At 59.2% G+C, this 132,060-nt stretch overlaps 10 protein-coding genes across 14 annotated transcripts; 2 read left to right on the top strand and 8 right to left on the bottom strand.

Annotated features, from left to right (window-relative positions):
* Positions 1-4: 4 nt before the first annotated feature.
* B9D2 (B9 domain containing 2) lies at positions 5-2,910 on the bottom strand (the record flags this gene model as incomplete). Its single annotated transcript, XM_032207125.1, has 4 exons — positions 2,871-2,910; positions 1,919-2,009; positions 1,683-1,808; positions 5-171 (listed from the first exon to the last, which is right to left on the bottom strand). Coding segments are annotated over exons 2-4 (381 nt in total), but the record flags the coding sequence as incomplete, so codon positions are not given.
* Positions 2,911-86,685: 83,775 nt separating this feature from the next.
* On the bottom strand, positions 86,686-88,656 carry EXOSC5 (exosome component 5). Its single transcript, XM_032207126.1, has 6 exons — positions 88,555-88,656; positions 88,353-88,466; positions 87,335-87,456; positions 87,098-87,238; positions 86,931-87,020; positions 86,686-86,828 (listed from the first exon to the last, which is right to left on the bottom strand). Exons 1-6 carry the CDS (start codon positions 88,640-88,642, stop codon positions 86,736-86,738), a joined length of 648 nt encoding a protein of 215 aa, XP_032063017.1. The 5' UTR covers positions 88,643-88,656; the 3' UTR covers positions 86,686-86,735.
* Positions 88,657-89,424: 768 nt separating this feature from the next.
* Positions 89,425-93,031, top strand: BCKDHA (branched chain keto acid dehydrogenase E1 subunit alpha). Its single transcript, XM_032207132.1, has 9 exons — positions 89,425-89,508; positions 90,304-90,483; positions 91,368-91,454; positions 91,536-91,644; positions 91,725-91,886; positions 91,983-92,189; positions 92,273-92,414; positions 92,502-92,673; positions 92,746-93,031. The coding sequence occupies exons 1-9, from the start codon at positions 89,425-89,427 to the stop codon at positions 92,917-92,919; spliced, it is 1,317 nt and encodes a 438-aa protein (XP_032063023.1). The 3' UTR covers positions 92,920-93,031.
* Positions 93,025-96,268, bottom strand: DMAC2 (distal membrane arm assembly complex 2). The gene is made up of 6 exons (XM_032207124.1): positions 96,185-96,268; positions 95,256-95,428; positions 94,559-94,639; positions 94,350-94,477; positions 94,103-94,265; positions 93,025-94,016 (listed from the first exon to the last, which is right to left on the bottom strand). The coding sequence occupies exons 1-6, from the start codon at positions 96,266-96,268 to the stop codon at positions 93,725-93,727; spliced, it is 921 nt and encodes a 306-aa protein (XP_032063015.1). The 3' UTR covers positions 93,025-93,724.
* Positions 96,269-99,671: 3,403 nt separating this feature from the next.
* Positions 99,672-101,818, bottom strand: LOC116501534 (homeobox protein otx5-like). 2 transcript variants are annotated; one of them, XM_032207133.1, is made up of 3 exons: positions 101,686-101,818; positions 101,040-101,191; positions 99,672-100,298 (listed from the first exon to the last, which is right to left on the bottom strand). In XM_032207133.1, exons 1-3 carry the CDS (start codon positions 101,816-101,818, stop codon positions 99,672-99,674), a joined length of 912 nt encoding a protein of 303 aa, XP_032063024.1. The 2 variants fall into 2 exon arrangements, with proteins under 2 accessions (XP_032063024.1, XP_032063025.1); XM_032207134.1 differs by having other exon boundaries at positions 101,722-101,818.
* Positions 101,819-105,592: 3,774 nt separating this feature from the next.
* On the bottom strand, positions 105,593-107,835 carry LOC116501532 (histone H3.3A). 4 transcript variants are annotated; one of them, XM_032207127.1, is made up of 4 exons: positions 107,711-107,835; positions 107,051-107,200; positions 106,232-106,385; positions 105,593-105,867 (listed from the first exon to the last, which is right to left on the bottom strand). In XM_032207127.1, the coding sequence occupies exons 2-4, from the start codon at positions 107,176-107,178 to the stop codon at positions 105,739-105,741; spliced, it is 411 nt and encodes a 136-aa protein (XP_032063018.1). In that variant the 5' UTR covers positions 107,179-107,200; positions 107,711-107,835; the 3' UTR covers positions 105,593-105,738. The 4 variants fall into 4 exon arrangements, with proteins under 4 accessions (XP_032063018.1, XP_032063021.1, XP_032063019.1 ...); XM_032207130.1 differs by having other exon boundaries at positions 107,051-107,197; XM_032207128.1 differs by having other exon boundaries at positions 107,715-107,835.
* Positions 107,836-108,754: 919 nt separating this feature from the next.
* On the bottom strand, positions 108,755-111,210 carry SELENOW (selenoprotein W). Its single transcript, XM_032207135.1, has 6 exons — positions 110,887-111,210; positions 110,779-110,803; positions 110,643-110,696; positions 110,479-110,553; positions 109,580-109,687; positions 108,755-109,503 (listed from the first exon to the last, which is right to left on the bottom strand). The coding sequence occupies exons 1-5, from the start codon at positions 110,913-110,915 to the stop codon at positions 109,613-109,615; spliced, it is 258 nt and encodes an 85-aa protein (XP_032063026.1). The 5' UTR covers positions 110,916-111,210; the 3' UTR covers positions 108,755-109,503; positions 109,580-109,612.
* Positions 111,211-112,471: 1,261 nt separating this feature from the next.
* On the top strand, positions 112,472-115,372 carry LOC116501539 (gap junction delta-2 protein-like). The gene is made up of 2 exons (XM_032207138.1): positions 112,472-112,583; positions 114,096-115,372. Exons 1-2 carry the CDS (start codon positions 112,513-112,515, stop codon positions 114,877-114,879), a joined length of 855 nt encoding a protein of 284 aa, XP_032063029.1. The 5' UTR covers positions 112,472-112,512; the 3' UTR covers positions 114,880-115,372.
* A 625-nt stretch (positions 115,373-115,997) lies between these two features.
* Positions 115,998-119,963, bottom strand: NOP53 (NOP53 ribosome biogenesis factor). Its single transcript, XM_032207137.1, has 12 exons — positions 119,776-119,963; positions 119,215-119,279; positions 119,016-119,100; positions 118,731-118,936; positions 118,205-118,275; positions 118,021-118,116; positions 117,821-117,925; positions 117,541-117,738; positions 116,715-116,890; positions 116,541-116,607; positions 116,160-116,236; positions 115,998-116,058 (listed from the first exon to the last, which is right to left on the bottom strand). Exons 1-12 carry the CDS (start codon positions 119,961-119,963, stop codon positions 115,998-116,000), a joined length of 1,395 nt encoding a protein of 464 aa, XP_032063028.1.
* Positions 119,964-121,151: 1,188 nt separating this feature from the next.
* Positions 121,152-127,602, bottom strand: EHD2 (EH domain containing 2). Its single transcript, XM_032207136.1, has 5 exons — positions 127,097-127,602; positions 126,375-126,472; positions 123,631-124,043; positions 121,799-121,963; positions 121,152-121,718 (listed from the first exon to the last, which is right to left on the bottom strand). The coding sequence occupies exons 1-5, from the start codon at positions 127,492-127,494 to the stop codon at positions 121,182-121,184; spliced, it is 1,611 nt and encodes a 536-aa protein (XP_032063027.1). The 5' UTR covers positions 127,495-127,602; the 3' UTR covers positions 121,152-121,181.
* Positions 127,603-132,060: the final 4,458 nt, after the last annotated feature.

The raw sequence follows: 132,060 nt of genomic DNA, 5'->3' as shown, positions 1-132,060 counted from the left end.
CCAGCCAAAATCGCCTCAGGCGCTCCCCCCACGTCCCCCGGGGCCGCCAGGTGACGCAGGTCAGCGCGTGGCACCCCGGGGTGCTGGGGACGTGGCAGAAGCCGTAGCCCAGCAGCTCGCTGCGCCCCAGGGAGTCCTGGTGCCACACCTCAAGGTGCAGCTTGGGCCAGCCTGGGGGGGGGGGGCAAAAAGGGGGTTGGGGACATTTGGGGGGGCTTTGGGGACATTTGGGGGCATTTTGGGGCATTTGGGGACAGGTTGGGGACATGAGGAGGCGATTTGGGGAGAGGTTGGGGGGGATTTGCGGGCATTAGGAGGCACTTTGGAGACGCTGGGGGAATTTGGGGGCGGTTTGGGGACATTTGGGGGGGCTTTGGGGACATTTGGGGACATTTGGGGACAGGTTGGGGACATGAGGAGGCGATTTGGGGAGAGGTTGGGGGGGATTTGCAGGCATTAGGGGGCACTTTGGAGACGCTGGGGGCATTTGGGGGCGATTTGGGGACATTTGGGGACATCTGGGGGACACCTTGGGGACATTTGGGGACACCTTGGGGACATTTGAGGACAGGTTGGGGACCTTTGGGGTGATTTGGGGACATTTGGGGATGGTTTGGGAATGCTTTCGGGAGACTTTGGGGACATTTGGGGATACCTTGGGGACATTTGGGGGACACTTTGGGGACACTGGGGGCATTTGGGGACACATTGGAGACAGGTTGGGGACATTTGGGGGCACTTTGGAGACACCGGGGGCGTTTGGGAATGCTTTTGGGACACTTTGGGGACATTTGGGGGACAATTTTGGGAAAATTTGGGTACAGTTTGGGGATACTTTGGGGACAATCTGCAGACAATCTAGGGACAATTTAAGGATACCTGGGGGACAGTTTGGGGACAATCTTAGGACAATTTTGGAACAATTTGGGGGACACCTTGGGGACAATTTGGGGACACTCTGGGACACTCCAGGGGCATTTGGGAGACACTTTGGAGCAACTTTGGGGACAATTTGGGCACACTTTGGGAACAAATTAGGGACACTTTGGGGACAATTTTGTGAGTCTTTGGGGACACCTTGGGGATAACTTGGGGACAATCTGGGGACAGCTTGGGGACAATTTGGGAACACTTTGCGGACACCTTGGGGACACTTTGGGGACACTTTGGGGACAATTTGGGGACAATTTAGGGACACTTTGCAAACACCTTGGGGACACTTTCGGGACACCTTGGGGACAGTTTGGGGGCTATTTGGGGACACCTTGGGGACAATTTAGGGACACCTTGGGGTCTATTTGGGGACACTTTGCAGACACCTTGGGGACAATTTGGGGGCTATTTGAGGAAACCTTGGGAGCTATTTGGGGACACGTTGGGGTCAATTTGGGCACACTTTGCAGACATCTTGGGGACACTTTGGGGACACCTTGGGGACAATTTGGGGACACCTTGGGAGCTATTTGGGGACACTTTGGGGACACTTTGGGGACACCTTGGGGACAATTTGGGGACACTTTGGGGTCTATTTGGGGACACTTTGCAGACACCTTGGGGACAATTTGGGGGCTATTTGGGGAAACCTTGGGAGCTATTTGGGGACACGTTGGGGACAATTTGGGCACACTTTGCAGACACCTTGGGGACACTTTGGGGACACTTTGGGGACACCGGGGACGCACCTTGCAGGCCCTTGGTGGCGTAGTGGACATCGATGGGGTGGCACCAGTAGGCCACGTCCCCCGCCTGGGGGTCGTCCACCTGCGTCTGCCCCTCGCGCAGCCCCTCCAGCAGCTTCCAGGCGCTGCCTGTCCACAGGGGGGGGGGGGTGGCAGCGTCACTGTCACCCCCCCAACTCCGTGTCACCACCCCCGTCGTTGTCACCCTGTGTGTGTCCCCCCCCCCCCTTCCTCCTCACCGGCGTGCAGCCCCCACTTGCAAAAGAGGCGGCGCTGGGGGAAGCCGCTGGCCCCCACCAGCTGCCCGATGACGTGCAGCTCCGCCATGCCCTGCGGGGACACGGGGGGGGACACGGGGGGGGACAGGGACACGGTGGGGGGGGGGGACACACACACGGTGTCAGCCCCCCCCCCCCAGCAACCCCTCACCCCAGAGGGGGGGGTCCATGTCCCCCCCCAGGGGTTTCCGCACCCCCTCCAAGGTGCTCCCCCCCCCCCTTGCGCTGCACACCCCAAGCCCATCGCAGCCCCCCCCACCCTCTTGCCCCCCCCCAATTGCCCCCCCGACCCCCCCCAATTGCCCCCCTGACCCCCTAATTGCCCCCCTGACCCCCCAACTGCCCCCCGACCCCCCCCCAATTGCCCCCCTGACCCCCTAATTGCCCCCCTGACCCCCCAGTAGCCCCCCTGACCCCCCAAATTGCCCCCCCGCCCCCCCACTGCACCCCTACCCCCCCCTTTTACACCCCCTTACCCCCTTCTCCCCCCTCACTGACCCCCCAATTGCCCCCTCAAGTCCCATAATTGCCCCCCCAGCCCTCCCAATTGCCCCATCCCCAATAATTACCCCCCCAGCCCCGCTCACTGCCCCCCAATTGCCCCCTCCAGCCCCCCCAATTGCCCCCACCCCCAATAATTACCCCCATTGAGCCCCACCCCGAATAATTACCCCCTCCATCCCCTCCAGTTGCCCCCCCAGCTCCTCAAATTGCCCCCACCCCCAATAACTACCTCCCCAATTGCCCCCAGCCCCCCCTCACTGCCCCCCAATTGCCCCCACCCCCAAAAACTACCCCCCCAATTGCCCCTCCCAGCCCCCAATTACCCCCACCCCCTCTAATTACCCCCCAATTACCCCCTCCCACTCCATTTGCCCCCTCCTTTTTACGCCCCCCCCCCCGTTCCCCTCACCGCTCCCCCCCCGCGCCCCCAACCCAACGGCCGGCGCCTCACGCCACAGGACGCGCATGCGCAAGCGCCCTCCCGCCCGTTGCTAGGGAAACGCCGGTACCCGCCACACCCGCTCCCATTGGTCGCCGCGCACCTAGCCCCGCCCAGGAGGGTCGAGCCGGCCGCAGCTGGCTGGCGGCCATCTTGGGAGGGACCTCCAGTGGGCGCCGCCATCTTGGCGCCGTCAGGCCCTGGGGGCCGCCATCTTGGGGCTCGTTGCCTCACGAAGTAACGGTGGAAGCGGCGCAGGATGAGGCCGAGCTCCGGGCGTCGGGGGCGAGGATTTGGGCCCCCCCCCCCCAGCCAAAATCGCCTCAGGCGCTCCCCCCACGTCCCCCGGGGCCGCCAGGTGACACAGGTCACCGAGTGGTGTCCCACGGTGCCGGGGATCTGGCAGGAGCCGAAGCCCCAGGGAGCGCCGGTGCCACACCTCCACATACAGCTTGGGCCAGCCTGGGGGGGCGACAAAAGGGAGGGGGGGTTGGGGACACCCTGGGGACAATTTGGGGACACTCCGGGGACAATTTGGGGACACTCTGGGGACGCACCTTGCAGGCCCTTGGTGGCGTAGTGGACGTCGATGTTGTCACCCGTTGTCACCCTGTGCCCCCCCTCAGCGGCGTGCAGCCCCCACTTGCAGAAGAGGCAGCGTTGTGAGTATATATAATCCTCCGTACCTTAATTTCTTTATTTTCACCCCCTGCAGATGCAGCAGTGCCTTGTGGCCGCCCAGCGTGCCGCTGACACCATCTCCAGTTCTACCGGGACTCTGCCCGCCGGAGATACTCCAAATCCTGACCCTTTTATAGCTTTTCTACCTTTTAGAATTATTTGTTTTATAAATATTACAAAATTGGGATTGAGTTGAGACCTCATTTGTAACAAATTGGTGACCCCGACGTGATCTTCTTGGACTTTGGATCTGTGACCGGTAAAGGGAGGCGCCCCACACAGTGGCCCTTGCCGATAGCGGTGCTAGAGTCCAACAAGATTTCGAAGTGCCCACCTGGTAAGGACTGGAGATGCCCAGTTCCCTCCCAGTGCCCCCCCAGTAAGGACCGGAGATGTCCAGCTCCCTCCCAGTGCCCCCCCCATTAAGGACTGGAGATGCCCAGCTCCTTCCCAGTGCCCCCCAGTAATGCTTGGAGACCCCTAATACCTTCCCAGTGCCACCCAGTGCTGCCTTCAGCCCCCCTAGTTCTGTTCCAGTGCCACCCAGTGTGGTGGTTTTACCGTGCTGGGCAGCTAAACCCCACAACCGCTCTCTCACTCCCCCTCTTTTTAGATGAGGAGGGGGAGAAGTAAAGCAAAGAACAACTCACGGGTTGAGATAAGGATAATTTAATTAAAGGGAAATAACTATAATAATTAAAGATTATTATGAACTAAACAATTTATCTAAAGGGAAATAAAAAGGGAAAGGGGAAAAGGGAGGGGGAAAGGGAAAATAAAAAAAAAGAAGGGAGGAAAACAAACAAATAAAATAAATGAAGGCTATGTGGAAGTGCAGAGGAAAGAAATTCCTCTCTACTTCCCCCAAATGAGCCATGATTGACCACGTCCTTGAAGCAGGGCCTCAACGCACGCAGCCGGTGTTCGGGAGGAGGACCGAGGGTTAGAGAAAGGCCCGATGCTGTGCCACTGCTGCTCAGCAGCAGACACAACCCTGGTGTGATAACACCGGTGTGATAACGCTGCTGTTGCAGCTCCAAGTGCAGAGTACGGCACTGTGTGGGCTGCTGCAGGGAAAGGTAACGTCCCAACCAGACCCAGTACAACCTCCACCCCTTATTCCATAACATTTGTGTCCCACTCAGATCCCCATACTTTAGCATACAAGCATTCTCCTCATTATTCCTTGTCCTTTAACAGGACAAGGATTTAACAGGGCAGGATTAATAGGCAGGTGTATCTTTTCATTCCATAGGTCTTTCTTGGAAAATGTTCCTAAGAACTGTTGATGATTAGGTCTTCATCTGCCAAAGTGACCGCTCAAGGCAGGCGGAGTTGGATGTCTGGACGCCAGCGCCAGCTTAGCTCAAGTCCTTGTTGCACCGCCCGGCTCCTTGCAAAGTTGACCTGTCGTTGATCCTATAGCGTCTTCCTACAACATCTAACTTAGATTATAGATTAGTTTTCTCTCAATGTCAAATCTCCTTGAGGCACACACTTGATATCCCCATTCTTTTGCATGACCCACCAGGTATACCCTGGTCCTTGGGCGAAGACAATCCCACGAGTGGGTTTGCCTTTTCCCGAGGCAGGAGCAACCCACACTGCCTTCCCCATCCACCTTCCTATATGCACTACGGGAACTTTAGCTCCTTTCACGGTGTGTAGGGGTTTTGTTTCGGCAGGACCAGCACGGCTGTCAGACCCCCTATTGTTAACTAGCCAAGTGGCTTCTGGTAGATTTGTGTCCCATTGTTTCCACGTCCCAGCACCTAATGCTCGTGACAGAATCACAGAATTTCACAGAATTTCTAGGTTGGAAGAGACCTCAAGATCATCGAGTCCAACCTCTGACCTAACACTAACAGTCCCCACTAAACCATCCCGAGCACAGCTGTCCTAAATCCATCCCAATAAAGAAATTTTAACCGAGGGTGACAGAAAAGCCCCCTGCTTTTTCCCTTTCATATTCCTTGATGTCATTGCCAGTCCAATACTAATCACAATCATTTTTTTTTTACGTAGTCTTTAACAGTCCGTGGTGCCTCTCAACCTTCCCAGAGGCTTGCGGGTGATAAGGGATGTGGTACACCCACTCAACACCATGCCTCTTGGCCCAGGAGGCAACAAGATTGTTTCGGAAATGACTCCCATTGTCAGACTCAATTCTCTCTGGTGTACCATGACGCCACAATACTTGTCTTTCCAGGCCCAAGATAGTGTTTCGGGCCGTGGCAAGGTTTATGGGGTATGTTTCCAGCCACCCAGTAGTTGCTTCTAGCATGGTGAGGATGTACCGTTTGCCTTGGCGGGTTTTTGGGAGTGGTCTGATATAGTCAATTTGCCAGGCCTCACCATATTGAAACCCTGTCCACCTCCCCCTGTTCCAGGGAGATTTTACCTTCGTGGCTTTCTCGATTGCAGCACAGGTCTCACACTGATGGGTAACCTGTGTGATGGCCTCAATGGTCAGGTCCACCCCTCAATCACGAGCCCACCTGTAAGTGGCACCCCTCCCCAGATGTCCTGATGTTTCATGGGCCCATCGAGCTACAAACAGCTCACCCTTACGTTCCCAGTCCAGGTCCACCTCAGCCACTTCGATTTTCGAAGCTCGATCCACTTCTTCGTTGTTCTGATGTTCTTCAGTAGCGCGACTCTTGGGCATCTGCATGACTGAATGGCTAATGCCTGAAGACGCCCAGCTCCCTCCCAGTGCCCCCAGTAATGCCTGGAGACCCCTAATACCTTCCCAGTGCCCCCCAGTGCTGCCTTTAGCCCCCCCAATTCTGTTCCAGTGCCACTCAGTAATGTCTGGAGATGCCCGGTTCCCTCCCAGTGCCCCCTAGTTCTGTCCTGAGTGCCCCCAGTTCTCTCCCAGTTCCCCCAGTATTGCTCAGAGTCCCCAAGCACCCTCCCAGTGACCCGCAGTAATGCCTAGAGACCCCTCTGCTCCCTCCCAGTGTCCCCCAGTTCTGCCCAGAGGTCACCAGTGTTATAAATGGCTCAGGATTCAAATTAGGATTAAATAACAAAATAGGATTTATTGAAAGAATATAAAGGAATAGAGGTAAGCAAACAGCGCTGGGTGCACCGGGAGTCTCCGCTCCACCAGGACGCACACCAGTACCCTCCCAGTAACCCCCAGTGCTGGCCCCCGTGCCCCAGTGTGCTCACAGTTCCACCCAGTGCTCCCCACAGTCCCCAGAGTACGCATCTAGTGCATCCCAGTACCCTCCCAGTGTCCCCAAGTGATGCCCAGAGCATACCAATTCCTTCCCAGTGCCTCCCAGCACTGCCTGGAGACCACCCAGTACCCTCCCAGTGCTCCCCTGAGCCACCAGTACCCACCTAGAAGTAGCTAGAGCCCCCCAGTACTCTCCCAGTGCCCCCCAGTACTGCACAGAGCCCCTCAATAACATCCCAGTGCCCCACATTGCTGTCTAGAGCCCCTCAGTGTTCTCCCAGTGCCCACCAGTAATGCCTACAGGAGGTCTCTGGGCATTACTGAAGGGCACTGGGAGAGTGCTGGGAACCTCTGAGCGACACTGGGGGGCGCTGGAAGAGAGCTGAAGATCCGCAGGCATTACTGGGGGGGGGGGGGGGGGGGCACTGGGAGGGTGCTGGCGGGCTCTAAGCAACACTGGGACGCATTGGGAGGGAACTGGGGACACTCAGGACAGCACTGGGGTCACTGGGAGGGAATTGGGGGGGTCTCCAGGCATTACTGGGGCGCACTGGAACAGAATTGAGGGGGCTGAAGACAGCACTGGGGGGCACTGGGAGGGTGCTGGGGGGCTCTGGGCAATACTGGGGGGGCACAGGGAGAGTACTGAAGGTCCATAGGCATTACTGGGGGGCACTGGGAGGGTGCTGGGGACTCTAAGCAATATTGGGAGGCACTGGGTGGGTTAACCACTTGCAAGACACCTCTAGATACAGGCACAGCCAGGGATTTGGAAGCTTTTAGAGGGTTCCAGGGATTCGGAAGCTCTTTGAAGGTTCCAGGATGGGTCAGCTGAAAAGGGACCCATAACAGGAACTTGGAAGATTGGGTCTACTCCTGGAGATCTGAAGGTTAGGCTTGTTACAAATGAAGTCTGAACTCGATCTGAATTTAGTAATATTTATAAAAGGGGTAATATTTAAATATTTATAGAAATATTTACAAATAGTAATATTTACAAAAGGGTTTTGGGGACTGCTGCGGGGCTAGCAGCACCACAGCAGTCGAAATCGCCGTCCTGACATTGCGGCCCTCTGTTCTGCTCAGGAGGGAGTCGCTTATGACAGTAACCCTTCTCTTTTTCTTGATGGAGGTGGTCGTGATACTGGGGAAGGCTGACTTGCCCTAGAAAACCCCTCCAACCTGGATGGACCTTCATGCACATCATCGTTTGTGTGTCCATTAGTTCCAGAGTCTGTTGTTTCAGGGCACCTGAAAGGAAGGTGAGGTAGGCAAGGAGGGGTTCGCCTGCTGCCCCGAGCAGATCTCAACTTCCATCCCTTCGTCACTGAGATCCACTCCTTCTGCCTGACGGACAGAGGGTAGGGGATCCTCCATTTCCTCTGCTGTGTCTGCCTGACGCATCTGTCCCAGGGCTGGCAGAGTACAGTTCAACCTTCTCCGACTCCCTGGTGCTCCTCAGCCTGCCCACCTCCTCCCGAAGCTCTGCCAGGAGGCTGAGCAGTTCTTCTACCTGGGCGCACCTACCACAGGTGGACTCACCACTGCCCTCAGATCCTGACAGAACACACGCGCACACCCTGCAGCCTGAGACCTGGACACGAGGAAACGGCCTCGAGTTGTGCCAGGGGACATTTAGATGGGATGTCAGGAAGAATTTCTTCATGGAAAGGGTGGAACCGGCTGCCCAGGGCACTGCTGGAGTCCCCAGGCCTGGAGCTATTAAAGAAATGCGTGGACTTGGCGCTAAGCGCCGTGGTTTTGTGGTGGGCCTGGTAGTGTTAGCTGACGCTTGGCCTTGAGCTGAAGGCCCTTTTCCAAGCGCAAGGGTTCTGTGACTCTTTCATTGGTTGAGTAGGCGCCATGCAGTAGTCACCGGACCCAGGGAAAAGACGTCCTTGGTGGCCTCCGAGTTAGCTCAGCGTCATGGCACCGAGTCACTTTGAAGGAGCTGCTGGAATAATGAGACAACAGCCTAGTTCTATTAAAATATATATTGCTCTTTTGAGGACTGCTGCGGGGCTAGCAGCACCACAGCAGTGGAAATCTCCGTCCTGACGTTGCGTTATGCCTTGACGTCAGGATCAGGGTGGTTTGAATGGCCAGGGAACGGACCATGGGTTCCGGGTCGCTGTCTGAAGGCTGGAGGGCTGCAAAAGAAAGAAGAGCAGAGATGAAAACCCACTCCTTGCAGAGATCCCCAGGCATCCCCTGCAGACCATGCCAGCCCCACTCGACTCTTCCCCAGGCCAGGAAGAGGCAGTTTCATCTCCACTTCGTCCTGGTTGCGTGCTCTACAACAGGCTCCCACCTTCTGTCAGCCTTACTGCCCTTTCCCCTGACTCTTCCTCAGGGACACTCAACCCCTTCAGCGGCACTGCCCAGCTCCAGGCTGGGAGGCCATTCCCTGACACCACAGGCCACCCCGTCTCCTCTCCCTCGTTCCTATGCCTGCATTGCTCCTCCGCCCTCCTCAGCATTTCCCTGGAGCAGGGCAAGGCACGGGGGCCTCTGCCGCTGTCCCCCCAGCCCTAGCACACCCCCCACTGCCCTCACTCACCGCTGAGGATTTCATTCAGCTTCTCCTCGCTCTGGTCCTTGCAGTAGCGCGCAGCAAGACCTAGACACAGAGATCCCATCAGAGCCCCGCTCCCCAGCACGCTCCCAGCAGCGCAGCCCCTGGCCTGGCCAGCCAGGCTGTGCCCCCTCCTGCACCCTGGAGCAAGGGCCCAGTCGGGGGACTCTGGGGGCAACAGGGCTGTGCCTCACTGCCAGGGCAGTGCCTGGGGCTGCCAAAGGCTGCCCCAAGAGGGACCCAGGGGCTGGGCTCACCAATGAATCTGACGGCCTCAAGTCGCAAAAGGGTCTGCGTGTCCTGCAGGTAGGGCTGGCTCTGCTGCAGGTATTCTTCTACTCTGCCTCTGTCCTGCTGCAGCTGGAGAGAGAGAGAACGCAAGGTCACGGGGCTTGCGCAGCCTCTCCAGGGTCTCCTCCAGCATCCTGGGGGCAGGGAGGGCAGAGGGGCCTGCAGAAGAGCCCCCTGGGGCTCTGTGCTGGCAGGAAGGGAGCGAGGATGCGGCTGCAGGCAGCGGGCTCTGGCCGGGCACGTTTGCCCAGCTGGGGCAAACCAAGTTGGGTCCTTACCAAGCACTCCCCGATCCTCCACGTCTGTTCTGTCTGGGCCAAGCGCTTGAGCTCTTTGCGTCGCAGAAACTCTGCAGCCACGGCGAGAGCTTCCCCAGAGGCCTGCGGAGCAGCAGAGGTTGGGAGGTAGCACCACAGCCTTGGGAAGGAGACCCTCTGTCCCCTGCTCAGCTCTGAGATCTGTACCTTTGCTACACTCTCACTCTGGTCTCTCGTGTGAAAGTAGAGTGGGAGAAGGCTCCTGTGCACGCTCCTCTTCATTTCCTTCTCTCTTTGCCGCAGCACAGCCTCCGTCACGGCTTGGAAGAGGCAGATGGAGTGCTCCCGCACCTGGCTGGACTCCTGGCAGGGAGGAGGACAGGAGGAATTTCAGCATTAGCGTGGCTCATGTGAAGGGAGCTCACAGAACTGTGAGATGCTTCAGCGCTGGATCCTTCCCAGAGGAGCTGCTCGGGGCAGCTGCAAGGCCTGGTGCCCGTGAAGGGCAACGCAATCGGTTGCCATCGCAGGCTGCCCGCCAGCCACCCCACTTTCGCCACCAGCAGCACCAGCCATGCCCAAGCAGAGCTCCCCAGCGCCTGGGCTGACGAGGAGACTGGGAAGGCCCTGCCTGAGTGCTGCCCACAGGGCCGGGCTGAAGGGCAGCCCTCGTTACAGGGGGCCCAGCTGCGGGCTCGGGCTCCCGCAGCACACTTACGTGGTCAAAGAGTGGCAGGAGCTTCTCAGCCAGCTGCAGAGCCGGGCCACTGGCCTTCCCCCTCTCCACATGAGCCATCATGTTTCTCAGCACACGCAGGGCCTTGAGCATGACGTCTGTGTTGGGGTCCTGCAGGGCCTCCGCGATGTCTGGCAGCACGACCTGAAGTTTTCTTGCCTGTAGGAAAGACACCATTTCCCTTCCGTGAGGCAGTGAGAGACCACCCTGGGCAAAGGGCTCTGGTTCCTGAGCACCAGCCTCCTGCCTTGCTTCCTGGCAGCGGGGAGGGACGGGAGGGCAGAAGAGCAAAGCCCCAGGCTGCCACCATGGCTTTGCTTGACGATGGCCCGCTCACCTTCTCAGGGCTCTCTGACACGGTGCAGAGCCCTTTCAGAACCATCAAGCGCATCGCTGGGCTTGGGTGCTTCAGGTAGCTCTGGAGGTGCACTGGGTTACCAAACTCCTCCTCAGAAATGTGATTCTGGGCCAGCATCTGCAAGAAAGAGCAGTGAGAGCCTGGCAGGGCCTGCAGGGCTCCCTGCAGCCTCTTCTTCTCCCACCTTTGGGCAGGGATGGGGCAGCGCCAGCTGGCACCAAAGAGGCACCAGGCGCGGGGAGCTACGGGGGCTTGCCGGCCCCAGGGACCATGCGTCCGTACGTCCTGCGGGAGCTGGCAGTTTGGGGGTAGATGGGCACAGGGCTGTGCCTGTGTGCCTGAAGGGGCACACGTAGCCCTGCTGGGAGCAGGGTTTCATCTGGGAACTCACAGCCAAGCGACGGATGCAGGTGTCTTCGGTGACTTTGGTGCACCAGTTGCACAGTGGCAAGTCTTCAATCATGGCGTTTAAAACTCTCTTCAAGGTCTGCGGCATGGCCAGGATCACCTCCCACGTGCTCAGGTCAGTGCTGCAAGCCCAGAATACTCTGTCAGTGAGGCTGCCTCAGCCGCAGGGCCACAAACTGGGCCAGCCCCAGAGGAGCCAGGCTGTCCTGCAGCCCCTGTGACTTGGGGAGCACTGAGGGCCCAGCCTGGGCAAGCAGGAGGGGGCTGAGCTGGTGTTCCCTGGGGGCAGGGGGACACTGGGCTGCCTTGGTTAGCTGGGCTGCTGCAGCCCTGGCTGGCCCAGTGGGGCTGGAACACATTGGTGGGAAGGAGGGCTGTGCTCCCTGGGGATGTCCTGCTCTTTGCCACGGCTCTGGCAAGCAGAGAGTCTCCAGGTGCATCTCCCGACACGGAACAAGCCCTCAAGGATGTCAAGGCCAGGACCTGTCACATGGCGGAGAGAACTGCAGCAGGTTCTTGACTACTTCCTCGGACATCAAGTTGGTCAGCTTGAGAAGCAGGGAGTCCAGGTGCTGCCGCGCCGATGCCGTGTGGATGCTGCCCAGGTTTTTCCTGATGCACTCCATGATCTTTGGCACCTTGGGGGACAAAGTGGGAATGGTGTTGCCAGCAGACTGCAGCCATTTCCACAGCTGCCACTCAACCTTTGGCCCCTTCCATTGCTCTCTGCTGGCTTCAGGTGGCTTCTGGAGCCCAGGAGACCCCGATGTGCAAGGGAGGCAGGGAGGGAGGCAGGGAAGGAGAGAGGAACAACGCCTGGAAGAGCTCAAGGGCAGGGCCATGGCCACAGGCCACTTACATCTGTCAGCCAGTAGTCAGGGTCCTCCAAGGCTCCGTCCAGCACGATGCAGGCCCCCTCCTTGTCATGGATGCTGGAGTCTTGTAAAGCTTCAAGGGCTGTGAGAATGATGTCCAGCCTCTCATCAGAGAAGAGGTATGCTCCAAACGCCTGTGGGAAGAAGGAGGAGCGAAGACATGCCTCACTGAGTGTCCCAAGGGTGCTGCTTAGCTGAGCAGCAAGGGCAGCTCCGGAGAGAGGGCCCCTGGGGGAAGGGGTGAGGATGGGGCATATGGGGCCAGAGTGCTGGCCCTGCAGGTAACCAGGGCTTGCTGGTGGCCAGGAGGGCTGGAGCTGCTGCCGGGACACAGGGGAGCAGCCTTCGCATAGCCCCAGCCTGGGGACAAGAGGAACCCTCTCACCAGGGCGAGTGAGGCCGTGCCAGCCCCACCGGTTCTGGACCCCTCTGCTCACACCAGATGCCTGCTGATGCTGCAGACAAGATCCCCAGCAAGGCCAGAGCTCATTACCTTGGCAATTTCAGAGGGACGTGATGGTAGAGAAAATGGAAATTCTGGATCATTCAATATAATGCGGCGGCGCACATAATTTTTCATTTCCTTTGTCAGTGAGCTTTCTAAACAGTGGGAAACAGCGAAGAGTCAGTAGGGAAGAGCATCTTTGCCAACAAGCTTGCCAAAAGGTGAAAAGCACTTTCACTAGGAATGGCTGAGGAGGGAGGCTCATGGCGAGGAGGGTGATGGGCAGGGATGTAAAGCACAAGGTGAGGAGTGCTGGGAGCAAGAGGGACCTCAGGGATGATGCAGAAGGAGGAGAAGCAATGGCGCTGGGTGCCGCGGGGGTAGCAGCGTGTCACAGACCCCCTTCTGCTCGGGGTCAGGATGTGCAGGAAGCCCCCTGACACCTGCCTTTAAGACGGCAGGGAGCAAACAGTCAGGGAGAATTCTGGAGGGCGTCACCATCCCTGGTGATGCACGGCTGGCTCTGCTGTTCACTCCTCGGGGAAGATGCGGTTTGGGAAGTGCTCATCGATTGATGGCTTAGACTGGGGGAGACCACAAAACAGCGTGGTAGGTGATCTGGGGAGGGTTGGGAAGGACAGCAGCAGAGAACTGCTCCTGGACGGCAGGTGAGCGTCCAGCTTCTGCGGAAAACGATAGCCAGAATGCTGCGGGAAGCTGCTGTGAGGAGCAGAGGAGGTCAGGGAACCTGGCAGAATTCCGTGGGCAGCCTCCACCAAGCACAAGAACAATCCTTCACAATACTCGGGGAGAACAGGCAGACAAACCAGCAGATGTCTGCGTGCAGACGGACGCTGCCCACCACACCTTCTTACCTCTTACTTTTTTGACGATTTTGTAGAAGTAAAAAAGAGCATCCAAGCTTGCGCATTTGGAGAAATCATTGCTATTGCTGAAAATTAAGAGGTGGCCCAGCAGCTGTCCCAGGATGGGGATGTGGAGATCTCTGTAGTCATTGTGGCCGCGCTTGTATTGTTCATAGTCATCTGGGTTCTGGGTGAGGAAGGGAGGAGAGACAAAGGGCTTAGTGGAGGCAGAGCCAGCCCCTGAGATAGCAGGGCCTGGGGAGGGAAGAGCAGGGGCAAAGGGGGGACGAAGACCCTCGCTTCACAGTGCTGAGGCACTCACGTGCATCCAGGTTTGCCTCGCAGGCACCCCTGAGTGGCAGGATGCTCTGGGATGCAGGAAAGGGTGGAGGGTTCCTTGTGCCTTACCTTGGTCACAAAATACCTGTCGATGAAATCAGCCAGCCGCTCAATCCTCCTCACAGCTCTCTTACGCACAGCTGGGTTTTTGGAGTGGGCAAAGTCCAGCAGCGCCTGCGAGGAGAGAAGTTGCTGGGTTGACAGTGGTCTGCAAATGTGACCTGAGAGGATTCTTTGGAAATTCTTTGCAAATGCCAAACCTCGAAGATACTCTGCAACTCTATGCTGACACTGGTGTTGGGACAGTTGCGTACGAAGGCCGCCAGCATGAGGTCCAAGGCATTCATAGTCTGCAGGGAGGACAGAAGATCATCAAATTATTTCTGTGGCCCTTCTCACCCCCAGGAGCTGGCTCTGAGCCCCTCTGGAGTTCAGGGGTGGCTTTGGGGCTAAAAAGCCGCTGCGTGCAGACCTCCTGCAGCACGGGATCATGCCCGGGAAGGGGAAGGGGTGAGGCTGGGAAAGCAAATCTGGGCCCCGGCCCTGCACTGGTCTCTGGTTGTGTCAGCACGGGGAAGCAAGGCAGCAGCTCAGCAGGACTGGGGGTGCCGGTACCTCACCCAGCACATACCTCAGCGTAGAGCGCTCTTTCTGCCTCTGGCACATCCAGCTCAGGAGGCAGAAAGAAGATGCTCTTGCAGCACACGTTCAGGAGACTCTCCTTTTTGTCATGCAGTGCTGTTGGTACGGTGTTGCTGAAGGAGAGAGAGAGAGGAGCCTGTTGGACGCAGTGCCTCGAGGCTTATGAAGGAGGACACGGACCTCCCTTGGCCAGGCATCCCTGGGAGGGATGGGCAGCCTCCCTGCCAGCTTCAGGGCCACCAGGACATTGCCCTGGGGCTGTGCTGGCCCAACCAGGGGCTGGGCACGCACCTGAGGACGGTGACAGTCTCCATGGCCTTCTGCCAGAATTCTGTGCGCAAGCTGTCCACGGGCTCCTTTTCCAGCAGCGCCTGCAGAGCACAAGCAGGATGAGACCTTGGAGCCGCCGGCACCCAGCAGCAGCAGAGCCAGCGCTGCCCCAGCCCTCGCCTCCCAGGGGGCTGGTGCCGGGGGGCCTGTCCCCTTCCCCAACCCGCTGCGCATCCTCTCACCATGATGTTCTCCACCAGCTTATGTTTGCAGCAGAAGCCATGCAAGTTCATCGGCACACCCTTCTCTGTGACAGTTAAGCACAGATCGCAGATTTTGCTGAGGAACAGCATCTTCTGCTCCTCGTCGTCCTGGCAGCCACAAAGACACCAACAGAGCATTAGGGGGACACCCACGGCCAGCAGGACCAAAGCCTTGAGGGGTCTGGGGCTGTGTGGGACCCCTGGAGGGCAGCGCCAGGAGCACAGCTGCGATGCAGGCGGCTGCCATTACCTTTTCTGTGCCTCTGACATACGCCCTGATGAATTCCACGGCCCAGTCTCTGCACAGTTTCCATGCCTTACCTGGAAAGGAGGAAAGCAAAGAGTGCTGCAGAGAGGGGCTGAATGCAGGGGTGAGGAGAGGAAGGGTCCCAGCCCCAGAAGGACGTGGGGAGGCCGCGGGGATGCCCAGAGGCTGCAGCAGCTCCGCTGGGAAGAGAGGCTGAGGGAGCTGGGCTTGTGGAGCCTGGAGAAGGCTGCGGGGGGACGTCGCTGCGGCCTCCCCGTGCCCAAAGGGGCCTCCAGGAAAGCTGGGGGGGGAATCTTCATCATGGGCTGCAGCGACAGGACAAGGGGTGACGGCTTTAACCTCAAAGAGGGCAGGTTTCTTTTGGACAGGCAGGGATTCCTCTCCTTCACGCCCAGGGCAGTGAGGCCTTGGCGCAGGCTGCGGTGCCCCCTCCCTGGCACTGCCCACGGCCAGGCTGGGTGGGCTTTGGGCAGCCTGGGCTGGGGGGAAGCATCGTGATCGCTGAGGTCCCCCCCAGCCCAAAGCGTCCTGGGATTCTGTGGTGCTGCGGAGGAAGCTCGGCCCCGTCAGCCCAAGCGCCACTTTACCCAGGAAAGGAGTCCTAGAGTCAGGCAGGGGTCTCTGTGTCTCCAACCCTCTCCACCCCATCCCTAAGACCCTGACTCACTGGGATCCAGCAGCTGCAACTCGTCCTGGCTCTCCTCTGCCAGGCTGCTGCCCGCTGCCTGAGCAACGGCCTCGACTGGGCTGCTGCCCGCTGCCTGAGCAATGGCCTCTAGCGGGCAGCTGTCCTCTGCCGGCAAAATATCCTCTACCGGGCTGCTGTCCTCTGCCGGCAAAATATCCCCTACCGGGCTGCTGTCCTCTGCCGGCAAAATGGCCTCGACTGGGGTTCTGTCCTCTGCCAGCAAGCTGTCCTTCGCTGGCTGGTTGCTGCCCCTAGAAGACCGGGTCTCCTGCCAGGCCAGCCTGGGCTGCCTGGGGGGCATGGCTCCCTCCCCATCAGATTCAGAAGAAGCCTCTGGAGTGGGAGAGCTCGCAAGGAGAAACCGGCGGCTCCTCTGGGCGGGCGGTTGCGGCATTGTGGGACTTGGACTGTGCTCAGGGTCTCCTTGAGGCTCCTGTGCTCCTGCCCTGTCCGTCACTGCCGTGCACCGACACTGAGGGTCCGAGCCACGGCTGTGCTGTTATAAGGCACCCTGGGGTGTCAGCAAGTGACGTCACAATGGGTGCCATTGTGACACGCGCCTGGGCTGGATGGGCCCCGCATGAGGGCAGGAAGGCTGTGCAGAGGGATCTGGACAGGCTGGATCAACGGGCCGCATCCAGCTGCGTGGCATTGAAGGCCAAATGCTGGGTTCCACACTTGGAATCATAGAATGGAATCATAGAATCATAGAATATCCTGAGTTGGAAGGGACCCTTAAGGATCATCAAGTCCAACTCTTGACACCACACAGGTCTACCCAAAAGTTCAGACCATGTGCCTAAGTGCACAGTCCAATCTCTTCTTAAATTCAGACAGGCTCGGTGCAGTGACCACTTCCCTGGGGAGCCTGTTCCAGTGTGCAACCACCCTCTCTGTGAAGAACCCCCTCCTGACGTCCAGCCTAAATTTCCCCTGCCTCAGCTTAACCCCGTTCCCGCGGGTCCTGTCACTGGTGTTAATGGAGAAAAGGCCTCCTGCCTCTCGACACCCCCTTACGAGGAAGTTGTAGACTGTGATGAGGTCTCCCCTCAGCCTCCTCTTCTCCAGGCTGAACAGGCCCAGTGACCTCAGCCGTTCCTCGTACGTCTTCCCCTCAAGGCCTTTCACCATCTTCGTAGCCCTATCCTGAATATCCTGAGTTGGAAGGGGGCAGACCTGAAGGGATGAAAGACATGGTCTCCTGATGCCTCTTGAGCAGAAGGCGTTTATTGCCATTTTTCTCTGCTACATATACTTTCCCCGTAACCACATGCGCTGTCCACGTGCCCGAATCAGTCATACACTTGGTTAGAGACCCTCAGCCACGCGCCTCAAGCCAGCCAGCAACTGACCACTGCGCAAAGCTCATCTTTAATGCTGTAGCCAAGTTAATTTACCCCCACCTTGTTCAAGATTTTGTTACTAAGGCTTATTTAAAAAGGGGGCTTTATGGCTTTGGGGCGACTACTTAAAGGATCAGGGGCACAGGTTGTGTTTGCCTCTGTCCTTCCGATAGAGGGGATCGATGCTGACAAGCAGACTCCACGTTAACACGTAGCTTCGGGACTGGTGCAACTGGTAGAACTTTGGGCTTGTTGATCATGGGAGGGTCTATGTTGTTATAAGTTACCCCCTTAACTAATTTTCAGAGAGTATTGCATTAATAATAGAAAGGAAGTTATTGAGTAAGCAACAGCAAGCAAAACAGCGCTGGGCGGCCGGGGAGTCTCGGCTCCGCCAACGGCGCGCACCTCACCCCCGCCAGGGTCCCTTTTTATATCTTGGTAATTCCGGGATTACGCAGCACATCCTGGGATATTCTGCGACTGCGCGCGCTGTTGCTAGGGGGTCGTCTCTGTCCCTCTGGTGGTCGTGAAGATGAAGGCCGTAGTCTTCCTCGGCGTTGTGGTTCAACTTCGTTTTGTTTTTTTTATTATTTGGTCATGTTGGCCCAGCGTGAGACAGGAAGGCAGGATGTTGATACACTAGTTTAGCAACTTATCAGGAGATGGTTTCGTGAGCTTTGCAGCAATCTCTTTGAACAAAAGAGGCAACTGAGATGCAGAAGGAGAGAAGGGGAGGGGGTTCTCTTTTTTGTTACATTAAGCAAAGGAATTTTCATAGTGTCTAGCCAAGCATTATACAGCTCCTTACTTCAGCAGGGAGCTTTTGCAACTCCTGCTCCTCAAACGGAACTCCTTGTTTTTATAATACAAAAGACAATGAACAAACATTTATTGTGTATTACATATGTGACACTGGCCTGCTACCACCAGATGAGATGCGCCTCCTGTAGTGGGTTTACGTGGCAAGGTTTTGGTAGCACGGGGCCATAGGAGTGGCTTCTGTGAGAAGGATCTGGAAGCTGCCCCATGTTTGCTAAGGGCCCCTCTGCTGACCAGAGCTGAGCCAATAAGTCATGATGTCCTCTGTGAAAGCGTATTTAAGACAGGGAAAAAAACGCTGCGCCACACAGCAGCCGGGAGAGTCGCGGGAGTGAGAGAACAGCTTTGCAGGTTCCAAGGTCAGTGGAGAAGGAGGGGGAGAGGTGCTCCTGGCGCCGGAGCAGAAGTCCCCTGCGGCCTGTGGTGAGGACCATGGTGAAGCAGGATGTCCCCCTGCAGCCCATGGAGCACCACGGTGGAGCAGGGTTCCACGCTGCAGCCCGTGGAGGAGCCCACGGTGGAGCAGGTGGACCTGCACCGATGGAGGCTGCGGCCCGTGGAAGACCCCTGCCGGAGCAGATTCCGGGCCACACCTGTAGCCCGTGGAGAGGAGCCCACGCAGGAGCAGGTGACCTGGCAGGAGCTGCTGCCCGTAGGGGACCCAGGTTGGAGCAGTTTGCTCCTGAGGGATGGACCCCGTGCTACGGACCCATATCTGGAGCAGTTCTGGAAGAGCTGCTGCCTGTGGGAAGCCCACGCCGGATCAGTTCAGCAAGGACTGCATCCCGTGGGAGGGATCCCACAGCACAAGGGACGAGAGTGACCGAGAAGGAGCGGCAGAGAAGAAGCGCTGTAGACTGACCATAACCCCCGTTCCTTCGTTCCCCTGCACTGCTCGGGGGGAGGAGGTGGAAGAGGGTAGATGGGGGAGAAGGTGCTTTTGGCTTCTCTCCTTTGTTTCTCACTTCTCTAGCTTGTTAGTAATAAGCAATAAATCTTACTATCTCCCTATGCTGAGTCTGTTTTGTCCGTCACGATAATTACTGTGCGATCTCCTCGTCCTTATCTCAACCCTTGAGCCCTTTTCATCGTATTTTCTCCCCGTTCCTCTTTGAGGAGGGGGAGTGAGAGAGCGGTCGTGGTGAAGCTCGGCTGCCCACCCAAGTAAAACCACCACACTCTCTCAGAGAGGGGTAAGGATTTTTGCTCAGGAGTTGGCAGGGCTGATAGATAGGGCTTTAAACTAGAGTCGAAGGAGGAAGGGGATAAAACCAGGCACGCCGCTGATGAGCTGAGGGATGGTGCGCTAGAATCAGAGGGACGGTGTGCTAGTGAGGTCCTGCAGTCAGCTCCACAAGGCGCTGCGTGTAGGGAGGCACATTTGAAGTGCTTCTACACAAACACATGCAGTATGAGGAATCAAATGGATGAGCTAGAAGTCTTGGCCCTGTCCCACAGCTACGACATCATCGGCATAAGCGAAACCTGGTGGGATGAGTCCTGTGGCTGGTGTGTGGTGGAATTTTCTCCCAACAGCGGCAAGCAGCACCTCTGTAGCCCTGCCATGTCACACGACCTCGCTTCCAGTGGCCACACACTTTCTTTTTCCACTTAAGCTCTAGAAGAAGATCCCTGCTCAGCCAAGCTGGCCTCCTGCCCCGCCTGCTTGACTTCCGACATTTTGGAATCGCCTGCTCCTGTGCTCTTAGGAGGTCATGCTTAAAAAGATGGACCCCGATACCTTCCAAAACAGCTTCTCAGGGGATCTTCCTAACTAGTTCCCTGAGCAGCCTGAACTCTGCCCTCCCCGTGTCCAAAGTTCACAGAATTGGAGGGGTTGGAAAGGACCTCAAGAGAGCATCGGGTCCAACCCCCCTGCCAAAAGCAGGTGTACTGGCAGTTTTCCTCCTATCGCCAAAGATTTTTAAACTCAACTGCTTCATGATTGCTATGGCCAAGATGGCCGCCCATCACCACTTCACCCACCGCACCCTCTGTGTTCACAAGTGTGAGATATGTTCATCTGATTCGTGTCAATATGGAACGAAGCTAGGGCCGCATGGTATGATGAATGTCACCTTCTGTCTTACATACCCTTGTATAACCACAAGTCTAAGAAAAACCGAATGGTTAATGTATAAAAGGACTGTTTTAACAATTCATGTCAATAGAGAGCAGTTCTGTCTGTCTCTGGGTCCTGCACTGGCAATTTAATTCTTCCACAGATGTGGTTTCTTCCCTTTCCTCCCCGTGTCCCAGTCTCCCCCTCATTATAGTCAATTTATCGAATCTTCAGAAATATTCCTCAAATCCATGAGCCTATTTGCTTTTGTTACTGATTCCGAACTCTTACTCCTAACAGTTGCAGCCTTCTTGCCTTCTTTGTGGTTGATTTAGCACTGCTATAGATGTGACTGGAGTGTCCCTGGGAATGGCCTGTGAGGAGTGTTTTAACAACTCGTGAAGTGTCAATAGAGAGCTATTTGTGTTTGTATGTTCTTTCTTTGAAGTCTCTGATGTCTGGGGGTTTCAGAACAACTGCTAACAACTAGTAACTGTTATGACTTCTGAATGGGACACTCTGCAAGCCCCTGATACCTGGCCAGGTGGCCAGGAGATTAAGGAGAAGAAAGAAGCTGAAGGACGGCTAGAAGACAAAACTTGCAGGGAACGAACGCTGTGTAAGCTTTTGACATGCTGCCAAGGAGTACAAAGGGGAAGGACAAGAAAAAAACGGAGAGGAAGACTACGAGCCTTCAGCATGAAAGACCCCCAGAGACCCCCAGGGGGACCACCAGAGACTGATGCGCATGCTCCAGTAGGAGGGTTTGGATCCCGGAAGCTAATTATAATAACCCGTTTTTTTTTTTTTAGAAGTAGTAATGTATATGTATCAGCCTAGGAGCATAAAAATCAGCTGCTTGATGTAACTGGTGTGCGTCCTGGTGGAGCAGAGACTCCCGGCGCACCCAGCGCTGTTTGCTTACCTCTATTCCTTTAATAAATTGTAAACTTTGATTATAATCCTATTTTGAAGACTGAGCCATTTATAACACAAGCAACAGGTCTAGGATGGCACCTTTCCTTGTTGTCTCCCTCAGTAGCTGTACCAAGGAGTTGTCATCAAGGTGTGTGAGGAATCTCCTGGACCTGCTTGTATCAGCTGTGTGGTCTTCCCAGGTAATGTCTGGCAAGTTGAAGTCCCCCATCAGGACAAGGGCAGTTGAGCTAAGAGAGGTCTCTCTTAGTTCCTTAGCGAATAATTCATTGGTATCGCAAACACCCACTGCAACATCCAAGTGATTGGTTTCTCCCTTAATCCTTACCCAGAGGCTCTCAGCCACGTCCTTGTGCCAGCCCCTTGCCTCGCCTGCCCTGCCTATCCTTCCTGAAGAGCCCATAACCGTCCATCACAGCACACCAAGTCTCGCTTGTTCTGGGACGGAGCTGAAGCTTCCAGCTCCTCCTGCTTGTCCCTCCTGCTGGGTGCATCGGTGCAGAAACATTCCAAATGTGCTCCAGTGTACCCAGCGTGGCATGGAGCAGGCAGAAGGATCTGACTAGCACACAGTCCCTCCCATTTTGGTGTGCCACTTAGCAGATTCTGTCGGGACAGAACAATAATGGGTAATGCTCAGAGGGCCTTACGGGGCAAGTGAGCTTTCTAGAAACATCTTTTACCCTGATCTCCTGGGAGGCAGCAGACTTCTCCATGGATTGGGTCAGGTCAGCATATGCGGCCCTCTGTTCTGCTCAGAAGGGAGTCGCTTATGACAGTAACTCTTCTCTTTTTCTTGATGGAGGTGGTCGTGATACTGGGGAAGGCTGACTTGCCCTAGAAAACCCCTCCAACCTGGATGGACCTTCATGCACATCATCGTTTGTGTGTCCATTAGTTCCAGAGTCTGTTGTTTCAGGGCACCTGAAAGGAAGGTGAGGTAGGCAAGGAGGGGTTCGCCTGCTGCCCCGAGCAGATCTCAACTTCCATCCCTTCGTCACTGAGATCCACTCCTTCTGCCTGACGGACAGAGGGTAGGGGATCCTCCATTTCCTCTGCTGTGTCTGCCTGACGCATCTGTCCCAGGGCTGGCAGAGTACAGTTCAACCTTCTCCGACTCCCTGGTGCTCCTCAGCCTGCCCACCTCCTCCCGAAGCTCTGCCAGGAGGCTGAGCAGTTCTTCTACCTGGGCGCACCTACCACAGGTGGACTCACAGGATGGGATGTCAGGAAGAATTTCTTCATGGAAAGGGTGGAACCGGCTGCCCAGGGCACTGCTGGAGTCCCCAGGCCTGGAGCTATTAAAGAAATGCGTGGACTTGGCGCTAAGCGCCGTGGTTTTGTGGTGGGCCTGGTAGTGTTAGCTGACGCTTGGCCTTGAGCTGAAGGCCCTTTTCCAAGCGCAAGGGTTCTGTGACTCTTTCATTGGTTGAGTAGGCGCCATGCAGTAGTCACCGGGCCCAGGGAAAAGACGTCCTTGGTGGCCTCCGAGTTAGCTCAGCGTCATGGCACCGAGTCACTTTGAAGGAGCTGCTGGAATAATGAGACAACAGCCTAGTTCTATTAAAATATATATTGCTCTTTTGAGGACTGCTGCGGGGCTAGCAGCACCACAGCAGTTGAAATCTCCGTCCTGACGTTGCGTTATGCCTTGACGTCAGGATCAGGGTGGTTTGAATGGCCAGGGAACGGACCATGGGTTCCGGGTCGCTGTCTGAAGGCTGGAGGGCTGCAAAAGAAAGAAGAGCAGAGATGAAAACCCACTCCTTGCAGAGATCCCCAGGCATCCCCTGCAGACCATGCCAGCCCCACTCGACTCTTCCCCAGGCCAGGAAGAGGCAGTTTCATCTCCACTTCGTCCTGGTTGCGTGCTCTACAACAGGCTCCCACCTTCTGTCAGCCTTACTGCCCTTTCCCCTGACTCTTCCTCAGGGACACTCAACCCCTTCAGCGGCACTGCCCAGCTCCAGGCTGGGAGGCCATTCCCTGACACCACAGGCCACCCCGTCTCCTCTCCCTCGTTCCTATGCCTGCATTGCTCCTCCGCCCTCCTCAGCATTTCCCTGGAGCAGGGCAAGGCACGGGGGCCTCTGCCGCTGTCCCCCCAGCCCTAGCACACCCCCCACTGCCCTCACTCACCGCTGAGGATTTCATTCAGCTTCTCCTCGCTCTGGTCCTTGCAGTAGCGCGCAGCAAGACCTAGACACAGAGATCCCATCAGAGCCCCGCTCCCCAGCACGCTCCCAGCAGCGCAGCCCCTGGCCTGGCCAGCCAGGCTGTGCCCCCTCCTGCACCCTGGAGCAAGGGCCCAGTCGGGGGGCTCAGGGGGCAACAGGGCTGGGCCTCACTGCCAGGGCAGTGCCTGGGGCTGCCAAAGGCTGCCCCAAGAGGGACCCAGGGGCTGGGCTCACCAATGAATCTGACGTCCTCAAGTCGCAAAAGGGTCTGCGTGTCCTGCAGGTAGGGCTGGCTCTGCTGCAGGTATTCTTCTACTCTGCCTCTGTCCTGCTGCAGCTGGAGAGAGAGAGAACGCAAGGTCACGGGGCTTGCACAGCCTCTCCAGGGTCTCCTCCAGCATCCTGGGGGCAGGGAGGGCAGAGGGGCCTGCAGAAGAGCCCCCTGGGGCTCTGTGCTGGCAGGAAGGGAGCGAGGATGCGGCTGCAGGCAGCGGGCTCTGGCCGGGCACGTTTGCCCAGCTGGGGCAAACCAAGTTGGGTCCTTACCAAGCACTCCCCGATCCTCCACGTCTGTTCTGTCTGGGCCAAGCGCTTGAGCTCTTTGCGTCGCAGAAACTCTGCAGCCGTGGCGAGAGCTTCCCCAGAGGCCTGCGGAGCAGCAGAGGTTGGGAATTAGCACCACAGCCTTGGGAAGGAGACCCTCTGTCCCCTCCTCTTGGCAGGGCTGCGAGCCTTTCCCAGCGCGTTATGGGAGGCTGTGGTGAAGACAGCGTGCACTGGGTTCAGTGGCCAAGGCAAGGCCACGGGACGGCCACCATCGGAGGCAGCTCACGCTGCCGGCCAGAGATCCCCCAGAGCAACCCTGTGGTGTCCACACAGCCTTGCCCACGTCCCCCTCTCCCCTGCTCAGCTCTGAGATCTGTACCTTTGCTACGCTCTCACTCTGGTCTTTCATACGAAAGAAGAGTGGGAGAAGGCTCCTGTGCATGCTCCTCTTCATTTCCTTCTCTCTTTGCCGCAGCACAGCCTCCGTCACGGCTTGGAAGAGGCAGATGGTGTGCTCCTGCACCTGGCTGGACTCCTGGCAGGGAGGAGGACAGGAGGAATTTCAGCATTAGCGTGGCTCATGTGAAGGGAGCTCACAGAACTGTCAGATTCTTCAGCGCTGGATCCTTCCCAGAGGAGCTGCTCGGGGCAGCTGCAAGGCCTGGTGCCCGTGAAGGGCAACGCAATCGGTTGCCATCGCAGGCTGCCCGCCAGCCACCCCACTTTCGCCACCAGCAGCACCAGCCATGCCCAAGCAGAGCTCCCCAGCGCCTGGGCTGACGAGGAGACTGGGAAGGCCCTGCCTGAGTGCTGCCCACAGGGCCGGGCTGAAGGGCAGCCCTCGTTACAGGGGGCCCAGCTGCGGGCTCGGGCTCCCGCAGCACACTTACGTGGTCAAAGAGTGGCAGGAGCTTCTCAGCCAGCTGCAGAGCCGGGCCACTGGCCTTCCCCCTCTCCACATGAGCCATCATGTTTCTCAGCACACGCAGGGCCTTGAGCATGACGTCTGTGTTGGGGTCCTGCAGGGCCTCCGCGATGTCTGGCAGCACGACCTGAAGTTTTCTTGCCTGTAGGAAAGACACCATTTCCCTTCCGTGAGGCAGTGAGAGACCACCCTGGGCAAAGGGCTCTGGTTCCTGAGCACCAGCCTCCTGCCTTGCTTCCTGGCAGCGGGGAGGGACGGGAGGGCAGAAGAGCAAAGCCCCAGGCTGCCACCATGGCTTTGCTTGACGATGGCCCGCTCACCTTCTCAGGGCTCTCTGACACGGTGCAGAGCCCTTTCAGAACCATCAAGCGCATCGCTGGGCTTGGGTGCTTCAGGTAGCTCTGGAGGTGCACTGGGTTACCAAACTCCTCCTCAGAAATGTGATTCTGGGCCAGCATCTGCAAGAAAGAGCAGTGAGAGCCTGGCAGGGCCTGCAGGGCTCCCTGCAGCCTCTTCTTCTCCCACCTTTGGGCAGGGATGGGGCAGCGCCAGCTGGCACCAAAGAGGCACCAGGCGCGGGGAGCTACGGGGGCTTGCCGGCCCCAGGGACCATGCGTCCGTACGTCCTGCGGGAGCTGGCAGTTTGGGGGTAGATGGGCACAGGGCTGTGCCTGTGTGCCTGAAGGGGCACACGTAGCCCTGCTGGGAGCAGGGTTTCATCTGGGAACTCACAGCCAAGCGACGGATGCAGGTGTCTTCGGTGACTTTGGTGCACCAGTTGCACAGTGGCAAGCCTTCAATCATGGCGTTTAAAACCTTCTCCAAGGTCCTCGGCATGGCCAGGATCACCTCCCACGTGCTCAGGTCAGTGCTGCAAGCCCAGAACACTCTGTCAGTGAGGCTGCCTCAGCCGCAGGGCCACAAACTGGGCCAGCCCCAGAGGAGCCAGGCTGTCCTGCAGCCCCTGTGACTTGGGGAGCACTGAGGGCCCAGCCTGGGCAAGCAGGAGGGGGCTGAGCTGGTGTTCCCTGGGGGCAGGGGGACACTGGGCTGCCTTGGTTAGCTGGGCTGCTGCAGCCCTGGCTGGCCCAGTGGGGCTGGAACACATTGGTGGGAAGGAGGGCTGTGCTCCCTGGGGATGTCCTGCTCTTTGCCACGGCTCTGGCAAGCAGAGAGTCTCCAGGTGCATCTCCCGACACGGAACAAGCCCTCAAGGATGTCAAGGCCAGGACCTGTCACATGGCGGAGAGAACTGCAGCAGGTTCTTGACTACTTCCTCGGACATCAAGTTGGTCAGCTTGAGAAGCAGGGAGTCCAGGTGCTGCCGCGCCGATGCCGTGTGGATGCTGCCCAGGTTTTTCCTGATGCACTCCATGATCTTTGGCACCTTGGGGGACAAAGTGGGAATGGTGTTGCCAGCAGACTGCAGCCATTTCCACAGCTGCCACTCAACCTTTGGCCCCTTCCATTGCTCTCTGCTGGCTTCACGTGGCTTCTGGAGCCCAAGAGACCCCGATGTGCGAGGGAGGCAGGGAGGGAGGCAGGGAAGGAGAGAGGAACAACGCCTGGAAGAGCTCAAGGGCAGGGCCATGGCCACAGGCCACTTACATCTGTCAGCCAGTAGCCTGCTTCCTCCAAGACTGCTTCCAGCACTCTGCAGGCCCCCTCCTTGTCATGGATGCTGGAGTCTGGTAAAGCTTCAAGGGCTGTGAGAATGATGTCCAGCCTCTCATCAGAGAAGAGGTATGCTCCAAACGCCTGTGGGAAGAAGGAGGAGCGAAGACATGCCTCACTGAGTGTCCCAAGGGTGCTGCTTAGCTGAGCAGCAAGGGCAGCTCCGGAGAGAGGGCCCCTGGGGGAAGGGGTGAGGATGGGGCATATGGGGCCAGAGTGCTGGCCCTGCAGGTAACCAGGGCTTGCTGGTGGCCAGGAGGGCTGGAGCTGCTGCCGGGACACAGGGGAGCAGCCTTCGCATAGCCCCAGCCTGGGGACAAGAGTAACCCTCTCACCAGGGCGAGTGAGGCCGTGCCAGCCCCACCGGTTCTGGACCCCTTTGCTCACACGAGATGCCTGCTGATGCTGCGGACGAGATCCCCAGCAAGGCCAGAGCTCATTACCTTGGCAGTTTCAGAGGGAGTTGATGATATATAAAATGGAAATCTTGTATCCTTCAATATATTGCGGCGATACTCATAATTTTCCATTTCATCTGTCTGTAAGTATTCTAAACAGTGAGAAACAGCGAAGAGTCAGTAGGGAAGAGCATCTTTGCCAACAAGCTTGCCAAAAGGTGAAAAGCACTTTCACTAGGAATGGCTGAGGAGGGAGGCTCATGGCGAGGAGGGTGATGGGCAGGGATGTAAAGCACAAGGTGAGGAGTGCTGGGAGCAAGAGGGACCTCAGGGATGATGCAGAAGGAGGAGAAGCAATGGCGCTGGGTGCCGCGGGGGTAGCAGCGTGTCACAGACCCCCTTCTGCTCGGGGTCAGGATGTGCAGGAAGCCCCCTGACACCTGCCTTTAAGACGGCAGGGAGCAAACAGTCAGGGAGAATTCTGGAGGGCGTCACCATCCCTGGTGATGCACGGCTGGCTCTGCTGTTCACTCCTCGGGGAAGATGCGGTTTGGGAAGTGCTCATCGATTGATGGCTTAGACTGGGGGAGACCACAAAACAGCGTGGTAGGTGATCTGGGGAGGGTTGGGAAGGACAGCAGCAGAGAACTGCTCCTGGACGGCAGGTGAGCGTCCAGCTTCTGCGGAAAACGATAGCCAGAATGCTGCGGGAAGCTGCTGTGAGGAGCAGAGGAGGTCAGGGAACCTGGCAGAATTCCGTGGGCAGCCTCCACCAAGCACAAGAACAATCCTTCACAATACTCGGGGAGAACAGGCAGACAAACCAGCAGATGTCTGCGTGCAGACGGACGCTGCCCACCACACCTTCTTACCTCTTCCTTCTGTGACGATTTTGTAGAAGCAAAAAAGAGCATTCAAGGTTGCGCGTCCGAAGGAATCATTGCTATTGCTGAAAATTAAGAGGTGGCCCAGCAGCTGTCCCAGGATGGGGATGTAGAGCTCTCTGGAGTCATTGTGGCTGCGCTTGTATTGTTCATAGTCATCTGGGTCCTGGGTGAGGAAGGGAGGAGAGACAAAGGGCTTAGTGGAGGCAGAGCCAGCCCCTGAGATAGCAGGGCCTGGGGAGGGAAGAGCAGGGGCAAAGGGGGGACGAAGACCCTCGCTTCACAGTGCTGAGGCACTCACGTGCATCCAGGTTTGCCTCGCAGGCACCCCTGAGTGGCAGGATGCTCTGGGATGCAGGAAAGGGTGGAGGGTTCCTTGTGCCTTACCTTGGTCACAAAATACCTGTCGATGAAATTACCCAGCCTCTCAATCCTCCTCACAGCTCTCTCACGCACAGCTGGGTTTTTGGAGTGGGCAAAGTCCAGCAGCGCCTGCGAGGAGAGAAGTTGCTGGGTTGACAGTGGTCTGCAAATGTGACCTGAGAGGATTCTTTGGAAATTCTTTGCAAATGCCAAACCTCCAAGATACTCTGCAACTCTATGCTGACACTGGTGTTGGGACAGTTGCGTACGAAGGCCGCCAGCATGAGGTCCAAGGCATTCATAGTCTGCAGGGAGGACAGAAGATCATCAAATTATTTCTGTGGCCCTTCTCACCCCCAGGAGCTGGCTCTGAGCCCCTCTGGAGTTCAGGGGTGGCTTTGGGGCTAAAAAGCCGCTGCGTGCAGACCTCCTGCAGCACGGGATCATGCCCGGGAAGGGGAAGGGGTGAGGCTGGGAAAGCAAATCTGGGCCCCGGCCCTGCACTGGTCTCTGGTTGTGTCAGCACGGGGAAGCAAGGCAGCAGCTCAGCAGGACTGGGGGTGCCGGTACCTCACCCAGCACATACCTCAGTGTAGAGCGCTCTTTCTGTCCCTGGCACATCCGGCTCCGGAGGCAGAAAGAAGATGCTCTTGCAGCACACGTCCAGGAGACTCTCCTTTTTGTCATGCAGTGCTGTTGGTACGGTGTTGCTGAAGGAGAGAGAGAGAGGAGCCTGTTGGACGCAGTGCCTCGAGGCTTATGAAGGAGGGCACGGACCTCCCTTGGCCAGGCATCCCTGGGAGGGATGGGCAGCCTCCCTGCCAGCTTCAGGGCCACCAGGACATTGCCCTGGGGCTGTGCTGGCCCAACCAGGGGCTGGGCACGCACCTGAGGACGGTGACAGTCTCCATGGCCTTCTGCCAGAATTCTGTGCGCAAGCTGTCCACGGGCTCCTTTTCCAGCAGCGCCTGCAGAGCACAAGCAGGATGAGACCTTGGAGCCGCCGGCACCCAGCAGCAGCAGAGCCAGCGCTGCCCCAGCCCTCGCCTCCCAGGGGGCTGGTGCCGGGGGGCCTGTCCCCTTCCCCAACCCGCTGCGCATCCTCTCACCATGATGTTCTCCACCAGCTTATGTTTGCAGCAGAAGCCATGCAAGTTCATCGGCACACCCTTCTCTGTGACAGTTAAGCACAGATCGCAGATTTTGCTGAGGAACAGCATCTTCTGCTCCTCGTCGTCCTGGCAGCCACAAAGACACCAACAGAGCATTAGGGGGACACCCACGGCCAGCAGGACCAAAGCCTTGAGGGGTCTGGGGCTGTGTGGGACCCCTGGAGGGCAGCGCCAGGAGCACAGCTGCGATGCAGGCGGCTGCCATTACCTTTTCTGTGCCTCTGACATACGCCCTGATGAATTCCACGGCCCAGTCTCTGCACAGTTTCCATGCCTTACCTGGAAAGGAGGAAAGCAAAGAGTGCTGCAGAGAGGGGCTGAATGCAGGGGTGAGGAGAGGAAGGGTCCCAGCCCCAGAAGGACGTGGGGAGGCCGCGGGGATGCCCAGAGGCTGCAGCAGCTCCGCTGGGAAGAGAGGCTGAGGGAGCTGGGCTTGTGGAGCCTGGAGAAGGCTGCGGGGGGACGTCGCTGCGGCCTCCCCGTGCCCAAAGGGGCCTCCAGGAAAGCTGGGGGGGGAATCTTCATCATGGGCTGCAGCGACAGGACAAGGGGTGACGGCTTTAACCTCAAAGAGGGCAGGTTTCTTTTGGACAGGCAGGGATTCCTCTCCTTCACGCCCAGGGCAGTGAGGCCTTGGCGCAGGCTGCGGTGCCCCCTCCCTGGCACTGCCCACGGCCAGGCTGGGTGGGCTTTGGGCAGCCTGGGCTGGGGGGAAGCATCGTGATCGCTGAGGTCCCCCCCAGCCCAAAGCGTCCTGGGATTCTGTGGTGCTGCGGAGGAAGCTCGGCCCCGTCAGCCCAAGCGCCGCTTTCGCCGGGAAAGGAGTCCTGGAGTCAAGCTGAGATCTCGTTGTCCCCAACCCACCCCACCCCATCCCTAAGACTCACTGGGATCCAGCAGCTGCAACTCGTCCTGGCTCTCCTCTGCCAGGCTGCTGCCCGCTGCCTGAGCAACGGCCTCGACTGGGCTGCTGCCCGCTGCCTGAGCAATGGCCTCTAGCGGGCAGCTGTCCTCTGCCGGCAAAATGGCCTCGACTGGGCTTCTGTCCTCTGCCAGCAAGCTGTCCTCTGCTGGCTGGTTGCTGCCCCTAGAAGACCAGGTCTCCTGCCAGGCCAGCCTGGGCTGCCTGGGGGGCATGGCTCCCTCCCCATCAGATTCAGAAGAAGCCTCTGGAGTGGGAGAGCTCGCAAGGAGAAACCGGCGGCTCCTCTGGGCGGGCGGTTGCGGCATTGTGGGACTTGGACTGTGCTCAGGGTCTCCTTGAGGCTCCTGTGCTCCTGCCCTGTCCGTCACTGCCGTGCACCGACACTGAGGGTCCGAGCCACGGCTGTGCTGTTATAAGGCACCCTGGGGTGTCAGCAAGTGACGTCACAATGGGTGCCATTGTGACACGCGCCTGGGCTGGATGGGCCCCGCATGAGGGCAGGAAGGCTGTGCAGAGGGATCTGGACAGGCTGGATCAACGGGCCGCATCCAGCTGCGTGGCATTGAAGGCCAAATGCTGGGTTCCACACTTGGAATCATAGAATGGAATCATAGAATCATAGAATATCCTGAGTTGGAAGGGACCCTTAAGGATCATCAAGTCCAACTCTTGACACCACACAGGTCTACCCAAAAGTTCAGACCATGTGCCTAAGTGCACAGTCCAATCTCTTCTTAAATTCAGACAGGCTCGGTGCAGTGACCACTTCCCTGGGGAGCCTGTTCCAGTGTGCAACCACCCTCTCTGTGAAGAACCCCCTCCTGACGTCCAGCCTAAATTTCCCCTGCCTCAGCTTAACCCCGTTCCCGCGGGTCCTGTCACTGGTGTTAATGGAGAAAAGGCCTCCTGCCTCTCGACACCCCCTTACGAGGAAGTTGTAGACTGTGATGAGGTCTCCCCTCAGCCTCCTCTTCTCCAGGCTGAACAGGCCCAGTGACCTCAGCCGTTCCTCGTACGTCTTCCCCTCAAGGCCTTTCACCATCTTCGTAGCCCTATCCTGAATATCCTGAGTTGGAAGGGGGCAGACCTGAAGGGATGAAAGACATGGTCTCCTGATGCCTCTTGAGCAGAAGGCGTTTATTGCCATTTTTCTCTGCTACATATACTTTCCCCGTAACCACATGCGCTGTCCACGTGCCCGAATCAGTCATACACTTGGTTAGAGACCCTCAGCCACGCGCCTCAAGCCAGCCAGCAACTGACCACTGCGCAAAGCTCATCTTTAATGCTGTAGCCAAGTTAATTTACCCCCACCTTGTTCAAGATTTTGTTACTAAGGCTTATTTAAAAAGGGGGCTTTATGGCTTTGGGGCGACTACTTAAAGGATCAGGGGCACAGGTTGTGTTTGCCTCTGTCCTTCCGATAGAGGGGATCGATGCTGACAAGCAGACTCCACGTTAACACGTAGCTTCGGGACTGGTGCAACTGGTAGAACTTTGGGCTTGTTGATCATGGGAGGGTCTATGTTGTTATAAGTTACCCCCTTAACTAATTTTCAGAGAATATTGCATTAATAATAGAAAGGAAGTTATTGAGTAAGCAACAGCAAGCAAAACAGCGCTGGGCGGCCGGGGAGTCTCGGCTCCGCCAACGGCGCGCACCTCACCCCCGCCAGGGTCCCTTTTTATATCTTGGTAATTCCGGGATTACGCAGCACATCCTGGGATATTCTGCGACTGCGCGCGCTGTTGCTAGGGGGTCGTCTCTGTCCCTCTGGTGGTCGTGAAGATGAAGGCCGTAGTCTTCCTCGGCGTTGTGGTTCAACTTCGTTTTGTTTTTTTTATTATTTGGTCATGTTGGCCCAGCGTGAGACAGGAAGGCAGGATGTTGATACACTAGTTTAGCAACTTATCAGGAGATGGTTTCGTGAGCTTTGCAGCAATCTCTTTGAACAAAAGAGGCAACTGAGATGCAGAAGGAGAGAAGGGGAGGGGGTTCTCTTTTTTGTTACATTAAGCAAAGGAATTTTCATAGTGTCTAGCCAAGCATTATACAGCTCCTTACTTCAGCAGGGAGCTTTTGCAACTCCTGCTCCTCAAACGGAACTCCTTGTTTTTATAATACAAAAGACAATGAACAAACATTTATTGTGTATTACATATGTGACACTGGCCTGCTACCACCAGATGAGATGCGCCTCCCTGTAGTGGGTTTACGTGGCAAGGTTTTGGTAGCACGGGGCCATAGGAGTGGCTTCTGTGAGAAGGATCTGGAAGCTGCCCCATGTTTGCTAAGGGCCCCTCTGCTGACCAGAGCTGAGCCAATAAGTCATGATGTCCTCTGTGAAAGCGTATTTAAGACAGGGAAAAAAACGCTGCGCCACACAGCAGCCGGGAGAGTCGCGGGAGTGAGAGAACAGCTTTGCAGGTTCCAAGGTCAGTGGAGAAGGAGGGGGAGAGGTGCTCCTGGCGCCGGAGCAGAAGTCCCCTGCGGCCTGTGGTGAGGACCATGGTGAAGCAGGATGTCCCCCTGCAGCCCATGGAGCACCACGGTGGAGCAGGGTTCCACGCTGCAGCCCGTGGAGGAGCCCACGGTGGAGCAGGTGGACCTGCACCGATGGAGGCTGCGGCCCGTGGAAGACCCCTGCCGGAGCAGATTCCGGGCCACACCTGTAGCCCGTGGAGAGGAGCCCACGCAGGAGCAGGTGACCTGGCAGGAGCTGCTGCCCGTAGGGGACCCAGGTTGGAGCAGTTTGCTCCTGAGGGATGGACCCCGTGCTACGGACCCATATCTGGAGCAGTTCTGGAAGAGCTGCTGCCTGTGGGAAGCCCACGCCGGATCAGTTCGGCAAGGACTGCATCCCGTGGGAGGGATCCCACAGCACAAGGGATGAGAGTGACCGAGAAGGAGCGGCGGAGAAGAAGCGCTGTAGACTGACCATAACCCCTGTTCCTTCGTTCCCCTGCACTGCTCGGGGGGAGGAGGTGGAAGAGGGTAGATGGGGGAGAAGGTGCTTTTGGCTTCTCTCCTTTGTTTCTCACTTCTCTAGCTTGTTAGTAATAAGCAATAAATCTTACTATCTCCCTATGCTGAGTCTGTTTTGTCCGTCACGATAATTACTGTGCGATCTCCTCGTCCTTATCTCAACCCTTGAGCCCTTTTCATCGTATTTTCTCCCCGTTCCTCTTTGAGGAGGGGGAGTGAGAGAGCAGTCATGGTGAAGCTCGGCTGCCCACCCAAGTAAAACCACCACACTCTCTCAGAGAGGGGTAAGGATTTTTGCTCAGGAGTTGGCAGGGCTGATAGATAGGGCTTTAAACTAGAGTCGAAGGAGGAAGGGGATAGAACCAGACATGCCGCTGATGAGCTGAGGGATGGTGCGCTAGAATCAGAGGGACGGTGTGCTAGTGAGGTCCTGCGGTCAGCTCCACAAGGCGCTGCATGTAGGGAGGCGCATTTGAAGTGCTTCTACACAAACACATGCAGTATGAGGAATCAAATGGATGAGCTAGAAGTCTTGGCCCTGTCCCACAGCTACGACATCATCGGCATAAGCGAAACCTGGTGGGATGAGTCCTGTGGCTGGTGTGTGGTGGAATTTTCTCCCAACAGCGGCAAGCAGCACCTCTGTAGCCCTGCCATGTCACACGACCTCGCTTCCAGTGGCCACACACTTTCTTTTTCCACTTAAGCTCTAGAAGAAGATCCCTGCTCAGCCAAGCTGGCCTCCTGCCCCGCCTGCTTGACTTCCGACATTTTGGAATCGCCTGCTCCTGTGCTCTTAGGAGGTCATGCTTAAAAAGATGGACCCCGATACCTTCCAAAACAGCTTCTCAGGGGATCTTCCTAACTAGTTCCCTGAGCAGCCTGAACTCTGCCCTCCCCGTGTCCAAAGTTCACAGAATTGGAGGGGTTGGAAAGGACCTCAAGAGAGCATCGGGTCCAACCCCCCTGCCAAAAGCAGGTGTACTGGCAGTTTTCCTCCTATCGCCAAAGATTTTTAAACTCAACTGCTTCATGATTGCTATGGCCAAGATGGCCGCCCATCACCACTTCACCCACCGCACCCTCTGTGTTCACAAGTGTGAGATATGTTCATCTGATTCGTGTCAATATGGAACGAAGCTAGGGCCGCATGGTATGATGAATGTCACCTTCTGTCTTACATACCCTTGTATAACCACAAGTCTAAGAAAAACCGAATGGTTAATGTATAAAAGGACTGTTTTAACAATTCATGTCAATAGAGAGCAGTTCTGTCTGTCTCTGGGTCCTGCACTGGCAATTTAATTCTTCCACAGATGTGGTTTCTTCCCTTTCCTCCCCGTGTCCCAGTCTCCCCCTCATTATAGTCAATTTATCGAATCTTCAGAAATATTCCTCAAATCCATGAGCCTATTTGCTTTTGTTACTGATTCCGAACTCTTACTCCTAACAGTTGCAGCCTTCTTGCCTTCTTTGTGGTTGATTTAGCACTGCTATAGATGTGACTGGAGTGTCCCTGGGAATGGCCTGTGAGGAGTGTTTTAACAACTCGTGAAGTGTCAATAGAGAGCTATTTGTGTTTGTATGTTCTTTCTTTGAAGTCTCTGATGTCTGGGGGTTTCAGAACAACTGCTAACAACTAGTAACTGTTATGACTTCTGAATGGGACACTCTGCAAGCCCCTGATACCTGGCCAGGTGGCCAGGAGATTAAGGAGAAGAAAGAAGCTGAAGGACGGCTAGAAGACAAAACTTGCAGGGAACGAACGCTGTGTAAGCTTTTGACATGCTGCCAAGGAGTACAAAGGGGAAGGACAAGAAAAAAAACGGAGAGGAAGACTACGAGCCTTCAGCATGAAAGACCCCCAGAGACCCCCAGGGGGACCACCAGAGACTGATGCGCATGCTCCAGTAGGAGGGTTTGGATCCCGGAAGCTAATTATAATAACCCGTTTTTTTTTTTTAGAAGTAGTAATGTATATGTATCAGCCTAGGAGCATAAAAATCAGCTGCTTGATGTAACTGGTGTGCGTCCTGGTGGAGCAGAGACTCCCGGCGCACCCAGCGCTGTTTGCTTACCTCTATTCCTTTAATAAATTGTAAACTTTGATTATAATCCTATTTTGAAGACTGAGCCATTTATAACACAAGCAACAGGTCTAGGATGGCACCTTTCCTTGTTGTCTCCCTCAGTAGCTGTACCAAGGAGTTGTCATCAAGGTGTGTGAGGAATCTCCTGGACCTGCTTGTATCAGCTGTGTGGTCTTCCCAGGTAATGTCTGGCAAGTTGAAGTCCCCCATCAGGACAAGGGCAGTTGAGCTAAGAGAGGTCTCTCTTAGTTCCTTAGCGAATAATTCATTGGTATCGCAAACACCCACTGCAACATCCAAGTGATTGGTTTCTCCCTTAATCCTTACCCAGAGGCTCTCAGCCACGTCCTTGTGCCAGCCCCTTGCCTCGCCTGCCCTGCCTATCCTTCCTGAAGAGCCCATAACCGTCCATCACAGCACACCAAGTCTCGCTTGTTCTGGGACGGAGCTGAAGCTTCCAGCTCCTCCTGCTTGTCCCTCCTGCTGGGTGCATCGGTGCAGAAACATTCCAAATGTGCTCCAGTGTACCCAGCGTGGCATGGAGCAGGCAGAAGGATCTGACTAGCACACAGTCCCTCCCATTTTGGTGTGCCACTTAGCAGATTCTGTCGGGACAGAACAATAATGGGTAATGCTCAGAGGGCCTTACGGGGCAAGTGAGCTTTCTAGAAACATCTTTTACCCTGATCTCCTGGGAGGCAGCAGACTTCTCCATGGGTTGGGTCAGGTCGGCATATGCGGCCCTCTGTTCTGCTCAGAAGGGAGTCGCTTATGACAGTAACTCTTCTCTTTTTCTTGATGGAGGTGGTCGTGATACTGGGGAAGGCTGACTTGCCCTAGAAAACCCCTCCAACCTGGATGGACCTTCATGCACATCATCGTTTGTGTGTCCATTAGTTCCAGAGTCTGTTGTTTCAGGGCACCTGAAAGGAAGGTGAGGTAGGCAAGGAGGGGTTCGCCTGCTGCCCCGAGCAGATCTCAACTTCCATCCCTTCGTCACTGAGATCCACTCCTTCTGCCTGACGGACAGAGGGTAGGGGATCCTCCATTTCCTCTGCTGTGTCTGCCTGACGCATCTGTCCCAGGGCTGGCAGAGTACAGTTCAACCTTCTCCGACTCCCTGGTGCTCCTCAGCCTGCCCACCTCCTCCCGAAGCTCTGCCAGGAGGCTGAGCAGTTCTTCTACCTGGGCGCACCTACCACAGGTGGACTCACAGGATGGGATGTCAGGAAGAATTTCTTCATGGAAAGGGTGGAACCGGCTGCCCAGGGCACTGCTGGAGTCCCCAGGCCTGGAGCTATTAAAGAAATGCGTGGACTTGGCGCTAAGCGCCGTGGTTTTGTGGTGGGCCTGGTAGTGTTAGCTGACGCTTGGCCTTGAGCTGAAGGCCCTTTTCCAAGCGCAAGGGTTCTGTGACTCTTTCATTGGTTGAGTAGGCGCCATGCAGTAGTCACCGGGCCCAGGGAAAAGACGTCCTTGGTGGCCTCCGAGTTAGCTCAGCGTCATGGCACCGAGTCACTTTGAAGGAGCTGCTGGAATAATGAGACAACAGCCTAGTTCTATTAAAATATATATTGCTCTTTTGAGGACTGCTGCGGGGCTAGCAGCACCACAGCAGTTGAAATCTCCGTCCTGACGTTGCGTTATGCCTTGACGTCAGGATCAGGGTGGTTTGAATGGCCAGGGAACGGACCATGGGTTCCGGGTCGCTGTCTGAAGGCTGGAGGGCTGCAAAGAAAGAAGAGCAGAGATGAAAACCCACTCCTTGCAGAGATCCCCAGGCATCCCCTGCAGACCATGCCAGCCCCACTCGACTCTTCCCCAGGCCAGGAAGAGGCAGTTTTCATCTCCACTTCGTCCTGGTTGCGTGCTCTACAACAGGCTCCCACCTTCTGTCAGCCTTACTGCCCTTTCCCCTGACTCTTCCTCAGGGACACTCAACCCCTTCAGCGGCACTGCCCAGCTCCAGGCTGGGAGGCCATTCCCTGACACCACAGGCCACCCCGTCTCCTCTCCCTCGTTCCTATGCCTGCATTGCTCCTCCGCCCTCCTCAGCATTTCCCTGGAGCAGGGCAAGGCACGGGGGCCTCTGCCGCTGTCCCCCCAGCCCTAGCACACCCCCCACTGCCCTCACTCACCGCTGAGGATTTCATTCAGCTTCTCCTCGCTCTGGTCCTTGCAGTAGCGCGCAGCAAGACCTAGACACAGAGATCCCATCAGAGCCCCGCTCCCCAGCACGCTCCCAGCAGCGCAGCCCCTGGCCTGGCCAGCCAGGCTGTGCCCCCTCCTGCACCCTGGAGCAAGGGCCCAGTCGGGGGGCTCAGGGGGCAACAGGGCTGGGCCTCACTGCCAGGGCAGTGCCTGGGGCTGCCAAAGGCTGCCCCAAGAGGGACCCAGGGGCTGGGCTCACCAATGAATCTGACGGCCTCAAGTCGCAAAAGGGTCTGCGTGTCCTGCAGGTAGGGCTGGCTCTGCTGCAGGTATTCTTCTACTCTGCCTCTGTCCTGCTGCAGCTGGAGAGAGAGAGAACGCAAGGTCACGGGGCTTGCACAGCCTCTCCAGGGTCTCCTCCAGCATCCTGGGGGCAGGGAGGGCAGAGGGGCCTGCAGAAGAGCCCCCTGGGGCTCTGTGCTGGCAGGAAGGGAGCGAGGATGCGGCTGCAGGCAGCGGGCTCTGGCCGGGCACGTTTGCCCAGCTGGGGCAAACCAAGTTGGGTCCTTACCAAGCACTCCCCGATCCTCCACGTCTGTTCTGTCTGGGCCAAGCGCTTGAGCTCTTTGCGTCGCAGAAACTCTGCAGCCGTGGCGAGAGCTTCCCCAGAGGCCTGCGGAGCAGCAGAGGTTGGGAATTAGCACCACAGCCTTGGGAAGGAGACCCTCTGTCCCCTCCTCTTGGCAGGGCTGCGAGCCTTTCCCAGCGCGTTATGGGAGGCTGTGGTGAAGACAGCGTGCACTGGGTTCAGTGGCCAAGGCAAGGCCACGGGACGGCCACCATCGGAGGCAGCTCACGCTGCCGGCCAGAGATCCCCCAGAGCAACCCTGTGGTGTCCACACAGCCTTGCCCACGTCCCCCTCTCCCCTGCTCAGCTCTGAGATCTGTACCTTTGCTACGCTCTCACTCTGGTCTTTCATACGAAAGAAGAGTGGGAGAAGGCTCCTGTGCATGCTCCTCTTCATTTCCTTCTCTCTTTGCCGCAGCACAGCCTCCGTCACGGCTTGGAAGAGGCAGATGGTGTGCTCCTGCACCTGGCTGGACTCCTGGCAGGGAGGAGGACAGGAGGAATTTCAGCATTAGCGTGGCTCATGTGAAGGGAGCTCACAGAACTGTCAGATTCTTCAGCGCTGGATCCTTCCCAGAGGAGCTGCTCGGGGCAGCTGCAAGGCCTGGTGCCCGTGAAGGGCAACGCAATCGGTTGCCATCGCAGGCTGCCCGCCAGCCACCCCACTTTCGCCACCAGCAGCACCAGCCATGCCCAAGCAGAGCTCCCCAGCGCCTGGGCTGACGAGGAGACTGGGAAGGCCCTGCCTGAGTGCTGCCCACAGGGCCGGGCTGAAGGGCAGCCCTCGTTACAGGGGGCCCAGCTGCGGGCTCGGGCTCCCGCAGCACACTTACGTGGTCAAAGAGTGGCAGGAGCTTCTCAGCCAGCTGCAGAGCCGGGCCACTGGCCTTCCCCCTCTCCACATGAGCCATCATGTTTCTCAGCACACGCAGGGCCTTGAGCATGACGTCTGTGTTGGGGTCCTGCAGGGCCTCCGCGATGTCTGGCAGCACGACCTGAAGTTTTCTTGCCTGTAGGAAAGACACCATTTCCCTTCCGTGAGGCAGTGAGAGACCACCCTGGGCAAAGGGCTCTGGTTCCTGAGCACCAGCCTCCTGCCTTGCTTCCTGGCAGCGGGGAGGGACGGGAGGGCAGAAGAGCAAAGCCCCAGGCTGCCACCATGGCTTTGCTTGACGATGGCCCGCTCACCTTCTCAGGGCTCTCTGACACGGTGCAGAGCCCTTTCAGAACCATCAAGCGCATCGCTGGGCTTGGGTGCTTCAGGTAGCTCTGGAGGTGCACTGGGTTACCAAACTCCTCCTCAGAAATGTGATTCTGGGCCAGCATCTGCAAGAAAGAGCAGTGAGAGCCTGGCAGGGCCTGCAGGGCTCCCTGCAGCCTCTTCTTCTCCCACCTTTGGGCAGGGATGGGGCAGCGCCAGCTGGCACCAAAGAGGCACCAGGCGCGGGGAGCTACGGGGGCTTGCCGGCCCCAGGGACCATGCGTCCGTACGTCCTGCGGGAGCTGGCAGTTTGGGGGTAGATGGGGCACAGGGCTGTGCCTGTGTGCCTGAAGGGGCACACGTAGCCCTGCTGGGAGCAGGGTTTCATCTGGGAACTCACAGCCAAGCGACGGATGCAGGTGTCTTCGGTGACTTTGGTGCACCACTTGCACAGTGGCAAGCCTTCAATCATGGCGTTTAAAACCTTCTCCAAGGTCCTCGGCATGGCCAGGATCACCTCCCACGTGCTCAGGTCAGTGCTGCAAGCCCAGAACACTCTGTCAGTGAGGCTGCCTCAGCCGCAGGGCCACAAACTGGGCCAGCCCCAGAGGAGCCAGGCTGTCCTGCAGCCCCTGTGACTTGGGGAGCACTGAGGGCCCAGCCTGGGCAAGCAGGAGGGGGCTGAGCTGGTGTTCCCTGGGGGCAGGGGGACACTGGGCTGCCTTGGTTAGCTGGGCTGCTGCAGCCCTGGCTGGCCCAGTGGGGCTGGAACACATTGGTGGGAAGGAGGGCTGTGCTCCCTGGGGATGTCCTGCTCTTTGCCACGGCTCTGGCAAGCAGAGAGTCTCCAGGTGCATCTCCCGACACGGAACAAGCCCTCAAGGATGTCAAGGCCAGGACCTGTCACATGGCGGAGAGAACTGCAGCAGGTTCTTGACTACTTCCTCGGACATCAAGTTGGTCAGCTTGAGAAGCAGGGAGTCCAGGTGCTGCCGCGCCGATGCCGTGTGGATGCTGCCCAGGTTTTTCCTGATGCACTCCATGATCTTTGGCACCTTGGGGGACAAAGTGGGAATGGTGTTGCCAGCAGACTGCAGCCATTTCCACAGCTGCCACTCAACCTTTGGCCCCTTCCATTGCTCTCTGCTGGCTTCACGTGGCTTCTGGAGCCCAAGAGACCCCGATGTGCGAGGGAGGCAGGGAGGGAGGCAGGGAAGGAGAGAGGAACAACGCCTGGAAGAGCTCAAGGGCAGGGCCATGGCCACAGGCCACTTACATCTGTCAGCCAGTAGCCTGCTTCCTCCAAGACTGCTTCCAGCACTCTGCAGGCCCCCTCCTTGTCATGGATGCTGGAGTCTGGTAAAGCTTCAAGGGCTGTGAGAATGATGTCCAGCCTCTCATCAGAGAAGAGGTATGCTCCAAACGCCTGTGGGAAGAAGGAGGAGCGAAGACATGCCTCACTGAGTGTCCCAAGGGTGCTGCTTAGCTGAGCAGCAAGGGCAGCTCCGGAGAGAGGGCCCCTGGGGGAAGGGGTGAGGATGGGGCATATGGGGCCAGAGTGCTGGCCCTGCAGGTAACCAGGGCTTGCTGGTGGCCAGGAGGGCTGGAGCTGCTGCCGGGACACAGGGGAGCAGCCTTCGCATAGCCCCAGCCTGGGGACAAGAGTAACCCTCTCACCAGGGCGAGTGAGGCCGTGCCAGCCCCACCGGTTCTGGACCCCTTTGCTCACACGAGATGCCTGCTGATGCTGCGGACGAGATCCCCAGCAAGGCCAGAGCTCATTACCTTGGCAGTTTCAGAGGGAGTTGATGATATATAAAATGGAAATCTTGTATCCTTCAATATATTGCGGCGATACTCATAATTTTCCATTTCATCTGTCTGTAAGTATTCTAAACAGTGAGAAACAGCGAAGAGTCAGTAGGGAAGAGCATCTTTGCCAACAAGCTTGCCAAAAGGTGAAAAGCACTTTCACTAGGAATGGCTGAGGAGGGAGGCTCATGGCGAGGAGGGTGATGGGCAGGGATGTAAAGCACAAGGTGAGGAGTGCTGGGAGCAAGAGGGACCTCAGGGATGATGCAGAAGGAGGAGAAGCAATGGCGTTGGGTGCCGCGGGGGTAGCAGCGTGTCACAGACCCCCTTCTGCTCGGGGTCAGGATGTGCAGGAAGCCCCCTGACACCTGCCTTTAAGACGGCAGGGAGCAAACAGTCAGGGAGAATTCTGGAGGGCGTCACCATCCCTGGTGATGCACGGCTGGCTCTGCTGTTCACTCCTCGGGGAAGATGCGGTTTGGGAAGTGCTCATCGATTGATGGCTTAGACTGGGGGAGACCACAAAACAGCGTGGTAGGTGATCTGGGGAGGGTTGGGAAGGACAGCAGCAGAGAACTGCTCCTGGACGGCAGGTGAGCGTCCAGCTTCTGCGGAAAACGATAGCCAGAATGCTGCGGGAAGCTGCTGTGAGGAGCAGAGGAGGTCAGGGAACCTGGCAGAATTCCGTGGGCAGCCTCCACCAAGCACAAGAACAATCCTTCACAATACTCGGGGAGAACAGGCAGACAAACCAGCAGATGTCTGCGTGCAGACGGACGCTGCCCACCACACCTTCTTACCTCTTCCTTCTGTGACGATTTTGTAGAAGCAAAAAAGAGCATTCAAGGTTGCGCGTCCGAAGGAATCATTGCTATTGCTGAAAATTAAGAGGTGGCCCAGCAGCTGTCCCAGGATGGGGATGTAGAGCTCTCTGGAGTCATTGTGGCTGCGCTTGTATTGTTCATAGTCATCTGGGTCCTGGGTGAGGAAGGGAGGAGAGACAAAGGGCTTAGTGGAGGCAGAGCCAGCCCCTGAGATAGCAGGGCCTGGGGAGGGAAGAGCAGGGGCAAAGGGGGGACGAAGACCCTCGCTTCACAGTGCTGAGGCACTCACGTGCATCCAGGTTTGCCTCGCAGGCACCCCTGAGTGGCAGGATGCTCTGGGATGCAGGAAAGGGTGGAGGGTTCCTTGTGCCTTACCTTGGTCACAAAATACCTGTCGATGAAATTACCCAGCCTCTCAATCCTCCTCACAGCTCTCTCACGCACAGCTGGGTTTTTGGAGTGGGCAAAGTCCAGCAGCGCCTGCGAGGAGAGAAGTTGCTGGGTTGACAGTGGTCTGCAAATGTGACCTGAGAGGATTCTTTGGAAATTCTTTGCAAATGCCAAACCTCCAAGATACTCTGCAACTCTATGCTGACACTGGTGTTGGGACAGTTGCGTACGAAGGCCGCCAGCATGAGGTCCAAGGCATTCATAGTCTGCAGGGAGGACAGAAGATCATCAAATTATTTCTGTGGCCCTTCTCACCCCCAGGAGCTGGCTCTGAGCCCCTCTGGAGTTCAGGGGTGGCTTTGGGGCTAAAAAGCCGCTGCGTGCAGACCTCCTGCAGCACGGGATCATGCCCGGGAAGGGGAAGGGGTGAGGCTGGGAAAGCAAATCTGGGCCCCGGCCCTGCACTGGTCTCTGGTTGTGTCAGCACGGGGAAGCAAGGCAGCAGCTCAGCAGGACTGGGGGTGCCGGTACCTCACCCAGCACATACCTCAGTGTAGAGCGCTCTTTCTGTCCCTGGCACATCCGGCTCCGGAGGCAGAAAGAAGATGCTCTTGCAGCACACGTCCAGGAGACTCTCCTTTTTGTCATGCAGTGCTGTTGGTACGGTGTTGCTGAAGGAGAGAGAGAGAGGAGCCTGTTGGACGCAGTGCCTCGAGGCTTATGAAGGAGGGCACGGACCTCCCTTGGCCAGGCATCCCTGGGAGGGATGGGCAGCCTCCCTGCCAGCTTCAGGGCCACCAGGACATTGCCCTGGGGCTGTGCTGGCCCAACCAGGGGCTGGGCACGCACCTGAGGACGGTGACAGTCTCCATGGCCTTCTGCCAGAATTCTGTGCGCAAGCTGTCCACGGGCTCCTTTTCCAGCAGCGCCTGCAGAGCACAAGCAGGATGAGACCTTGGAGCCGCCGGCACCCAGCAGCAGCAGAGCCAGCGCTGCCCCAGCCCTCGCCTCCCAGGGGGCTGGTGCCGGGGGGCCTGTCCCCTTCCCCAACCCGCTGCGCATCCTCTCACCATGATGTTCTCCACCAGCTTATGTTTGCAGCAGAAGCCATGCAAGTTCATCGGCACACCCTTCTCTGTGACAGTTAAGCACAGATCGCAGATTTTGCTGAGGAACAGCATCTTCTGCTCCTCGTCGTCCTGGCAGCCACAAAGACACCAACAGAGCATTAGGGGGACACCCACGGCCAGCAGGACCAAAGCCTTGAGGGGTCTGGGGCTGTGTGGGACCCCTGGAGGGCAGCGCCAGGAGCACAGCTGCGATGCAGGCGGCTGCCATTACCTTTTCTGTGCCTCTGACATACGCCCTGATGAATTCCACGGCCCAGTCTCTGCACAGTTTCCATGCCTTACCTGGAAAGGAGGAAAGCAAAGAGTGCTGCAGAGAGGGGCTGAATGCAGGGGTGAGGAGAGGAAGGGTCCCAGCCCCAGAAGGACGTGGGGAGGCCGCGGGGATGCCCAGAGGCTGCAGCAGCTCCGCTGGGAAGAGAGGCTGAGGGAGCTGGGCTTGTGGAGCCTGGAGAAGGCTGCGGGGGGACGTCGCTGCGGCCTCCCCGTGCCCAAAGGGGCCTCCAGGAAAGCTGGGGGGGGAATCTTCATCATGGGCTGCAGCGACAGGACAAGGGGTGACGGCTTTAACCTCAAAGAGGGCAGGTTTCTTTTGGACAGGCAGGGATTCCTCTCCTTCACGCCCAGGGCAGTGAGGCCTTGGCGCAGGCTGCGGTGCCCCCTCCCTGGCACTGCCCACGGCCAGGCTGGGTGGGCTTTGGGCAGCCTGGGCTGGGGGGAAGCATCGTGATCGCTGAGGTCCCCCCCAGCCCAAAGCGTCCTGGGATTCTGTGGTGCTGCGGAGGAAGCTCGGCCCCGTCAGCCCAAGCGCCGCTTTCGCCGGGAAAGGAGTCCTGGAGTCAAGCTGAGATCTCGTTGTCCCCAACCCTCCCCACCCCATCCCTAAGACTCACTGGGATCCAGCAGCTGCAACTCGTCCTGGCTCTCCTCTGCCAGGCTGCTGCCCGCTGCCTGAGCAACGGCCTCGACTGGGCTGCTGCCCGCTGCCTGAGCAATGGCCTCTAGCGGGCAGCTGTCCTCTGCCGGCAAAATGGCCTCGAATGGGCTTCTGTCCTCTGCCAGCAAGCTGTCCTCTGCTGGCTGGTTGCTGCCCCTAGAAGACCAGGTCTCCTGCCAGGCCAGCCTGGGCTGCCTGGGGGGCATGGCTCCCTCCCCATCAGATTCAGAAGAAGCCTCTGGAGTGGGAGAGCTCGCAAGGAGAAACCGGCGGCTCCTCTGGGCGGGCGGTTTGCGGCATTGTGGGACTTGGACTGTGCTCAGGGTCTCCTTGAGGCTCCTGTGCTCCTGCCCTGTCCGTCACTGCCGTGCACCGACACTGAGGGTCCGAGCCACGGCTGTGCTGTTATAAGGCACCCTGGGGTGTCAGCAAGTGACGTCACAATGGGTGCCATTGTGACACGCGCCTGGGCTGGATGGGCCCCGCATGAGGGCAGGAAGGCTGTGCAGAGGGATCTGGACAGGCTGGATCAACGGGCCGCATCCAGCTGCGTGGCATTGAAGGCCAAATGCTGGGTTCCACACTTGGAATCATAGAATGGAATCATAGAATCATAGAATATCCTGAGTTGGAAGGGACCCTTAAGGATCATCAAGTCCAACTCTTGACACCACACAGGTCTACCCAAAAGTTCAGACCATGTGCCTAAGTGCACAGTCCAATCTCTTCTTAAATTCAGACAGGCTCGGTGCAGTGACCACTTCCCTGGGGAGCCTGTTCCAGTGTGCAACCACCCTCTCTGTGAAGAACCCCCTCCTGACGTCCAGCCTAAATTTCCCCTGCCTCAGCTTAACCCCGTTCCCGCGGGTCCTGTCACTGGTGTTAATGGAGAAAAGGCCTCCTGCCTCTCGACACCCCCTTACGAGGAAGTTGTAGACTGTGATGAGGTCTCCCCTCAGCCTCCTCTTCTCCAGGCTGAACAGGCCCAGTGACCTCAGCCGTTCCTCGTACGTCTTCCCCTCAAGGCCTTTCACCATCTTCGTAGCCCTATCCTGAATATCCTGAGTTGGAAGGGGGCAGACCTGAAGGGATGAAAGACATGGTCTCCTGATGCCTCTTGAGCAGAAGGCGTTTATTGCCATTTTTCTCTGCTACATATACTTTCCCCGTAACCACATGCGCTGTCCACGTGCCCGAATCAGTCATACACTTGGTTAGAGACCCTCAGCCACGCGCCTCAAGCCAGCCAGCAACTGACCACTGCGCAAAGCTCATCTTTAATGCTGTAGCCAAGTTAATTTACCCCCACCTTGTTCAAGATTTTGTTACTAAGGCTTATTTAAAAAGGGGGCTTTATGGCTTTGGGGCGACTACTTAAAGGATCAGGGGCACAGGTTGTGTTTGCCTCTGTCCTTCCGATAGAGGGGATCGATGCTGACAAGCAGACTCCACGTTAACACGTAGCTTCGGGACTGGTGCAACTGGTAGAACTTTGGGCTTGTTGATCATGGGAGGGTCTATGTTGTTATAAGTTACCCCCTTAACTAATTTCAGAGAATATTGCATTAATAATAGAAAGGAAGTTATTGAGTAAGCAACAGCAAGCAAAACAGCGCTGGGCGGCCGGGGAGTCCTCGGCTCCGCCAACGGCGCGCACCTCACCCCCGCCAGGGTCCCTTTTTATATCTTGGTAATTCCGGGATTACGCAGCACATCCTGGGATATTCTGCGACTGCGCGCGCTGTTGCTAGGGGGTCGTCTCTGTCCCTCTGGTGGTCGTGAAGATGAAGGCCGTAGTCTTCCTCGGCGTTGTGGTTCAACTTCGTTTTGTTTTTTTTATTATTTGGTCATGTTGGCCCAGCGTGAGACAGGAAGGCAGGATGTTGATACACTAGTTTAGCAACTTATCAGGAGATGGTTTCGTGAGCTTTGCAGCAATCTCTTTGAACAAAAGAGGCAACTGAGATGCAGAAGGAGAGAAGGGGAGGGGGTTCTCTTTTTTGTTACATTAAGCAAAGGAATTTTCATAGTGTCTAGCCAAGCATTATACAGCTCCTTACTTCAGCAGGGAGCTTTTGCAACTCCTGCTCCTCAAACGGAACTCCTTGTTTTTATAATACAAAAGACAATGAACAAACATTTATTGTGTATTACATATGTGACACTGGCCTGCTACCACCAGATGAGATGCGCCTCCCTGTAGTGGGTTTACGTGGCAAGGTTTTGGTAGCACGGGGCCATAGGAGTGGCTTCTGTGAGAAGGATCTGGAAGCTGCCCCATGTTTGCTAAGGGCCCCTCTGCTGACCAGAGCTGAGCCAATAAGTCATGATGTCCTCTGTGAAAGCGTATTTAAGACAGGGAAAAAAACGCTGCGCCACACAGCAGCCGGAGAGTCGCGGGAGTGAGAGAACAGCTTTGCAGGTTCCAAGGTCAGTGGAGAAGGAGGGGGAGAGGTGCTCCTGGCGCCGGAGCAGAAGTCCCCTGCGGCCTGTGGTGAGGACCATGGTGAAGCAGGATGTCCCCCTGCAGCCCATGGAGCACCACGGTGGAGCAGGGTTCCACGCTGCAGCCCGTGGAGGAGCCCACGGTGGAGCAGGTGGACCTGCACCGATGGAGGCTGCGGCCCGTGGAAGACCCCTGCCGGAGCAGATTCCGGGCCACACCTGTAGCCCGTGGAGAGGAGCCCACGCAGGAGCAGGTGACCTGGCAGGAGCTGCTGCCCGTAGGGGACCCAGGTTGGAGCAGTTTGCTCCTGAGGGATGGACCCCGTGCTACGGACCCATATCTGGAGCAGTTCTGGAAGAGCTGCTGCCTGTGGGAAGCCCACGCCGGATCAGTTCGGCAAGGACTGCATCCCGTGGGAGGGATCCCACAGCACAAGGGATGAGAGTGACCGAGAAGGAGCGGCGGAGAAGAAGCGCTGTAGACTGACCATAACCCCTGTTCCTTCGTTCCCCTGCACTGCTCGGGGGGAGGAGGTAGAAGAGGGTAGACGGGGGAGAAGGTGCTTTTGGCTTCTCTCCTTTGTTTCTCACTTCTCTAGCTTGTTAGTAATAAGCAATAAATCTTACTATCTCCCTATGCTGAGTCTGTTTTGTCCGTCACGATAATTACTGTGCGATCTCCTCGTCCTTATCTCAACCCTTGAGCCCTTTTCATCGTATTTTCTCCCCGTTCCTCTTTGAGGAGGGGGAGTGAGAGAGCGGTCGTGGTGAAGCTCGGCTGCCCACCCAAGTAAAACCACCACACTCTCTCAGAGAGGGGTAAGGATTTTTGCTCAGGAGTTGGCAGGGCTGATAGATAGGGCTTTAAACTAGAGTCGAAGGAGGAAGGGGATAAAACCAGGCACGCCGCTGATGAGCTGAGGGATGGTGCGCTAGAATCAGAGGGACGGTGTGCTAGTGAGGTCCTGCAGTCAGCTCCACAAGGCGCTGCGTGTAGGGAGGCACATTTGAAGTGCTTCTACACAAACACATGCAGTATGAGGAATCAAATGGATGAGCTAGAAGTCTTGGCCCTGTCCCACAGCTACGACATCATCGGCATAAGCGAAACCTGGTGGGATGAGTCCTGTGGCTGGTGTGTGGTGGAATTTTCTCCCAACAGCGGCAAGCAGCACCTCTGTAGCCCTGCCATGTCACACGACCTCGCTTCCAGTGGCCACACACTTTCTTTTTCCACTTAAGCTCTAGAAGAAGATCCCTGCTCAGCCAAGCTGGCCTCCTGCCCCGCCTGCTTGACTTCCGACATTTTGGAATCGCCTGCTCCTGTGCTCTTAGGAGGTCATGCTTAAAAAGATGGACCCCGATACCTTCCAAAACAGCTTCTCAGGGGATCTTCCTAACTAGTTCCCTGAGCAGCCTGAACTCTGCCCTCCCCGTGTCCAAAGTTCACAGAATTGGAGGGGTTGGAAAGGACCTCAAGAGAGCATCGGGTCCAACCCCCCTGCCAAAAGCAGGTGTACTGGCAGTTTTCCTCCTATCGCCAAAGATTTTTAAACTCAACTGCTTCATGATTGCTATGGCCAAGATGGCCGCCCATCACCACTTCACCCACCGCACCCTCTGTGTTCACAAGTGTGAGATATGTTCATCTGATTCGTGTCAATATGGAACGAAGCTAGGGCCGCATGGTATGATGAATGTCACCTTCTGTCTTACATACCCTTGTATAACCACAAGTCTAAGAAAAACCGAATGGTTAATGTATAAAAGGACTGTTTTAACAATTCATGTCAATAGAGAGCAGTTCTGTCTGTCTCTGGGTCCTGCACTGGCAATTTAATTCTTCCACAGATGTGGTTTCTTCCCTTTCCTCCCCGTGTCCCAGTCTCCCCCTCATTATAGTCAATTTATCGAATCTTCAGAAATATTCCTCAAATCCATGAGCCTATTTGCTTTTGTTACTGATTCCGAACTCTTACTCCTAACAGTTGCAGCCTTCTTGCCTTCTTTGTGGTTGATTTAGCACTGCTATAGATGTGACTGGAGTGTCCCTGGGAATGGCCTGTGAGGAGTGTTTTTAACAACTCGTGAAGTGTCAATAGAGAGCTATTTGTGTTTGTATGTTCTTTCTTTGAAGTCTCTGATGTCTGGGGGTTTCAGAACAACTGCTAACAACTAGTAACTGTTATGACTTCTGAATGGGACACTCTGCAAGCCCCTGATACCTGGCCAGGTGGCCAGGAGATTAAGGAGAAGAAAGAAGCTGAAGGACGGCTAGAAGACAAAACTTGCAGGGAACGAACGCTGTGTAAGCTTTTGACATGCTGCCAAGGAGTACAAAGGGGAAGGACAAGAAAAAAAAACGGAGAGGAAGACTACGAGCCTTCAGCATGAAAGACCCCCAGAGACCCCCAGGGGGACCACCAGAGACTGATGCGCATGCTCCAGTAGGAGGGTTTGGATCCCGGAAGCTAATTATAATAACCCGTTTTTTTTTTTTTAGAAGTAGTAATGTATATGTATCAGCCTAGGAGCATAAAAATCAGCTGCTTGATGTAACTGGTGTGCGTCCTGGTGGAGCAGAGACTCCCGGCGCACCCAGCGCTGTTTGCTTACCTCTATTCCTTTAATAAATTGTAAACTTTGATTATAATCCTATTTTGAAGACTGAGCCATTTATAACACAAGCAACAGGTCTAGGATGGCACCTTTCCTTGTTGTCTCCCTCAGTAGCTGTACCAAGGAGTTGTCATCAAGGTGTGTGAGGAATCTCCTGGACCTGCTTGTATCAGCTGTGTGGTCTTCCCAGGTAATGTCTGGCAAGTTGAAGTCCCCCATCAGGACAAGGGCAGTTGAGCTAAGAGAGGTCTCTCTTAGTTCCTTAGCGAATAATTCATTGGTATCGCAAACACCCACTGCAACATCCAAGTGATTGGTTTCTCCCTTAATCCTTACCCAGAGGCTCTCAGCCACGTCCTTGTGCCAGCCCCTTGCCTCGCCTGCCCTGCCTATCCTTCCTGAAGAGCCCATAACCGTCCATCACAGCACACCAAGTCTCGCTTGTTCTGGGACGGAGCTGAAGCTTCCAGCTCCTCCTGCTTGTCCCTCCTGCTGGGTGCATCGGTGCAGAAACATTCCAAATGTGCTCCAGTGTACCCAGCGTGGCATGGAGCAGGCAGAAGGATCTGACTAGCACACAGTCCCTCCCATTTTGGTGTGCCACTTAGCAGATTCTGTCGGGACAGAACAATAATGGGTAATGCTCAGAGGGCCTTACGGGGCAAGTGAGCTTTCTAGAAACATCTTTTACCCTGATCTCCTGGGAGGCAGCAGACTTCTCCATGGGTTGGGTCAGGTCGGCATATGCGGCCCTCTGTTCTGCTCAGGAGGGAGTCGCTTATGACAGTAACCCTTCTCTTTTTCTTGATGGAGGTGGTCGTGATACTGGGGAAGGCTGACTTGCCCTAGAAAACCCCTCCAACCTGGATGGACCTTCATGCACATCATCGTTTGTGTGTCCATTAGTTCCAGAGTCTGTTGTTTCAGGGCACCTGAAAGGAAGGTGAGGTAGGCAAGGAGGGGTTCGCCTGCTGCCCCGAGCAGATCTCAACTTCCATCCCTTCGTCACTGAGATCCACTCCTTCTGCCTGACGGACAGAGGGTAGGGGATCCTCCATTTCCTCTGCTGTGTCTGCCTGACGCATCTGTCCCAGGGCTGGCAGAGTACAGTTCAACCTTCTCCGACTCCCTGGTGCTCCTCAGCCTGCCCACCTCCTCCCGAAGCTCTGCCAGGAGGCTGAGCAGTTCTTCTACCTGGGCGCACCTACCACAGGTGGACTCACAGGATGGGATGTCAGGAAGAATTTCTTCATGGAAAGGGTGGAACCGGCTGCCCAGGGCACTGCTGGAGTCCCCAGGCCTGGAGCTATTAAAGAAATGCGTGGACTTGGCGCTAAGCGCCGTGGTTTTGTGGTGGGCCTGGTAGTGTTAGCTGACGCTTGGCCTTGAGCTGAAGGCCCTTTTCCAAGCGCAAGGGTTCTGTGACTCTTTCATTGGTTGAGTAGGCGCCATGCAGTAGTCACCGGGCCCAGGGAAAAGACGTCCTTGGTGGCCTCCGAGTTAGCTCAGCGTCATGGCACCGAGTCACTTTGAAGGAGCTGCTGGAATAATGAGACAACAGCCTAGTTCTATTAAAATATATATTGCTCTTTTGAGGACTGCTGCGGGGCTAGCAGCACCACAGCAGTTGAAATCTCCGTCCTGACGTTGCGTTATGCCTTGACGTCAGGATCAGGGTGGTTTGAATGGCCAGGGAACGGACCATGGGTTCCGGGTCGCTGTCTGAAGGCTGGAGGGCTGCAAAAGAAAGAAGAGCAGAGATGAAAACCCACTCCTTGCAGAGATCCCCAGGCATCCCCTGCAGACCATGCCAGCCCCACTCGACTCTTCCCCAGGCCAGGAAGAGGCAGTTTCATCTCCACTTCGTCCTGGTTGCGTGCTCTACAACAGGCTCCCACCTTCTGTCAGCCTTACTGCCCTTTCCCCTGACTCTTCCTCAGGGACACTCAACCCCTTCAGCGGCACTGCCCAGCTCCAGGCTGGGAGGCCATTCCCTGACACCACAGGCCACCCCGTCTCCTCTCCCTCGTTCCTATGCCTGCATTGCTCCTCCGCCCTCCTCAGCATTTCCCTGGAGCAGGGCAAGGCACGGGGGCCTCTGCCGCTGTCCCCCCAGCCCTAGCACACCCCCCACTGCCCTCACTCACCGCTGAGGATTTCATTCAGCTTCTCCTCGCTCTGGTCCTTGCAGTAGCGCGCAGCAAGACCTAGACACAGAGATCCCATCAGAGCCCCGCTCCCCAGCACGCTCCCAGCAGCGCAGCCCCTGGCCTGGCCAGCCAGGCTGTGCCCCCTGCTGCACCCTGGAGCAAGGGCCCAGTCGGGGGGCTCAGGGGGCAACAGGGCTGGGCCTCACTGCCAGGGCAGTGCCTGGGGCTGCCAAAGGCTGCCCCAAGAGGGACCCAGGGGCTGGGCTCACCAATGAATCTGACGGCCTCAAGTCGCAAAAGGGTCTGCGTGTCCTGCAGGTAGGGCTGGCTCTGCTGCAGGTATTCTTCTACTCTGCCTCTGTCCTGCTGCAGCTGGAGAGAGAGAGAACGCAAGGTCACGGGGCTTGCACAGCCTCTCCAGGGTCTCCTCCAGCATCCTGGGGGCAGGGAGGGCAGAGGGGCCTGCAGAAGAGCCCCCTGGGGCTCTGTGCTGGCAGGAAGGGAGCGAGGATGCGGCTGCAGGCAGCGGGCTCTGGCCGGGCACGTTTGCCCAGCTGGGGCAAACCAAGTTGGGTCCTTACCAAGCACTCCCCGATCCTCCACGTCTGTTCTGTCTGGGCCAAGCGCTTGAGCTCTTTGCGTCGCAGAAACTCTGCAGCCGTGGCGAGAGCTTCCCCAGAGGCCTGCGGAGCAGCAGAGGTTGGGAATTAGCACCACAGCCTTGGGAAGGAGACCCTCTGTCCCCTCCTCTTGGCAGGGCTGCGAGCCTTTCCCAGCGCGTTATGGGAGGCTGTGGTGAAGACAGCGTGCACTGGGTTCAGTGGCCAAGGCAAGGCCACGGGACGGCCACCATCGGAGGCAGCTCACGCTGCCGGCCAGAGATCCCCCAGAGCAACCCTGTGGTGTCCACACAGCCTTGCCCACGTCCCCCTCTCCCCTGCTCAGCTCTGAGATCTGTACCTTTGCTACGCTCTCACTCTGGTCTTTCATACGAAAGAAGAGTGGGAGAAGGCTCCTGTGCATGCTCCTCTTCATTTCCTTCTCTCTTTGCCGCAGCACAGCCTCCGTCACGGCTTGGAAGAGGCAGATGGTGTGCTCCTGCACCTGGCTGGACTCCTGGCAGGGAGGAGGACAGGAGGAATTTCAGCATTAGCGTGGCTCATGTGAAGGGAGCTCACAGAACTGTCAGATTCTTCAGCGCTGGATCCTTCCCAGAGGAGCTGCTCGGGGCAGCTGCAAGGCCTGGTGCCCGTGAAGGGCAACGCAATCGGTTGCCATCGCAGGCTGCCCGCCAGCCACCCCACTTTCGCCACCAGCAGCACCAGCCATGCCCAAGCAGAGCTCCCCAGCGCCTGGGCTGACGAGGAGACTGGGAAGGCCCTGCCTGAGTGCTGCCCACAGGGCCGGGCTGAAGGGCAGCCCTCGTTACAGGGGGCCCAGCTGCGGGCTCGGGCTCCCGCAGCACACTTACGTGGTCAAAGAGTGGCAGGAGCTTCTCAGCCAGCTGCAGAGCCGGGCCACTGGCCTTCCCCCTCTCCACATGAGCCATCATGTTTCTCAGCACACGCAGGGCCTTGAGCATGACGTCTGTGTTGGGGTCCTGCAGGGCCTCCGCGATGTCTGGCAGCACGACCTGAAGTTTTCTTGCCTGTAGGAAAGACACCATTTCCCTTCCGTGAGGCAGTGAGAGACCACCCTGGGCAAAGGGCTCTGGTTCCTGAGCACCAGCCTCCTGCCTTGCTTCCTGGCAGCGGGGAGGGACGGGAGGGCAGAAGAGCAAAGCCCCAGGCTGCCACCATGGCTTTGCTTGACGATGGCCCGCTCACCTTCTCAGGGCTCTCTGACACGGTGCAGAGCCCTTTCAGAACCATCAAGCGCATCGCTGGGCTTGGGTGCTTCAGGTAGCTCTGGAGGTGCACTGGGTTACCAAACTCCTCCTCAGAAATGTGATTCTGGGCCAGCATCTGCAAGAAAGAGCAGTGAGAGCCTGGCAGGGCCTGCAGGGCTCCCTGCAGCCTCTTCTTCTCCCACCTTTGGGCAGGGATGGGGCAGCGCCAGCTGGCACCAAAGAGGCACCAGGCGCGGGGAGCTACGGGGGCTTGCCGGCCCCAGGGACCATGCGTCCGTACGTCCTGCGGGAGCTGGCAGTTTGGGGGTAGATGGGCACAGGGCTGTGCCTGTGTGCCTGAAGGGGCACACGTAGCCCTGCTGGGAGCAGGGTTTCATCTGGGAACTCACAGCCAAGCGACGGATGCAGGTGTCTTCGGTGACTTTGGTGCACCACTTGCACAGTGGCAAGCCTTCAATCATGGCGTTTAAAACCTTCTCCAAGGTCCTCGGCATGGCCAGGATCACCTCCCACGTGCTCAGGTCAGTGCTGCAAGCCCAGAACACTCTGTCAGTGAGGCTGCCTCAGCCGCAGGGCCACAAACTGGGCCAGCCCCAGAGGAGCCAGGCTGTCCTGCAGCCCCTGTGACTTGGGGAGCACTGAGGGCCCAGCCTGGGCAAGCAGGAGGGGGCTGAGCTGGTGTTCCCTGGGGGCAGGGGGACACTGGGCTGCCTTGGTTAGCTGGGCTGCTGCAGCCCTGGCTGGCCCAGTGGGGCTGGAACACATTGGTGGGAAGGAGGGCTGTGCTCCCTGGGGATGTCCTGCTCTTTGCCACGGCTCTGGCAAGCAGAGAGTCTCCAGGTGCATCTCCCGACACGGAACAAGCCCTCAAGGATGTCAAGGCCAGGACCTGTCACATGGCGGAGAGAACTGCAGCAGGTTCTTGACTACTTCCTCGGACATCAAGTTGGTCAGCTTGAGAAGCAGGGAGTCCAGGTGCTGCCGCGCCGATGCCGTGTGGATGCTGCCCAGGTTTTTCCTGATGCACTCCATGATCTTTGGCACCTTGGGGGACAAAGTGGGAATGGTGTTGCCAGCAGACTGCAGCCATTTCCACAGCTGCCACTCAACCTTTGGCCCCTTCCATTGCTCTCTGCTGGCTTCACGTGGCTTCTGGAGCCCAAGAGACCCCGATGTGCGAGGGAGGCAGGGAGGGAGGCAGGGAAGGAGAGAGGAACAACGCCTGGAAGAGCTCAAGGGCAGGGCCATGGCCACAGGCCACTTACATCTGTCAGCCAGTAGCCTGCTTCCTCCAAGACTGCTTCCAGCACTCTGCAGGCCCCCTCCTTGTCATGGATGCTGGAGTCTGGTAAAGCTTCAAGGGCTGTGAGAATGATGTCCAGCCTCTCATCAGAGAAGAGGTATGCTCCAAACGCCTGTGGGAAGAAGGAGGAGCGAAGACATGCCTCACTGAGTGTCCCAAGGGTGCTGCTTAGCTGAGCAGCAAGGGCAGCTCCGGAGAGAGGGCCCCTGGGGGAAGGGGTGAGGATGGGGCATATGGGGCCAGAGTGCTGGCCCTGCAGGTAACCAGGGCTTGCTGGTGGCCAGGAGGGCTGGAGCTGCTGCCGGGACACAGGGGAGCAGCCTTCGCATAGCCCCAGCCTGGGGACAAGAGTAACCCTCTCACCAGGGCGAGTGAGGCCGTGCCAGCCCCACCGGTTCTGGACCCCTTTGCTCACACGAGATGCCTGCTGATGCTGCGGACGAGATCCCCAGCAAGGCCAGAGCTCATTACCTTGGCAGTTTCAGAGGGAGTTGATGATATATAAAATGGAAATCTTGTATCCTTCAATATATTGCGGCGATACTCATAATTTTCCATTTCATCTGTCTGTAAGTATTCTAAACAGTGAGAAACAGCGAAGAGTCAGTAGGGAAGAGCATCTTTGCCAACAAGCTTGCCAAAAGGTGAAAAGCACTTTCACTAGGAATGGCTGAGGAGGGAGGCTCATGGCGAGGAGGGTGATGGGCAGGGATGTAAAGCACAAGGTGAGGAGTGCTGGGAGCAAGAGGGACCTCAGGGATGATGCAGAAGGAGGAGAAGCAATGGCGCTGGGTGCCGCGGGGGTAGCAGCGTGTCACAGACCCCCTTCTGCTCGGGGTCAGGATGTGCAGGAAGCCCCCTGACACCTGCCTTTAAGACGGCAGGGAGCAAACAGTCAGGGAGAATTCTGGAGGGCGTCACCATCCCTGGTGATGCACGGCTGGCTCTGCTGTTCACTCCTCGGGGAAGATGCGGTTTGGGAAGTGCTCATCGATTGATGGCTTAGACTGGGGGAGACCACAAAACAGCGTGGTAGGTGATCTGGGGAGGGTTGGGAAGGACAGCAGCAGAGAACTGCTCCTGGACGGCAGGTGAGCGTCCAGCTTCTGCGGAAAACGATAGCCAGAATGCTGCGGGAAGCTGCTGTGAGGAGCAGAGGAGGTCAGGGAACCTGGCAGAATTCCGTGGGCAGCCTCCACCAAGCACAAGAACAATCCTTCACAATACTCGGGGAGAACAGGCAGACAAACCAGCAGATGTCTGCGTGCAGACGGACGCTGCCCACCACACCTTCTTACCTCTTCCTTCTGTGACGATTTTGTAGAAGCAAAAAAGAGCATTCAAGGTTGCGCGTCCGAAGGAATCATTGCTATTGCTGAAAATTAAGAGGTGGCCCAGCAGCTGTCCCAGGATGGGGATGTAGAGCTCTCTGGAGTCATTGTGGCTGCGCTTGTATTGTTCATAGTCATCTGGGTCCTGGGTGAGGAAGGGAGGAGAGACAAAGGGCTTAGTGGAGGCAGAGCCAGCCCCTGAGATAGCAGGGCCTGGGGAGGGAAGAGCAGGGGCAAAGGGGGGACGAAGACCCTCGCTTCACAGTGCTGAGGCACTCACGTGCATCCAGGTTTGCCTCGCAGGCACCCCTGAGTGGCAGGATGCTCTGGGATGCAGGAAAGGGTGGAGGGTTCCTTGTGCCTTACCTTGGTCACAAAATACCTGTCGATGAAATTACCCAGCCTCTCAATCCTCCTCACAGCTCTCTCACGCACAGCTGGGTTTTTGGAGTGGGCAAAGTCCAGCAGCGCCTGCGAGGAGAGAAGTTGCTGGGTTGACAGTGGTCTGCAAATGTGACCTGAGAGGATTCTTTGGAAATTCTTTGCAAATGCCAAACCTCCAAGATACTCTGCAACTCTATGCTGACACTGGTGTTGGGACAGTTGCGTACGAAGGCCGCCAGCATGAGGTCCAAGGCATTCATAGTCTGCAGGGAGGACAGAAGATCATCAAATTATTTCTGTGGCCCTTCTCACCCCCAGGAGCTGGCTCTGAGCCCCTGTGGAGTTCAGGGGTGGCTTTGGGGCTAAAAAGCCGCTGCGTGCAGACCTCCTGCAGCACGGGATCATGCCCGGGAAGGGGAAGGGGTGAGGCTGGGAAAGCAAATCTGGGCCCCGGCCCTGCACTGGTCTCTGGTTGTGTCAGCACGGGGAAGCAAGGCAGCAGCTCAGCAGGACTGGGGGTGCCGGTACCTCACCCAGCACATACCTCAGTGTAGAGCGCTCTTTCTGTCCCTGGCACATCCGGCTCCGGAGGCAGAAAGAAGATGCTCTTGCAGCACACGTCCAGGAGACTCTCCTTTTTGTCATGCAGTGCTGTTGGTACGGTGTTGCTGAAGGAGAGAGAGAGAGGAGCCTGTTGGACGCAGTGCCTCGAGGCTTATGAAGGAGGACACGGACCTCCCTTGGCCAGGCATCCCTGGGAGGGATGGGCAGCCTCCCTGCCAGCTTCAGGGCCACCAGGACATTGCCCTGGGGCTGTGCTGGCCCAACCAGGGGCTGGGCACGCACCTGAGGACGGTGACAGTCTCCATGGCCTTCTGCCAGAATTCTGTGCGCAAGCTGTCCACAGGCTCCTTTTCCAGCAGCGCCTGCAGAGCACAAGCAGGATGAGACCTTGGAGCCGCCGGCACCCAGCAGCAGCAGAGCCAGCGCTGCCCCAGCCCTCGCCTCCCAGGGGGCTGGTGCCGGGGGGCCTGTCCCCTTCCCCAACCCGCTGCGCATCCTCTCACCATGATGTTCTCCACCAGCTTATGTTTGCAGCAGAAGCCATGCAAGTTCATCGGCACACCCTTCTCTGTGACAGTTAAGCACAGATCGCAGATTTTGCTGAGGAACAGCATCTTCTGCTCCTCGTCGTCCTGGCAGCCACAAAGACACCAACAGAGCATTAGGGGGACACCCACGGCCAGCAGGACCAAAGCCTTGAGGGGTCTGGGGCTGTGTGGGACCCCTGGAGGGCAGCGCCAGGAGCACAGCTGCGATGCAGGCGGCTGCCATTACCTTTTCTGTGCCTCTGACATACGCCCTGATGAATTCCACGGCCCAGTCTCTGCACAGTTTCCATGCCTTACCTGGAAAGGAGGAAAGCAAAGAGTGCTGCAGAGAGGGGCTGAATGCAGGGGTGAGGAGAGGAAGGGTCCCAGCCCCAGAAGGACGTGGGGAGGCCGCGGGGATGCCCAGAGGCTGCAGCAGCTCCGCTGGGAAGAGAGGCTGAGGGAGCTGGGCTTGTGGAGCCTGGAGAAGGCTGCGGGGGGACCTCGCTGCGGCCTCCCCGTGCCCAAAGGGGCCTCCAGGAAAGCTGGGGGGGGAATCTTCATCATGGGCTGCAGCGACAGGACAAGGGGTGACGGCTTTAACCTCAAAGAGGGCAGGTTTCTTTTGGACAGGCAGGGATTCCTCTCCTTCACGCCCAGGGCAGTGAGGCCTTGGCGCAGGCTGCGGTGCCCCCTCCCTGGCACTGCCCACGGCCAGGCTGGGTGGGCTTTGGGCAGCCTGGGCTGGGGGGAAGCATCGTGATCGCTGAGGTCCCCCCCAGCCCAAAGCGTCCTGGGATTCTGTGGTGCTGCGGAGGAAGCTCGGCCCCGTCAGCCCAAGCGCCGCTTTCGCCGGGAAAGGAGTCCTGGAGTCAAGCTGAGATCTCGTTGTCCCCAACCCTCCCCACCCCATCCCTAAGACTCACTGGGATCCAGCAGCTGCAACTCGTCCTGGCTCTCCTCTGCCAGGCTGCTGCCCGCTGCCTGAGCAACGGCCTCGACTGGGCTGCTGCCCGCTGCCTGAGCAATGGCCTCTAGCGGGCAGCTGTCCTCTGCCGGCAAAATGGCCTCGAATGGGCTTCTGTCCTCTGCCAGCAAGCTGTCCTCTGCTGGCTGGTTGCTGCCCCTAGAAGACCAGGTCTCCTGCCAGGCCAGCCTGGGCTGCCTGGGGGGCATGGCTCCCTCCCCATCAGATTCAGAAGAAGCCTCTGGAGTGGGAGAGCTCGCAAGGAGAAACCGGCGGCTCCTCTGGGCGGGCGGTTGCGGCATTGTGGGACTTGGACTGTGCTCAGGGTCTCCTTGAGGCTCCTGTGCTCCTGCCCTGTCCGTCACTGCCGTGCACCGACACTGAGGGTCCGAGCCACGGCTGTGCTGTTATAAGGCACCCTGGGGTGTCAGCAAGTGACGTCACAATGGGTGCCATTGTGACACGCGCCTGGGCTGGATGGGCCCCGCATGAGGGCAGGAAGGCTGTGCAGAGGGATCTGGACAGGCTGGATCAACGGGCCGCATCCAGCTGCGTGGCATTGAAGGCCAAATGCTGGGTTCCACACTTGGAATCATAGAATATCCTGAGTTGGAAGGGGGCAGACCTGAAGGGATTAAAGACATGGTCTCCTGATGCCTCTTGAGCAGAAGGCGTTTATTGCCATTTTTCTCTGCTACATATACTTTCCCCGTAACCACATGCGCTGTCCACGTGCCCGAATCAGTCATACACTTGGTTAGAGACCCTCAGCCACGCGCCTCAAGCCAGCCAGCAACTGACCACTGCGCAAAGCTCATCTTTAATGCTGTAGCCAAGTTAATTTATCTCCACCTTGTTCACGTTTTTGTTACTATCGCTTATTAAAAAAGGGGGCTTTAGGGCTTTGGGGCGACTACTTAAAGGATCAGGGGCACAGGTTGTGTTTGCCTCTGTCCTTCCGATAGGGGGGATCGATGCTGACAAGCAGGCTCATCACATTAACACGTAGCTTCGGGACTGGTGCAACTGGTAGAACTTTGGGCTTGTTGATCATGGGAGGGTCTATGTTGTTATAAGTTACCCCCTTAACTAATTTTCAGAGAGCATTGCATTAATAATAGAAAGGAAGTTATTGAGTAAGCAACAGCAAGCAAAACAGCGCTGGGCGGCCGGGGAGTCTCGGCTCCGCCAACGGCGCGCACCTCACCCCCGCCAGGGCCCCTTTTTATATCTTGGTAATTCCGGGATTACGCAGCACATCCTGGGATATTCTGCGACTGCGCGCGCTGTTGCTAGGGGGTCGTCTCTGTCCCTCTGGTGGTCGTGAAGATGAAGGCCGTAGTCTTCCTCGGCGTTGTGGTTCAACTTCGTTTTGTTTTTTTTATTATTTGGTCATGTTGGCCCAGCGTGAGACAGGAAGGCAGGATGTTGATACACTAGTTTAGCAACTTATCAGGAGATGGTTACGTGAGCTTTGCAGCAATCTCTTTGAACAAAAGAGGCAACTGAGATGCAGAAGGAGAGAAGGGGAGGGGGTTCTCTTTTTTGTTACATTAAGCAAAAGAATTTTCATAGCGTCTAGCCAAGCATTATACAGCTCCTTACTTCAGCAGGGAGCTTTCGCAACTCCCGCTCCTCAAACGGAACTCCTTGTTTTTATAATACAAAAGACAATGAACAAACATTTATTGTGTATTACATATGTGACACTGGCCTGCTACCACCAGATGAGATGCGCCTCCCTGTAGTGGGTTTACGTGGCAAGGTTTTGGTAGCACGGGGCCATAGGAGTGGCTTTTGTGAGAAGGATCTGGAAGCTGCCCCATGTTTGCTAAGGGCCCCTCTGCTGACCAGAGCTGAGCCAATAAGTCATGATGTTTTGCGCCTCTGTGAAAGCATATTTAAGACAGGGAAAAAAACGCTGTGCCACACAGCAGCTGGGAGAGTGAGAGGAGTGAGGAACAGCCTTGCAGGCGCCAAGGTCAGTGTAGAAGGAGGGGGAGAGGTGCTCCTGGCGCCGGAGCAGAAGTCCCCTGCGGCCTGTGGTGAGGACCATGGTGAAGCAGGATGTCCCCCTGCAGCCCATGGAGCACCACGGTGGAGCAGGGTTCCATGCTGCAGCCCGTGGAGGAGCCCACGGTGGAGCAGGTGGACCTGCACCGATGGAGGCTGCGGCCCGTGGAAGACCCCTGCCGGAGCAGATTCCGGGCCACACCTGTAGCCCGTGGAGAGGAGCCCACGCAGGAGCAGGTGACCTGGCAGGAGCTGCTGCCCGTAGGGGACCCAGGTTGGAGCAGTTTGCTCCTGAGGGATGGACCCCGTGCTACGGACCCATATCTGGAGCAGTTCTGGAAGAGCTGCTGCCTGTGGGAAGCCCACGCCGGATCAGTTCGGCAAGGACTGCATCCCGTGGGAGGGATCCCACAGCACAAGGGATGAGAGTGACCGAGAAGGAGCGGCGGAGAAGAAGCGCTGTAGACTGACCATAACCCCTGTTCCTTCGTTCCCCTGCACTGCTCGGGGGGAGGAGGTAGAAGAGGGTAGACGGGGGAGAAGGTGCTTTTGGCTTCTCTCCTTTGTTTCTCACTTCTCTAGCTTGTTAGTAATAAGCAATAAATCTTACTATCTCCCTATGCTGAGTCTGTTTTGTCCGTCACGATAATTACTGTGCGATCTCCTCGTCCTTATCTCAACCCTTGAGCCCTTTTCATCGTATTTTCTCCCCGTTCCTCTTTGAGGAGGGGGAGTGAGAGAGCGGTCGTGGTGAAGCTCGGCTGCCCACCCAAGTAAAACCACCACACTCTCTCAGAGAGGGGTAAGGATTTTTGCTCAGGAGTTGGCAGGGCTGATAGATAGGGCTTTAAACTAGAGTCGAAGGAGGAAGGGGATAAAACCAGGCACGCCGCTGATGAGCTGAGGGATGGTGCGCTAGAATCAGAGGGACGGTGTGCTAGTGAGGTCCTGCAGTCAGCTCCACAAGGCGCTGCGTGTAGGGAGGCACATTTGAAGTGCTTCTACACAAACGCATGCAGTATGAGGAATCAAATGGATGAGCTAGAAGTCTTGGCCCTGTCCCACAGCTACGACATCATCGGCATAAGCGAAACCTGGTGGGATGAGTCCTGTGGCTGGTGTGTGGTGGAATTTTCTCCCAACAGCGGCAAGCAGCACCTCTGTAGCCCTGCCATGTCACACGACCTCGCTTCCAGTGGCCACACACTTTCTTTTTCCACTTAAGCTCTAGAAGAAGATCCCTGCTCAGCCAAGCTGGCCTCCTGCCCCGCCTGCTTGACTTCCGACATTTTGGAATCGCCTGCTCCTGTGCTCTTAGGAGGTCATGCTTAAAAAGATGGACCCCGATACCTTCCAAAACAGCTTCTCAGGGGATCTTCCTAACTAGTTCCCTGAGCAGCCTGAACTCTGCCCTCCCCGTGTCCAAAGTTCACAGAATTGGAGGGGTTGGAAAGGACCTCAAGAGAGCATCGGGTCCAACCCCCCTGCCAAAAGCAGGTGTACTGGCAGTTTTCCTCCTATCGCCAAAGATTTTTAAACTCAACTGCTTCATGATTGCTATGGCCAAGATGGCCGCCCATCACCACTTCACCCACCGCACCCTCTGTGTTCACAAGTGTGAGATATGTTCATCTGATTCGTGTCAATATGGAACGAAGCTAGGGCCGCATGGTATGATGAATGTCACCTTCTGTCTTACATACCCTTGTATAACCACAAGTCTAAGAAAAACCGAATGATTAATGTATAAAAGGACTGTTTTAACAATTCATGTCAATAGAGAGCAGTTCTGTCTGTCTCTGGGTCCTGCACTGGCAATTTAATTCTTCCACAGATGTGGTTTCTTCCCTTTCCTCCCCGTGTCCCAGTCTCCCCCTCATTATAGTCAATTTATCAAATCTTCAGAAATATTCCTCAAATCCATGAGCCTATTTGCTTTTGTTACTGATTCCGAACTCTTACTCCTAACAGTTGCAGCCTTCTTGCCTTCTTTGTGGTTGATTTAGCACTTCTATAGATGTGACTGGAGTGTCCCTGGGAATGGCCTGTGAGGAGTGTTTTAACAACTCGTGAAGTGTCAATAGAGAGCTATTTGTGTTTGTATGTTCTTTCTTTGAAGTCTCTGATGTCTGGGGGTTTCAGAACAACTGCTAACAACTAGTAACTGTTATGACTTCTGAATGGGACACTCTGCAAGCCCCTGATACCTGGCCAGGTGGCCAGGAGATTAAGGAGAAGAAAGAAGCTGAAGGACGGCTAGAAGACAAAACTTGCAGGGAACGAACGCTGTGTAAGCTTTTGACATGCTGCCAAGGAGTACAAAGGGGAAGGACAAGAAAAAAAACGGAGAGGAAGACTACGAGCCTTCAGCATGAAAGACCCCCAGAGACCCCCAGGGGGACCACCAGAGACTGATGCGCATGCTCCAGTAGGAGGGTTTGGATCCCGGAAGCTAATTATAATAACCCGTTTTTTTTTTTTAGAAGTAGTAATGTATATGTATCAGCCTAGGAGCATAAAAATCAGCTGCTTGATGTAACTGGTGTGCGTCCTGGTGGAGCAGAGACTCCCGGCGCACCCAGCGCTGTTTGCTTACCTCTATTCCTTTAATAAATTGTAAACTTTGATTATAATCCTATTTTGAAGACTGAGCCATTTATAACACAAGCAACAGGTCTAGGATGGCACCTTTCCTTGTTGTCTCCCTCAGTAGCTGTACCAAGGAGTTGTCATCAAGGTGTGTGAGGAATCTCCTGGACCTGCTTGTATCAGCTGTGTGGTCTTCCCAGGTAATGTCTGGCAAGTTGAAGTCCCCCATCAGGACAAGGGCAGTTGAGCTAAGAGAGGTCTCTCTTAGTTCCTTAGCGAATAATTCATTGGTATCGCAAACACCCACTGCAACATCCAAGTGATTGGTTTCTCCCTTAATCCTTACCCAGAGGCTCTCAGCCACGTCCTTGTGCCAGCCCCTTGCCTCGCCTGCCCTGCCTATCCTTCCTGAAGAGCCCATAACCGTCCATCACAGCACACCAAGTCTCGCTTGTTCTGGGACGGAGCTGAAGCTTCCAGCTCCTCCTGCTTGTCCCTCCTGCTGGGTGCATCGGTGCAGAAACATTCCAAATGTGCTCCAGTGTACCCAGCGTGGCATGGAGCAGGCAGAAGGATCTGACTAGCACACAGTCCCTCCCATTTTGGTGTGCCACTTAGCAGATTCTGTCGGGACAGAACAATAATGGGTGATGCTCAGAGGGCCTTACGGGGCAAGTGAGCTTTCTAGAAACATCTTTTACCCTGATCTCCTGGGAGGCAGCAGACTTCTCCATGGGTTGGGTCAGGTCGGCATATGCGGCCCTCTGTTCTGCTCAGGAGGGAGTCGCTTATGACAGTAACCCTTCTCTTTTTCTTGATGGAGGTGGTCGTGATACTGGGGAAGGCTGACTTGCCCTAGAAAACCCCTCCAACCTGGATGGACCTTCATGCACATCATCGTTTGTGTGTCCATTAGTTCCAGAGTCTGTTGTTTCAGGGCACCTGAAAGGAAGGTGAGGTAGGCAAGGAGGGGTTCGCCTGCTGCCCCGAGCAGATCTCAACTTCCATCCCTTCGTCACTGAGATCCACTCCTTCTGCCTGACGGACAGAGGGTAGGGGATGTGGAGGAATGGTTAAGTGAAGTAGGTCATGTGAATGTTGAGCAACTAGGAGGTCGCGAGCTAACAAAGTATCGAACGCAGCTCATATGAGTCTGAGAAAGTACGTAAAATCTGGGAGGTTTCAGGGAGGTTTCAGGGAGGTTTCAGGTACAAGGACATGATATTTGTTGGTATGCTGGGAAAGTACTAACTGTGTTATTTTGGTGGGAAACTAGCTGATAGAATAGAGAAATGTACTAACCAATCATGAGCTTAGCTTTTGCAATATGTATGAGCTAATTATATTGAATTAGATAAAAGACGACTGAGCTATCCAATAAATCGAAGTTCACTGATCACTCATATTGAGCGTCTGTGTCTTCCTTCCGTCGACAACAAATGTCCTCGCAACAAATGGCGCCCGAACAGGGACTAATCTGAACGGGAACAGGGACATGCAATACAGGAACAGGGACTTCGCTGGAGTTGAACCTGCGCTGGAATTGTACCTGCGAGCCACAGTTGGACGGAATACGAGGACCGGTCCTGCAACGCAGCTCAGGAGGTGAAAAGGATTACAAATTGCTGAATCCCCGCACCCGAGGCCTGAAAGGTGAATGGAAAAGAAACCTGGAATACCCGCACCCGCAGCTCGGAAAGGGAGTCCTCGCACCCGGGATGAGCCTATAGAGGGTCCCGCCGGAAAGCGTCGCCGAGGTCTTTGCAAAGGCTGCAACGGTACCGACGTATATAAAGGTATGGAGAGACAAGCAGCGTATGATTTGCTCGAATGCTTTTTAGAAAAGCGGAGCACACAGCTTATAGACTGCAAAAAGGATTTACCAGGATTATTAGCATATGGGGTAGCTAAGGGTTGTTTTATCAATCCTGATACAGTTTTTGAACAAACAGAGTGGCGTAAATTTGGGGACAAATTGTTTGATGAAAATAAGGCTGCTAAAAAATTATTGAAGCCTTGGAGAGCAGTCACTAACGCCTTAGTTATACATCAGGCTGAGCAGAGAGTTGCTGCTACCACTACAGAGCGACTGGGATTGCCGGGAAGTGCTGGAGCTGGGGATTGCCCACTGCTGCCTTCAGTGAGAACGATAACGCTGCCTCAGGGGGCTACGGGGCAATGGGAGCCTCCCCCCCCCTCAGTCACCGCCACGAGCAGCGCTGCACTCGGAGTTCCGCGGAATCGAACGGCAGCTGACCCTCACCGTGTGGCGAGTCGGCACAGAGAAGAGGGACGGACATCAGGACCCTGCAGCCTGTCTGACGTAACCATGGAAGCAGCGGCGGCTGTGCTGCTTCTCTCTGGCATTCTTTTTATAAGAGGTTTACCTTGCAATGCAAAAGGGATACTAACTGGAGTGTTAATAATTGTATGTGTTATTCTTAAATGTCCAGGTATTTTGTGTTGAAAGTATTTGTGTAAGGGTAAGGTTTTAAAACAAAGTGTTGCAAGTCACTTCAGGAGGAACACAATGAGAGGCAATACTTGTTTGTTTGCTTATCATTCTAAATTATATTCTTGTGGTATGATTGAGGTTGTGGTATGATTGAGAGTGAGATGTGCCAGAGGCCTCTGAGTGTACAATTGTGCTCTGGGTGTGCAAGTGTGCTCTGGGTGTACAATTGTGCTCTGAGTGTGCAAGTGTGCTCTGGGTGTGCAAGTGTGCTCTGGGTGTGAGTGTGCTGTGTACTGTGTTAGTGAGAGCCCATTTATTGCCATAGTACAGGCTGAAATCATAGGAAATTAGTACTGGTCAAGCAAAATCATGTTTCACAAGTATGGAGTCATTGTGTGAAGTAGCCACTAGGAGAAACTTAAGGGAACGTACTGTTTAAAACTTTTTGATCAAAAATGTTATAGAGATTTTGAAATGGTGCCGGAAACAGGTACCCAGTGGATCACTGCAAAGTGGACTGAAGCAGCTTTAGAATCTGCACACGCCAAAGACGACCAGGAAGAGGTTCCTGATAATTATTCTGACAATGACGTGGGTTGTGACACCTCGACAACTGTCAAGAACAGCCTTCGATCACCATCAAGTGATTAGGTTTAAGTGTGTTACTATTAAGTTGTGTTACTTACTATTAATTGTGTTACCATTAAGTGCTTACAGTAATTGTAGTGTTATTAGGGTTAAGTTGTATAGTTGTGTTATGTTATGTATCCTTTTAGAACATGCTTATTTGGGGTCCCAATAGGGGATCCAAAGGAACTGAGCGAAATGTTAGCACCATATTCTGCCAGTATTACTCCGCTTAATGGATCTTTTTCTGACTGTAGGAACTGCACACGCTTTGACTAACATTAATAAGCTTGCTTGTTGGGCTGTTAAACAATCAAATGTAACAACACAAGTTCTTTCTGAAATGTCGCAAGATATGGATAGTCTTAGGCATGCTGTGTTACAAAATAGGGCCGCTATTGATTTCTTGTTATTAGCTCAAGGACATGGGTGTGAAGATGTAGAAGGAATGTGTTGCTTTAATCTCTCTGATCATGGGCAATCAATTCACAATCAATTGAAATGGTTAAGGGATCATACACAAAAAAATTATGATACAAAATAATTGGTTTGATGATTGGCTTAAATCTGTCTTTGGAAATGTAGGGGGATGGGTTTTTTACTTAATCAAAGAGGGACTTCGCCTTTTGCTTATAATTGTATTGATTATAATTGCTGCACGGGTAGTCTTTAGCTGCTTATCTAGGAAACTAGAACAACTCACAGAGAAGGTGTTTATAGCCCAAAATAAAAACGGGGGAATTGTGGGGGAATGGTTAAGTGAAGTAGGTCATGTGAATGTTGAGCAACTAGGAGGTCGCGAGCTAACAAAGTATCGAACGCAGCTCATATGAGTCTGAGAAAGTACGTAAAATCTGGGAGGTTTCAGGGAGGTTTCAGGGAGGTTTCAGGTACAAGGACATGATATTTGTTGGTATGCTGGGAAAGTACTAACTGTGTTATTTTGGTGGGAAACTAGCTGATAGAATAGAGAAATGTACTAACCAATCATGAGCTTAGCTTTTGCAATATGTATGAGCTAATTATATTGAATTAGATAAAAGACGACTGAGCTATCCAATAAATCGAAGTTCACTGATCACTCATATTGAGCGTCTGTGTCTTCCTTCCGTCGACAACAAATGTCCTCGCAACAGGGGATCCTCCATTTCCTCTGCTGTGTCTGCCTGACGCATCTGTCCCAGGGCTGGCAGAGTACAGTTCAACCTTCTCCGACTCCCTGGTGCTCCTCAGCCTGCCCACCTCCTCCCGAAGCTCTGCCAGGAGGCTGAGCAGTTCTACCTGGGCGCACCTACCACAGGTGGACTCACAGGATGGGATGTCAGGAAGAATTTCTTCATGGAAAGGGTGGAACCGGCTGCCCAGGGCACTGCTGGAGTCCCCAGGCCTGGAGCTATTAAAGAAATGCGTGGACTTGGCGCTAAGCGCCGTGGTTTTGTGGTGGGCCTGGTAGTGTTAGCTGACGCTTGGCCTTGAGCTGAAGGCCCTTTTCCAAGCGCAAGGGTTCTGTGACTCTTTCATTGGTTGAGTAGGCGCCATGCAGTAGTCACCGGGCCCAGGGAAAAGACGTCCTTGGTGGCCTCCGAGTTAGCTCAGCGTCATGGCACCGAGTCACTTTGAAGGAGCTGCTGGAATAATGAGACAACAGCCTAGTTCTATTAAAATATATATTGCTCTTTTGAGGACTGCTGCGGGGCTAGCAGCACCACAGCGGTGGAAATCTCCGTCCTGACGTTGCGTTATGCCTTGACGTCAGGATCATGGTGGTTTGAGCTGCCAGGGAACGGATCATGGGTTCCGGGTCGCTCTCTGAAGGCCGGAGGGCTGCGAAAGAAAGAAGAGCAGAGATGAAAACCCACTCCTTGCAGAGATCCCCAGGCATCCCCTGCAGACCATGCCAGCCCCACTCGACTCTTCCCCAGGCCAGGAGGAGCAGGAGGGACAAAGGAATCCGTTGAAAGCTGCTGCTCAGCAATGTCCCAAATGCACCCACCAGTCCTTCCCCACCCGCGCACCACAGGTCAAGTGGGGCACCTTCACAAGCTGGTTCCCTCACCACCTGCCTCCATCCCTTGGGAGGATTCACACACTCCAGGAATCTCCTGGACTCTTTCCTCTCGCTATTGTGCTTCCCCATGAGAGCAAGGGCTAGCAATCATGACCCTGCTCCTAGCTGCTTGTAGGCTGTTTCATCTCCCTCTTCGTCCTGGTTGCGTGCTCTACAACAGGCTCCCACCTTCTGTCAGCCTTACTGCCCTTTCCCCTGACTCTTCCTCAGGGACACTCAACCCCTTCAGTGGCACTGCCCAGCTCCAGGCTGGGAGGCCATTCCCTGACACCACAGGCCACCCCGTCTCCTCTCCCTCGTTCCTATGCCTGCATTGCTCCTCCGCCCTCCTCAGCATTTCCCTGGAGCAGGGCAAGGCACGGGGGCCTCTGCCGCTGTCCCCCCAGCCCTAGCACACCCCCCACTGCCCTCACTCACCGCTGAGGATTTCATTCAGCTTCTCCTCGCTCTGGTCCTTGCAGTAGCCCACAGCACGACCTAGACACAGAGATCCCATCAGAGCCCCGCTCCCCAGCACGCTCCCAGCAGCGCAGCCCCTGGCCTGGCCAGCCAGGCTGTGCCCCCTGCTGCACCCTGGAGCAAGGGCCCAGTCGGGGGGCTCTGGGGGCAACAGGGCTGGGCCTCACTGCCAGGGCAGTGCCTGGGGCTGCCAAAGGCTGCCCCAAGAGGGACCCAGGGGCTGGGCTCACCAATGAATCTGACGGCCTCAAGTCGCAAAAGGGTCTGCGTGTCCTGCAGGTAGGGCTGGCTCTGCTGCAGGTATTCTTCTACTCTGCCTCTGTCCTGCTGCAGCTGGAGAGAGAGAGAACGCAAGGTCACGGGGCTTGCGCAGCCTCTCCAGGGTCTCCTCCAGCATCCTGGGGGCAGGGAGGGCAGAGGGGCCTGCAGAAGAGCCCCCTGGGGCTCTGTGCTGGCAGGAAGGGAGCGAGGATGCGGCTGCAGGCAGCGGGCTCTGGCCGGGCACGTTTGCCCAGCTGGGGCAAACCAAGTTGGGTCCTTACCAAGCACTCCCCGATCCTCCACGTCTGTTCTGTCTGGGCCAAGCGCTTGAGCTCTTTGCGTCGCAGAAACTCTGCAGCCGTGGCGAGAGCTTCCCCAGAGGCCTGCGGAGCAGCAGAGGTTGGGAATTAGCACCACAGCCTTGGGAAGGAGACCCTCTGTCCCCTGCTCAGCTCTGAGATCTGTACCTTTGCTACACTCTCACTCTGGTCTCTCGTGTGAAAGTAGAGTGGGAGAAGGCTCCTGTGCATGCTCCTCTTCATTTCCTTCTCTCTTTGCCGCAGCACAGCCTCCGTCACGGCTTGGAAGAGGCAGATGGAGTGCTCCCGCACCTGGCTGGACTCCTGGCAGGGAGGAGGACAGGAGGAATTTCAGCATTAGCGTGGCTCATGTGAAGGGAGCTCACAGAACTGTGAGATGCTTCAGCGCTGGATCCTTCCCAGAGGAGCTGCTCGGGGCAGCTGCAAGGCCTGGTGCCCGTGAAGGGCAAGGCAATCGGTTGCCATCGCAGGCTGCCCGCCAGCCACCCCACTTTCGCCACCAGCCACACCAGCCATGCCCAAGCAGAGCTCCCCAGCGCCTGGGCTGACGAGGAGACTGGGAAGGCCCTGCCTGAGTGCTGCCCACAGGGCCGGGCTGAAGGGCAGCCCTCGTTACAGGGGGCCCAGCTGCGGGCTCGGGCTCCCGCAGCACACTTACGTGGTCAAAGAGTGGCAGGAGCTTCTCAGCCAGCTGCAGAGCCGGGCCACTGGCCTTCCTCCTCTCCACATGAGCCATCATGTTTCTCAGCACACGCAGGGCCTTGAGCATGACGTCTGTGTTGGGGTCCTGCAGGGCCTCCGCGATGTCTGGCAGCACGACCTGAAGTTTTCTTGCCTGTAGGAAAGACACCATTTCCCTTCCGTGAGGCAGTGAGAGACCACCCTGGGCAAAGGGCTCTGGTTCCTGAGCACCAGCCTCCTGCCTTGCTTCCTGGCAGCGGGGAGGGACGGGAGGGCAGAAGAGCAAAGCCCCAGGCTGCCACCATGGCTTTGCTTGACGATGGCCCGCTCACCTTCTCAGGGCTCTCTGACACGGTGCAGAGCCCTTTCAGAACCATCAAGCGCATCGCTGGGCTTGGGTGCTTCAGGTAGCTCTGGAGGTGCACTGGGTTACCAAACTCCTCCTCAGAAATGTGATTCTGGGCCAGCATCTGCAAGAAAGAGCAGTGAGAGCCTGGCAGGGCCTGCAGGGCTCCCTGCAGCCTCTTCTTCTCCCACCTTTGGGCAGGGATGGGGCAGCGCCAGCTGGCACCAAAGAGGCACCAGGCGCGGGGAGCTACGGGGGCTTGCCGGCCCCAGGGACCATGCGTCCGTACGTCCTGCGGGAGCTGGCAGTTTGGGGGTAGATGGGCACAGGGCTGTGCCTGTGTGCCTGAAGGGGCACACGTAGCCCTGCTGGGAGCAGGGTTTCATCTGGGAACTCACAGCCAAGCGACGGATGCAGGTGTCTTCGGTGACTTTGGTGCACCACTTGCACAGTGGCAAGTCTTCAATCATGGCGTTTAAAACTCTCTTCAAGGTCTGCGGCATGGCCAGGATCACCTCCCACGTGCTCAGGTCAGTGCTGCAAGCCCAGAACACTCTGTCAGTGAGGCTGCCTCAGCCGCAGGGCCACAAACTGGGCCAGCCCCAGAGGAGCCAGGCTGTCCTGCAGCCCCTGTGACTTGGGGAGCACTGAGGGCCCAGCCTGGGCAAGCAGGAGGGGGCTGAGCTGGTGTTCCCTGGGGGCAGGGGGACTCTGGGCTGCCTTGGACAGCTGGGCTGCTGCAGCCCTGGCTGGCCCAGTGGGGCTGGAACACATTGGTGGGAAGGAGGGCTGTGCTCCCTGGGGATGTCCTGCTCTTTGCCATGGCTCTGGCAAGCAGAGAGTCTCCAGGTGCATCTCCCGACATGGAACAAGCCCTCAAGGATGTCAAGGCCAGGACCTGTCACATGGCGGAGAGAACTGCAGCAGGTTCTTGACTACTTCCTTGGACATCAATTTGGTCAGCTTGAGAAGCAGGTGGTCCAGGCACTGCCGCGCCGATGCCGTGTGGATGCTGTCCAGGTTTTTCCTGATGCACTCCATGATCTTTGGCACCTTGGGGGACAAAGTGGGAATGGTGTTGCCAGCAGACTGCAGCCATTTCCACAGCTGCCACTCAACCTTTGGCCCCTTCCATTGCTCTCTGCTGGCTTCACGTGGCTTCTGGAGCCCAAGAGACCCCGATGTGCGAGGGAGGCAGGGAGGGAGGCAGGGAAGGAGAGAGGAACAACGCCTGGAAGAGCTCAAGGGCAGGGCCATGGCCACAGGCCACTTACATCTGTCATCCAGTAGCCTGCGTCCTCCAAGGCTCCGTCCAGCACGCTGCAGGCCCCCTCCTTGTCATGGGTGCTGGAGTCTGGTAAAGCTTCAAGGGCTATGAGGATGATGTCCAGCCTCTCATCAGGGAAGAGGTATCCTCCAAACGCCTGTGGGAAGAAGGAGGAGCGAAGACATGCCTCACTGAGTGTCCCAAGGGTGCTGCTTAGCTGAGCAGCAAGGGCAGCTCCAGAGAGAGGGCCCCTGGGGGAAGGGGTGAGGATGGGGCATATGGGGCCAGAGTGCTGGCCCTGCAGGTAACCAGGGCTTGCTGGTGGCCAGGAGGGCTGGAGCTGCTGCCGGGACACAGGGGAGCAGCCTTCGCATAGCCCCAGCCTGGGGACAAGAGGAACCCTCTCACCAGGGCGAGTGAGGCCGTGCCAGCCCCACCGGTTCTGGACCCCGCTGCTCACACCAGATGCCTGCTGATGCTGCGGACAAGATCCCCAGCAAGGCCAGAGCTCATTACCTTGGCACCTTCAGAGGGACGTGATGGTAGAGAAAATGGAAATTCTGGATCATTCAATATAATGCGGCGGCGCACATAATTTTCCATTTCATCTGTCTGTAAGCATTCTAAACAGTGAGAAACAGCGAAGAGTCAGTAGGGAAGAGCATCTTTGCCAACAAGCTTGCCAAAAGGTGAAAAGCACTTTCACTAGGAATGGCTGAGGAGGGAGGCTCATGGCGAGGAGGGTGATGGGCAGGGATGTAAAGCACAAGGTGAGGAGTGCTGGGAGCAAGAGGGACCTCAGGGATGATGCAGAAGGAGGAGAAGCAATGGCGCTGGGTGCCGCGGGGGTAGCAGCGTGTCACAGACCCCCTTCTGCTCGGGGTCAGGATGTGCAGGAAGCCCCCTGACACCTGCCTTTAAGACGGCAGGGAGCAAACAGTCAGGGAGAATTCTGGAGGGCGTCACCATCCCTGGTGATGCACGGCTGGCTCTGCTGTTCACTCCTCGGGGAAGATGCGGTTTGGGAAGTGCTCATCGATTGATGGCTTAGACTGGGGGAGACCACAAAACAGCGTGGTAGGTGATCTGGGGAGGGTTGGGAAGGACAGCAGCAGAGAACTGCTCCTGGACGGCAGGTGAGCGTCCAGCTTCTGCGGAAAACGATAGCCAGAATGCTGCGGGAAGCTGCTGTGAGGAGCAGAGGAGGTCAGGGAACCTGGCAGAATTCCGTGGGCAGCCTCCACCAAGCACAAGAACAATCCTTCACAATACTCGGGGAGAACAGGCAGACAAACCAGCAGATGTCTGCGTGCAGACGGACGCTGCCCACCACACCTTCTTACCTCTTACTTTTTTGACGATTTTGTAGAAGTAAAAAAGAGCATCCAAGCTTGCGCATTTGGAGAAATCATTGCTATTGCTGAAAATTAAGAGGTGGCCCAGCAGCTGTCCCAGGATGGGGATGTGGAGATCTCTGTAGTCATTGTGGCCGCGCTTGTATTGTTCATAGTCATCTGGGTTCTGGGTGAGGAAGGGAGGAGAGACAAAGGGCTTAGTGGAGGCAGAGCCAGCCCCTGAGATAGCAGGGCCTGGGGAGGGAAGAGCAGGGGCAAAGGGGGGACGAAGACCCTCGCTTCACAGTGCTGAGGCACTCACGTGCATCCAGGTTTGCCTCGCAGGCACCCCTGAGTGGCAGGATGCTCTGGGATGCAGGAAAGGGTGGAGGGTTCCTTGTGCCTTACCTTGGTCACAAAATACCTGTCGATGAAATCAGCCAACCGCTCAATCCTCCTCACAGCTCTCTTACGCACAGCTGGGTTTTTGGAGTGGGCAAAGTCCAGCAGCGCCTGCGAGGAGAGAAGTTGCTGGGTTGACAGTGGTCTGCAAATGTGACCTGAGAGGATTCTTTGGAAATTCTTTGCAAATGCCAAACCTCGAAGATACTCTGCAACTCTATGCTGACACTGGTGTTGGGACAGTTGCGTACGAAGGCCGCCAGCATGAGGTCCAAGGCATTCATAGTCTGCAGGGAGGACAGAAGATCATCAAATTATTTCTGTGGCCCTTCTCACCCCCAGGAGCTGGCTCTGAGCCCCTCTGGAGTTCAGGGGTGGCTTTGGGGCTAAAAAGCCGCTGCGTGCAGACCTCCTGCAGCACGGGATCATGCCCGGGAAGGGGAAGGGGTGAGGCTGGGAAAGCAAATCTGGGCCCCGGCCCTGCACTGGTCTCTGGTTGTGTCAGCACGGGGAAGCAAGGCAGCAGCTCAGCAGGACTGGGGGTGCCGGTACCTCACCCAGCACATACCTCAGCGTAGAGCGCTCCTTTTGTCCCTGGCACATCCAGCTCAGGAGGCAGAAAGAAGATGCTCTTGCAGCACACGTTCAGGAGACTCTCCTTTTTGTCATGCAGTGCTGTTGGTACGGTGTTGCTGAAGGAGAGAGAGAGAGGAGCCTGTTGGACGCAGTGCCTCGAGGCTTATGAAGGAGGGCACGGACCTCCCTTGGCCAGGCATCCCTGGGAGGGATGGGCAGCCTCCCTGCCAGCTTCAGGGCCACCAGGACATTGCCCTGGGGCTGTGCTGGCCCAACCAGGGGCTGGGCACGCACCTGAGGACGGTGACAGTCTCCATGGCCTTCTGCCAGAATTCTGTGCGCAAGCTGTCCACGGGCTCCTTTTCCAGCAGCGCCTGCAGAGCACAAGCAGGATGAGACCTTGGAGCCGCCGGCACCCAGCAGCAGCAGAGCCAGCGCTGCCCCAGCCCTCGCCTCCCAGGGGGCTGGTGCCGGGGGGCCTGTCCCCTTCCCCAACCCGCTGCGCATCCTCTCACCATGATGTTCTCCACCAGCTTATGTTTGCAGCAGAAGCCATGCAAGTTCATCGGCACACCCTTCTCTGTGACAGTTAAGCACAGATCGCAGATTTTGCTGAGGAACAGCATCTTCTGCTCCTCGTCGTCCTGGCAGCCACAAAGACACCAACAGAGCATTAGGGGGACACCCACGGCCAGCAGGACCAAAGCCTTGAGGGGTCTGGGGCTGTGTGGGACCCCTGGAGGGCAGCGCCAGGAGCACAGCTGCGATGCAGGCGGCTGCCATTACCTTTTCTGTGCCTCTGACATACGCCCTGATGAATTCCACGGCCCAGTCTCTGCACAGTTTCCATGCCTTACCTGGAAAGGAGGAAAGCAAAGAGTGCTGCAGAGAGGGGCTGAATGCAGGGGTGAGGAGAGGAAGGGTCCCAGCCCCAGAAGGACGTGGGGAGGCCGCGGGGATGCCCAGAGGCTGCAGCAGCTCCGCTGGGAAGAGAGGCTGAGGGAGCTGGGCTTGTGGAGCCTGGAGAAGGCTGCGGGGGGACGTCGCTGCGGCCTCCCCGTGCCCAAAGGGGCCTCCAGGAAAGCTGGGGGGGGAATCTTCATCATGGGCTGCAGCGACAGGACAAGGGGTGACGGCTTTAACCTCAAAGAGGGCAGGTTTCTTTTGGACAGGCAGGGATTCCTCTCCTTCACGCCCAGGGCAGTGAGGCCTTGGCGCAGGCTGCGGTGCCCCCTCCCTGGCACTGCCCACGGCCAGGCTGGGTGGGCTTTGGGCAGCCTGGGCTGGGGGGAAGCATCGTGATCGCTGAGGTCCCCCCCAGCCCAAAGCGTCCTGGGATTCTGTGGTGCTGCGGAGGAAGCTCGGCCCCGTCAGCCCAAGCGCCACTTTACCCAGGAAAGGAGTCCTAGAGTCAGGCAGGGGTCTCTGTGTCTCCAACCCTCCCCACCCCATCCCTAAGACCCTGACTCACTGGGATCCAGCAGCTGCAACTCGTCCTGGCTCTCCTCTGCCAGGCTGCTGCCCGCTGCCTGAGCAACGGCCTCGACTGGGCTGCTGCCCGCTGCCTGAGCAATGGCCTCTAGCGGGCAGCTGTCCTCTGCCGGCAAAATATCCCCTACCGGGCTGCTGTCCTGTGCCGGCAAAATGGCCTCGACTGGGGTTCTGTCCTCTGCCAGCAAGCTGTCCTCTGCTGGCTGGTTGCTGCCCCTAGAAGACCGGGTCTCCTGCCAGGCCAGCCTGGGCTGCCTGGGGGGCATGGCTCCCTCCCCATCAGATTCAGAAGAAGCCTCTGGAGTGGGAGAGCTCGCAAGGAGAAACCGGCGGCTCCTCTGGGCGGGCGGTTGCGGCATTGTGGGACTTGGACTGTGCTCAGGGTCTCCTTGAGGCTCCTGTGCTCCTGCCCTGTCCGTCACTGCCGTGCACCGACACTGAGGGTCCGAGCCACGGCTGTGCTGTTATAAGGCACCCTGGGGTGTCAGCAAGTGACGTCACAATGGGTGCCATTGTGACACGCGCCTGGGCTGGATGGGCCCCGCATGAGGGCAGGAAGGCTGTGCAGAGGGATCTGGACAGGCTGGATCAACGGGCCGCATCCAGCTGCGTGGCATTGAAGGCCAAATGCTGGGTTCCACACTTGGAATCATAGAATGGAATCATAGAATCATAGAATATCCTGAGTTGGAAGGGACCCTTAAGGATCATCAAGTCCAACTCTTGACACCACACAGGTCTACCCAAAAGTTCAGACCATGTGCCTAAGTGCACAGTCCAATCTCTTCTTAAATTCAGACAGGCTCGGTGCAGTGACCACTTCCCTGGGGAGCCTGTTCCAGTGTGCAACCACCCTCTCTGTGAAGAACCCCCTCCTGACGTCCAGCCTAAATTTCCCCTGCCTCAGCTTAACCCCGTTCCCGCGGGTCCTGTCACTGGTGTTAATGGAGAAAAGGCCTCCTGCCTCTCGACACCCCCTTACGAGGAAGTTGTAGACTGTGATGAGGTCTCCCCTCAGCCTCCTCTTCTCCAGGCTGAACAGGCCCAGTGACCTCAGCCGTTCCTCGTACGTCTTCCCCTCAAGGCCTTTCACCATCTTCGTAGCCCTATCCTGAATATCCTGAGTTGGAAGGGGGCAGACCTGAAGGGATGAAAGACATGGTCTCCTGATGCCTCTTGAGCAGAAGGCGTTTATTGCCATTTTTCTCTGCTACATATACTTTCCCCGTAACCACATGCGCTGTCCACGTGCCCGAATCAGTCATACACTTGGTTAGAGACCCTCAGCCACGCGCCTCAAGCCAGCCAGCAACTGACCACTGCGCAAAGCTCATCTTTAATGCTGTAGCCAAGTTAATTTACCCCCACCTTGTTCAAGATTTTGTTACTAAGGCTTATTTAAAAAGGGGGCTTTATGGCTTTGGGGCGACTACTTAAAGGATCAGGGGCACAGGTTGTGTTTGCCTCTGTCCTTCCGATAGAGGGGATCGATGCTGACAAGCAGACTCCACGTTAACACGTAGCTTCGGGACTGGTGCAACTGGTAGAACTTTGGGCTTGTTGATCATGGGAGGGTCTATGTGACACTGGCCTGCTACCACCAGATGAGATGCGCCTCCCTGTAGTGGGTTTACGTGGCAAGGTTTTGGTAGCACGGGGCCATAGGAGTGGCTTTTGTGAGAAGGATCTGGAAGCTGCCCCATGTTTGCTAAGGGCCCCTCTGCTGAGCAGAGCTGAGCCAATAAGTCATGATGTTTTGCACCTCTGTGAAAGCATATTTAAGTGAAAGCAAATTGGGAGCCACTGTGACACACGCCTGGGCTGGGTGGGCACCCATTGTGACCTCCCTTGGTGACACCCCAGGGCTCCGCCTTATAACAGCACAGCCGTGGCTCGGACCCTCAGTGTCGGTGCACGGCAGTGACGGACAGGGCAGGAGCACAGGAGCCTCAAGGAGACCCTGAGCACAGTCCAAGTCCCACAATGCCGCAACCGCCCGCCCAGAGGAGCCGCCGGTTTCTCCTTGCGAGCTCTCCCACTCCAGAGGCTTCTTCTGAATCTGATGGGGAGGGAGCCATGCCCCCCAGGCAGCCCAGGCTGGCCTGGCAGGAGACCTGGTCTTCTAGGGGCAGCAACCAGCCAGCAGAGGACAGCTTGCTGGCAGAGGACAGAAGCCCATTCGAGGCCATTTTGCCGGCAGAGGACAGCAGCCCGGTAGGGGATATTTTGCCGGCAGAGGACAGCAGCCCGGTAGAGGATATTTTGCCGGCAGAGGACAGCTGCCCGCTAGAGGCCATTGCTCAGGCAGCGGGCAGCAGCCCAGTCGAGGCCGTTGCTCAGGCAGCGGGCAGCAGCCTGGCAGAGGAGAGCCAGGACGAGTTGCAGCTGCTGGATCCCAGTGAGTCTTAGGGATGCGGCGGGGAGGGTTGGGGACAACGAGATCTCAGCTTGACTCCAGGACTCCTTTCCCGGCGAAAGCGGCGCTTGGGCTGACGGGGCCGAGCTTCCTCCGCAGCACCACAGAATCCCAGGACGCTTTGGGCTGGGGGGGACCTCAGCGATCACGATGCTTCCCCCCAGCCCAGGCTGCCCAAAGCCCACCCAGCCTGGCCGTGGGCAGTGCCAGGGAGGGGGCACCGCAGCCTGCGCCAAGGCCTCACTGCCCTGGGCGTGAAGGAGAGGAATCCCTGCCTGTCCAAAAGAAACCTGCCCTCTTTGAGGTTAAAGCCGTCACCCCTTGTCCTGTCGCTGCAGCCCATGATGAAGATTCCCCCCCCAGCTTTCCTGGAGGCCCCTTTGGGCACGGGGAGGCCGCAGCGACGTCCCCCCGCAGCCTTCTCCAGGCTCCACAAGCCCAGCTCCCTCAGCCTCTCTTCCCAGCGGAGCTGCTGCAGCCTCTGGGCATCCCCGCGGCCTCCCCACGTCCTTCTGGGGCTGGGACCCTTCCTCTCCTCACCCCTGCATTCAGCCCCTCTCTGCAGCACTCTTTGCTTTCCTCCTTTCCAGGTAAGGCATGGAAACTGTGCAGAGACTGGGCCGTGGAATTCATCAGGGCGTATGTCAGAGGCACAGAAAAGGTAATGGCAGCCGCCTGCATCGCAGCTGTGCTCCTGGCGCTGCCCTCCAGGGGTCCCACACAGCCCCAGACCCCTCAAGGCTTTGGTCCTGCTGGCCGTGGGTGTCCCCCTAATGCTCTGTTGGTGTCTTTGTGGCTGCCAGGACGACGAGGAGCAGAAGATGCTGTTCCTCAGCAAAATCTGCGATCTGTGCTTAACTGTCACAGAGAAGGGTGTGCCGATGAACTTGCATGGCTTCTGCTGCAAACATAAGCTGGTGGAGAACATCATGGTGAGAGGATGCGCAGCGGGTTGGGGAAGGGGACAGGCCCCCCGGCACCAGCCCCCTGGGAGGCGAGGGCTGGGGCAGCGCTGGCTCTGCTGCTGCTGGGTGCCGGCGGCTCCAAGGTCTCATCCTGCTTGTGCTCTGCAGGCGCTGCTGGAAAAGGAGCCCGTGGACAGCTTGCGCACAGAATTCTGGCAGAAGGCCATGGAGACTGTCACCGTCCTCAGGTGCGTGCCCAGCCCCTGGTTGGGCCAGCACAGCCCCAGGGCAATGTCCTGGTGGCCCTGAAGCTGGCAGGGAGGCTGCCCATCCCTCCCAGGGATGCCTGGCCAAGGGAGGTCCGTGCCCTCCTTCATAAGCCTCGAGGCACTGCGTCCAACAGGCTCCTCTCTCTCTCTCCTTCAGCAACACCGTACCAACAGCACTGCATGACAAAAAGGAGAGTCTCCTGGACGTGTGCTGCAAGAGCATCTTCTTTCTGCCTCCGGAGCCGGATGTGCCAGGGACAGAAAGAGCGCTCTACACTGAGGTATGTGCTGGGTGAGGTACCGGCACCCCCAGTCCTGCTGAGCTGCTGCCTTGCTTCCCCGTGCTGACACAACCAGAGACCAGTGCAGGGCCGGGGCCCAGATTTGCTTTCCCAGCCTCACCCCTTCCCCTTCCCGGGCATGATCCCGTGCTGCAGGAGGTCTGCACGCAGCGGCTTTTTAGCCCCAAAGCCACCCCTGAACTCCAGAGGGGCTCAGAGCCAGCTCCTGGGGGTGAGAAGGGCCACAGAAATAATTTGATGATCTTCTGTCCTCCCTGCAGACTATGAATGCCTTGGACCTCATGCTGGCGGCCTTCGTACGCAACTGTCCCAACACCAGTGTCAGCATAGAGTTGCAGAGTATCTTGGAGGTTTGGCATTTGCAAAGAATTTCCAAAGAATCCTCTCAGGTCACATTTGCAGACCACTGTCAACCCAGCAACTTCTCTCCTCGCAGGCGCTGCTGGACTTTGCCCACTCCAAAAACCCAGCTGTGCGTGAGAGAGCTGTGAGGAGGATTGAGAGGCTGGGTAATTTCATCGACAGGTATTTTGTGACCAAGGTAAGGCACAAGGAACCCTCCACCCTTTCCTGCATCCCAGAGCATCCTGCCACTCAGGGGTGCCTGCGAGGCAAACCTGGATGCACGTGAGTGCCTCAGCACTGTGAAGCGAGGGTCTTCGTCCCCCCTTTGCCCCTGCTCTTCCCTCCCCAGGCCCTGCTATCTCAGGGGCTGGCTCTGCCTCCACTAAGCCCTTTGTCTCTCCTCCCTTCCTCACCCAGGACCCAGATGACTATGAACAATACAATCGCAGCCACAATGACTCCAGAGAGCTCTACATCCCCATCCTGGGACAGCTGCTGGGCCACCTCTTAATTTTCAGCAATAGCAATGATTCCTTCGGACGCGCAACCTTGAATGCTCTTTTTTGCTTCTACAAAATCGTCACAGAAGGAAGAGGTAAGAAGGTGTGGTGGGCAGCGTCCGTCTGCACGCAGACATCTGCTGGTTTGTCTGCCTGTTCTCCCCGAGTATTGTGAAGGATTGTTCTTGTGCTTGGTGGAGGCTGCCCACGGAATTCTGCCAGGTTCCCTGACCTCCTCTGCTCCTCACAGCAGCTTCCCGCAGCATTCTGGCTATCGTTTTCCGCAGAAGCTGGACGCTCACCTGCCGTCCAGGAGCAGTTCTCTGCTGCTGTCCTTCCCAACCCTCCCCAGATCACCTACCACGCTGTTTTGTGGTCTCCCCCAGTCTAAGCCATCAATCGATGAGCACTTCCCAAACCGCATCTTCCCCGAGGAGTGAACAGCAGAGCCAGCCGTGCATCACCAGGGATGGTGACGCCCTCCAGAATTCTCCCTGACTGTTTGCTCCCTGCCGTCTTAAAGGCAGGTGTCAGGGGGCTTCCTGCACATCCTGACCCCGAGCAGAAGGGGGTCTGTGACACGCTGCTACCCCCGCGGCACCCAGCGCCATTGCTTCTCCTCCTTCTGCATCATCCCTGAGGTCCCTCTTGCTCCCAGCACTCCTCACCTTGTGCTTTACATCCCTGCCCATCACCCTCCTCGCCATGAGCCTCCCTCCTCAGCCATTCCTAGTGAAAGTGCTTTTCACCTTTTGGCAAGCTTGTTGGCAAAGATGCTCTTCCCTACTGACTCTTCGCTGTTTCTCACTGTTTAGAATACTTACAGACAGATGAAATGGAAAATTATGAGCGCCGCCGCAATATATTGAAGGATACAAGATTTCCATTTTATATATCATCAACTCCCTCTGAAACTGCCAAGGTAATGAGCTCTGGCCTTGCTGGGGATCTTGTCCGCAGCATCAGCAGGCATCTGGTGTGAGCAAAGGGGTCCAGAACCGGTGGGGCTGGCACGGCCTCACTCGCCCTGGTGAGAGGGTTCCTCTTGTCCCCAGGCTGGGGCTATGCGAAGGCTGCTCCCCTGTGTCCCGGCAGCAGCTCCAGCCCTCCTGGCCACCAGCAAGCCCTGGTTACCTGCAGGGCCAGCACTCTGGCCCCATATGCCCCATCCTCACCCCTTCCCCCAGGGGCCCTCTCTCCGGAGCTGCCCTTGCTGCTCAGCTAAGCAGCACCCTTGGGACACTCAGTGAGGCATGTCTTCGCTCCTCCTTCTTCCCACAGGCGTTTGGAGGATACCTCTTCTCTGATGAGAGGCTGGACATCATTCTCACAGCCCTCGAAGCTTTACCAGACTCCAGCACCCATGACAAGGAGGGGGCCTGCAGAGTGCTGGAAGCAGTCTTGGAGGACGCAGGCTACTGGATGACAGATGTAAGTGGCCTGCGGCCATGGCCCTGCCCTTGAGCTCTTCCAGGCGTTGTTCCTCTCTCCTTCCCTGCCTCCCTCCCTGCCTCCCTCGCACATCGGGGTCTCCTGGGCTCCAGAAGCCACCTGAAGCCAGCAGAGAGCAATGGAAGGGGCCAAAGGTTGAGTGGCAGCTGTGGAAATGGCTGCAGTCTGCTGGCAACACCATTCCCACTTTGTCCCCCAAGGTGCCAAAGATCATGGAGTGCATCAGGAAAAACCTGGGCAGCATCCACACGGCATCGGCGCAGCAGCACCTGGACTCCCTGCTTCTCAAGCTGACCAACTTGATGTCCGAGGAAGTAGTCAAGAACCTGCTGCAGTTCTCTCCGCCATGTGACAGGTCCTGGCCTTGACATCCTTGAGGGCTTGTTCCGTGTCGGGAGATGCACCTGGAGACTCTCTGCTTGCCAGAGCCGTGGCAAAGAGCAGGACATCCCCAGGGAGCACAGCCCTCCTTCCCACCAATGTGTTCCAGCCCCACTGGGCCAGCCAGGGCTGCAGCAGCCCAGCTAACCAAGGCAGCCCAGTGTCCCCCTGCCCCCAGGGAACACCAGCTCAGCCCCCTCCTGCTTGCCCAGGCTGGGCCCTCAGTGCTCCCCAAGTCACAGGGGCTGCAGGACAGCCTGGCTCCTCTGGGGCTGGCCCAGTTTGTGGCCCTGCGGCTGAGGCAGCCTCACTGACAGAGTGTTCTGGGCTTGCAGCACTGACCTGAGCACGTGGGAGGTGATCCTGGCCATGCCGAGGACCTTGGAGAAGGTTTTAAACGCCATGATTGAAGGCTTGCCACTGTGCAAGTGGTGCACCAAAGTCACCGAAGACACCTGCATCCGTCGCTTGGCTGTGAGTTCCCAGATGAAACCCTGCTCCCAGCAGGGCTACGTGTGCCCCTTCAGGCACACAGGCACAGCCCTGTGCCCATCTACCCCCAAACTGCCAGCTCCCGCAGGACGTACGGACGCATGGTCCCTGGGGCCGGCAAGCCCCCGTAGCTCCCCGCGCCTGGTGCCTCTTTGGTGCCAGCTGGCGCTGCCCCATCCCTGCCCAAAGGTGGGAGAAGAAGAGGCTGCAGGGAGCCCTGCAGGCCCTGCCAGGCTCTCACTGCTCTTTCTTGCAGATGCTGGCCCAGAATCACATTTCTGAGGAGGAGTTTGGTAACCCAGTGCACCTCCAGAGCTACCTGAAGCACCCAAGCCCAGCGATGCGCTTGATGGTTCTGAAAGGGCTCTGCACCGTGTCAGAGAGCCCTGAGAAGGTGAGCGGGCCATCGTCAAGCAAAGCCATGGTGGCAGCCTGGGGCTTTGCTCTTCTGCCCTCCCGTCCCTCCCCGCTGCCAGGAAGCAAGGCAGGAGGCTGGTGCTCAGGAACCAGAGCCCTTTGCCCAGGGTGGTCTCTCACTGCCTCACGGAAGGGAAATGGTGTCTTTCCTACAGGCAAGAAAACTTCAGGTCGTGCTGCCAGACATCGCGGAGGCCCTGCAGGACCCCAACACAGACGTCATGCTCAAGGCCCTGCGTGTGCTGAGAAACATGATGGCTCATGTGGAGAGGGGGAAGGCCAGTGGCCCGGCTCTGCAGCTGGCTGAGAAGCTCCTGCCACTCTTTGACCACGTAAGTGTGCTGCGGGAGCCCGAGCCCGCAGCTGGGCCCCCTGTAACGAGGGCTGCCCTTCAGCCCGGCCCTGTGGGCAGCACTCAGGCAGGGCCTTCCCAGTCTCCTCGTCAGCCCAGGCGCTGGGGAGCTCTGCTTGGGCATGGCTGGTGCTGCTGGTGGCGAAAGTGGGGTGGCTGGCGGGCAGCCTGCGATGGCAACCGATTGCGTTGCCCTTCACGGGCACCAGGCCTTGCAGCTGCCCCGAGCAGCTCCTCTGGGAAGGATCCAGCGCTGAAGCATCTCACAGTTCTGTGAGCTCCCTTCACATGAGCCACGCTAATGCTGAAATTCCTCCTGTCCTCCTCCCTGCCAGGAGTCCAGCCAGGTGCGGGAGCACTCCATCTGCCTCTTCCAAGCCGTGACGGAGGCTGTGCTGCGGCAAAGAGAGAAGGAAATGAAGAGGAGCGTGCACAGGAGCCTTCTCCCACTCTACTTTCACACGAGAGACCAGAGTGAGAGTGTAGCAAAGGTACAGATCTCAGAGCTGAGCAGGGGACAGAGGGTCTCCTTCCCAAGGCTGTGGTGCTACCTCCCAGCCTCTGCTGCTCCGCAGGCCTCTGGGGAAGCTCTCGCCGTGGCTGCAGAGTTTCTGCGACGCAAAGAGCTCAAGCGCTTGGCCCAGACAGAACAGACGTGGAGGATCGGGGAGTGCTTGGTAAGGACCCAACTTGGTTTGCCCCAGCTGGGCAAACGTGCCCGGCCAGAGCCCGCTGCCTGCAGCCGCATCCTCGCTCCCTTCCTGCCAGCACAGAGCCCCAGGGGGCTCTTCTGCAGGCCCCTCTGCCCTCCCTGCCCCCAGGATGCTGGAGGAGACCCTGGAGAGGCTGTGCAAGCCCCGTGACCTTGCGTTCTCTCTCTCTCCAGCTGCAGCAGGACAGAGGCAGAGTAGAAGAATACCTGCAGCAGAGCCAGCCCTACCTGCAGGACACGCAGACCAACTTGCGACTTGAGGCCGTCAGATTCATTGGTGAGCCCAGCCCCTGGGTCCCTCTTGGGGCAGCCTTTGGCAGCCCCAGGCACTGCCCTGGCAGTGAGGCACAGCCCTGTTGCCCCCAGAGCCCCCCGACTGGGCCCTTGCTCCAGGGTGCAGCAGGGGGCACAGCCTGGCTGGCCAGGCCAGGGGCTGCGCTGCTGGGAGCGTGCTGGGGAGCGGGGCTCTGATGGGATCTCTGTGTCTAGGTCTTGCTGCGCGCTACTGCAAGGACCAGAGCGAGGAGAAGCTGAATGAAATCCTCAGCGGTGAGTGAGGGCAGTGGGGGGTGTGCTAGGGCTGGGGGGACAGCGGCAGAGGCCCCCGTGCCTTGCCCTGCTCCAGGGAAATGCTGAGGAGGGCGGAGGAGCAATGCAGGCATAGGAACGAGGGAGAGGAGACGGGGTGGCCTGTGGTGTCAGGGAATGGCCTCCCAGCCTGGAGCTGGGCAGTGCCGCTGAAGGGGTTGAGTGTCCCTGAGGAAGAGTCAGGGGAAAGGGCAGTAAGGCTGACAGAAGGTGGGAGCCTGTTGTAGAGCACGCAACCAGGACGAAGTGGAGATGAAACTGCCTCTTCCTGGCCTGGGGAAGAGTCGAGTGGGGCTGGCATGGTCTGCAGGGGATGCCTGGGGATCTCTGCAAGGAGTGGGTTTTCATCTCTGCTCTTCTTTCTTTTGCAGCCCTCCAGCCTTCAGACAGCGACCCGGAACCCATGGTCCGTTCCCTGGCCATTCAAACCACCCTGATCCTGACGTCAAGGCATAACGCAACGTCAGGACGGAGATTTCAACTGCTGTGGTGCTGCTAGCCCCGCAGCAGTCCTCAAAAGAGCAATATATATTTTAATAGAACTAGGCTGTTGTCTCATTATTCCAGCAGCTCCTTCAAAGTGACTCGGTGCCATGACGCTGAGCTAACTCGGAGGCCACCAAGGACGTCTTTTCCCTGGGCCCGGTGACTACTGCATGGCGCCTACTCAACCAATGAAAGAGTCACAGAACCCTTGCGCTTGGAAAAGGGCCTTCAGCTCAAGGCCAAGCGTCAGCTAACACTACCAGGCCCACCACAAAACCACGGCGCTTAGCGCCAAGTCCACGCATTTCTTTAATAGCTCCAGGCCTGGGGACTCCAGCAGTGCCCTGGGCAGCCGGTTCCACCCTTTCCATGAAGAAATTCTTCCTGACATCCCATCCTGTGAGTCCACCTGTGGTAGGTGCGCCCAGGTAGAACTGCTCAGCCTCCTGGCAGAGCTTCGGGAGGAGGTGGGCAGGCTGAGGAGCACCAGGGAGTCGGAGAAGGTTGAACTGTACTCTGCCAGCCCTGGGACAGATGCGTCAGGCAGACACAGCAGAGGAAATGGAGGATCCCCTACCCTCTGTCCGTCAGGCAGAAGGAGTGGATCTCAGTGACGAAGGGATGGAAGTTGAGATCTGCTCGGGGCAGCAGGCGAACCCCTCCTTGCCTACCTCACCTTCCTTTCAGGTGCCCTGAAACAACAGACTCTGGAACTAATGGACACACAAACGATGATGTGCATGAAGGTCCATCCAGGTTGGAGGGGTTTTCTAGGGCAAGTCAGCCTTCCCCAGTATCACGACCACCTCCATCAAGAAAAAGAGAAGGGTTACTGTCATAAGCGACTCCCTCCTGAGCAGAACAGAGGGCCGCAATGTCAGGACGGCGATTTCGACTGCTGTGGTGCTGCTAGCCCCGCAGCAGTCCCCAAAACCCTTTTGTAAATATTACTATTTGTAAATATTTCTATAAATATTTAAATATTACCCCTTTTATAAATATTACTAAATTCAGATCGAGTTCAGACTTCATTTGTAACAAGCCTAACCTTCAGATCTCCAGGAGTAGACCCAATCTTCCAAGTTCCTGTTATGGGTCCCTTTTCAGCTGACCCATCCTGGAACCTTCAAAGAGCTTCCGAATCCCTGGAACCCTCTAAAAGCTTCCAAATCCCTGGCTGTGCCTGTATCTAGAGGTGTCTTGCAAGTGGTTAACCCACCCAGTGCCTCCCAATATTGCTTAGAGTCCCCAGCACCCTCCCAGTGCCCCCCAGTAATGCCTATGGACCTTCAGTACTCTCCCTGTGCCCCCCCAGTATTGCTCAGAGCCCCCCAGCACCCTCCCAGTGCCCCCCAGTGTTGCCCAGAGCCCCCCACGCCGGTGAGGGGGGGGGCACAGGATGACAACGACGGGGGTGGTGACACGGGGGGGGGCGTGACAGTGACACTGCCACCTTCCCCCGTGGACAGGCAGCGCCTGGAAGCTGCTGGAGGGGCTGCGCGAGGGGCAGACACAGGTGGACAACCCCCCAGGCAGGTGTTATGTATGGAGTGGTAATTCGTGTCGAGAAAATGGTTGGCATTGTTATAAATGAGGTCTCGACTCAGTCCGAATTTTGTAATATTTATAAAACAAATAATTCTAAAAGGTAGAAAAAATAAAAAAGGGTCAGGATTTGGAGTATCTCCGGCGGGCAGAGTCCCGGTAGAACTGGAAGATGGTGTCGGCGGCACGCTGGGCGGCCACAAGGCACTGCTGCATCTGCAGGGGGAGGAAATAAAGAAATTAAAGAGCAGCGGGGGGCTGGGGTGGGGGGGATTTTTCAACCCCCCAGCCCTAAAAAAGGGTCCCTGAGCCCCTCACCTCCTCCACGGAGCAGCTGCCTCTGGTGGTGGCCATCAGCACTTTCTTTTCCGTGCTGTCGATGGCAAAGGTGAGGACGGCGCGAGCCTCCTGGGGAGGAGAGGGGGGGGGTCAGCGGGGTTGGGGTGGGGGTCCCAGGGCTCAGGGGGGGCCCCCCCGGGGCTCACCTGCTCCTGCCGGGTTGTGGGGTCGAGGACGATGGCGCCCTGGGCGTCGAGGGCGCAGGTGACACCGCAGAAGAGGGCCGAGAGGGGCAGCCCCGCATCCAGCAGCCCCATGCAGGCGGCGTTCAGGCAGCAGGAGAGGAGCTGGGGGGGTTGTCAAGGAACAGGGGGAGAGGAAAAACCAACAGAAACACCCCAAAAAACTCAGCCCCCCCACCACCACCTGATCCCCAAGGATACGGAGCCGGCGTCGCTGAGCACCTGCAGCACGAGGGTGATGGCGGTGCGGGGGTGCAGAGCCCCCAGGACCACGGCCTCGCACGTCTGCCGGAGGAGCTGCTCCCGGCTGCGCTCACCGACGCCTGCGGGAGGGATGGGGGGGGGGGTTAAATGGGGCTGGGGGGGGGAGGCAAGAATCCCAGGAGCACCCAGAGCACCTTGTGCTGGATGAGACCCAGGTGGGGTTTGGGTATCTCCAAAGAACGAGACCCCAAAACCTCTCTGGGGAACCCATCCCCGAGCTCTGGCACCCGGAGGCTTCTGATCGCCTCTGGAGCCCTCCTCAGGCCCTCCCCCCGGTACCCCCACATCCCTCAGAAGCCCCCTGAGCACCCCCAGACCCCTCGGAGCACCCCCAGAACCCTCCTTAGGGCTCTCCCCTGCACCCCCACATCCCTTGGGAGCCCTTTGACCACCCCTGAAGCCCTCCGAGTGCCCCCAGACCCCTCTGAACATTCCCAGAGCCCCCGAAGCCCTTCTCAGGGCTCCCCCCATTACCCCCCCTGCCCCTCGGGAGCCCCCTGAGCACCCCCAAACCCCTCTGAGCATCCCCAGAGCCCCCTAATCCCCCCCGTAGGATTCCTCAGGGCTCCCCCTGTTACCCCCCTGTCCCCCAGAAGCCCCCTGGGCACCCCCAAATCCCTCCGAGCATCCCCAGAGGCCCCTGAACACCCCAGGAGCCCCCTAAGCCCCCCTGTAGCCCTCCTCAGGGCTCCCACCGTTATCCCCCCGCCCCTCAGGATCCCCCTGAGCACCCCCAGACCCCTTCGAGCACCCCCGGAGCCCTCTGAGCACCGCTGGAGCCCCCTAAACCCCCATAGCCCCCCCTCAGGGCTCCCCCCGTTACCCCCCCCGTTCCTCAGGAACCCTCTGAGTACTCCCAGACCCCTCCGAGCACCCCCAGACCCCCCCCCCCCCTCGCCCCCTCCCCGCCCCTCAGAGCCCGGCCCCGCCCCCATCTCCCCCAGGCGGCCCCCACCTGGCAGCCCCACCTTGGGGCGCAGCAGCACCTCCAGCGTCGCCCTCTCGGGGCTCTCCTTTGAGCCCCGCACCTCCGCGGGGCCGTACAGCCCGGCCAGCACCGAGGTGTCACCTGCGGGAAGGGGGACACAGAGGGGACGGAGCTGCCACCGGGGCCCCAAAAAAAACCCCGGGGAACCCCTCCCCGGAGCCCCACGGACCCTGCACGAAGGCGGCGGAGCCGTCAGGCCGCGAGAGCAGCCCCTGCTCGCAGGAGAACGGCCGCAGGCAGCAGCCGGCCGCCGCCATGGCTGCGCTGCCGGGCTCCATGGCGACGCTTCCGCTTCCGGTTCCGGTTCCGGTTCCGGTTCCCCCCCGGGGACACGCCCCCTGCGTGGCCACGCCCCATCAGTGCCACCGCACGGCGTTAGAAGGAGGCCACGCCCCCTCAGCGGGTGGCCACGCCCCCTCCATAGGCGAGCATAGCCCGAGGTGGTGGCCACGCCCCCTCTGTGGTTCACCACGCCCCCTCAGTGGGTGGCCACGCCCCTCGTCGAGTGACCACGCCCCCTCAATAGATGAGCACTGCCCCGACTGCTGGCCCCGCCCTCTATCTGGCTGGCCACGCCTCCTTCATGGCTGGCCACGCCCCTCGGTGGTTCACCACGCCCCTTCGTGGGTGACCACGCCCCCTCCGTAGGCAAGCATAGCCCTGAGTGGTGACCACGCCCCCTCAGCGGGTAACCACGCCCCCTCCGTAACGGGTACAACCCTGGTCGGTCGCCACGCCCCCTGCGTCCATGACCACGCCCCCTCAGCGAGTGACCACGCCCCCTCAGCAGGCTATCATAGCCCGGGGTGGTGGCCTCGCCCCTTGACGGGTGACCACGCCCCCTGATGGGTGACCACGCCCCCTCATCAGGTGACCACGCCCCCTCCTATAGCCGGTGGTCGCGGCCCCGCCTCCACGTGTGTAGCCACGCCCCTCCGCGCGTGGCCACGCCCCTTCCACAGCACAGTCTACCTCGCGTTGGCCACGCCCCCTCGGCGCCTGACCACGCCCCCTCGGCCAGGCCCCGCCCACCCCCAAGATGGCGGCGGCGCTGCGGGCGCTGCGGGCGCGGCTCCTGCGGGCGGCTCCAGGCGCGGGCCCCGGGCGCGGCCTCGGCACCGCCGTGAGTGGGGGGGGGGGGGGCGGGAGGTGGCCCCAAATCCTGTCCCGGTGTCCCCCCGGCCCCAGACGTTGTCCCCAGGTCCCCCTGTCCCCATACATTGTCCCCATGTCCCCCTGACCCTATATGTTGTCCCCCTGTCCCCATATGTTGTTCCCCTGACCCCATACGTTGTCCCCGTGTCCCCATATGGTGTCCCGGTGTCCCCCCGTCCCCATATGTTGCCCCCCTGTCCCGTGTCCCTACATCCCAACCCCGCGTCCCTGTGTCCCCAAACTCCAGCGTCCCATCCCTGTGTCCCCACGGCCCTATATCTGTCCCCAAATCCCACCTCACAGCCCTAAATCCGTCCCTGCATCCCCATATCTGTCCCCAGGGCCCTATATTCATCCCCACATCCCACCCCATGGCCCTATATCCATCCCCACGGCCCTAAATCTGTCCCCATGGCCCTATATCCATCCCCACATCCCAACCTGCAGCCCTGTATTCATCCCCACGGCCCCATATCCACCCTCATGGCCCTATATCCACCCTCATGGCCCTATATCCACCCCCATGGCCCCATATCCGTCCCCATGGCCCCATATCCGTCCCCACAGCCCCGTATCCGTCCCCATATCCATCCCCACAACCCTATATCTTTCCCCCCCCCCCGGCCCCATAACCCCACGCCCTCCCCGACCATTGGCCACGTAGGGGGGTGTGACGGGGCGGGAGGCACCGGGGCCCTTCGGGGGGGGTTTGGGACATGGTTTTATGACAAGGGGGTGACACGGGGGTCCCGGCACCCCGCAGCGGGGTCCGCGGGCGCAGCAGGAGTTCCCGACCCCAGAGGAGAAGCCGCAGTTCCCCGGGGCCTCGGCCGAATTCGCCGAGCGCCTGGAGTTCATCCAGCCCAACGTCATCTCGGGCATCCCCGTCTACCGCGTGATGGATCGCCAGGGCCACATCCTAAACCCCCACGAGGACCCCCAGGTGAGCCCCCGACCCCAAAAAAGGTTCTCCCGGATCCGTAATGGGGGCAGCCCCCAACGGGTGATGGGGTTGGAGGGGGCGCTGAGTGGGGTGGGGAATCCGGAATGTTTGGGGAAGCCTAAATTTTTGGGAAACCCTAAATATTTGGGGAACCGTAAATGTTTGGGGAACCCTAAATATTTGGGGGCACCCCAAACACATGGGGTATCCCAAATATATAGAGGCACCCTAAATTGTGGGGTACCCTAAACAGCAGGGGAACCCCAAACACATGGGGACACCCTAAACACATGGGGTACCCCAAATATGTAGGGGCACCCTAAATGTGTGGGGAAACATAAATGTGTGGGGGCACCCCAAAAACGTGGGGTATCCCAAATATATATAGGGGCACCCTAAATGTGTGGGGGCACCCTAAATATTTGGGGCACCCCAAGCACATGGGGATGGTGCTGGGGGGCCCTAAACACATGGGGTACCCCAAATATTTGGGGGCACCCTAAACACATGGGGTACCCCCAAATATATGGGGGCACTCCAAACCTGCAACGTTTACATGTAGGACACCCCAAACGTGCAATGTTTGTGTGCATGACCCCAAAAATGCAAAGTTCAGGCACACAGCACCCCAAAAATGCCATGTTTGTGTATAGGACACCCCAAAAACGCCACGCCCAGGCACACAGCACCCCAAACATGCAACGTTTGGGTATAGGACACCCCAAAAATGCAGGATGTGACCCCAAATACACAACGTCTGGGCACACAGCACCCCAAATAAGCAGGATGTGACCCCAAACACGCGTGCCCACGCACCCAGCGCCCCCAAAACGCCACCTCATCCTTGCGACACCCCAAAAACGCCCCCCCCCGGCCCCCCCCAGCTGCCCAAGGAGCTGGTGCTGAAGCTCTACAAGACCATGACGCTGCTCAACACCATGGACCGCATCCTCTACGAGTCCCAGCGGCAGGTAAGGGGGGCAAAAAGGGGTGCTGGGGAGGGGGGAGACCCCAAAAGGACCCCCCCCACACCACTTTTTGCCCCCCCCCAGGGCCGCATCTCCTTCTACATGACCAACTACGGCGAGGAGGGGACGCACGTGGGCAGCGCGGCGGCGCTGGACGACACCGACCTGGTTTTCGGGCAGTACCGGGAGGCCGGTGAGCCCCAAAACAGGCGAAGGGGGGGGTCCTTTGTGGGGTTAACCCCCCCCTAAATCACACCGTGCCCCCCCAAAAAGGCGTGCTGATGTACCGGGGCTACCCCTTGGACCTCTTCATGGCGCAGTGCTACGGCAACACCAGCGACCCCGGGAAGGGCCGCCAGATGCCCGTGCACTACGGCTGCCGCGAGCGCCACTTCGTCACCATCTCCTCCCCCCTGGCCACCCAAATTCCACAAGGTGACCCCCCCAGACCCCCCCACGCCCCCCTAATTCCCTCCTCGGACCCCTTTAACCCCCTTATTTTCTTCTTTCCCCCTCCCCCTTCCCCTGCAGCCGTGGGGGCCGCCTACGCCATCAAGCGCGCCGACGCCAACCGGGCGGTCATCTGCTATTTTGGGGAGGGGGCGGCCAGCGAGGGGGACGCCCACGCCGGCTTCAATTTCGCCGCCACCCTCGAGTGCCCCATCGTCTTCTTCTGCCGCAACAACGGCTACGCCATCTCCACCCCGACCTCCGAGCAGTACCGCGGCGACGGCATCGGTAAGACCGAGGGATGAAGATGAGACTCGGGGGGGGGGGGGGGATTTGGGGGCGCTGTGCCCACCCCGTGCCCATCCCCGCAGCCGCTCGGGGTCCCGGTTACGGGCTGCTGTCGATCCGGGTGGATGGCAACGACGTTTTCGCCGTCTACAACGCCACCAAGGAGGCGCGGCGGCGCGCCGTGGCGGAGAACCAGCCCTTCCTCATCGAGGCCATGACCTACCGGTGAGCCGCGGCGAGTAAAAACACCGAAATCACCCCCAAAAAAGACCTTTTTTTTTTTTTTTTTAATAATTTTTTCTCTCCACAAAGCATCGGGCACCACAGCACCAGCGACGACAGCTCTGCCTACCGCTCGGTGGACGAGGTGAATTACTGGGACAAGCAGGACCACCCCATCTCCCGCCTGCGCCACCACATGCTGAACCGCGGCTGGTGGGACGACGAGCAGGAAAAAGCCTGGAGAAAAAGCTCCCGGAGAAAGGTGAGCGAGCCGGGAGGCCGGGGGGGGACACGGAGAGCCCCCCCCCGGGTTGATTTTAAGCCCCTCGTGCAGGTGATGGAGGCGTTTGAGCAGGCGGAACGGAAGCCCAAGCCCAGCCCGCAGCAGCACCTCTTCTCCGACGTGTACCGCGAGATGCCCCCCCACCTGCGTAAGCAGAGGGCGGCCCTGGAGCGGCACCTGCAGCACTACGGGGAGCACTACCCCCTGGAGCACTTTGAGAAGTGACCCCCCCGCGGGCACACGGCTTTAGGACCCCCCCACGGCACCCCCAGGTTGAGAACGGGGCGCTGGAGGGGGCTCGGTGGGGGAATAAACGGGGCCGCGCGCCCGGCCTGGCTGCTCGGCGCGTGGTGGAGGAAGGGTTTGGGGGGTGTAACCTCCTGGGGGGGGGTTAAAAAAAAACCTTTGGAGGTGGTAAAAACCTCCCTGGGGGGGAATAAACCCCTTGGAGGGGGAAATAACCCCTTTCGAAGGGGCAATAACCCCCTTAGAGGGGCCAAAAAACTCGCTGGGGGGGCAATAACCTCCTCTGGGGGGGGATTTAACCTTCATTGGGGGGGGACGTAAACCCTTTTGGGGGATTTAACCGCCTTTGTGAGTGGCTTAACACCATTTTGGGGTGGATTTCACCCCTTTTTGGGGAGGCTTGACCTCCCTGGGGGGCAAAAACCCCCTTGGGGGGCAATAATCTCCTTGGGGGGTTGGAAATAATCCCCAGGGGGGGATTTAACCCCCTTTGGGGGGGGGAGTTAACCCCTTTAGGGGGTATTTAACACCCATTAGGGGGGGCAATAACCCCCCTTGAGAGGGATTTAACCCCTTTTTGGGGTGGCTTAACCCCCTTTGGGGGGGATTTTACCCCCTTTTTAGGAGATTTAACCCCCTGTGGGGGTGATTTAACCCCCTTTTGGGGGGAATTTCACCCTCCTGGAGAAGAACTGGGGGCAATTAACTCCTCTTAGAGGGCAATTAAACACCCCGGGGGTTGAAATCAACCCCTGGGGGGGCAGAAATCAACCCCTGGGGGGGGCTAATTCACCCCCAACCCTACCTGGAGGGACAGGAGCAGCGCAGCCCACGGCACAAACCCCAAACCCTCGGCCGGGGCAGCGCCCGCGGTGCTTTTAATACCCCCGAGGGCCCCCAGCGTCACTGGGGGGGGGGTCCACGCGCTCAGGGGGGGCTCCCCTCGCTCGGGGGGGGGCCCCCCATCCATCTCCATCCCCAGCACCTGGCAGCGGGGCAGCATCTCCTCCAGCAGGATGCGAACCAGCCCCGGGCTGGGCACGGCCACGCCGCTCACGTCCAAACGCCGCAGATTCCTGGGGGGGGGAAAAAGACACAAAAAGTGGGTGCCACGCTTCAAGGGGGGGGGCAAATCTTTTTTTGGGGGGGTTAGGGGACTCACTGGAGGTGGTGCAGCGTGGCCAGGCCCCTCTCGGTGACACGGGGACAGCGTGCCACCGCCAGCTCCAACAAAGAGCCCTGGAAGACGTGCAGCCGCCCCAGCACCCAGTCGTCCACGTGGGGGCACCCACTGAGGTCCAGGTGCTGCAGCTCCCTCAATTGCACTGCGGGGGGGGGGGGGGACAAAAAACATCCAGGGAGGGTCCCCGAGGTGCTGGGGGGGTTATAAATTAGAGGGGGGGGCTCACCGAGGTTGTCCAAGCCGTCGTAGGTGAGCTGGGAGCCGCTGAGGTCCACGGCCACCACGGGGACGTCGCGGAGCTGAAGCAGCTCGGGGCGCCAGCGGCCGCGGACCCAAAGGTCCCGGTCCTTAAATCTTTGCGGGGGGGGGCACTGTCAGGGTGCGAGGGGGGGGCACAATGATAAAAAAAGGGGGTGGGAACGAAGCAAGGCTCACCTGACCCCCCCGCCGCACGATAAGGTGAAGGCGGCGGCCGCCAGGTTGTCCCCGTAGCGCTCCCGGGTCAGCCCGTAGTACCTGGGGGGGGGCACCGGGGGGGTTTTTTGGGGGGTAGCATAAAGGGGGGGCACCCCCACACAGCCCCTCTGGTCACAGGTCATTGTGGGGGGGGGGAATTAGGCCTCTTTGTTTGCGTCCCCCCCATTTTATGGGGGGTGAGGTGGGGACCCCCAGCTTGTCCCCTCTGCACCCCGTAAAATGGGGGGGCACAAATCAAAACTTTTATTGCCCCCCCCCCAAATTACAGAGGCAGATTCCAGACCTCTAACCTCACGCCATAAAATAGGGGGGGCACAAATCAACCCTTTTATTGTCCCCCCCAAATTACAGGGGCAGATTCCACCCCCCTACCCCCACCCCATAAAGCAGGGGGGGGCAATTCAGCCCCATAAAACATGGGGGGGCCACAAATCAGCCCCATAAAACAGGAGGGGGGCACAACTCAACCCTTTTCCCCCCCCAAAAAGCACAGAGGGACTCCCTTTACCCCCCCCTTCCCGATCTAGGAGCCCCATTTCCACCCCTCCCTCCCCCCAACTCCCCCCCGAGCCCCCTCCTCACCCCTCCAGCCCCCTCCTCACCCCCCCATTGCCCCCCCCCACCCCCTTCTTGCCCCCCCCCGGCCCCCACTCACTCGTTTTTCCTCCTCAGCCGCAGGCGCCGCAGCCGCTGGGCCCAGGCGGCCGCCACCTCCCCCCCCCAGCACCACTGCCCCAGGCTCTGCAGCGCCCCCCAGGCGGAGGCGCCCCGGCACAACGAGGAGGGGGGGGGCACCGGCACCTGCCCCCCCCCCCGGCCCCCCAAAACCTGCGGGAGAGAGCGGCGGCGTCAGCAGCCCCGGCCACAAAGCCCTGGACCCCCGCTGAGCCCCCCCCAGCCCCCAGATCTCCCCATTTTACCCCATTTCCCCCCCTCCTGTCCCCCCCCAGTCCCCAAACCCCCCATTTTACCCCCATTCCCTCCCCTTGCCACCCCCCAGCCCCCAAACCCCCCATTTTACCCCATTTCCCCCAACTCCTGTCCCCCCCAGCCCCCAAACCCCCCATTTTATCCCCAATTCCCTCCCCTTATCACCCCCCCAGCCCCCAAAACCCCATTTTACCCCCCCTTGCCACCCCCCCAGCCCCCAAACCCCCCATTTTACCCCCAATTCCCCCCCTTGCCACCCCCCAGCCCCCAAAACCCCCCATTTTCCCTCATTTTACCCCATTTCTCCCCACCCTTGTCCCCCCTCCACCCCCAAACCCCCCATTTTACCCCGTTTTCCCCCCTTGCCACCCCCCAGCCCCCAAATCCCCTATTTTAACCCATTTCCCCCCCCCCTTGCCACCCCCCCCAGCCCCTAAACCCCCCATTTTACCCCATTAGGCCCCTGCAGCCCCCCGCCCCCGCCCCCGCCCCCGCCCCCCCCCCCTTTTTTTTCCGCCCTCCCCCGCCCGTTTGAAGAAGAGGCAGCCCCCAGCCACGCGGGGGAGGCGCGTCTCGTTTTAATTAAGCACGAATTAATTAATTAATTAAGCACTAATTAACCGCCCCCCCCCCCCCGCCCCGGGCAGCACCTACCGCCCTCAGCGCCGCCATCTTGTCCGCGGCGGGGGCCCCCGCGCACTGCGCATGCGCCACCTGGCCCCGCCCACGCACCCTCATGGCCACGCCCACACGCCGTTGGACACGCCCACATCCAACGCGGACGCGGGGACAGTTTTGGTTTCCCTTGAGTGGGGGCGGCAGGATGGGGGCTGGGGTGCAGGGGTGGGGAGCAATGGGTGGTGCACGCGTGTGTGCAAGGGGCTGTGCACACCTGTGCACGTGTGCAAGAGGCTGTGCAACCTTCAATGTGTGTGCAAGGGGCTGTGCATGCTTGTGCACGTGTGCAAGAGGCTGTGCAACCTCGAATGTGCGTGCAAAGGGCTGTGCACCCCTGTGTGTGTGCAAGGGGCTGTGCAACCTTGCATGTGTGTGCAAGGGGCTGTGCACACCTGTGCATGTGTGCAAGGGGATTTGCAAGCTTGCACGTGAGTGCAATCAGCTGTGCACCCCCGTGCATGTGTGCAATGGGCCCTGCACCCCTGTGCACGTGTGCAAGGGGCTGTGTGACCTAGAATGTGTGCGCAAAGGGCTGTGCACGCCTTTGCACATGTGCAAGGGGCTGTGCAACGTTGCATGTGCGTGCAAGGGGCTGTGCATGCTTGTGCACGTGTGCAATGGGCTCTGAACCCCTGTGCACGTGTGCAAGGAGTCGTGTGACCTTGCACACGCGTGCAACAGCCTGTGCACCCCGTGCACGCGTGCAATGCACCGTGCAACCTCGCACGCGCGTGCAACGAGCAGCACACCCCCGGACACGCGTGCAAGGAGCTGTGCCCCCCCCCGTGCACGCGTGCAAGGCGCCCTGCACCAGCGTGCAACCCCCTTGCACACTCCCCCCATGCCTTGCACACTCATCCGTGCGCCCCCCCCAGCCGCGTCCCCACGCCGCGTGGCGTCGGTGCCGGCCGGGACGTGCCCGTCCCCGTGTCCCCGTGTCCCCATCCCCTGGGGGGGGGGGGGCAGGGTCGTGCACCCCCCCCGCAGCCCCCCCCCCCCCTTTCCTTATCCCCCTCATTAGGGCCGTTAAACCGGGCTTAACCCTCTTCTCTGCCCCCCCCCCGCGGCTAAACCCGGATTAGGCTCCATCTGCCCGGCTGGCGCCCGGAGAGGTCCTGGGTTAACCTTTGGGGGGGGGGGGCAGGAATTGTGCCCCCCCCCCACATTCACACCCCCCTGGGACCCCCAGCCCGCACCCCTCATTGCGTCACGGGGGGGCCTGAAGCACTGAGCGCCCCCCCCCCAGTCTATGCATGGCCCCCATGAGTGTTGGGGAGCCCCCCCCCCCATTTAAATGCACGGACCCCAAAGTGCACAGCCCCCCCCCCCCAAAAAAAATAATAATAATAAAATAGGACCCCAAAATGCAAAGGCCCTCAAAGTGCAAAGCCCCCCAGGGTGCAAAGAGCCCCCCCCAGGGTGCAAAAAGCCCCCCAAAATGCAACCCCCCCCCAAATGCGAAGACCCCCAGGGTGCAAGGAGCCCCCCCAGGGTGCAAGGAGCCCCCCCCCAGGGTGCAAAAAGCCCCCCCAAATGCAAAGACCCCCCCCAAGGCACAAGGACCCCCCCCAGGGCTCAAGGACCCCCCCCCCAACCCAAGGGCACCCCCCCGGCCCCCCCCCCGGCCTCCCGCAGCCCGGGCTCAGCGCCCGGCGGATTTGCAGAGCCATTTCGGGGCGGATTTAGGGGTTAAAGGGCAAAGCAGTTTTTTTTCCGTCCCCCCCCCCCCCTTATTTTTTTTTCCATACCAGGCCTTCACGTGGCCGTTAATTACCGCTCCCTAATTAGCGCCGGGGCACCCCCAGGCCCCAAATCCCCCTAATTTGCCCCCAAAAGGAGCACCCCCCCCCCAGTTGCTAAAGGGATGGGGAACAAGGAGCAAGCACCTGCAGCCCCCCCTCATTAATGAGCCCCCCCTCGTTAATGAGCGAGAGGCGGGGGGGGGGGAGCACCCCCTCCTTTTTTCTTTTTTTTTTCCATTTTTCCACTTTTTTTTAATTACGATTTTGTTTCTTGAAGCCTTTCCTTTCCTCCTCAGCTCTGCGCAGCCCCCCCGGCGGCTGGGGGGGGGGGGACGGACGGGTGCAGCTACGGGGGGGGGGGGGGACATGGGGAGAAATGAGGGTGGGGGGCGGCCGCCCAAAGGGTGGGGGGCGCAGCGGGGGATGGGGGCACCCAAGGGGGGGGCGGGGGGGGCTCAGCGCCGTGCCGGGCAGCTGGGGCACGGCGGGGGGGCTCCGAGTTGTAAGGGTACTCCGGGTTGTAAGGGTACTCCGGGTTGTAAGGGTACTCCGGGTTGTAAGGGGGCTCCTTGTTGCAAGGACATCCCGTGCTACGAGGATGCTCCGTGTCGTAAGGATGCTCCTTGTTGTAAGGATGCTCCGTGTTGCAAGGGTGCTCCGAGTTGCAAGGATGTTCCGTGCTATGAGGATGCTCCAAGTAGTAAGGATGCTCCATGTTGTAAGGATGCTCTGTGCTACGAGGATTCTCCGAGTTGCAAAAGTGCTCTGAGTTTCAGGGGTGCTCCTTGCTGCAAGGATGCTCCTTGTTGCAAGGATACTCCATGTTGTAAGGATGCTCTGTGTTGCAAGGATGCTTGCATGCTGCGGGGATACTCCATGTTGCAAGGATGCTCCTTGTTGTAAGGATACTCCATGTTGCAAGGTTTTTCGATACTCCTAGGATGCTCCGAGTTGCAAGGAGGCTCTGAGTTCCAAGCGGGCTCTGAGCTGCCAAGATACTCCAAGTAGCAGCGATGCTCCTTGTTGCAAGATTTGCTCCATGCTGCAGGGACAGCCCAGACTATGAGGACACCCCATGCTCCGAGGATGCTCCGAGTTGTAAGGATGCTCTGTGTTGCAAGGATGCTCCGAGTTGCAAGGCTGCTCCCTGTTGCAGGGCTGCTCCTTGTTGCAAGGCTGCTCCTTGCCATGGGGAGGGTCCCTAAAGGGCTACTCCGTGTAGGAATTCTCCGTGCCATGGGGCTGCTCCGTGCCACGGGGTCCCTCTTGGCCTTCGGGGTGCTCGGTGCCATGGGGACACCCAAAACCCGGGGGACACCCAAAGTTTGGGGGACACCCAAAGCTCGGGGGACACCCAAAGTTTGGGGGATGCTCTTGGCCATGGGGATGGTCCATAACGGGATTTTTCGTGCAGGATTTCTCCGTGCCATGGGGTCTCTCCGTGCCATGGGGACACCCTTGGCCATGGGGGCACCCAAAGGCTGGGGGACACCCAAAAGCCATGGGACACCCAAAAAACAGAGGACACCCAAAAAAAAGAGGACACCCAAAAAAAAGAGGACACCCAAAGCCCAGGGGACACCCAAAAACCAGGCGCCACCCCGTGCCACGGCGCTGCTCCGTCCCCAGGGCTCTCCCCGTGCCGCACCCGTGCCCGGGGGCACCCTGGGGCCCCCCTTAGCACCCCCGCAGCGGGGCCGGGCCCCCCCCCCCCCCCCTCCTCACAAGACCTGGAACTTCCAGGAGCTCTGCTCCTTGTAGTCCAGGCAGTCGGCGGCGTTGAAGTTGAGCTTCCAGGAGCCCGCCTGGTCCTTGTAGTCCAGGCAATCCACGGTGCCAAAACCCAGCCCGGCGGCGCCGTAACCTTGGCCGGCCAAACCGGCGGGCGAGGGGGCGAGGTGGGCGCCCACGGAGGGGGCCCCCAAGGGGCTCAGCGCCGCGCCGGGTGCCCCCAGCTGCGGGTGCATGGGCGAGAGGTAGGAGCTGCAGTCCAGGCCCCCGAAATAAGCGGCGGCGGAGCCGGGGTAGCTTTGCCCGTAGCCCCCCGCTTGGCCGTAGGAAGCGGGGAACGGCGCCGAGCGCGGCAACCCCGGCGCGGCCGCGGTGGCCAAGGGGTCCGGCACGGGCGAGATGGAAGCCGGGCTCCAGATGGAGACGGTGGCGCCGGCGGCGGAGCTGGGGGTGCCGGAGGGGCCGGTGGCTGGGGGGCTGTAGGGTCCGGCCCCCCCGGCGTCGGGGGGCGCCTCGCGGGGCGGCGAGCTCTTCTTCTTGGCGGGCCGAGCCTTGGCCTGGCCGCTGCTCTGCTGCTGCTGCTGCCGGCACTTGGCGCGGCGGTTCTTGAACCACACCTGGGGGGGGGGGGGGTTTGGGGGTGTGGGGGGGGGGACGAGGTGAGGGTGGGGGGCACGGGGTTGTTCCCTTGCATGCCCCCCCCTCGGTCATGTGCATGGTATGGTGTGCGCGCCCTTGCAGGACCCCTCTGTGCACACGTGGGTGCAAGCAGAATCCCTCCTTGTGCACACCCAGGAGCGTGCAGCACCCCTGTGTCCTTGTGCACACGTGGGTGCAAGCAGGATCCCTCTTTGTGCACACCCAGGAGCGTGCAGGACCCTTCCTTGTGCACACACAGGAGCGTGCAGCACCCCTCCCTCCTTGTGCACACTTGGGTGCATGAAGGACCCCTCCTTGTGCACACCCAAGAGCATGCAGGACCCCTCTTTTTGCACACTCGGGTGCATGCAGTGTCTCTGTGCACCCCCAGGAGCGTGCAGGACCCTTCTGTGTGCACACACGGGTGCGTGCACAATCCCTCTTTGCGCACACGTGAGTGTGTGCATCACCCCTCCCTCCTTGTGCACACGTGGGTGCAAGCAGGACCCCTCTTTGTGCACACATGGGTGCAAGCAGGACCCCTCTTTGCACACACACAGGTCCACGCAGGACCCCTCCTCGTGCAAATGCAGCTGCAAGCAGGACCCCTCCTTGTGCACGTGTGTGCAAGCAGAACCCTCCCTCGTGCACACCCAGGGGTGTGCAGGACCCCTCTTTTTGCACACCCAGGGGCGTGTGGGCCCCCTCCCCGGGCTCACCTGCACGCGGGACTCGGGCAGGTTGATCTTGAGGGCCACCTCCTCGCGCATGAAGATGTCGGGGTAGCGCGTCTTGGCGAAGAGCGCCTCCAGGATGTCCAGCTGCGCCCGCGTGAAGGTGGTGCGCTCCCGGCGCTGCTTCCGCGGCGTGGCTGCAAATGGGGGGGGGGGTCAGGGACACCCTGGGGAGCCCCCATGTACCCCCCCCAAGCTGCTGCACACCCCCAGACCCTTCCCACCCAAGGGAAACCACAGGGCCAGGGAGGGGACCCCTCCGTACAAGCACGCCATGCAAAACTGCATGCACCCCCCCCCCATGCAACTGCCTTGTGCAAAGCTCCTTGTGCAAAGCCTGCTGTGCAACCTCCCGTGCAAACCCTCTGTCCAACATGCTCGTGGAAACCCCTCTGTGCAACACCCTGCATGCAGCCTCCTTGCACAAACCCCCTGTGCAATGCCCCCCAGTGCAAAACCCTGCATGCAACCCCCCCCATGCAACCTCTCAGTGCAAATCCCTGTGTGCAACCCCCTGTGCAATGCCCCCCAGTGCAAAACCCTGCGTGCAACCCCCCGTGCAATACCCCTATGCAACCCCTCTGTGCAAAACCCTTCGTGCAACCCTTTTGTGCAACCCCCCATGCAAAACCTTGCATGCAACCCCCCCGAGGAAGCCCCCGCTCACCAGGGTAGCCCACGGCAGAGTGCAGCAGGTCCATGCCCGGCCCGGCCAGGGTGAGCCCGTTGACGGCGTAGTGGGGCTGCTTGATGTAGGACATCATGCTCCGGGTGCTCCGGGTGCTCCGGGTGCTCCGGGGGGGCTCCCTCGCGCCGAGCCCGGGCGCTGCCGAGGCGAGCTGGGGCCAGCTGCCGGGGGGGGGGGACACACGGGGTCACGCGTGGCACAGGGCAGGGTAGCACGGCACGAGATTGCAGGGCACGGGGCAGGATTGCACGGTGCAGCATGGCATGGTGCAGGATTGCATGGTGCATAGTGGCACGGTGCAAGGTACCAAGGCACAGTGTGAGGTAGCACGGCACGAGGTTGCACAGCACAGTGCAGAATTGCACAGTGCAGAATTGCAGGGTGCAAGGTAGCACGGCACGGGGTCAGAATTGCATGGTGCAAAATGGCACGGTGCAAGGTAGCACGGCACGAGGTTACAGGGCACGGGGCAGGATTGCATGGTGCAGCATGGCATGGGGAAAGGTAGTGCTGCATGGTGCAAGGTAGCACAGCACAGGGCAGGATTGCATGGCACAAGGTTGCATGGCAGGGTGCAAAATGGCACGGTGCAAGGTCGCACGGCACGAGGTTGCACAGCACAGTGCAGAATTGCATGGTGCAACATGGCATGGAGCAAGGTAGCACGGCACAGGGCAGGATTGCAGGGCACGGTGCAGGATTGCATGGCAGGGTGCAGAATTGCACGGTGCAGGATTGCAGGGCACAGGGCAAGGTAGCACGGCACGAGATTGCACAGCACAGGGCAGGATTGCACGGTGCAGCACGGCACAATGCAAGGTAGCACGGCACGGGGCAGGATTGCACAGCCCAAAATTGCACGGCATGGTGCAAAATTGCACGGTGCAGGGTTGCACGGTGCAGCATGGCACGGTGCAAGGTAGCACGGCACGGTGCACGATTGCACAGCCCAAAATTGCACGGCACGGTGCAAAATGGGTTGCATTGCACAGTGCAGGGTTGCATTGCACGGTGCTGCAGCAGGGGGACAGGGACCCTCGGGGGGGGGGGGACAGGGATTTTTTTTTGGGGTGGGGGACAGGGACCCTTTGAGGGGGGGACAGGGACCTTCTCCTAGGGACAGCAGGGCCGCGCCACCTGCCTTGCACCGCTGCCCCCACCCCAAATTGCCCCCTCCCCAAATTGCCCCCTCCCCAAAGTCCCCCCCCACCGCGATGTGCCCCCCTCCCCAAGCAGCCCCCACCCCAAAGACACCCCAACCCCAAAGTCCTCCCCACCCCAAGGTCCCCCCCACCCCAAATTGCCCCCACCCAAGGTCCCCCCCACCTCATGTTACCCCCACCCCAAGGTCCCCCCCACCCCAAATTGCCCCCCCAACCCCAAATTGCCCCCACCCCAGGTCTCCCCCTGCCCCAAATTACCCCTACCCCAGGTCCCCCCCTGCCCCAAATTGCCCCCCCAACCCCAAATTGCCCCCCCTACCCCAAATTGCCCCCACCCAAGGTCCCCCCCCCCCCAAATTGCCCCCCACCCACCTGCAGCGGGGGCCCTGCTGGCGGCGGGGAAGGCGTCCCCGCGCCGGGGGGAGCCTTAAATAGGGCCGCCCCCGCCCCCCCCCCCCCACCCCAACCCCCCCCCCACCCCGCCACTAATCCCCGGGGGGGTGACATTGCCACCCCCCCCCCCCAGCTAATCCCCCGCTGCCGGCAATTAACGCGGGGGGGGCACCCTGCACGCCCCCCCCCCCCCCCCTATAGGGTGGGGGTTTTGGGGTGTGCTCACCCCAAAATTAGTTAATTAGTGCTGGTTAATTAATTATCCGGGGGGGGGGGAGGATTTTATCGGGTGGGGGGGTTATAAGGAGTCCCCCCCCACGCTAATTACGCCCCGCTGCCCGCTCGGTAGGGCTAACGAAGGGGCTGGCAGTTTTGGGGTCAATCCTGCGGGATTTGGGAAAGGGGCCCCGGGGGGCCCATGGGGGCTGTGGGGGGGGCTTATGGGGAGGGGGGGGGACCCAAAATGTGCTCCCCCCCCCCCCTCTGGGAGGGGTTAATCTCAGGGACAGCTGCGGTGTCTGAGCCGGGGACACGCGGGGACAGCCGGGACCCCCGGGGGGGGGCAGCGTTTGGGGGGGGGTCCTGAGAGCAGCACGGGGGGGGGGGGCGTTGTGGGACCCCCCCAGGGGCTTTGCTCAGCCCCAAGTCCCAGTGAACCCCCCCAAACCCCAGTATAACCCCCCCAAAATCCCAGTACAACCCCCCCAATCCCAGTATAACCCGCCCAAACCCCAGTGGAGCCCCCCCAAACTCCAGTAAACCCCCCAAAATCCCAGTACAACCCCCCAAATCCCAGTATAGCCCCCCCAAATCCCACTATAACCCCCCCAAACCCCATCGCAGCCCCCCCCCAGCCCCCACTGTGCCCCCCCCCCAAGCCCACGCGGGCAGCAGCCGGGGGGGGGGGGGGGGCTGATTAGTTTGTTTTTCAGACGCGCGGATTTGGGGCTGATTAACCCTAATCCTTCACCGGGGGGGGGGGCACGGGCGGCGCAGATGGGGGCGGGGGCCGCCCGTGCCCCCCCCCCTCCCCCCTTCCCACCTGGGCACCCCAAAAATCGGGGGGGGTTTGGGGTCTCCGTGCTCAGCCCCGGGGCTGGATGAACCCCGGGGGGGGGGGGGTTGGGATGGCGTGGGGGGGGCCCCGAATTTATTAATTTTTTTGGGGGGGGGGCTCCCCAAATTGGCTGAGGTGTCACCAAAAAGCCGGCGTCCCAAAACCTGCAGCTTTCACCCCAAATTTTGGGGGCTCCGACTCAGCGGGTGAAGCCCCCCCAGACCCCCCCCCGGTGTCCAAACCCCCCCCCCAGGTCCCCCCCCCGGGCTATTTTGGAACCTTTAAGACTTGAATCCTGCCCCGGCAGAGGCCAAACCCCAAAAACGCCCGATTACACCCCAAAAATTCGGGGAGGGGGGGGGGAACACAGGTCCCTTTGCCAGCACCTTGTAACCAAATCACCTTCTTGGGGTCCTTGGGGGGCACCCCAAAATTGGGGGGGGGGGGCTGCGGGTGGGGGCAGCTGTGCCTGGGGGGGGGTCAGGATCAATTATTTTTAGGAAAAACCCCAATTAAGTCAATTTAGGCACAAATATTGATAAAAAACATGCATTTTTAACGATTTTTTTAAGGTTTTTGAAGTTTTTAAGCAGCGAACCCCAAAATTTCTGTTAAAGACGTGCCCCCCCCGGGTTTTTTTTTAGGGGGGGGCAACGTCCCCAGGTGCCACCCGGCCCCGTAATCCCGCTTAGGGTGACTAACGCGGGGCCACCGCTAAAATTAACGCCGGGGTGTCAGCAGCAATCACGTCAGCGCCCCCCCCCGGGGGGGTAAATCCGCCCCAAAACCCCCCCCCGAAAAGGGAAAGGGACAAAAAAATAAAGAAATCGGCAAAAAGGGACCCAAAACTCCCCGTTTTTGGGGGTTTTGGCGAGGAAAGAAAAAAGGCTGGGTTAATATTTAGGGGTTTTTTATTCATTCCGTCAGCCCCGCGGGGGGGGGAGATGGGGACGCAGGTTTGGGGGCGTGGGGGGGGGACATGGGGGGGATCGTGGCCCCCCCCTCGGGGCACGAACACGAAATCCCGGAGCTCCCCTCTCCACGCCCACACCCCCCCCCCCCCCGTGATTTTTTTTTTTTTCGTGTACAAAACCGGGTTCTTTCAAAAAATATCCCACCCCCCCCCCCCCCAAAAAAAAAAAAAAAAAAAAAATTACCTATTTTTTCGCAGCTCGGAAAGGAAAAAAAAAAGTGTACAAAAAAAAAGGAAAACAACCCCAAAAAAAAACACCAAGTTTTTGTTTGTGTGTGTGTGTGTGGCTCGGGTTCTGCCTGCGGGAGAGCTCCGAGCGGGGATTTTTTTTCGCCATGGGGGGGGGCAAAAAAGCCCCAGAAGCCCCCTGGGACCCCCCCCCACCCTGAGGACCCCCCCCCGGGGGGGTGCTAAGCCCGCTCGCCGCGGATGCGCCGCGCCAGCTGGATGTCCTTGGGCATGATGGTGACCCTCTTGGCGTGGATGGCGCAGAGGTTGGTGTCCTCGAACAGCCCCACCAGGTACGCCTCGCTGGCCTCCTGCCGGGGGGGGGGCAAAAATAATTAAAAAAGGGGGGGTTAATTAGGGTATGGGGCACCCAGAGGGGGTGATGAAGGGGGTTTGGGGGGTTTGGGGGGGGAAAAGGGGGTGGATGACGGGGGGTTGGGGAGGATATCGCCGCGATATCGCCCTGATATCACCACGATATCGCCCTGATATCACCCCGATATCGCAATATCACCCTGATATCGCCCCGATATCGCCCCGACATCCCTCCAATATCGCCCCAACATCACTCCAATATCACCCCCACACCGCCCTGATATTTTCACCCCGGTATCACCCCGATATCGCCCCGACATCGCCCCACTATCGCCCCGCCCCTATCGCGACAGCGCCCACCTGCAGCGCGCCGATGGCGGCGCTCTGGAAGCGCAGGTCGGTCTTGAAGTCCTGCGCGATCTCGCGCACCAGGCGCTGGAAGGGCAGCTTGCGGATCAGCAGCTCCGTCGACTTCTGGTACCGCCGGATCTCCCGCAGCGCCACGGTGCCCGGCCTGCACGGCGAAACCGGAGCCACACCGGAGTCACACCGGATTCGCACCCCAGTCGCACCGGAGTCACGCCAGACTCACAACGGATTCACACTAGACTCCCATCGGATTCATATCCCAGGCATACCAGATTCACACCGGAGTCACGCCTGATTTGCACTGGAGTCAAACTGGATTCACACCAGAGTCACACCAGATTCAGATCGGATTCACACTGGAGTTACACCAGACTCACACCGGATTCACATCCCAGGCATACCAGATTCACACCAGAGTGACACCTGATTTGCACACGATTTGGACCGGAGTCACACCAGAATCATACTGAATTCACACCGGAGGTTCTGTTTATATGGGAAAACCGGAGTCACACTGGATCCACACCGGATTCACACCAGATTTGCATCGGAGTCACACAAGATTCACGCCAGAGTCACACCGAAGTCACACCAGAGGTTCTGTTTACACGGGAAAACCGCATTCACACCGGATTCACACCGGATTTGCACCGGATTCACACAAGAGGCTCTGTTTACACCGGAAAACCGCAGTCACACCGGATCCAGACCGGATCGCACCCACTGGAGGCGGCAGCGGTCTCCTTGGGGTGGATTTTGTGGTGTTTTTGTGGTGTTTTTGGGGTGTTTTGTGCATTTTTTGGGCGTTACCTATAGCGGTGGGGCTTCTTGACGCCCCCCGTGGACGGGGCGCTCTTCCGGGCCGCCTTGGTGGCCAGCTGCTTGCGCGGCGCCTTGCCGCCCGTGGACTTGCGGGCCGTCTGCTTGGTGCGGGCCATGCCGGGAGCTCGCTAGGGGCTGCTGGGGACGAGAAGGCGCCGGTGGGCCCCGGGGAACGACCCCGGGAGCGGCCCCGCCGCCGCCTGCGCCCCGCCGCCATGTCTACCCCGGCCTCCCCGTCAGCCCGGCACTACAACCCCCAGAAGCCCCCGCGCCGCGGCGCCGCGCCCCGATTGGCCGCGCGGAGCCACGTGCCTCCCACCCAGCCCTTTCCTGATTGGCCGCCGCCGCGAGGCCAATCGGTTCGCAAACCGCCCGCAGCGCGGCCGCACCGCCCACTCCCCGCTCTGACGGACGCGCCTCGCAGCCAATCCCCTCGCGGCTCGCCGCGGGGCCCGGCGGCCAATCAGCTCGCCCGCCGCCCGCCGCCAATCAGCGGGCGGCCACACACGGAAGGCGGGACTTGGGGGCAGCGTCTCCTCAGGCGACCTCGGCGCCGAGCCGCCCCCCCCGGCCGCCGCCGCCCCCCCCCTCGCCGCCGCCACCGGGAACCGGGAACCGGCCCCGGCGCCGCTCCCCCGCCGCCTTTACCTACGTGCGTGGCTGGCGGCGGCCGCTGGAGCCGTTGGGAGTCCCGCGGCGGCGCTGGGGCTGCGCTCGCTCCCTTCCCGCCTTTCCCGCCAGCCCTGACAGAAAATGGCGGGCTCCCGGCGGGGCTCCTTACCCGGCATGCACCGCGCCGGGGGGGGGGGGGAAGGAGGAGGGGGGAGGGAGGTCGGCTGAGGTGATGGCGGCCCGGCGCCATCTTGTGACCCGCCGCGGGGCTGCCCCGGGGCCGCTCCGAGCCCTCCCCGAGCCTCTCCCCGGTGTCAAAACCGGCGTGAAACGGCCTCAGGGCTCGGTGGGAAGCCCGGGGCAGGGACGCGGAGGGTTGATAGGGGTCGGTGTCCCTCCCAGGGGCTGCCCCCAGGCATGGCGCTGCCGCCTCTCTCCCCACCCAAGGGGATTGCGTGTGCTGTGAATGTGGCTCCCACACCCACCTCTCCCACGACACCATAAATTTTTTCCCAAACATGTCGAAACCGCACCGATTTTCGGTGCCCTGCGGCCAGCCACGTCACCCCCATGAGTCACCTCCGCAGCAGGAGGTGGGCAAAGGGAGCGCCGGGGCCCTCCGCCCCCTAAATCCACCCCAAAATCGCTCTTTTTCCACACACATTAACATTTTGTTTTTCCATACACCTTTTCCTAACACATTAACATTTAACAATATCAGTTCTGCTCCCCATCACTACCTCAGTGAGGGTTGGCACTGGGTACAACAAACCACAAGGGCTCGCATCGATGGTGGCTAACACTGAGCATCATTAATCCTTATTTTTAATTTCCCTGCCCCATTCTGCAGAGAGAAGCCCAGCACAAGAGCTGTCCAGCCTCCTGCTCCTCCACAGCTCCAAAAACTTCAAGCAAAATCATGGGAAAAAGCAGGAGGACGAGACAATAACACATAAATCTGCGCCTGCCTCCTCACTGTTGTCACCAGAGGGCACGCGTCCACCACAGAGAAGCCCGAGTACAACTGCAACACAGAGAGATTGCCCAATTTTCTTGTTTTTGTTTTTGTTTTTGTTTTTGTTTTTTTTTTTTAGGTGTAAATGCAGCCCTTTGAGTGGAGAAGATCCCGAAGCAGATCCCCGTTTCCAAAGCGGTGACAAATTCACAAATTTCCCCCCCGCTTCCAGGCTCCGCCGCGGTTCTGCTGCCTGGAGAGCCGCCAAACCCCGAGCCCAAACCCCAGCGACCGCAAAACCCAGCTCAAAGTTTCCACACTTTTTTTTTTTATTGAGAAACGTCCCCAAACGGCGGCACACTTACAGAAGGCAACCAAGGCGGCACGGCAGAAGCTCTCCGCCGAGCTGCTGTTGGGCAGAGAGGAAAAAAAAAAAAGTTAAATTCGTGTTATTTCAGGCAAGCCCTGAGAATTGCGTGTCTCATACCTCATTAAACCCAAGCCAGGAGCGCTGCCCAACAAATAAATCTTGAATGTTGAGCCTGATTTCCTTGTGTTTCAGCCCGGCAGAAGCTTTCTGTGCGATTTAGGGGTGCGTATGAAGGCGGAATCGCTCGCCCCAGCACGCTGCCAGTGAGAGCGACCGCCTCACAAAACCAGCGTGGAGGAAAAAAAAAAAACCCAAACCCGAGGAATCCGAATAATAAAAAGAATAAAATTAAAGAAGCTGGGGTGCGAAGCTCGACGGCCGTCCGCCTCCCTCCGGCCGGCATCCTGCGCAAAGGGTCTGGAAACCGCCCGGTGTCCGCGGACGTTTCGGCGGCTCCCGTCATGGAGCGCTCGGCCGGCCCGAGCGAGGCAGACGCTCGTGGAGCTTTTTTTGGGGGGGACAAAAGGGGTCAGTGGGGCTCCGGCACGGCCCCCCCACGCCGGCCCCGAGCCGAAATTACCTTCGTTAGGGCCGGTGGGGCGTCCGCCGGCGGTTATGGCAGGGAGGCCTTGATGGCGGCTACGATCTTCTGCAGCTTGGCATCGCTATCCACAAAGCCGTCGCCGTTCTGGGGGGGGAAAGACACGTGGGAGGGTGTCCCGAGGGGAAATTTGGGGGTTTAGGGGGGGGCTGAGGGGAAACAATGGGTTTTGGGGGTGTCCTGAGGGGGAATGGTGGGGTTTGGGGGTGCCCGGAGGGGAACAATGGGGTTTGGGGGTTACCCAAGGGGAAATGGTGGGGTTTTGGGGGTGCCCTGAGGGGAAGCAATGGGGTTTGGGGGGGCCCAGAGGGAAACAATGGGTTTTAGGGGTTACCCAAGGGGGAACAAGAGGGTTTGGGGGTGACCCAAAGGGAAATGGTGAGGTTTGGGGGTGCCCAGAGGGGGAACAGTGGGGTTTGGGGGTGCTCGGAGGGGGAACAATGGGGTTTGGGGGTGTCTGGAGGGGGAATGGTGGGTTTTGGGGGTGCCCCGAGGGGAAATGGCAGGGTTTGGGGGTGCCCAGAGGGGAAATGGTGGAGTTTGGGGGTGCCCAGAGGGAAAACAATGGGTTTAAGGCCATCTGGATAGAAAACAGCGTGTTTTGGGGGCGCTTGGATAGAAAACAGCTCTTTTTCTATTTTTTAAGGGTGCCGGGAAGGAAAGTGGGCCATTTTTGGGGGGGTCAAGCAGAAAACGACAAATTCAGGGGTGCCATTCAGCGCGTCGGAGCCCTCTCCTCCCCCCCCCCAAAAAAAAAACATTACATAAATCCCCTCAGGACGAAAAATAAACGAAGAAACCCCCCCAAAACCCCCCTGTGGAGCCCAGGGGGGGGGTCTCGGTGTCCCCCCCCCCCCAAACCATCGTCGCCCCCGCACCTTCTTGGAGTGCACCAGGCGGCCGCCCACCGTCACCTCGAACCATCCCGTCACCTCCGGCGTCCCCTGGCCGCTCTACGGGGTGGGGGGGGTCCTAAGAGGGTCTGGGGGGGGTCACTGGGTGCGTGGACCCCCCCCCAAAATTAAAAAACCCCCCAACTCACCACGTCCAGCATGCCGGGGAAGCGCCCCTCCAGCTCCTTCCTCAGCCGCTCGTACTGCGAAGCCAAAGCGCGGCCGTCACCCCCCGCGGGCGGGTGTTGTTTTTTTTGGGGGGAAAAAAGGGGGAAATCGGCTCACCTTGGGTCTGTAGCCTCAGGCCCCGCTGCGAGGGAGAGAGGGGGGTGTTGGGGTGAGGCGGGGGGGGCTCAGCACCCCGTTGAGCCCCCCGCTTTGAAGGGGTCTTACCAGTAGAGCACGGAGACGCGCAGCGGCATGGCGGCGGGTGCAGTGGGTGCAGTGAACGCAGTGAACGCAGTGGATGCAGTGGATGCAGTGGATGCAGTGGATGCAGTGAACGCAGTGGATGCAGTGGATGCAGTGCTCGCAGTACTCGCAGCGGCCCCAGTAGCACCAGTGGCACCAGTAGGAGCCCTGGCACCGCTGCGGTGACGATGGTGACGGCGGCGGCTGCGCGCCGGGGCCCAGCACCGCCCTCCCCTGCGCTGCAGCTCCACGCTGTTGGGGTGAAAAACGGCGAAAACGGGCAAAACGGTTAATGGAAGGGGGGTGGGGGGGGGTGGGGGGTGCACAGACCCCTTCCGAGCACACCCTGAGGGAGGGGGGTGCCGGGGGGGAGGTTGTAGGGCGGGGGGGGGCGTTCACATAGTAACGAGTCGCATTTGCATATTAATGAGGTTAATTTGCATATTAATGAGCTTCGAATCCATTATAATGAGCTTCGGTTGCAGCCCAATGAGCTGCACCAGCGGGGGGGTGGGGGTGGGAGGGGGGGGGGGTCTTCTCCCTGGCCGCTTCACACCAGTCCTCCCAGTGCAGCCCTCCCAGTTCACCCAGTTTGTGGCACCAGTGCACCCAGTTCACAGCACCAGCACAACCAGTTCACAGCACCAGTACACCCAGTGCATTCCCCAGTATAGCAGTGCACCCAGTTCACAGCACCAGTGCACCCAGTGCATCTCCCAGTGCACCCAGTTCACAGCACCAGTACACCCAGTGCACCCAGTCTGCAGTACCCAGTGCACCCAGTACATTACACCAGTGCACCCAGTGCTCCCAGCTCTCAGCACCAGTGTTCCCAGTGTCCCCAGCTCACAGCACCAGTGCACCCCCAGTGCTCCCAGTGCTCCCAGCTCGCAGCACCAGTACTCTCAGTGCACCCAAGGCAACCCCAGTGCACCCAGTCTGCAGTACCAGTGCTCCCAGTGCTTCCAGCTTGCAGCACCAGTGCTCCCAGTGCTCCCAGTCTGCAACACCAGTGCTCCCAATGCTCCCGGTGCATTAAACCAGTGCTCCCAGTGCACCCAAGGCACCTCCCAGTGCACCCAGCTCGCAGCACCAGTGCTCCCAGTGCACCCAGTATATTACACCAGTTCTCCCAGTGCTCCCAGTGCACCCAGCTCCCAGCACCGGTGCTTCCAGTGCTCCCAGTACACCCAGCTTGCAGCACCAGTTCTCCCAGTGCTCCCAGTCTGCAGCACCAGTGCTCCCAGTGCACCCAGTGCATCACACCGGTGCACCCAATGCTCCCAGCTTCCAGCACCAGTGCTCCCAGTACACATCAACAGTGCTCCCAGTGCATCACACCGGCGCTCCCAGTGCTCCCAGTTCACCCCCCCAGTGCTCCCAGTGCTCCCAGCTGCCATCACCAACGCACCTCCCCCTTCCCTCCCTTCCCCCCCCCGCCCCCCCCCGGTACCGGCGGCTCTGCGGGGCCGCGCTGGGCGCTCCCGGGCGGCGGCGGCGGCGGCGGGGGGGGGGGGCCCCGGGGGGGGCGGGGGGGGGGGGGGGGGGGGAGGTTTTTTGATTTTTTTTGGGGGGGGGCCCAGCCCGGAGCCCCCCGCTCCCAGCGCGATGGGCGAATGGACCATCCTGGAGCGGCTGCTGGAGGCGGCGGTGCAGCAGCACTCCACCATGATCGGCAGGTGAGAGACCCCCCCCCCGGATCGGGACCCCCCCCCCCCGGATCGGGGGACCCCCCCCCCCGGATTAAAATCCCCCAGGCTGGGACAAGGACACCCCCCCCCAGACTGAGGCTCCTGCCCTAAAACCGGCGCCCCCCCCCCTCCAAGGACTGGGACCCCCCCTCCGGGACCACCCCCCCCCCGGATCGGGACCCCCACCCTGGAACTGGGACCCCCCCCCCCCGGATTAAAATCCCCCAGGCTGGGACAAGGACCCCCCCCCCAGATTGAGGCTCCTGCCCTAAAACCGGCGCCCCCCCCCCTCCAAGCTGGGCCCCCCCCCCGGATCGGGAGCCTCAACCTGGGACTGGGACCCCCCCCTTCAAGGATCTGGACCCCCCCCAAAGGTCTGGGACCCCCCCCCCAAGGACCGGGACCCCCACCCTGGAACTGGGACCCCCCCCAAAGGGCTGGGACCCCCCCTCGAAGACTGGGACCCCCCCCTCTTTGAACAGGGAACCCCCCCCCCACGGATCGGGACCCCCATCCCCTTTGTACTGCCCCCCCCCCGCAAGGGCGCACAGGGTGACACGGGGACAGGGGAGGGGGCAGCACCCAGGGGTGCTGGGGGGGGGACAAGGGGGGGGACAGGGCTGGGGGGGACCCCGGAGACTGGGGGGGGGAGCAGAGGGTGGGTACAAGGTGGGGGGAGGGCACACGGGTGGGGGTGGCACACGTGTTCCCGTGGCACACACGTGTCCCGGTGGCACATGCATGTGTGGGTGGCACACACGTGTGTGTCCTGGTGGAACACGCGTGTCCCGGTGGCACATACATGTCTGGGTGGCACATACATGTCCTGGCACACGTGTCTGGGTGGGACACCCACATCCTAGTGGCACACACGCATGTCCCAGTGGCACATACATGTCCGGGTGGCACACACATGTCCCAGTAGCACACACATGTCCTAGTGGCACACGCACGTGCATGTCACACACACACATCCCTGTGGCACACACGTGTCCTAGTGGCACACACACATCCAGGTGGCACACACATGTCCGGGTAGCACACACATGTCCTGGTGGCACACACATGTCCAGGTGGCACACACATGTCCGGGTGGCACACACATGTTCCAGTGGCACATACATGTCCGGGTGGCACACACATGTCCAGGCGGCACACACGTGTCCAGGTGGCACACACATGTCCGGGTGGCACACACATGTCTGGATGGCACACACGTGTATCCTAGTAGCACACACATGTCCAGGTGGCACATACATGTCCGGGTGGCACACACGTGTCCAGGTGGCACATACATGTCCGGGTGACACACACATGTCTGGGTAGCATACACATGTCCAGGCGGCACATACATGTCCGGGTGACACACACATGTCTGGGTAGCATACACATGTCCGGGTGGCACATACATGTCCAGGTGGCACACACATGTCCGGGTGACACACACATGTCCCCGCGTGCCCCCCCCCCTCTCCCCGTGCTCTCCCCCCCCCCGGGCAGGATCCTGCTGACGGTGGTGGTGATCTTCCGCATCCTGATCGTGGCCATCGTGGGCGAGACGGTGTACGAGGACGAGCAGACCATGTTCACATGCAACACGCTGCAGCCCGGCTGCAACCAGGCCTGCTACGACCAGGCCTTCCCCATCTCCCACATCCGCTACTGGGTCTTCCAAATCATCCTGGTCTGCACCCCCAGCCTCTGCTTCATCACCTACTCCGTGCACCAGGCCGCCAAGCAGCGCGAGCGCCGCTGCTCCTTCCTCCACCCGCTCCTCGACCGCGACCCCCGGGGGGCCGCGCGCCGGCCCCCGAAGCCCCCCGAGAAAGAGGAGGCCCCGCGGGGCTCCAAGGCGCGGCGGCAGGAGGGGATCTCGCGCTTCTACGTCATCCAGGTGGTGTTCCGCAACGCCCTGGAGATCGGTTTTTTGGCCGGGCAGTATTTTTTGTACGGTTTCCGCGTGCCGGCCATCTTCGAGTGCGGCCGCTACCCCTGCGTGAAGGAGGTGGAGTGCTACGTCTCGCGGCCCACCGAGAAGACCGTCTTCCTCGCCTTCATGTTCGCCGTCAGCGGGGTCTGCGTCCTGCTCAACCTGGCCGAGCTCAACCATTTGGGGTGGCGCAAGGTGCGGGCGGCCGTCAGGGGGGCCCGGGCGCGACGCAAATCCCTGGGGGAGCCCCGAAAAAAGGAGGCAGCGGCGGCGGCGGCAACGGCGGATGCGCCCCCGGCCCCTCCGGTGCCAGCCCTGGGACGGACGCAGTCCAGCGAGTCGGCCTACGTCTGAGAGGGACCCCCCCCAAAAAAAAAAAAAAGGATTTTGGGGGTGCTGCAAGGGCGGGCGGGATCCTGCTCCTTGCCCCCCAGCTGGATTTTGGGGGTTTTGGAGGCCTCCTCCATGCCCAACCCCCAAAATTTTGGGGGTTCAGCAGCCTCTTCCTTCGCCCCCCACCAGGATTTGGGGGTTTCGACAGACTCCTCGTTGCCCCCCAGCAGGATTTTGGGGTTTTGGAGGTCTCCTCCTTGCCCAAACCCAAAAATTTTGGGGATTCAGCAGCCTTCTTCCTTCACCCCCCACCAGGATTTTGGGGTTTCGACAGCCTCCTCCTTCCCCCCCCCCCCCCCAAATATGGGGATGTCGGTGGCCTCCTCCTTCCCCCTCACCCATGGATTTGGGGGTTTTGGAGGTCTCCTCCTCCCCCCCCCCCAAATTTGGGGGTTTCGTCAGCCTCCTGCCAGCATGGTGCAAGCAGGGAGTGGGGGGGACCCACAACCTGCGCTCTTGGGGGGGTAAATTTAATTTTGGGGGGAGGAATTTTGGGGTTGGGGGGGGAATTTGGAGTCTGGAGTGGAGAATTTGTGGTCTGGGGGGCAAAATTTGGGGTTGGGGGCGGAAGGAGCTTTATTTATTTGGGGTTTTGGGGTGAAACTGGGGCTTTATTTATTGGGGGAGGGTGCAAATAAACGGGAGGCGGCTCCCAACGCCACGCTGTGCTCTCGGGGGCGACGCACGGTGCCCCCCCCGCGGCCCCCACCCCCACTTCTGCCCCCCCAACCCCCCCCCCCCAGCACTGGGATTTGCGTTCGTTAATCCGCTCGTTAATAACCCTAAAGAAGGGAAAGGGGCTGAGCCAGGCACCATCTGCCGGGCCCCCCCCTTCCCGGGGGGGGGGGGCCACAAGCCCGGCTGCGGGGGCTGGACCCCTCCCCAGCCCCACAAGTCCCCCCCCAGCCCCATAAATCGCCCCCCCCCAGTTCAAACCAGGAGGCGCTGCTGGTGCAAAGGGTTTTATTGGGCCGAGGAAGCGCAGCTACAACCTGCAATAAAGAGCAGAAGGTGAGGGGGGGGCCCTTAAGGCTGCCCCCCCCCCTTATAACACCCCGTCCCCCCCCTGGCGCCCCCACTCACGTCACTTCCCGGAAAGCTCTCTTCTCCACGTATTTCACGCGGTATTTCCTCTTGAACCTGGGGAACAAAAAGGCTCAGAATTGGCCCCAAACCCACCCTAAAAGGGTGGGGGGCACCAGGACCCCCCCGTGACCCCCCCGGGGCCCCCCCCCACTCACTTTGCCCTCTCCCTGGGCTCGATCAGGCTCCGCTTCTGCAGGCTCTTGAAGCGGTCGTGCACCACGCTGCCCTCGGGCTGCACCGGGGAGGGGGAAAATGACCAAAAAATGGGATTTTAGGGGGTGGGGGGCACGCTGGGAGCCCCCCCAGCCCCCTCAAACCTTTTTGGGGGGGGGGTAAATCAGCACCCTCAGCGCCCAAGCCCTCGCCCCCACGGCGAGGCCCCGGGACCCCTGGAGACCTTCACATTCCCAGCGCGGGGGCTGTGAATCCTCGTAGTGCAAGGATGGGGCTCATCACCGGGCGCTGCCGCCCCCCCCTTATTAATTTAACGACCCCCCCAGGATTTTTTCACCCCCCCTTTTCTTTCTAAAACCCACCTTGAGCGTGCGCAGGGACTCGGCCAGCTCCTCGCTCAACTGCACCTCCAGGCTGGGATCTTCATACCTATAAGGCGCAGATTCATAAACGTAACCCCCCAAAAATTAAAAATACCCCCCTAAAATTAAAAATACCCCCCCCCAAAATTAAAAATACCCCCCCGGGGGACTCACTTGAGGCGTCCCAAGCGGCGTGGGCGGCCTTGGAGGGCTTTGAGCTTGGCCTCTCGTGCCTGGCGCCGCCGCAGCCGCTCGGCCTCCCAGCGCCGCAGCTGCCGGCGCAGCGCCCGCAGGCGGAACAGCTCCTGGCGGCCCCGGCACCGCGCCGCCTCCTGCCGCCGCCGCAGCGCCTGGGGGGGGCCAAAAAAATTAAAAAAAAAAATTAAAAAAATAAAAAAAAAAGGGGTTATGGGGTTACGACGCCCCCCCTCGGGGTGTGGGTGGGTCCCTGGGAACGCCCGCAGGGAGATGGGGCGCTCCCAGGGTGCTGTGCCCCCCCCCCCCCCAAATCACATAAGCCCACCCTGTGTCGCATGTCCCCCCCCCCCCCCAATATCCAGTGCCCCCCCCCCCAGTGCCATGTGGCCCCCCCAGTGTCCTGTGTCCCCCCCCAGCATCCCATATCCCCCCCCAGTGTCCCATGCCCTCCCCGGTGCCCTATGACCCCCCCAGTGTCCTGTGGCCCCCCCCATGTCCCTTGTCCCCCCCCAGTGTCCTGTGCCCCCCCCCATGGCCCCCCATTATTCTGTGCCCCCCCCAGCGTCCCATATTCCCCCCCCGTATCCCATGCCCCCCCCCACATGCCTGTGACCCCCCCAGTGCCCTGTGACCCCCCATGTTGCCCCCCAATACCCAGTGTCCCCCCCAACATCCCATATCCCCCCCCAACATTCTGTGCCCCCCCCCACAATATCCAGTGTCCCCCCATGTCCTGTGCCCCCCCCCAGCATCCCATGTCCCCCCCATTGTCCCATGCCCCCCCCCCGTGCCCCCCCCATACCAGCGCTCTCGCTTCCTTCTCCCTCCTCCGCTGCCGCTCCGTTTTCTTCCCCGGCCGGGGGGGGGCCACGGCCGCTTTGGGGGGGTCCTGGGGGGCTGCCCCCCCCTCTTCTTCCTCCTCCTTTTTCTCCTCCTCCTCCTCCTCCTCGCCTCCCGACTCCTCCAGCAGCCCCTCGCACTGCTCCTGGAACACCGTCTCCTGGGAGGGGGGGCGAGGAAACGTCAGGACCCCCCCAAAAAATTCCCCAGGGTGAGGAAATTTTATTGGGGGGGGGTCTCACCGCGGTGGGGGCCTCGGTGGCGGGGGGGAGGCTGAGCTGCCGCTCCACCTTCTCCTCCTCCCTCTTCTTCCTCACCTCCACCTCGTGGGCTCGCAGCAGCAGCGCCTGGGGGTGGGTTTTTTTTTCGTGGGGGGGTTATTTAGGACCCCCCCACACTCCATTTGAGCCCCCCCAAGTCCGTTTGAGCCCCCCCCTTAAACCTGGTGGTCCTCAAAGGTGGGGTTGTAGGAGCCCCCCGGCGCGATGACCTCCACGGCGGGGACCTCCGAGGGTTTCTTCTGCAGCCTGGGGGGGCGCTGGGGGGGGGAAAAAAAACACAATAAGGGGTCCTGCAGGGCTGTGTGCCCCCCCCGGGACCCCCCCCCCATAATTTTGGGGGCTCACCTTCACCCTCTGCTTCTTGGTCTCCTGCAGGAACCAGCTGTCCTGCCCCGCCAGCGCCCGATCCAGGGGGTCTGCGGGGACAGCGCACCCCCAAATGTGACCCCCCCAAACCCCAAAAAACGCCGGGGGGGGGGCCAAAAACCACGGGAAGGATTAGGGGAGACCCCAACTAAATGTTTTAATAAATTGGGGGGGGGGAAATCCCTGTATTGATTCATTTTTTGTGCTATGGGGGGGAGGAAATGGACCGAGGACAACACACCCTAAATTTGGCCCCCCCAAACCCCAAAAAACGCCGGGGGGGGGCCAAAAACCATGGGACGGATTAGGAGAGACCCCAATAAAATGTTTTAATAAACTGGGGGGGGGAAATCCCACCAATAAATCATTTTTTCTGCTTTGAGGGGGGCCAAACAAATCAAGGCCAACCCCATTTTTTAACCAAACCCCAAAGTTGATAGCGTTTGTACCTAAACCACCCAAAATAACCCCAAAAAAGCTGCCCCCCCCAGGTTTTACCACTCACTGTTTTCCGCCCAGATGTCATAGAAGTCGCGGGAGGGATCCAGGAGCCCTTTTTCCAGCGGTTTTTCCCTGGGGGGGGGCGCAGCCCGCAGCCGTGCCCGCAGCAGGCGCTCGGCGCGGGGCAGGACGCCGCGCTGCTCCAGCCGCTCCCAAAACTGCCTCCGCCGCCTCTCCTTGCCCCCGTTGGGGACCTGGTAGGCCAAAATACTGCGGGGGGGGCACAAACGTCAGCAGGGGGGGCTCCCCGAGGCGCCCCCCCCGGTTTTTGGGACCCCCCCACGCTCACTTTTTGGGCGCTGGCACCTTGGAGTCGGGGCGCAGGAGGAGGTCGATGTGCAGGGGCTTCTCCTGGCCTTTGTTCAGCTTCAGGTCTGAAAAGGGGGGGGCAAAACGTCACCCCAAAATGCCGGGGGGGTGCCGGGGGGGCTTCTCGGGGTGCTGGGGGGCTTCTCGGGGTGCCCCCCCCTCAATAAATCCGTGCTTACCCTTCTCAGCGTTGCCTGTGTCCACGAAGAAGAGCCCCTCGTCCGGCTGCTCCGCGATCAGACCCCTGTGGGAACGGCCCCGGTCACCACCTGGGGGGCCAGGACCCCCCCCCCAAGACCCTCCTGACCCCCCCCCAGACCCCCCCCAAGCCATTGGAGCCCCCAAACCTCTCCCAAAGCCCCCAAAGCCGCCCCCCAGGCCCCCCCTCGAACCCTCAGGACCCCCCAAGACCACTCAGAACCCCCTCAAGACCCCCAGGACTCCCCAGGCCCCCTCCCCAACTCCCCAGGACCTCCCCCCCCAACCCCTCAAGACCCCCCAGCCCCCCCCCCGACCCCTCAACCCCTCTTAGGACCCTCCCAGGCCCCCCCAGCCGCTCCCCAGCCCCCCCAGCCCCCTCCCTGACCCCTCAGGACCCCCTCCCAGACCCCTCACCCCCCCTCCATCCCCCTCAGGACCCCCCCAGAATTCCCCAGACCCCCCCCAGACCCCTCAGCCCCCCTCCAGCCCCTTCCCAGCCCCCTCAGGACCCCCCAAAGCCCCTCAGGCCCCCCCCTCACCCCGTGACGCGCTGCTGCAGGGCCACATCCTCCAGGAAGTCGCCGATCTCGCGGCCCAGCCGCGCCTCGGGGCCGGCCCAGCGCTTCCAGCCCTTTTTGCGGTTCCGGGAGCCGCGGGGCCGCCGCCGGCCGCTGCCGGGGTCCCGGGCCCCGGGGGTGAGCGGCAGGAACGAGGCGGCCGCCGCCATCTTGGAAGGGAAAAGGCCGCGCCGCGCGCCGCGCCGGAAGAGACGGAGGGGCGCTTCCGGCCGCCATGGTGGGGAGGGCGGGGGGAAGGCGGCGGGCGCCATCTTGGGGAGGTCAGGAGTCTTTTTGGGAGGGTAGGTGCCCTCTTGGGGAGGTCGAGAGTCGTTTTAGGACATTGAGCGCCATCTTGAGGGGGTCAGGAGTCATTTTGGGAGGGCAGGAGCCGTGTTGGGGAGGTCGAGAGTCGTTTTAGGACAGTGAGCGCCATCTTGGGGAGGTCGGGAGTCATCTCGGGAAGGCAGGCGCCATCTTGGGGAGGTCATGAGTCATTTTAGGACAGTGAGCGCCATCTTGGGAAGGTCGAGAGTCATCTTGAGATGGCGGGCGCCATCTTGGGGAGGTCAAAACTCACTTGGTAGGGTAGACGCCATCTTGGGAGGGGCAGGCGCCATCTTGGGGAGGTTTCGTGTGCCCCCCACCCCCAAATGCGCCCCCCCCGCCCCAGTTGTGCCCCCCCCGCACACACACAAACGTGTGAAGCCCCCCCCCACAGCCCCCTCCCGTGTTTTTTTTTGGGGCGCTGACACCCGCTGTGCACACACCCACCGACACGGCCTACGCGTGTGCCCGCAGCCCTGGCCGTGCCCCCACCCGCCTGTGGAGCCCCCCCCCACCCACGAGCCCCCCCGCACCCCCATGTGCAAGCCCCCTGACCCTCAACCACCTTGCACACCCACGTGCAAGCCCCCCCACCCTCTATAACACCCTGGTGCAAGCCCCCCAACCACCTCTCACACCCATGTGCAAGCCCCCCCACCCCCTCTATCACCCAGAAACACCCCCATACGCAACCCCCCTGACCCCCAACCACCTCCCACCCCCTGTGCAAGCCCCCCACCCTCTATAACACCAAGACGTGCTCCCAGGTGTGAGCCCCCCCACCCTGAACCACCTTGCACACCCCCGTGTAAGCCCCCCCACCCTCTCTCCCATACCTGAGCCCCCCCACATCCACCTGTAAGCCCCCCACCCCCTCTATCACCCAGCAACACCCCCATACGCAACCCCCCTGACCCCCAACCACCCCTCCCACCCCACGCACAACCCCCCCACCCTCTCCACCCCCCCCAACCCCCCCACCCCACCCCAAAAACACACCCCCTAGGGCGCAAACCACCTCCTCCTCTCCCTTTTTTTTTTTTTTATTCCCCCCCCAGGAACTACTCCGCCGAGCCCTTTTGGCGCCGCTTGGAGGGGGGCACGAGGGAACGGGGCAGGTCGGCCGGCAGCCCCCGGCCCTCCAGCTTGGCCCCGATCAAATGGCCGGCCAGGGCGAACTCCTCGGCGTCCAGCATCCCGTCGCGGTCCACGTCGCTCAGCTGCCAGATGCGGCCCAGCACGGAGCTGGGCAGTTTGCTGCTCACCATCCAACCCCGCGCCTGCCTCCCGCTCAGCTTCCCCCCCAGCGGCGCCAGCCCGTAGAAGATCTCGTCGTACTTGGCCTTGTCCTTCGTCACCACCCACTCGTCGCCTTCCTCCCCGCCGGCCTCGTCTTCCTCCTCGCCCTCTACGAAAGGGCCGTGGCGGGTGCCTTCGAAAGCCCCCCCCTGCACCCCCAGCTCGGGCGCCTCCAGCTCCTCCTGGCGCAGCAGCGGCATCAGCGCGGCGATGTCGCGGGTCAGCAGCTCGTCCAGCGCCTCCAGCATCCGCGGCTTCAGCGAGGGGAAGCGGGCGAAGTCGTGCACCAGCAGCTGCTCCTGGGGAGGGCAGGGGGGTCACATCCCTTCCATAACCCCCCCCCCCCGTTAAATCCTTTTTGCCCCCATCCAGCACCCACCTGCATCCTGGCGCAGTCGGGGAAGTCGCCCGGGGGGATGTGGTGCTCCAGCTGGATGCGGGCGAAGATGACGGGGAGCTTGGCGATGAGCTGCTTCTTCTTGTTGTCCTTGCCGAAAACGGACGGCATCTCCTTCTTCAGGTGGCTGATGATGTGCGCGTGCACCTGCGGGGGGGGGCGCAGAGGTCGCGTCGGGGGGTTGGGGGGCGCTGGGGGGCACTGGGGGGATGCTGTGGGGCAGGGGGTGGCGTGGACGCGGTGTGGGGAGGACAGAGCAGGAGCAGAGGGAATGTGGGCATGGAGATGGCCCAAAACCCCAGGACACTCAGGGGGACGGCTGAGAGACCCAATCCCAATCCCAGTCCCAGTCCCAGTCCCATTCCTAGTCCCGATTCCAGTCCCTATCCCAATCCCAATCACAATTACCAGTCCCCATCCCATTCCTGATCCCAGTCCCGATCCCAATTCCAGTCCCTATCCCAGTCCTGACTCCAATTCCAATCCCCACCCCAATCCTAGTCCCAATCCTAGTCCCAATCCTGATCCTAGTCCCAGTCCCAATTCCAGTCCTGACCAGTCCCGATTCCAATCCCAATCCCAGTTCCAGTCCCAGTTCTAGTCCCAGTCCCAATCCCAATACCCACCCCAATCCCAATCCTCTTCCCATTCCTATTCCTATTCCCAGTCCCTATCGCAATCCCAGTCCTAATACCCACCCCAATCCCATTCCCATTCCTATTCCCACTTCCAGTCCCAATCCCAGTCCTATTTCCATTCCCATTCCTATTCCCAATCCCAGTCCCAATACCCACCCCAATCCCATTCCCATTCCTATTCCCAGTTCCAGTCCCAATCCCAGTCCCAATATCCACCCCAATCCCAGTCCCATTCCTATTTGCAGTCCCAGTCCTGATCCCAGTCCCAATTCCAACCCCACTCCCAGCCCCCAATCCCAGTCCCAGTCCCCATCCCAGTCCCGCTCCCGTCCCCATTCCCACCCCGCCCCATCCCGTCCCCGCTCAGCGCCGCTGGGCCCCGGCCGGATGCGGCGCACAAAGAGCCGCGGCCGCAGGTGGCCGGAAGAGATAAGGCAGAGCCGGGGGGGGGGGCAGAAAGGAGACGGCAAAAATCCCCCCCCACCCCCACCCCCGCACCCCCCCCTCTCTCTGACATCCGCCTGCACCCCCGTGGCCCCCCCAAAACCCCTAAAACAGCCCCAAAATCCTGGGGGGCACTGCGGTGAGGGGGGGATGGCGGGGACGGGACGGGGACGGGGGGCGGCCGTGTTAATTATCCCGGGCCATATTAATTATCCCGGGCCATGTTAATTATCCCAGGCCGTATTAATTAATTATTCCAGGCTGTATTAATTATACCAGGCCGTGTTGATTATCCCGGGCCATGTTGATTATCCTGGGCCGTGTTGATTATCCCGGGCCATGTTAATTGTCCTGGATCATGTTAATTATCCCGGGCCATGTTGATTATCCCAGGCCGTTATAATTATCCCGGGTTGTGTTGATTATCCCAGGCCATATTAATTATCCCAGGCCATATTAATTATCCCGGGCCATATTAATTATCCCGGGCCGTATTGATTATCCCGGGCCATATTGATTATCCCGGGCCATACTGATTATCCCGGGCCGTGTTGATTATCCTGGGCCACGTTGATTATCCCAGGCCACGTTAATTATCCCAGGCCATGTTAATTACCCCACAATTAGCCATCGGAAGGGCTCAGCCTCGCAGGAAGCCCCTAAGGAAGCCCCCAGCTGCAGGACTCATCCAGCCCCCCCAGGAAACCCCCTCCTCGCCCTAATGACGCTCACCCTAACGAGGCGCGCTCTCTTGACGAGGTCGTTGAGCTTCCTGAGGGCGGAATTTCGGGGCAGGTTCTGGATGTCCCGGAACAAGTCCTGCTCCTCCAGCTCGAAGAGCTGCCGGTTGTCGGCGATCAGCAGGGGCTCGGACCAGAAGGAGCCGATGAAGACGCGCAGCACCTCGGGGGTGTTGAACACCTTCCCCAGGGACCACATCAGCGCCCCGTAGACCCGCATCAGCTGCTGGGTCTCCACCATGTCGGCCTTGTTCAGGACCACCCGGATCTTGTCCTCGTTGCCCTTCAGGGCCCGGATGGCCTCGGAGAACTCGTCCGAGATCTCCAGCTTGTGGGCGTCGAAGAGGAGGATGATGAGGTCCACGCGCTCGGCGAACCACTGCAGCACGGCCGGGAAGTCGTAGCCTAAAAGTTTAGGGGGGTTTAGGGGGTGATGTGGGAGGTTTGGGGTCTCCCCCCCCACCACCACCGGTGCTCACGGGGCTGGGGGTATCGGGAAATGGGGTGGTGGTGGGCTGGGTGATGCCCCCACTGTGGGGGGGTGCAGGAGGGGAGTCCAGCCCCAATCCCTGACCCCAAGCCTAATCCTAAACCTATACCTGAATCCTAAATGTTTAAATTAAATCTTTAAGTTAAATTTTAAAATTACATTAAATCCTAAACCTTAATCCCAGCTCCAACGCTAAACCCCAAACTGAAATTCAGCCCCAACGCCAAAGCCTAACCCTAAATGCAACCCCAACCCTAAACCCTAAACCTAACCCTGATCCTAAATTTAACCCTGACCCTAAACTCAACCCCAACCCTAAACCCTGAATTTAGCCCTGACCCTAAATTTATCCCCGACCCTAAACTCAACACCAAAGCTCAACCCCAATCCTAAACCCTAACCCCAACCCTAAACTCAACCCTAACCCTAAATGCAACCCCAAACCTAAACCCTAAACTTAGCCCTGACCCTAAACTTAGCCCTGACCCTAAATTTAGCCCTGACCCTAAACTCAACCCCAAAGCCAACCCCTAACCCCAAACTTAACCCTGACCCTAAACCCTGACCCTAAATACAACCCCAACCCTAAACCCTAAACTTAACCCTAAACTCAGCCCCAACCCCACCCACGACATCCCACTTGGGGGGGCTCCTGCAATGGGGGGGGGTCCTGTAATGGGGGGGGGGTCCTGCAATGGGGGGGGGTCCGGCTAACGGAGTTTTGCATGGCCACCCCCTTCCTTGCACCCCATGAGACCCCCCCAGCCCCCCCAGGCTCCCTCCTCGCCCCCGTGCAGCGTCCCCATGGGGCTCAGGGGTCACTGCGGTGCCCCCCACCCCCCCCCTTGCCCCCCCTTCGTGCCCCCCCCGTGCCCTCTACCAGCGCCCGGCCCCCGCTGCCCCCCCCAGAACCCCCCCAAGCTGCCAAATCCTGCAAAAAATCACCAAAAAAGGCAACGCGGCGGGGCCTGGGAACGGGCTCGCGTCCCCCCCCCGATCCCAATCCCGACCCCGACCCCGTCCCAAACCCATTTTGTGCCCCCCCCCTCCCCACTTTGTGCCCCCCCCACAACTTTTTGCCCCCCCCCCCGTGCATTCCGCAGGGGGGAGCGCCCGGGAGGGGCGGAATTTGGCTTTGGCCCCATCCAGCCCAACCCGGGCCCCCCCCCGGCCCCCCCCCTCGGCCCCCATGGGACCAATTTCAGCCGGGGGGGGTCCCCTCCGGCCAAGCCCCCCCCCCCCCCATCAGCCCTTCCAGCGGGGCCGCTGCCAGGGCTCTTGGCAGGGGCCGAGGATTTCGGGGTGGGAAAGGAAGGGGGGGGCCGAGGGGGGGGGACAAAGGAGGGGGGGGCGCGGGGGGGGCACAGCCTCCACCATGGGACAGAAGGGAAGCTGGTGGCAGCCCCCCCCCAAAAAAAAAACCCACCCCCCTGCCACTTTCCAGAAGGGGGGGCGCGGGTGCCCCCAACCCCATGCGCCCCCCCCTCGGTGCTGTTTTTTTTGTTTTTTTTTTTTTTTGGGGGGGGGGCAGTCCCCCCCCCCCCTCCATCCTTGCGCCACCCCTGGGCGCTGCCGCCCTTGGCAGCGCTCGCTGGGCACCACCCTTGGCACCCGGGCGCCTTTCGCAACCCCCCCGTGCCCCCCCCCACCGAACTTTCTCCTCCTGCCCCCCCCCCTTTTTCTTTTTTCTGTGCCCCCCCCCGGCACCCCAATTAGCTCCCCCCACCCTTAGCACCTTGCTTAGCACCCCCCAGCACCCCAATTTATCCCCCCCCCTTAGCACCCTGCTACGTTTTGGTGCCCCCCCCGACACCCCAACCCATTCACCCCCCCCAATTAACGCCCCCCCAATGAACGCCCCCCCCCTTGGAGCCCTAATTAACCCCCCCATTAACACCCCGCAACCTCCCCCCCCCAGCACCCTAATTAATCCCCCCTAGCACCCTAATTCCCCCCCCCCAGCACCCTCCTACACCCCCCCATGCACCCCAATTATCTTCACCCCCCCCTTAACACCCTAATTAAGCCCCCCCATTAACACCCCAATTAATTACCCCCCCCTTTCCCCCCCCCATACCCTTTCCCCCCTCACCTCTCCTTCACCCACCCCTCTATTTCCCCCCCCCCCCCCCAAACTTTTTTGCCCCCCCCCCCCCCCCCCTATATTTCTCACCCCCCCAATATTTTTCCTGCCCCCCCCCGGGTATTTTTCGCCCCCCCCCCTAATTTTTTGCCCCCCCCCGTACCGCGGCAGACGCGCTGCTTGGCCCCCGAGAGGATGCCGGGGGTGTCGATGATGCTGATGCTCTCCAGCACCTGGTTGGGGAGGTGGGCGCACATAAACCTGGGGGGGGGGGGGCACGATCATTTATTTATTTATTTATTTTTATTGGGGGGGGGCACCTTAATTCCTCCCCCCCCGCCGCTGCCCACGGCTCTGACGCCGTCTTTCCGAGGCGGCCCCCGGGGGGGGGGGGGGGGGGCCTGGCGCTGGGACAGGAGCTGGGGCTGCATTCCTGAGGCCTCACTCATCCCCCCCCCGTGCCCCCCCCCGGGTGTGAGAAACTGGGGGTGGGAGGGGGTGCAGCAAAGTGTGTGGGGGGAACCAAGGGGACCCCCCCTTGCTGGAAGTGGGGTGTGGAACATCGCCCCCCCCCAACAAGTGCTGGGTGGTTTTGTGGCTTTGATTTTGCAAAGTTTGTGCCCCCCCCTCCCCCCCCCCCAAAAAAATAAAAAATTAAAAAATTAAAAAATTGGGGAAATAATGAGAAGTTTGGGAGCCCCCCCACAAGGAAAAAAGGGGAAAGGAGGGATTGGGGGGAATAAATTTGGGGGGGGGGCTTTGAGGAGGAGCTCGGATGCGTGAGCGAGGTTGCAGTTGCGGGACGACATCGCCGCGGATCCTAGGGGGATTTTGGGGCAGATTTTGGGGGATTTTTTTTTTTGGGGGGGGTCTCCCCGCACTCACCGATTGAGGAAGGTGTTGCCGAAGGGGTTGAGGTTGCGGAAGGGTTTGTCGGGGTCGACGATGAGCGCGTTGCCCGGCGTCAGGCCCTCGGTGTCGCCGTGCATGATGGCCACGAAGGAGTCGGTGGTGGGCTCGGGGCCCACGCGGCTGCCGGGGACGTCGTGCTCCAGCAGGTAGCGGATGAAGGTGGTCTTGCCGGTGGAATATTGCCCGGCCACCAGCACCATGGGCTTGGTCTCGAAGTCGGCGTCCTCCAGGGGGGCCGAGTGGAAGTCGTGGAAGCGATAAAACTCCTCCACCGGCAGCAGTTTGGTGCGGTAGAGGCGCCGCAGCCCCTGGGTGACCGAGCGCAGCACCTCGGGGCTCCGCTTCTCCTGGCGCCGCAGCCAGCTGAACATCTTGGGGGGGGGGGGTATTTTTTTTTTGGGGGGTTTGGTTTTTTGATTTTTTGGGGGTAGGGGGTCGAGGGGTGGGCGCCGCAAGGGTGTTGGGTTGGGGTGAGAGGTGGCGGGGTGCAGGGAGGGAGAGGGGTGGGGGGAAAAGGGGGGCTTGGGGGGTTAAGGGGGGGTTTTGGGGGGGATTTGGGGAGAGTTTGGGGGGGTTTGGGGAGGGTTGGGGGGGGTTGGGGGGTTTGGAGGGGGTTGAGGGGGAGTTTGGGGGGGTTTGGGGGGGGATTGGGGAGGTTTGGGGGGGGTTGAGGAGGAGTTTGGGGGGGTTGGGGGAGGTTTGGGGGGGTTTGGGGGGGTTAGTGGGGGTTGGTGGGGGGGTTTGGGGTGTCCTAGGGGGAGGGTGGGGGGGTGGAGAGGGCTGAAAATTGGGGGGGGGGGGGAAAGGTCCCCAAAAATTGAAGCTGGGGGGGAAGGAGTGGCCCCCTCCCCAAAATGTAAAGCCGGGGGGGGAAGGATCAGCCCCCTCCCCAAAAATCCACGCGGGGGGGCCGCCCGCTCCCCTCCCCTCCCCTCAGCCCTCCCGGGGGTCCCGCCGAGCGTCTGGGCCGCGGCCGGGAGGCGTCGGGGAGAAAAGTGCCGGGGGGGTGGGGGGGGACACGTAGGGAGGGGGGGGGCCGGGCGAAGGCATCGCCATAAATTAGCGGGGCCGAGCTTGAGGCCGAGCCATAAAAACGGGGGAAAAAAAAATAAAAAAAAAAATATGAAAAAAATAAACAGGCGGGGCCGGAGGGAGGGCGGCGTTCCCTTCCGCACAGCGCCGGACGCCTGTGGCCCCCCCGGGCCCCCCCCGGCGCTTCCCATGCTGGAAAATGGGAGCTGGGGGGGGAAACCCTAAAATTGGGGGGGGCTGGAAATAAGGGGGGCACCCCAAAAGGAAGAGGGATGGGATTTGGAGGGATTCACCCCAAAAAAGGAGGGTCTGGAGTTAGGGGGATTCATTCACCCCCCCCCATAAAAAGAGGAGGATTTAGGGGGATTCACCCCAAAATGAGGGATGGGATTTCGGGGGGATTCACCCCAAAAGGAGGAGGGAAGGGATTCAAGGGGATTCACCCCAAAACACGGAGGGTGTGGAGTTAGGGGGATTCAGCCCAAAGATGGCCCAGATTTAGAAGGATTCAGCCCAAAAAGAGGATCGGGAGTTAGGGGGGATTCACCCCAAAAGGAGGAGAGTCCAGATTTAGAGGGATTCGCCCCAAAAAAGGAGGATCCTGAATTAGGGGGATTCAGCCCAAAGCAAAAAGGGTCCAGATTTAGAGGGATTCACCCCAAAACACGGAGAGTCCAGATTTAGAGGGATTCACCCCAAAATGAGGAGAGTTCAGATTTAGAAGGATTCACCCCAAAACGCAGAGGGTCCAGATTTAGAGGGATTCATCCCAAACTGAGGAGAATCTGGAATTAGGAAGGATTCACCCCAAAACACCGGGAGTCCAGATTTAGAGGGATTCACCCCAAAACGCGGAGAATCTGGAACAAGGAGAGATCCACCCCAGAACGCGGAGGGCCCCGAAAGCGGCGGAACTCACCCCAAAAGCGCGGCGGGAAGAAGCAGAGCGCGAGGCGGGCGCAGTTTTTAAAAAGAAGAGCGCTTTAATTTACACAGAAGTACTAAATGTACATAATTCTTTAAAAAACTCGGTATGCACAATAAATACAGTACAAAATTATTTTATAGTACTATATTTTCGTTGCCGACGGTGACCGCGGGCGCTGGGACCAGCGGGCGGGACGGGGGGGGCTCGGGGGGGGGGGCGCCGGGGGCTTCTCCCCCCCTGCCGCTGGGCTTTGGGGCGTTTTGGGGCGTTTTACCTGGTTTTGGGGAATCACGGCGCAGGGGGGCCGGGCGGGACGGCGGCGACACCGGGGTGGAAGCGGTTCCCCCCCCCCCCGGCCCCCCCGAGCGGCTTTTTGGTGGGAAATTGGGGAATTTGGGAGGTTTTGGGGTGGGAGCCGGCGCTGAACGGCCTTTTTGGTGAAAAAAAAGGGGGATTTGGGGTTCTTCGCCGGCTCGCGGGGGGGGGGGGAAGGAAGAAGAAAAGGAGCTGCCGGTCCCCAGCCACGCTTCCTGCTCGGATTAAAAAAAAAAAGAGAAAAAAAAGAAAAAAAAAAAAAAAGAGACACTAAACAAAACCCAACCGCGTTAATACACATTTTTTATATAGATGTAGATTAAAAAAAAAAAAGGAAAACGCCGAATGTTGGCGCCCGGGGAGCGGCCTCCCTTCATTGCTCCCCAGGACCAGAAATCGAGAGAATTCCAAGAAAAATGCCCGAGGAGGAGCGGCCCGGCCCTCCCTGTGCGAAAACTGAAATAAAAAAAGGGGGAAAAAAGCGCCAAAAAAATAAAAAAAAAATCCAGAGGTGAGAGCGAGGCGCGGGCACGCGGTGACCCCCACGGCTGGAGACGCGTGCCGGAAGAAAAGCCGCAACCGTTTTGGGGAGATTCCTCCCTTTTTGGCGATGCCCCAGAGCGGGGACTTCTCCTCCCCCCCCCCCCCCCCGTGGGATTTGGGGGCGCACGGACGCTTTTAAGGCCTCTTTTGGGGACAAAACGAGAAGAAAAGGGAGCGGGGAGGGGGAGCGCGGGGCCTGAGCTCCCCCAGCTCCCAAGCTGGGCGGCGGCGGGGCGAAAACGGGCCGAATAAATAAAATCGCGGGGTTTTGGCTCAAAAAGCCCCCCCGCCGCCAAAGGGTTGAGGCTTTTGGGGACGAGCTCCAGGCACCGAGGGGGGGGGGGGGGGGGGGGAGCGGTTCCCAGGCCCGGGCCGTGGATTTATGGGTTATTTACGGGGTTTTTTCTCGGAAAGGAGAGGAAAGAAGAGTTAAAAAAAAAAATTAAAAATTAAAAAAAATAAAATAATAAAATAAATTCAAGGGGGGGGGGGGGGGCGGCGCTCCAGGAGCTGGCGCGGCTCCAGCGGACGTGCAGGGCCGGCCCCGTCCCGCCGCCAGGAGCCCGGGGCACGCGAGGCTGCTTTTTTCCCCATTTTTTCCTTTTTTTCCCCAATTTTTTCATTTTTTCCCCATTTTTCCTTTTTTTTCCCCCATTTTTCCTTTTTTTTCCCCCATTTTTCCTTTTTTTTTTTTCCCTTTTCCCGGTGAAATTGCCCCAAAAGAGGCCCGGCCGCCCTTCTCCTGGCTGTTGGGGGGGGCTCCTGCTTCCTGGGCCCCAAATTCACTCAATCTGACCCCAAAAACTCAGGCGCCGGGCGCGGGGGGGGGGGACGGAGCGAGTAAGGCGGGGGGGGGGGGGGCACGCGGCGGCACCGGCTCGACCTCAGGCACGGCGAAAGGGGGGGGGGGGGGCTCCGATAGGGCAGAAACGGGAGCAGAAAGGGGAAAAAAAAGACAAAAAGCCACAAAAAAAAAAAAAAAGAGGATTTGGGGGGGGGGTCGCCGAGGAGGAGACCCCGCTCTGAATTCGTGGGGGGGGGTCTCGGGGGCGTGCTGTGGACTTGCCTTCGGTGCGTAGTGTTTGCGGCTCCTTCCCGGGACGCTGAGGGTCCAAAACCCCCCCCCGGGAATAATTTAGAGGAGGGGGGGGGGGGGGGGGGGCGCCCAAATTTCGCCTCTTTTTTTTTTTTGGGGGGGGGGGGGGGGCAGCGCCTGCAGAGTCCTCTTTGGCCTCCCGTTGGTTCGCCTCCGAGCCTGCTCCCCGGGGTGCTGAGATTGGGGGGGGGGGTGGGGGGGATTTTTTTTTGTTTTTTGGGGGGGGGGGGGGGGAGAGAAAATAGACCGCCGGGTGGGGGGGGGGGGGTTGAGATTAGCCATTTGTTACAGAATCTAAATTACACAGCCAACAACACCTACGGGCCCCCCCCCAGTCCGCCCCCCGCGCTCGGCGGCCGGGCCCCTTCCTATCGATGCCGTGAAGGGGGGGGGGGCTCCAACGGTTGTTTTGTTTTTTTTTTTGGGGGGGGGGGGCTCCTCGTGGCGTCCTCGCTCGCTGTTATCTGTTCAACGTCCTGGCTCCAAGGCCGCCGTTGTGACTGGGGGCGAGGTAGGGGTCCGTGCGGCGGGCGGGCGAGGAGAAGGGCGAGGAAGAGGAGTTGTAGGAGGAGGAGGAAGGCGTCCGGCCGCCGGGCGGCCCCCCCGGCCCCGTCCCCGGCCCCCCCCCGGCCTGAGGTTGCTGCAGGTTGAGGATGCTGTCGATGGCGCTCTGCAGGTGCTCGGTGAGGGAGTCGTCCTGGGGGCTGTCGCTGGAGAAGCTGGCGTTGTCCACCTCCACCGACTCGGATTTCCTGCGCTTGGGGGGGGGCAGCGGCACCTCCCAGCCCAGCTCCGCGCCCCCCACCCCGGTGGCGGCGGTGGCGGTGGTGGCGGTGGCGGGGGGGGGCTCGTTTTTCAGCATCCCCCGGTAAAATTCCTCCTCCACCTCTGCCAGCTCCTTCAGGAGGCCGCTGGCGCTCGAGTCGTCGCCCTTCATTGGGGGGGGGGGCGGCGGCGGCGCCGTCCTGCAGCGCGAGGAAGAGGAGCTTGGAGCCTTCCTCCGCCCGGCTCCTCTCCGCCACC

This window comes from Aythya fuligula, unplaced genomic scaffold (assembly GCF_009819795.1).
Source record: "Aythya fuligula isolate bAytFul2 unplaced genomic scaffold, bAytFul2.pri scaffold_31_arrow_ctg1_1, whole genome shotgun sequence".
Taxonomy (NCBI): Eukaryota; Metazoa; Chordata; class Aves; order Anseriformes; family Anatidae; genus Aythya; species Aythya fuligula.
The sequence above is the reverse complement of the archived record's forward strand: the minus strand, read 5'-3'. Positions and strand labels throughout refer to the sequence as shown.

What these genes read in the sequence shown, in the direction of transcription:
- BCKDHA (XM_032207132.1), top strand. Translation starts at nt 89,425, where the DNA reads ATGGCGGCGGCGCTGCGGGCGCTGCGGGCGCGGCTCCTGCGGGCGGCT. An exon ending in GGCCACCCAAATTCCACAAG is followed by an intron (nt 91,887 to 91,982) that starts GTGACCCCCCCA and finishes CTTCCCCTGCAG; the next exon opens with CCGTGGGGGCCGCCTACGCC. An exon ending in ATCGAGGCCATGACCTACCG is followed by an intron (nt 92,415 to 92,501) that starts GTGAGCCGCGGC and finishes CTCTCCACAAAG; the next exon opens with CATCGGGCACCACAGCACCA.
- EHD2 (XM_032207136.1), bottom strand. Translation starts at nt 127,494, where the DNA reads ATGTTCAGCTGGCTGCGGCGCCAGGAGAAGCGGAGCCCCGAGGTGCTG. An exon ending in AGAGAGCGCGCCTCGTTAGG is followed by an intron (nt 121,964 to 123,630) that starts GTGAGCGTCATT and finishes CCCCCCCCGCAG; the next exon opens with GTGCACGCGCACATCATCAG. An exon ending in CCGACTGCGCCAGGATGCAG is followed by an intron (nt 121,719 to 121,798) that starts GTGGGTGCTGGA and finishes TGCCCTCCCCAG; the next exon opens with GAGCAGCTGCTGGTGCACGA.
- DMAC2 (XM_032207124.1), bottom strand. Translation starts at nt 96,268, where the DNA reads ATGAGGGTGCGTGGGCGGGGCCAGGTGGCGCATGCGCAGTGCGCGGGG. An exon ending in TCGTGCGGCGGGGGGGTCAG is followed by an intron (nt 94,478 to 94,558) that starts GTGAGCCTTGCT and finishes CCCCCCGCAAAG; the next exon opens with ATTTAAGGACCGGGACCTTT. An exon ending in GCCACGCTGCACCACCTCCA is followed by an intron (nt 94,017 to 94,102) that starts GTGAGTCCCCTA and finishes TCCCCCCCCCAG; the next exon opens with GAATCTGCGGCGTTTGGACG.
- LOC116501539 (XM_032207138.1), top strand. Translation starts at nt 112,513, where the DNA reads ATGGGCGAATGGACCATCCTGGAGCGGCTGCTGGAGGCGGCGGTGCAG. An exon ending in CACTCCACCATGATCGGCAG is followed by an intron (nt 112,584 to 114,095) that starts GTGAGAGACCCC and finishes CCCCCCGGGCAG; the next exon opens with GATCCTGCTGACGGTGGTGG.
- NOP53 (XM_032207137.1), bottom strand. Translation starts at nt 119,963, where the DNA reads ATGGCGGCGGCCGCCTCGTTCCTGCCGCTCACCCCCGGGGCCCGGGAC. An exon ending in TGACATCTGGGCGGAAAACA is followed by an intron (nt 118,276 to 118,730) that starts GTGAGTGGTAAA and finishes CTGTCCCCGCAG; the next exon opens with ACCCCCTGGATCGGGCGCTG. An exon ending in CCACCTTTGAGGACCACCAG is followed by an intron (nt 117,926 to 118,020) that starts GTTTAAGGGGGG and finishes ACCCACCCCCAG; the next exon opens with GCGCTGCTGCTGCGAGCCCA.
- LOC116501534 (XM_032207133.1), bottom strand. Translation starts at nt 101,818, where the DNA reads ATGATGTCCTACATCAAGCAGCCCCACTACGCCGTCAACGGGCTCACC. An exon ending in TCGGGGGGGTTGCATGCAAG is followed by an intron (nt 101,192 to 101,685) that starts GTTTTGCATGGG and finishes CCCCATTTGCAG; the next exon opens with CCACGCCGCGGAAGCAGCGC. An exon ending in TGCCCGAGTCCCGCGTGCAG is followed by an intron (nt 100,299 to 101,039) that starts GTGAGCCCGGGG and finishes CCCCCCCCCCAG; the next exon opens with GTGTGGTTCAAGAACCGCCG.
- EXOSC5 (XM_032207126.1), bottom strand. Translation starts at nt 88,642, where the DNA reads ATGGCGGCGGCCGGCTGCTGCCTGCGGCCGTTCTCCTGCGAGCAGGGG. An exon ending in CTCCGCCGCCTTCGTGCAGG is followed by an intron (nt 88,467 to 88,554) that starts GTCCGTGGGGCT and finishes CCCTTCCCGCAG; the next exon opens with GTGACACCTCGGTGCTGGCC. An exon ending in CCACAACCCGGCAGGAGCAG is followed by an intron (nt 87,021 to 87,097) that starts GTGAGCCCCGGG and finishes TCTCCTCCCCAG; the next exon opens with GAGGCTCGCGCCGTCCTCAC.
- LOC116501532 (XM_032207127.1), bottom strand. Translation starts at nt 107,178, where the DNA reads ATGGCCCGCACCAAGCAGACGGCCCGCAAGTCCACGGGCGGCAAGGCG. An exon ending in AAGAAGCCCCACCGCTATAG is followed by an intron (nt 106,386 to 107,050) that starts GTAACGCCCAAA and finishes TTCGCCGTGCAG; the next exon opens with GCCGGGCACCGTGGCGCTGC. An exon ending in CCGCCATCGGCGCGCTGCAG is followed by an intron (nt 105,868 to 106,231) that starts GTGGGCGCTGTC and finishes CCCCCCCGGCAG; the next exon opens with GAGGCCAGCGAGGCGTACCT.